Source organism: Myxocyprinus asiaticus, chromosome 18 (genome assembly GCF_019703515.2).
Source record: "Myxocyprinus asiaticus isolate MX2 ecotype Aquarium Trade chromosome 18, UBuf_Myxa_2, whole genome shotgun sequence".
NCBI lineage: Eukaryota > Metazoa > Chordata > Actinopteri > Cypriniformes > Catostomidae > Myxocyprinus > Myxocyprinus asiaticus.
The window spans coordinates 44,898,335-45,042,513 of NC_059361.1; the positions used below are offsets into that span (position 1 = coordinate 44,898,335).

Consider the following 144,179-nt stretch of genomic DNA (forward strand, 5'->3'; position numbering starts at 1 on the left):
CAGTAATTCTATTTTCACTAGTTGCAAAGGCTATTTTAGATATCAAGGCAATACTTGTTACTAGTAGAGCTTCCTTTACTGATATCAATAATTACATTGTTACTAGTAAAATGTTCATACTTGATATCAACAATTGAATTACAACTAGTGAAAAGGGTAATTTTTGATATCAGTAATTGAATTTCAACATGTTACAATTGGTATTTCTGATATCTGGAAGTGGATTTCAGATATCAATAATTTGGAGTGTAATTAATTATATCTAACAAGAATTTCTTACTAGTAACAATTACAGTACAGATATCAGAAATTAAAATTGTCACTAGTGAAAACCGAATTACTGATATCAAAAATGACCTTTTTTACTATTTGGAATTCAATTGTTGATATCAAAAATTGCCATTTCCACTAGTAGAAATTACATTCTTGATATCAAAAATTATATTTTTACTAGTAAGAAAATAATTGTTGATATGTGAAATTGGACTTTCAACTAGTAAGAAACTAATTTTTGATATCAATAATTGCATTTTGAATAAGAGTGAATGACATATCGGTGTGAAACTTTACTATCAAATATAAAAAAATATGTTTTTTACTAGTTGAAATCCCATTTTTCAACGAGCAACAATGCAGAAAAAAACCAGACAGGTTCAAAACATACTCATACACAAACACACACACATGAACTGGTGAGACTTGTCCAAAAAAAATAAAATAAAAATAATTAGTCACATTGCTAAACACACTCAGAAATGAAGGTTTGAGATGATAACACACTCACAATGCAGAACGAACACACACACACACACACACACACACACACACACACACAGAACTAGGGCATCAATAAGTAGAGCTCTTCAGCCATCTTTGTTGGCATTAAAATCATCTGTTGTTTTCCAGCTGATGACAGCAACCTAAAACACTCACAATTTTCAGAATTGTGCAGTTCATTTCTGTTTCTTGATGTTCATTTTCTTGACATTATTATGTATTTACTTTGAGTTATTAAATTGTTCTGTTTTAAATAAATTATTGGTAGAAAAATGCTTATTCTGTGTCTTCTCTTTGTAACACCATGGTCAGGTTTGACTGCAAGCATAATAACATTAACTTTCAATTTTAAAATGCTAAACTTTGGCAAATAATAGTTTGATAATATCTAAATATATTTCCAATGCATATTTTGTGATAAATTATAAAATGAGGTTACTGGCATACTGGCTGTTACTGGCATGACATGGTTTTCAAGTCATGTTATTTTTATTTTGTTCACCAGATGGCAGCAATCTGCCTCCAATTTATGTCACATTCTCATATTGTCTTCATGTTTCAACTTATAGAAGTGTAGGCTCTAAATAAATAAATAAATAATAAAAAAAAATATAGCTTATTTGTATATGCAAATTAATGGTAAAATAAGTATTTACATGTAAATAAGATCAAAATTGCATAAAATCCCAAAATAAATGCATAATGTTATTGTTCTTCAGGGAAGAAGAAATGGTATTATTACCATCATCAAAAAAGGGTTACACATCTGACCCTTCTGGTCAAAAATGACTGTGAATACCAAAGGGAGGTGCTGTTTTTCAATATCATAGAAGCAGTAACATTAAAACAATTTTGTCCATACTCTTCGGTGTGCTTAAAATGTGCCATTTGTGCACATTAATTTTTTAGTTCACTAGCACAGTGCTAACACCTAAAAAAAGTAAGTGTACAGCCCTGCATAAGCAAACATACACTCCAATCACAAGTACCCTGTGTATACACAGTACATGTTGCAATTAAATTAAAATGTATAAACTATTATTATGAGTATTTATCATTATTATTCAATCATGGTCTTCCTTTTAATGTCGTCTCATTTCTGCACCGCGGGCTTTGCTGTGCTCCATCTTAGTAGAATTGTATCTATTCAGATTTGTAAGTTGCTCATGTTTTGTAGACTGAATTTGTTGCTGTCCTTAGAATTGTATGGTAGCCATTTTATTTGATTATGCTCTGATTGCTCTATTGCTGTGGTTCAATTCAGGGTTTTGAATGTGAAATGGTCTAATATATAGAGTGCACCAACCACAAAATTAACAATTAAATACCACAATGAATCAATGCTACTGAGATCTTAAAAACTCTTTAAGATATTTAAGTTTTATTTAAAGAGATATGCTCAAATACTTTCATGTTACATGGTTTGAATTATCACATGATTGGAGCTGACAAAGAACAAATCAAACCACCTTGTCTTAATGTATAGAGTCGGAAATAAATTATACTGTATATCCTCAGAGAATACCATTCCAGATTCAAGTGTCCAGGCACCAGAGGCCAGGTCATATCTGGAGTTGGCCTTTGCTCCAAGGCTTGATCTTAGGGATGCTCTTTTGGTTCGTCCTTTAAACGCCGTCTCATTTCTGCAGCGTGGGCTTTGCTGCGCTCCCTCTTTGCCTGATACTGTGTGGAAAAACAGAAAGTCAGACATGATTTTTTCACAAGTCTGCACATAAACCTCAGTACACTCCTTCAGTAAGGAAAATCCAAGTAGGGATGGTCATTTTGGTCATTTTGTCTACTCGAGTACTCAGACTAATTACTCGAGTACTTGTCGAGTATTCAAGGGGCAATTACATGTTCATAACTGTATATATAATAACATGTCTGACAAACGTCTATGGCTGCTGCACTGTGCCTTGTTGTTCCAGTATATCATCTATTCATTATTATAGGCTGTTATAAAATAATATGTTACAAAATGTACAAAAGATTCAAAATATAATGCATCATTATATCTCTCATTATGTGAAGATTCGCTGTCCAACTCTGAAAGAATGTGCCCAACGCACGTCTGTCTCTTCTTCTTTCAGGTTACCATAGTAATCTTAGTAAGCACACACCAGTTTTTTTAGTGACTGTCTGAACCGTCTATTTTCAAATAACAGGAGATGCCATAACCATTGCATTTTTACTATGCGTGTTAAATTGAAGTTCAGTTTGAAGATGCTGCATTGTGTTCTGTCTAGCTTTTTGAAACACTCGCCTGCTGTATATGCGTTGCTTCAGCGCGTTGAGTCCACTGCCACATGTGCCTGGTGTGTGTGTGTGTGTGTCCCCAAATGTTCGCTCTTCTGAGGAAAGACGCGATACTCTGTATTGTTGTTGCTGTGATGATTCATGAAGTGTTCCATTCAACTCAGAGAGTCTGAATTTCCACCTTTCAACTGGGGTAGTGCAATGGAATGACACTTTATATTGGACATCTAACTTGGAAACTCGTGCAGAAATCTTCAACTCCCATTTCGTCAAGATGCTGGTGCGTGTTACTTCACGCAAGGCAGGCAGGTTTACGGTTAGTGACAAACATTTACGTTTATTAAATAATATCCATTAACGAGTCAAAGTTCTTAAATGAAATGACAATAAAACGTGTTTAGCAAACATTTTCCAGAGACAGGTGTTCAAAACACGATTAATTACACTCCATTTTGATTATCGTAACGTTAGCATTGTAGTGTTGTATCAGTTTGGTTGCTATGAGATGTTTCTGACAATCAGTGTACCCCTCAAAACCACAATGTAATCAATCTCAAAATTAAAAATAAGTTCCCTCTTTGTTTGTGTGTTTAGTTGTCAGGTAATTGTCACTGGATTTCGAATTAAGTGAAAAGTCACATCATGCGTGATCACTGTCGATCATCGTTTTCATGATCGACCATTGCTGCCATGTCCGAGTACCCGAGTACTCGTGCTCATCCCTAAACCCATGCATTCAGTTTTCAAGTTTTTCTTAGAGAACACTTTCACAATCTTTTTGTTTGATGACTCAGATTTCTATAGTTGATAGAAAACAAGCATTTCGCCAAAAAGTAACTGATGCTAAACCTCTATTGTTGACAAATAAACAATCACTCAGCTCTGTTCAATGTTTTTGGTTATTTATTTGGCAGACAATTTTATCCAAAGTGGCAGGATCAGAAATGAACTTTTATTAAGGGGAAATATTTGCCCCCTGGAATTGCTTTTCAGTGGCACTTTTTACTTAATCATTTAAAAACACACCATGTTGTCTATTTATGTCAAAAGCTTCAATTGAAATACATTTTCACTGTTAACCTTTTGACCTTTGTCACATGTCCCCATCTGCATTCTGCCAATGGACTGTCGTCAGTTTTAAACTACCTTGGTTGAACTTAACTAAATATCTCAACTTGTTAAACTGTTTATTTAGCTTGACACAGCACTTTATACATGCTTCATCTTCAATTGTAATGTACACAAGTATCCAATGTGGTAAATAGCAAGGTGATTGTCAGGGAAAGTGTTATGTCCTTTGAAGAAAAATGAGGAGCTGCATACTGCTCAAGTTATTTTCTCAGGAATAAACATAATGGAGTCTAAAAATGTTTTAAAGGCAATTTTACTTTTAACATTGTGTTTTAATTGATTCTGCATTCGCAGCATGTTTATTTTTTTCTATTTGTATTTTAAATCTAATGCAGTTGCTACACTGAAAAAAAAAAAGATTAGTTGGCTCAACAAACATAACGTAAGAAAATAAGTAGGTTCTACTCAGAAACGTACATATTTATAAATGTATTAGCTTAAATTACTTAATTTGCATTAATGTGTGTAACACAAAATATTTATTATAAAGTGAACAGAGTGATACATAAAGTAAAATAATAATTGAGTTCCTTGAACTCAAAAGACTTTGGCTTAAACATCCATAAAATTAAGATTTGAAGTACTACTAACTCAAACGATCAAGACCAGAACTAAGGTTGTGGGGAATACCCATAAGCCCTTGCACTTGAATAATTTAAGCACATTTGTTTGGTCAAAAGTAATTTATTGGGGCATTTCATTAGTTATTATTAAGAAGAAAGAGCATCCAACATGCAACAAAGAGAGATGCATCTTGAAGCACTATTACTAAAAACCACACATTATATAGATAACTCTTCCATCTTTACTTTTTTGTCAGCGGGCGGAATCTTCAAGGCAGCGAGAAGACTCTCCGCTCCCCTGCAGTGCTCCGGCGAACATCTCTCTGCCTCGCCACTTTGCTGGTGAACGGGCCTCAGCATCCTGATTCTCCACAGTGCGTCGGCAGGTGTTGAGTATCCTTTAAAAGCAATTGTACTTTGTGTGATATAAATAAATATATATTTAATTATATATTTATAAATCTAAAAGACCCACTTACGTGTTCGAGTCTTTTTCAAGATGTCGTTCCGTAAGAGTTCATTGTGTGAGAGACACATCCCGCCATCAGACCAACATGAGAGCTCTGTTTTCTGTCTGGTCCGTGCCCACGCAGAGTCCGCTCTCATGGAGAGAGACTGTCCTCACTATGAGGATATGAGTCTCAAGTCGCTTCGCTCACAAATCGCCCTCGTTCTGAGGGACGATTCAACCTCTCGCGCCCTCCCATCAGCCTCTTCTGTGATACCCGAGGATACACACAAGGAGGCACGGCGGAGCCGCGAGTTCCAGCAGGATGAATTTGAGGTGGACCTCATGCCATCACATGCCCCACGAGCCCCTCAATCTCCACGAAGCGCATGTTTCCCAATACGCTATGTGCGAGATGAACTCCAGCCCCTCTGAAGGAGTGTGCGGCCTCGTCTCGTTTGGTGGATCTGACGCTGGGGATGATAAGGAGGATAATGACGTTGTCATGTATCCAGCCGGCCTCTTTGGCGGTGCGGTGAGTAAGTTTGCTGAGCATTACATCGCGACTCAGCAGCAGTCACAAGCTATAAGACACTTTATGCCCAAACGGAGCATAGCACAGCCGGCTCGCCCTGTTTTGAGCCAGCGCCCGGCTAAAAGACCCATGCCTGCTGCCACCAGTGAGGCCACGCAAGCCATGGCCCAGATGGAAGCAGCCGTATCAGTGCTCGCCTCGTGTTGACAGGAGGAACACCCCAGTGCAGCAAAAGCACTCCTGACGGGCGCAACACTTTGAAGCGGAAAACGGAGCGCATGGTTCCCTCCGGTGCTCCGAAGAAGGCTTGATTAGAAACACAGAACACTGTTCCCCATCTCCCCACTGCTGTTCATTGAGAAAGGAGTATTGTTGTATACAATGTTTTGTAAAATGTTGTTTCTGTGCAATACAAAATGCAATAAAGATTACAGCACTCATTGCAAATGCACAAGATGCACGACCTTTTGAGACATTCTCAAAAAAAGAGCCCTTTTCCTCTTCAAAGCACACACATTATGCACAACCGCTCCCCTATAGTGAGCAGATTTCAGATTGGGTGCAAAAAACTAACAAACATGGTTATATGATCCAATTTGCACAACGGCCACCCTGTTTCAACAGCGTTCTGTCTTCCACGGTTTCACCTGAAGACACGCCAGTATTATAATCCGAAATACACAATATCATCGTAAAAAACGCGACAGAGATTGTACCAAATTGTCAAGCACAAAAAGGGTTATTTTCTTGTTCCAAAGAAAGACGGTGGACTTCGGCCAATCCTGGTTCTGAGACATTTAAATCGCACACTCATAAAGCTGTCATGTCCTGGTTCGCTCAGATAACATGACAGTTGTGGTATATATAAACCGCCAAGGCGAAATTCATTCACTGCCACTGCTGAGACTGACATGTTGCCTCCTTCTATGGAGCGAGCAACCTCTCCTCTCCCTGCGAGCGACATACACTACCGGTCAAAAGTTTTGAAACACTTGACTAAAATGTTTCTCATGATCTTAAAAATCTTTTGATCTGAAGGCGTATGCTTAAATGTTTGAAATTAGTTTTGTAGACAAAAATATAATTGTGCCACCATATTCATTTATTTCATTACAAAACTAAAATGTAATTTAAAAATAAAAAAGTTTTTGAAATTGATGACTTGGACCAAATAATAAAGAAAAGCAGCCAATAAGTGCCCAACATAGATGGGAACTCCTTCAATACTGTTTAAAAAGCATCCCAGGGTGAAACTTCAAGAAGTTGGTTGAGAAAATGTCAAGACTACATGTCTGCAAATTCTAGGCAAAGGGTGACTGCTTTGAAGATGCTAAAATATAACACAGTTTTGATTTATTTTGGATTTTGTTTAGTCACAACATAATTCCCATAGTTCCATTTATGTTATTCCAAAGTTTTGGTGACTTTACTATTATTCTAAAATGTGAAGAAAAAATATATATAATAAAGAATAAGTGTTTCAAAAAATTTTGACTGGTAGTGTATGTCCCAGGCTGCCTGAATTACACCGCAGACCTACTGTCACACCAAGGGGTGATGCTGGGCGAATGGAGACTTCATCCTCAAACTTTATTGAGGATTTGGGAAATATTCTGCAAAGCAGAAATTGATCTATTTGCCTCAGTGGAGAATGCCCACTGTCCCCTCTGGTACTCGAAGTCCCAAGCCCCGATGGGAGCGGACAAAATGGCACACAAGTGGCCGGCGAAACGCAAATATGCGTTTCCCCCGGTATGCCTAATTCACTCTGTCATATGCAAAGTCCGAGAAGACAAGGAAACGGTTCTATTAGTTGTGCCAAAATGGCCCAACCAGCCATGGTTTCTGGAAATGATGGAGATGCTGTACAGCTCGCCATGGGAAATACCGCTGAGGAGGGATCTCCTCTCTCAGGCACAAGGTACAATCTGGCATCCCCAGCCCCAACTGTGGAACCTGCATATGTGGCCCCTGAACAGGGCACACTAGACACGCCAGAACTGACACGTTCAGTCATGAACACAATTTTACAGGCTAGAGCACCATCCACGAGACGCCTCTATGCGCTAAAATGGAAGGCGTTCACTGATTGGTGTCTCTTACATGGCAAAGACCCAGTAAACTGCCCCAAACATGAAATTCTAATATTTCTTCAAGAGCGATTAGGCGCAGGACTCACCCCGTCAATGCTCAAAGTGAATGTGGCAACTATATCTGAGTATCACGCACATGAAGCCGGCATATTTATAGGCAAGCATGATTTAATCATAAAGTTCCTTAAGGGAGCAACACGATTAAACCCACCTCGGCTGCTACAGTCCCGAATTGGGACTTAACTTTAGTCCTAAAAGCTCTCGCAGGGCCTTCTTCGAGCCTTTGGACTCTGTTAATTTGCACATGCTCTCCGTTAAGCCCGCACTACTGCTGGCTCTGACCACAGTAAAATGGGTAGGTGACCTGCATGCACTATCAGTCGACAATTCATGTCTGGAGTTTGGCCCCAGTCTTTCAAGAGCCACTGTCAAACCCAGGAAAGGCTATATACCTAAGATCCTAACCATGCCCTTCAAAGCGCAGGTGGTTCACCTTCAGACCTTCTTCCCTCCTCCATTTAATTCGGATGAGGAACAATCATTGCATTTGTTATGCCCTGTGTGGGCAACACATGCATACATTGAGCTTACTTACTTGTCTGATCAGCTCTTTATATGCTATTGAGGACGCACAAAAGGAATGTCTGTCTCCAAGCAAAGGCTCTCTCACTGGATTGTCGATGCAATTGCCCTGGCTTATGAGTCGCAGGGTAAGACTTGCCCAATTGGTGTTAAAGCACACTCAACTAGAGGCATGGCCTCCTCATGGGCATGGACGAATGGTGTGTCCTTACAAGACATATGTTTTGCAGCAGGATGGTGCTCTCAAAACACATTCCCAAGGTTTTACAACCTAGATGTTATGTCTCTTCCTTCACAAGTCCTCTCTGTTTAGAGCACTTGCTATTCATTGGCCAAATATATATATACTTATGCCCCTCCCTTTAAGTAAGGGCTCCCCATCATTTACACAATCGCCTGCATTCAGGCTGTTATAATGTACTATAAAGTTACAAGCACTTTCATTATAAATAAACTCCCTTTCCGACTGGGTTCATAAGGAGTTAATTCATACTACATGACTATAGTTCATATATTCGTTATGAGTGCTCCCCTCCTGGCCAACATGAGGATCACTCTCTGCGGTATACTCATGTCGGTCGCCATCCCACATGACTGCGGCATAATGTTTCCTCTCTGGGAAGTTATGTTGTGTAGTGCGGCGTGATGGGATTCTGTTCCCCATATGCTACTATGCAATGTCGAGTGTACCGAGTCGTAAGGGAATGTCTCGGTTATGTACAAAACCTTGGTTCCCTGAGATGAAAGGAAAGAGACATTGCGAACGCCAGCCGCACTACAAGACTCAGAGTTCTTGAAGCACAAGCGATGTGCTCCTTGTTCTAAGTCAGAAATTCTGAGGAAATGGTGTTTGTGCACCTGTTTTTATAGTGGACAGTTTTGTGCCAAAACAGGCGGGGCTCAAACACCATAGCCAATATTAGAATATTGGCATTATTGTAGAGAGGTTTCAACTAAGTCGTGTAAGAAGACACTCCCCATATGCGTTACAATGTAATGTCTCGTTCCCTTCATCTCAGGGAACCGAGGTTACATTAGTAACCGAGATGTTCCCAAATAATTAAATGCTGTGTCCCAAACAACACACTATACACTTACATTGAGTGCATGAATTTTCAAAGTGTAGTATTATCCCAAATGGAACACTTAATGGATTTTTACTACACGGACGCATTTGCCGTTTTACAGCTGACGGAAGTGACATTTCAAGCGTACGTGATGTGTTGCCACTAGCTTTAGCGCGTTAGCCAACCTCAGATCAACACTTGTATCTTAAACAACGTACATATTCTCACAACTTGGGGTGATGGTAAAGCATTCAACTCACATTCGTAAGGTGCTGTATCCACTGAAGTTTCGCTAGCTGCTACATTCTTCATTATTTACAACTGTTTTATCAGACCAGCAGCACAGCCAGGTAACTCCGCCCCTTCCGCTATGTATGGCAAGCCGTGTGCGCTGAGTGCATGAAGTGTCCAACATTTCACACTCCATTTCGACAGTTGAAAAAGTGCATCATCCGTGTACTTAAAAGTACACTTCTTTATGCTGCATTTTCAGTGTAAACATACTACTCGCACTACTTACACTACAAAATTGCATAGAATAGTGCAGAAGTATGCGGTTTGGGATGCACCTAAACTCTGTGGTGGAAAGATTCTTTTATTTCATGAAGGTAAAGTTGGTTTTAAAACATAAATGGAGATGTTATGAAATAATAAGGACATAAGAGCAATGCGAACAAATTTGTCACTTTATAAATAAATGCTAATTTTTTATGGTGTATGGCACTGTCATGTTGTTATTATTTAATAAGGTGTTATGTACCATTGTTTGTGTTATATTTTTGCATTTCTTACTTAATGAACTGCTACTCTTGAACCCACAAATCTGTGCTTTCATCCAGTCGAATAACATAAAACCATTTTTCTCTGTTTCATCATCCCTGGGAAATCATTGGAAACTGAGGTAAGGTTTATTCGTTTCCTGATGAATCGTACATTCGCCCTATGATCTTTGCAACTAATAAAACATAAAACTAAAGTAAAATAAAGTAACTTTACTAAACAAATGCACAGCCGTATGGACTAGCCTGTGTAAAAAAGGTCTATTATTGCTATTCCTATAAAATAAAATATTAAATTAACTTTAAATAAAGCACAAGATACATAAAGCAATAAATGCACTGCTAGAATAAATTTTAAATAATTCCCTGGTCCTGATGTTAGAATATACAGCTCTCTGTCTAAGTCACGGCAGATTTTTTTACATTTAGATTAATGTTTTAAGTTTGAGTTGTTAGGGAGTTTGTTTGATGTTGTTCATCATGCAAAATTTGCGTAGGGAAATTTCTTTGCAATTGCAAAGTCCATCAACATTCCTGATCGTGCAGATTCCCATTAAAATGACTGTATTTCACATGCAGAATTGCCTTTCAATGGTGAATATGACTGAGCTTTTGCCCCCAGTCCCAACTTTTTGAAATGTATTGCAGGTATCAAACGTAGAATGAGTGTATATTAATGAAAAAATAATAAAGTTGATTAGTTAAAACATTAATCATCATCTTGTCTTTGTACTGTTTTCAGTTTAATTCAGGTCAAAAAGGATGTACAAATCATAATTTTCTTTGGTCTTTTTATATTTTATACACAGATCTGTCAGGAGAAACTCATGTGCAAAAAGGTTAAGCACTGTTCAAAGAAACTCATGTGCATTTCTCCTGTAATGATGGATATGTTATTTCTTTAATACGTGCTGAAATAGCTAACCATCCCGAGAAATCTGGGTTGAGAATGGTTTGTAATCGTGCTCAAGTGGAAATGCTACAGGAGCCATTCGGCCCAATGGTGGAAAAGTGGCTTATCTGGAATCCTGGTTAATTTCTGACCCTTTCTCAAGGTATACATTAAGGCTGAAATGATTAGTCGACGTTATCGGCAACGTCGACAATAAAAAATTTGTCGACAAACATTTTCGTTGCCGAATAGTCCTTTGATCTCATTTAACGTAACACGAGATCATATGAAACTCTAATGATGGTTGGCGAGAGGAGCACTGCATCTCGCGCCTGACTGAGAAGAAGAATTACACAGCTCACAGTCCAGATGCACTCTAAACTTTCCAAACAGCTTCAGGTCATGTAGATCGCAAAGTATGAGGAAATTATACTACAAAAATACTAAATAAGTACAGATGAAGTGTCGTCCTGACATGAAGAGTCGACATAAATTGAAGCCGGATCTGGCGTTCCGCTTGAGCGAAACTTGCCTGTCAGAGCATCTAAAAATGAAACAGCCCGGCGTTATGTTTAATGCATCCTTTATTAAAGTTCAAATGTAAATAAGCACAAACTCTGAAACTGCCATTTCTCTGTGCAGTCAGAGCCACTTATACAAGTCATGAAAAACAGAACGATAGAGTTTCAAACTTCTCCCGTCTGACATACCCTCTCGTGGGGACGTGGGTCCTTCATGTGCGCTTGCTGCAGCTAGATTATATTGTGATGGCTCACGACGTAGTGAATCATATCTTATCGTGAAGAAAATCGGCAATTCAAGCTCTATTAAGAAGAGAGTTGTTGTTGTTTTTTTGTGAGTGAAAGATGGATCGAAGTGAACAAAAAGGTGAGAGAGTATAGTCTTAACCCAATATACAATGCAAAAAAAAAAAAAAAAAAAAAAATTGGTTTTAGATTTGTCTTTTTTGGTTTGTTTTCCAATATAAATATCTAAAACTCCTTTACGTATTTATTTTAGGAGCTATACTGCAGAAGAAAAAAATGTCAGAGAATGCTGAATACAATATTTAATATATATTTAATATTTTAAAATATCAAAAAATCCTTAAAACAAGAAACATTTACTGAGAAGGAACATATAAGATATTTTTGACTTATATATATTGAATACAAGTATATTTTGTCTTTACTGCACTGGCAGAAATATGAACAAGTGAAAAAATACACTTATATACAAAATATACTTATACTCAAGATACATTCTCTGAAAGCAAGTCTAAATATCTTATATGTTTCTATCATATCTTATATGATTTTCAGATAATTTAAAATGGAAAACAAGACAAAAACACGATAACAATAGGAATTTTTGCAGTGAATTCTTTAATGGATTAAATTTAATAAAAATCCATGATTTTTTTCATTTAGAGGTATTTTTAAATGATGATTTTAAGTCGAGGCACAAGAGGAATAGACACTTAATAGCTAATGATTAATCGTTGTAATAATCGATGAATAGTCGAATAATCGTAAAATTAGTCGATTATCAAAAAATCGTAAGTTGCAGCCCTAGTTTTATAAGCATATATGTGATCCCTGGAAATCAAACCTATGACTTCTACCAGTTAAGGAACTCAAACATTGAACTCTGTTCAAACAGATCTCTGTTCTGATCAGTCTTGGCTTTAGAATAAAAAGCATCACACATTGACCACGTTTACATGCACTTAAGAGAGTGGGATATTCCAGGGCCATTTAAGAGATTAAGAGAAAGAGGTTTAACACACCTAGGTTTCTCCCAGAGAACACACAAGCGGCGTTCTAACAGGTTTTTGAAGAGTGTGCATGTGTGTGAACAGACCAAATAACAAACATCATAGGATGGAGCCCAACAATTCAACAAAACATTTCTGGGACTACAGTGGGAAAAGCACATACACTATAAACTATACCCATTTATAAACACCACTGGAAAATATCGATGGTCCCTCACATTTGCATATATGTGCTCGTACAGTGAGGAAATCCCAGAGTTTTACATAAAGGGAAACCCCACTACTGAAGCGCAATTCTGCTGCAGGCCACAATAGAAAGTTAAGGAAACAAACACAGCAACAACTCTGGAATATCTGGAAATAAAGCAAAGTAACAGAAAATAAAATAGTGAAGTCTTCCTTGGATACCATGTTTGTTATTTACACAAGCATCCCCGGGGTAATTACGTAGCTCTGGAGAAAACTGCTTACTGACTGAGCCGCATGTATACGAGAGTAAAAAGTATGCTGCTTATTCACTTTATTCAGCCCTGACCCTTTTCCACGCTCCACTCTTCCGAATTTTGTCATCTAACTTCCTGTTTGTATTGAAGCTACTGAGAAGAGTCGATCAAAATGGATTACGTGTGGGAGCACAGAAAGTTGACGTTGTGAGTCTACAGCACCCCTTTACTGCGTGAAAATGCTCCTAAGGTGTTTTTTCTGTCACTCTAAATGTTTGTTTTTTTCTGACACCAGCGGAGGTAAATTGGATCTGGCAGATCACATTCAGAAAGCTATGACACACTGCACTTTTTCATAATACAAGAGTACACTGTTTAATTTTGAGGTTTCAACTTGTTAATATTTGTTAAAATGTGTAGTTGATATGAAACACTGAAACAGTGACAGCTTGTAGTATTATTACACATGCAAGTTTAACATTAAAGAAAATTATAATTGTATTTTTTAAAATGTATTTGTCACCTTACATTTTTTTGAAGCTTAAATGTGATTAAAATAGTTGTAAACGGAATATAAAATAAAACTTAAATTTTTGCATGTGTGTGTTAATATAGTGCACCCTTCCTCCGTCCCGGTTTAACGCTCAAAAAATCTGCTTACCTGAACTCTAACGCGATGGGTGAATGACATGAGAAGATGGTCAGAGGTGTCTTACAGAGATATTTTTAATGACTTTTTGTTGTCTCATGGAGTTTCATGAGCACAAAGGCACATCAGTACATCCACAGCATGAAGGTAGGATTGTGTATTTATGAATGAAGTACTCTTGTTTCAAAATCTCCTGCTCATGTTTAAAAATAGCTGTTGAACACAACATCACCATGCAGCTGGGTTCAATTACAGTAATGCCTTCCAAAACGGTCAGAAATCTAGGGGTAACCATCAATAACAAACTAAATTTCACAGATCACATCTCAAAGACCGCAAGATCATGTAGATTTACACTCTACAATATCAGGAAGATAAGACCCCTCCTCTCTGAACATGCCACACAACTTCTTGTTCAGTCACTTGTCATAACTAGATTGGACTACTGTAACGCTCTCATTGCAGGCCTCGCTGCATGTGCAATTAGACCCCTGCAAATGATCCAGAATGTAGCAGCATGTCTGGTCTTTAATGAACCAAAGAGAGCACATGTTACACAACTCCTTGTCTCACTCCACTGGCTGCCGGTTGATGCACGTATCAAATTCAAGGCTCTGATGCTGGCATTCAGAACAGTCACTGTGTCTGCTCCAGCATACCTAAAGTCATTTCTGCAGAGCTACATGCCCACTAGAAGCCTGCGGTCGGCTAAGAAACATCGCCTTGTTGTACCAACACAAAGAGGCACCAAAACACTTTCCCGGACTTTCGGCTTTATCGTACCACGTTGGTGGAATGACCTTCCCAACTCCATCTGTGAAGCTGACTCACTTTCTGTCTTAAAAAAACAGATAAAAAAAAACATCTTTTCCATGAGCACTTAACCAGTCACTTAAAAAAAAAAAAAAAAATGTTGCACTTTAATCTGTCTTGAATACTACTATTCTGATGCTGGTGAAACTTTGTAATATGGCACTTTTTCGTATCATTGTCTCCTTAAGATGATTCGCTTATGTGTTCCTCTTTTGTAAGTCGCTTTGGATAAAAGCGTCTGCCAAATAAATAAATGTAAATGTAAAATCTCCCTGCTCTGCTTCCAGCTGTTATGACATCCCCTGAACACTTATATACTCATGATAGGTTTTGACAACTTTATAACCTGTAAATCAAAAAAAAAATTTGCTAGCTAATTACACTTAGATATATTTATCGAACCACTAGAATGGAAATTCCGAGACAAAATTTCAAGATGGCTGCGCACTAGTTTTTCTGGCGCATAAGGTCAATACAGTGCATGTAAACTAGGGATGCACCGATACCACTTTTTCTCTTTTGATCTGATATCTGAAATCGAAGTATCGGCCTATCCCAATATGATACCAGTGCTGTTGTTTTTTCTTTTTTTTTGCATAATCAGTTTAGAATATTGGGGTTACTCTTTAATATGTAAAGAAACACAAACCTCTATCTACACATTATTTCAATATAAATGTGTAGCCTATTAAGAAACACTTTATTGTTAACTAGTTCACTGGATAATGTAGCAGCATGTTAGATAATGTTTTGGAACCCACTCAGCTTAAATATTGTTATCATTCAAATTATAATGATAATAATAATAAATTATTATTATTGTTATTATTATTATCATTGACTTTTAGAATAATAAATACAACAATAATATATTCAATCATGCCCCTTTAACTTTAAAACCCTCTGGCTTTTATTTTGACATTCTGAACTCTCCAGGAAGTCCTGTAAGCGTGTCTGTATGTTGGCAAGTTCACAGTAGTTTAATTCGATTCTTAATCAAATTCTGTTAAAATGCACCTCCAGTGCCATTCTAAATGCATATTACAAGTGAACCGAATATTGAGCATCTACATCTGAGATGTTGTTCGTGAGTAGCGCTCAAATATTGCACACTGATGTGAAGGCTAAAAATAGCCACGAGTGCATCACCAGCATGCGTGCGAGTTTGTGTCAACAGAGCACAACACGCTGCGCATACTATATATTTACTTATTAAACACAGCCTTTTGCGATTCGCAGAGCTATCGCATGTCTTCAAGTGGCTTTGATTAAAATGCACGAGTCATATAGACTTCTTTATTAGTGTTTTTATGGTTCTTTTATGTCATATTTGGTGCTTGACAGTAACGAACATGACTAACAAATAGTATCGGATTTGGATTGGTCTCGACAGACCGATACCCCTTTCATGTAAAAACGTTAGTATCAAAGCTGATACCATTCCAGGTACATCCCTAATGTAAACAAGAACGCTGCTTTCTCGCAATAACCCGCTTTCTGGTGTCCATGTAAACGTAGTCATTGCTGTCCTCACCTCTTTCTTGAGACAATTGCGCATTGCATGGTCCACATCATTACACGTGCCGAAGAACCTGAGGATGTTGTGCTAAAAAAACATGCAAACATTAATTTGTTTGATAAAATTATTACAATCCAAAAGTGAGATAAACATTTTGCACACTTTTTCTAATTGCTGCATTATTTTCCACTGGTTTTATATCATGAGATTAACTGAAAAAAACAACAACAAAAAAACAGAATTAATGGTAAAATAGATAAAAGATATAGTGTGTAATTTCACCCTATAATGATTTCATTCTCAACAATTTGCAGCATTTGTAGATCATCCATTTAAGGAGACAAGTCATAACTGTTTGGAAAGTGCATGTTGGCATAAGCGCATATTTCCATACCTCCTTGTGGCATTGTTTGAGAAGTGTTATCAGTTGATTACACTCGTCAGAGTGTAGATGGGGCGACAGATCGGGGTGCATTCTTAGTTAAGGCAGTAAGTGTTACAATGTGATACCACTGACACTGCTGCTGACTATCACTGTTAAAGTAGGGCCACTGTCAAAAACAGGAGAAAATCAAGAGTCAACATTCACTCTCAGATCTGTTTATTCATATGAGGAACAAGATCTTAATGTCAACCATAGTTTGTGGTCAGCCTATATGGCTGAAGGGTGGCTCATGGCCGGTATACTGTATACTAAATATATACAGTGGGGTCTAAAATCCTGGGAATTTTTTCATTTTAACCTGTAAATAAACAGAACATTCTCAGATTTTGCAAGATTTAATAGAAATAAAAATTAGTATGTAAAATGAAGTAGAAATATTTAAGATTCTTCACTATTGCTTAGTTAATGTTTTACAATTTTCTTACATTTGATTAGTGACCATGTTCAAGTTAAGCTCAATTAACAGCATTTGTGACATGATATTGATTTTGCACAACAAAAAATGTTTTACTCATCCCTGCATTTGTAAAAAAAAAAAAAAAAAACACAGAAGTGAATGGGGCCAATCTATTAATGGTAAAATGTACAATTATTTTTTGTGGTAATCAACATTATAACACAAATGCTGTTGATTTAGCTTAACTTTTATTGAACCCGGAATATTCCTTTAACCTTTTGCAAAAGGTCAGGTTTCACAAGATGCTCTTTGGAATATTCTCAAATCATGCAGGATAACATGGATCTTTAGGTTTTGGACACACATGTGGCGGTCTATGCCAGCCAGAGTTCATGTTGTCATTAAAGCAAAAATTACCAAATACTAAAAAACTATCAAATTCATGCACATTTTTTTTTATTAAAAGTTTTTTTAGCACAAACTGCTATGCTGATAATTGTATTTATTTTGAAAAATGTTGTAATAAAAACTTTATTTCACTGGTTGTCTCAGAATTTTGGACCCCACTGTAATAATAGAATTTAACATCATGTACACAAAAATTGCCACAATTAATAGACCATTTACACTGCCTGGTAAAAAAAAAAAAAAGTCACCGTTTGGATTTAAATAAGCAGATACTTAAGATCCTATGATTGGATCATTATTGCAGTGATTAATATGTTTCAGCTGGCAACAATTCTTTTAACCCTAACTGAAGCAGTGTGTAGCTTTTCATTTCTTAAACAACCATGTCAGAAGACGTATCCCGTGGTCGTAGAAAAGATGTTACTGTGTTTCAGAAGGGGCAAATTATTGGCCTGCATCAAGCAAAGAAAACAACTAAGGAGATTGCTGAAATCACTGGAATTGGGTTTAAGAACTGTCCAACGCATTATTAAAACCTGGAAGGATAGTGGTGAATTGTCAGCTTCACGGAAGAAATGTGGGCGGAAAGAAATCTTGAATGATCGTGATCGGAGATCACTAAAACGCTTGAAGTCACATCGTAAAAAATCAACAGTAAAAGTCACGACTATGTTTAATAGTGAAAGTAAGAGCATTTCCACACACACAATGCGACGAGAATTTACAGGATTGGGACTAAACAGCTGTGTAGCCACAAGAAAGCCACTTGTTAGTGAGGCTAATCAGAAAAAAACGCTTCAATTTGCGAGGGAGCTTAAAGATTGGACTGTGGAAAAAGGTCATGTGGTCTGATGAGTCCAGATTTACCCAATTCCAAAGTGATGGGCGCGTCAGGGTAAGAAGGGAAGCACATGAAGCGATGCACCCATCATGCATAGTGCTCACTGTAGCCTCTGGAGGCAGTGTTATGATCTGGGGTTGCTTCAATTGGTCAGGTCTAGTCTCCGCAATGTTATGCGGCAATAAAATGAAGTCAGCTGACTACCTGAATGTACTGAATGACCTGGTTATACCATCAATGCATTTTTTTCTTCCCTGATGGCATGGGCATATTCCAGGACGACAATGCCAAGATTCATCTGGCTCAAATTGTGGAAGAGTGGTTCAGGGAGCATGAGGAATCATTTTCACACATGAATTGGCCACCACAGAGTCCTGACCTTAACCTCATTGAAAGTCTTTGGGATGTGCTGGAGAAGACTTTACGGAGAGGTTTGACTCTCCCGTCATCAATACAAGATCTCAGCCAAAAATTTATGCAACTCTGGACGGAAATAAATGTTGTGACGTTGCATAAGGTTGTGAAACAATGCCACGACGAATGCACCATAATAAAAGCTAAAGGCGGTCCAACGAAATATTAGAGCATGCTATATTTTGTTTGGCCAGGCAGTGTATTATTTCCACGAAACTTGTCAAGAAAATGTCCTGGTCATATTATACAACAATTCTCAGTACCGTAATGTAATGACGTTTTACTTTTACTATTCTCTTTGTTTTCAAAGATTATTCTCATTACCGTAACAGTCGTTTTATTGTATTACAGTTGGCTGAGCGCTATATCGAATATAAAATTGAGAAATATAAATACCATGTCGGTTTCCACTTCTGTCAGCTAAGAACAGAAAGCTGACGTCATGCCATGGTCGAAATAACTGAGGTTAAAAAATGTTCCCCATTTTGATGGTTGATGTGAACATTAACTGAAGCTCCTGACCGTATCTGCATGATTTTATGCATTGCACTGCTGCCACATGATTGGTTGAATAGATAATCTCATGAATAAGTAGGTGTACCTAATAAAATGGTTGGTGAGTGTATATTGAATATCGTCAACAGGCTGGCGATATAATTTTTGTAGTCATATCACCCAGCCCTAACTACAGTAAAAGTGATGCTGTTGGTCAATTATTATTTTTTTTTTTATTAAAAGCAGTACCAAGGGAGTACTACTATGATGTATAAATACTTTATTTAAATAATAGGCTATATCGTTCTTTTACATTGGGGTAATGAGAATATCATGATGACCAGGACATTTTCTAGACAAGTTTTGTGAGAATCACTGCAATACACTCAACATCTGAAAACAAAAAATGTGCATTATCCATTAACAAAGCTCCAATCTGACTCAATTCTGTTAATTTGGCAAGAGGGCTCATTTAATGGCCAATGCTGTTAATCTCAAAATGGCCAAATATTGGTTAATTTTATATTTAGTCATTTAGCAAAATCACCGGCCTGGTCTATCAGTTTATTACTAGATTAAGCAATCTGACAGGGCAAAATCACTCTTAAGGATACCACTGCCTCCCCATCCCATCACTCATGCTGAAATGCTGCATTAACACTTACCTGTAACAGAAGAAATCATGTATTAGTATTGCTCTACCCACTCAACTACACTCTTTTCATGTTTATTTTATAAATAAGTGCTGAAAGTGGAATTCGCAGGACTGCTGGTTTTAGCATTAGGAACTAACAATTTTCTTGAAAACCAAAGAGAATAAGGTCACTTTAACAAATAATAAGTTTTATCTGTGACGTGAGTGATGCTAGAGATTCATGATGAATAATTACTAACTCACCGCTGGTTCAACTGGGGATGTTTCGGATTGGTGTGTTAATATATGCACAGCTCTGTTAATAATCAAATAACGTCAGTCTAGCAGTGTTGATGTGGTGAAGGGCAGCACACAGTTCACTTGTTTAAAAGGTGACATTCAATGACACTCAACTGACAACGCATCAGAAAGCTTTTTTTTTTTTTTGCTCAGCTCCTTATCAACATGTGATCATGTCATAAAGCTGTCAAATACTCGCTTTGTAATGAAATAGTTTGCATAAAAACCTTCAAATAGCCATGTCATAATCCTTTGTCTAACCTATTTTCTTCCTACGGTGCGTTACTGTTTCCTACTCCGGACAAAAGATCTTGATTGACATCCTCACTAACCAATCAATGACTCTGTTCTCACCCTTTCCGACCAATCAAATTAACAGTAATTAAACGACTTGTTGTATGTATTGTTTGTCCAAACTTCATGGTCAAACGACCACATAAAAAATAAAATAAAAATAAAAAGGAGAGAAAAAAAAGGCAACCACATAAAAATAAAAAATAGAAATAATGAAAAGCTACATTAAAGTTCCATCCTTCTCTTCACAGAGCGGCAGCATTAATTCATAGAGAGAGAGAGAGAGAGATTTGGGAATATTTTTAATATCAGTAATTTTTAAATGGTTTCAATGGCGTTAATCAAATAAATAAATGAACGAATGAATGAATTCGTGAACACACACACAGTGCTTTTATCGACTTTTATGTGGTTGACTCACTGCGTGAGCGGAAGTTCCGGATTAGCCGTCTGTTTGATTTCTGGCGGTTTGTTTCGATCGTTTAATACATGAACGATACGACAATTAATTTATATTAACTTTTAACTAAGAATCTGTTCGTCCAAACAATGAACGAACAAGCTAAAAATGTTTTACAACGGATAATGCGGAAAATACCAAGCAAAAAAACAGAAAATCTTCTGAAAACCTGGAATTGTTTATCAGCTGATCAGATGCGCGCTCTGGATTACACGAGACCCAAATGGATGATGATAGAACACGTCACCAGTTTCTGTGAGGTCCGATAAATTCACTAAATAATAATTTAACACGATCGGCTTCTGTGAGGTCCGATACATTCACTAACATTTTTTATTCATTTATAAAACATAATCAGCTTCCAATGAGGGCAGATTCATTCACGCATTGGTAAAACATAATTATTTAGAAAACAGTATCAGCTTATAATCATTACATATGGAATATGCCTTAATGCTACCTGTCATCATGTTCTGTTGATAATGACCTCTACGCTGTTTGTGGTCAAAAGTGTCTACCCTCTGTTTACCATACAGTATGAAATAACCTTTCAGAAAACTGTTTGTTATCCTAGATATTAACACTATTTAGTAAGTTGTCATTTAGCAGACTTACCGTAAAGGGACATTTTTGACTTTTGAAACATGTTATGAAGTTGAAATTAGAGGTCGACCAATAGTGGATTTTGCCGATACCGATAACTAAGGTGGTGGAAAAGGCTGATAATCTTTTATCAGTCGCCCGATAGTTTTTTTTAAACTATTAACTTTTTAAATCATAGAATGATCATAGATTTCATAGTCTTTCCTTACTATGACGGGCACAGACATTGAGGCTACAAGAGTCCAAAATGAACCAAAACTCCGATAATAACCAGAAAAATTATGATTTGGTGCTTATCGTGGGACTTTTAACTATAAACAAGCCCGATATACACTGGGGCGTTTTATTTTGAAAACGATAGAGACTTGCTCCATTACAATGATCCATATGCAAGTATTTAACAAATTAAACTTTTAACAGCTTATACATTCACCAGATGAAGCGTTTTGTGTGTATATATATATATATATATATATACACTATATTGCCAAAAGTATTCGCTCACCCATCCAAATAATTGATTTCAGGTGTTCCAATCACTTCCATGGCCACAGGTGTATAAAATGAAGCACCTAGGCATGCAGACTGCTTCTACAAACATTTGTGAAAGAATGGGCCGCTCTCAGGAGCTCAGTGAATTCCAGCGTGGTACTGTGATAGGATGCCACCTGTGCAACAAGTCCAGTCGTGAAATTTCCTCGCTACTAAATATTCCACAGTCAACTGTCAGTGGTATTATAACAAAGTGGAAGCGATTGGGAATGACAGCAACTCAGCCACAAAGTGGTAGGCCATGTAAAATGACAGAGCGGGGTCAGCGGATGCTGAGGCGCATAGTGCGCAGAGGTCGCCAACTTTCTGCAGAGTCAATCGCTACAGACCTCCAAAGTTCATGTGGCCTTCAGATTAGCTCAAGAACAGTGTGTAGAGAGCTTCATGGAATGGGTTTCCATGGCCGAGCAGCTGCATCCAAGCCATACATCACCAAGTGCAATGCAAAGCGTCGGATGCAGTGGTGTAAAGCACGCCGCCACTGGACTCTAGAGCAGTGGAGACGCGTTCTCTGGAGTGACGAATCACGCTTCTCCATCTGGCAATCTGATGGATGAGTCTGGGTTTGGCAGTTGCCAGGAGAACGGTACTTGTCTGACTGCATTGTGCCAACTGTGAAGTTTGGTGGAGGGGGGATTATGGTGTGGGGTTGTTTTTCAGGAGCTGGGCTTGGCCCCTTAGTTCCAGTGAAAGGAAATCTGAATGCTTCAGCATACCAAGAGATTTTGGACAATTCCATGCTCCCAACTTTGTGGGAACAGTTTGGGGATGGCCCCTTCCTGTTCCAACATGACTGCGCACCAGTGCACAAAGCAAGGTCCATAAAGACATGGATGAGCGAGTTTGGTGTGGAAGAACTTGACTGGCCTGCACAGAGTCCTGACCTCAACCCGATAGAGCACCTTTGGGATGAATTAGAGCGAAGACTGTGAGCCAGGCCTTCTCGATCAACATCAGTGTCTGACCTCACAAATGCGCTTCTGGAAGAAAGGTCAAAAATTCCCATAAACACACTCCTAAACCTTGTGGAAAGCCTTCCCAGAAGAGTTGAAGCTGTTATAGCTGCAAAGGGTGGGCCGACGTCATATTAAAACCTATGGATTAAGAATGGGATGCCACTTAAGTTCATATGCGTCTAAAGGCAGATGAGCGAATACTTTTGGCAATATAGTGTGTATATATATATATATATATATATATATAATTTCACCTGATGAGGTTTATTGTTGAGGAATAAAAAAATTAACTATCGGCATATATTTTTGCAGATAACCGATAGTGTCAAAAAGCAACTATCGGTACCGATTAATCGGTAAAACCAATATATCAGTCTACCTCCTAATTGAAATGTTTGCAATCAACATGATGTTTTTGAGCTGTTAATTTGAGCTTGGACAAAGTCCTTCTAGCAAGTCAGTCCACTGTCAGCCATGTTTGACCATCAATCTCAAAAACTGATGGTCAATATTACGATCAAAGAACATATTTCAAATCAGCAATAAAATCTGATAATATTGGAGTTATAAATTTTGCTTGTTGACCTCATATTACACTAAAACACGCAATTTTCCTGGCTTGTATAGCTAATGCGCATGCGTGTTAGCAAGTTGATTGACAGGCAATGTCTGTATCTAAAAGTTAATAGGCTCTTTTAACTGTAAGGCGGGACTTCCTTTCTACATCCGTTGACCGTTGGGTGTGAGAGCTTCTTGGTTGGGTGTTCCAGTTTCTCCCATTCATTTAAATAGAAGTGGCCCATCTCTGCTAAATAGTCTCTGTCTTGGGTCCCCAAACAGAACTTAATGCATTGCAAGTTTTACATGTACATCAGGTTGTGAAAATCTCTCTCACACTCTTTTTGTCTTTGTAATGTAGGAGAATGGACTAAGCCTGAAGCATGTCACTAATTTGGAAATGATCTGTGAGTGAAATGGCATTTTTTGTAACATTTCTTATAATCTGCTTTAATCTTCATTCATAATGATTCTGACCTTAATTTCGCACTTTAATAACACTTCAAATGTATTATTGATCATTTTCAACCATTAGATCATATAGAAACCCCTGATCAAGGAACCTGGCACGCATGTCAGCTTACTGAGGTACAGGGTAAGGATGTTTATGTATGTAGTTTGGTTAATATTAAGGACTCTATGTGGTTGAGTTGACAACTCTTTGACCCTAATTCTTCTCCCCTTCACAGATGATGCACTTCATGTGGAGCTGACACAGTTTAAAGAGCAATTTAAAGCACACTTACACGGGGTCGTCCGACATGTAATAACACAACTTTATTTTGCATTTAAGCTTTCAAATCCAATTCAATTTAATAAATTATAACAGTTCGAAATGACATAGCACTTAAAATATTTTAATTGTACTCGGCTCGCTGAGTCAATGAACTAATTTCTTTGATATATTTTTTGGCAGAAAGATTTTGATTTTGATTTTGCTTTTCAAGATTTCCATTAAGATAAAGAAACACGAGGATGAGGCTTTGTGGATTCGGATTGCCTGGGGAGACAATTTCAGCAAACCCAACCACCTCAAGCCAACTTATGTTGTGCACCATCTGCACACCTCCTATGTGTTCTTCTCAAACCTCATGGCTAAACACAAGACGTTTCTATATCAGGTGACTTTTCTTTCCACTAGTAATAATTTTCTTTTCGGTTTCCCTTGCCCTCTCATGTGATAATAAATTGGATGCAATTTATGTAAATATAGAGTGCATAACCACTCTAGCACTTAGTGGATGAGACAACATGGTAAACTTGTCTAAATTACTTGACAGATTTGATTTTAATGAATAACTTGGAAATATTGTTTTCACCTTGATGAAAGAACAATAATTTGGTCTGCAAAATGGCCTTCTTTGTTGTTGACTTTGGCTGGCTGTCTGGTGTTGTTCTCTCACATAGGCGCTAGTAGTGGCCACTAAACACGGCTTCATGAAGGATGCCCACCTTAGCACCAGGAGTCTCACTGCAATGAGGAACCTGCTTCTGAGACGATATCAGCAGGTAAGATTCATCCAAACCACTTTCTGCCTGCATGTGTTTCAAATGAGTTTTGCACTTTTAGGCAGATTTATTTTATTTAAAGTTTTGTTGTTCCCTCAGTAGGTAAATGACAAAGCTGTACCAGCTCTCAGTAAATCTTATATGGACCAAAGATGTGATGCTCATTTTTTGTCTATCTATATCCATACACCCCTTCTAAGATTAACTTCTTTTCAGTTAATGAGTTCAAAGTAATTTTGTAACAGTCCGGAGACAGTAAAAAAAATCAAAGTCTCAAAAGCTGATATTCTTGAAAAAAGAAATGTTGACATTAGTAGTACAAAGTAGTATTTTATTACTATTTCTTTTAAAAAATATATAAGCAGTTTTATTGAAAAATATGATTAATATTTGAAAAACTTTTGTCCACCAAATCAAAGTTATAGCCATAATACTGCTCAGGATGGAGACGCATTCTGTCTCATAGAGATGAACGTAGTTTGGTGCGAAAAGTGCAAATCAAACCCAGAACAACAGCAAAAGACCTTGTGAAGATGCTGGAGGAAACAGGTAGACAAGTATCTATATCCACAGTAAAACAAGTCCTATATAGACATAACCTGAAAGGCTGCTCAGCAAGGAAGAAGCCACTGCTCAAAGCGCCATAAAAAAGCCCGACAACAGTTTGCAAATGCACATGGGGACAGAGATCTTACTTTTTGAAGAAATGTTCTCTGGTCTGATGAAACAAAAATGTAACTGTTTGGCCATAATGACCATTATTATGTTTGGAGGAAAAAGGGTGAGGCTTGCAAGCTGAAGAACATCATCCCAACCATGAAGCATGTGGGTGGCAGCATCATGTTGTGGGGGTGCTTTGCTGCAGGAGGGACTGGTGTACTTCACAAAATAGATGGCATCATGAGGAAGGAAAATTATGTGGATATATTGAAGCAAAATCTCAAGACATTAGCCAGGAAGTTAAAGCTTGGTCACAAATGGGTCTTCCAAATGGACAATGACCCCAAGCATCCCTCCAAAGTTGTGGCAAAAATGGCTTAAGGACAACAAAGTCAAGGTATTGGAGTGGCCGTCACAAAGCCCTGACCTCAGTCTGATAGAAAATTTGTGGGCAGAACTGAAAAAGTGTGTGCGAGAAAGGAGGCCTACAAACCTGACTCAGTTACACCAGTTCTGTCTGGAGGAATGGGCCAAAATTCCAGCAACTTATTGTGAGAAGCTTGTGAAAGGCTACCCAAAACATTTGACCCAAGTTAAACAATTTAAAGGCAATGCTACCAAATACTAACAAAGTGTATGTAAACTTCTGACACACTGGGAATGTGATGAAAGAAATAAAATCTGAAATAAATCATTCTCTCTACTATTACTCTGACATTTCACATTCTTAAAATAAAGTAGTGATCCTAACTGACCAAGACAGGGAATGTTTTCTACGATCAAATGTCAAAAACTGAGTTTAAATGTATTTGTCAAAGGTGTATGTAAGCTTCTGACTTCAACTGTAGGTAGCCATTTTTTGTCATGTGACCCAAAAAAAAAAAAAAAAAAAACTGAAATTAGAGAGGACCCCATGAAACCCTCAAGACTGTGTGTGAAGTTGAAAATATTTTTTTTTTATTCATTATTTTGTCATATCATTAAATATCAATATTTTGACATTTCAATTAGGGCTGGGCGATATGGCTGCAAAAATATTATCTCTGTTTTTCAAGCTTGTTTACGATATCTCAATAAATATGTATTTGTCCTAAAATGGCATTAAAAGTATTTTTTTGAAATCAGAGGAACCATCATTTCAACTAAATATTCATTGTTGCAAGTTTACTGAATATGTTTAATGCATGAAATAAAATATCTAAAAATAATTAAGGCATGTTTTCCAGTTTTTCACTAAATGAACACAAGGACGAACGATATTTGATAATTTTCATTTAGATGCACCAATACAACAATACAGTAAAAAAAAAAAAAAAAAAAAAAAGCAATATGTTCCTACATATATATATATATTTTTTTTTATTTATTTTTTTTTTTTGTGAATGAACAGGGTGTTCAAAAACTACAAGTTCACTCACTTTTTGGTGCTCAGTTAAATTTTATTATAATACAATAAAATACTGAATTTGTATTATAGTGATGATTGTAATGAGGATTATATTGGTTTTGTACAATAGTAATATATTTTTGGCATTTTACTTCATCTGAAGCTTTTATTTTGGCGGAAAGCTAAAAGTGCTGTCGTATTCACTAACTTTTAATTGGAGCTTGTATTTTGGTGGAACACTATTAATCAGTAAACTTATATATTCTTGTTGTACTCTAATCTGTCTTGGATACTACTAATCTGATGCTAGTGAAACTTTGTAATGTAACACTGTCTCCTTAAGATAAATCGCTTATGTATTATTCCACTTTTGTAAGTCGCTTTGGATAAAAACATCTGCCAAATAAATGTAATGTAAATGGAACACTGCAAGTGCAGTGTGTATTTGAAAGCTTGCAATGTTGCTCATTACAAATATTGTGAAACGCTGTCACCTCCTTTTCTGTGATGCGGTGTCCCATTTTTAGATTTATATAATAACTTTTAGCAGTTACAGAAGTTTGGAATTGCGTGAATGGGTGAACCTGCAGCGCTTTATTTTAGAAATGAACGTGAACTGCTCTGGGACCGCTTAAAAGAGTGTATCATGAGCCCCGCTCGTGAACAGAACAGTGCGTCCCCTTTTACACAGACCATATATTCATTGCATTAAATCACAACCTTTTGCAGTTTTATCACATATGACAGTACTAAGATTTTGATGTTATTTTGATGAATTGTGCAGAACTGAAGGATCGTGAAATGTGTAATGACGCACTCTTTAGGAAACGTATTGGCCAAATAAAAAGCAAACTACAATTCTTGTGATATTCACGATATCATTTAATTTTATATTGCCGTCAAATTATCACGATACAGCTGTGATAATATCTTGATTATATCCCTGGTTCTAATTTCAATAAGGCACATTTTGTTCGTCATATGGAGAAACCCTGAGAAAATTTGATATTCTTGACTCAAAAATTCATGATATTTATAAAAAAATCTATTTCACAAAACTTTTTTTAAAAATAAATGATTATGTTGCGTACAGTCTCATGTATTCAAGGTGTAAAGAAGGTGTTTTAATACAATTTTCTTGATGGTTACACCACATGACATTTTTCAAGTTATTACATTTTTTTGTAGAAAATGCTATAAAAGTTTAAAAAAAAATTGTAAAACGAACATGAACACAAATATTACATTTCTACGAACATGTTTTAAACTAGATTTTTAAACGATATTGAATTTTTATCACCTCAGACAACTTTATTTGTCATATACAGTGGATATAAAAAGTCTACACACCCCTGTTAAAACAGCAGGTTTTTGTGATGTAAAAAATTAAACAAAGATCAATCATATCAGACTTTTTGCACCTTTAATGTAAAAATGACAACCTATGCAATGCCATTGAAAACCAAAGTGACACATTTCAGAGAAAAAAAAATAAAAATAAAAAACTTAGAGTAACTTAACTGCATAAGTGTGCACACCCTTTTATAATTGGGTATGTGGCTGTGTTCAGAATCAACCAGTCATCAAGCTCATGTGAAATAGTACACACCTGTCTTCACCTGAAGTGACTGATTAACTCCAAATAAATCTCAGTTGTTCTTGTAGGATTTTTCTGACATCTTGGTTGCATGCTACTACAAGAGCCATGGGCCACAAAGAGCTTACAAAGCATCAACGGGATCTCATTGTTATAAGGTATCCCTCAGGTGAGGGCTACAACATTTTTTCCAAGGCATTAGATATACCATGGAACACAGTGAAGACAGTCATCAACAAGTGGAGAGGTATGGCACAAGCAGGACGTCCATGTGACAACTATCTCCCATATTCTTCATCTGCTATGGGGCAGGGTGGCAAGACCAAGCCTTTTCTGACGAAAAAAAAACATCCAAGCCTGGCAGAAACCTATATCCAGTCTCCCAAAACCATGTGGAAAAATGTGTTATGGTCTAATGAGACCAAGATTGAACTTTTTGCCCAAAATTGTAAAAGATATGTTTGGCGCGAAAACAACACAGCACATCAGCAAAAGAACACCATACCCACGGTGAAGCATGGTGGTGGCAGCATCATGCTTTGGGGCTGCTTTTCTTCAGCTGGAACTCAGGCTTTAGTGAAGGTGGAGGGAATCATGAATAGCTAGTCAATTTTGTACCAGTCAATTTTGGCACAGAACCTTCTGACATCTGCTAGAAAGCTGAAAATGAAGAGATCTTTCAGCATGACAATGATCCAAAGCACACATCCAAATCAACAAAAGAATGGCTTCAGCAAAAAAAATATTAATGTTTTGGAATGGCCCAACCAGAGCCCAGACCTGAATCCAATAGAAAATCTGTGAGGGTACCTGAAGAGGGCCGTACACAGGAGATGCCCTCACAATTTGACAGATCTGGAAAGTTTTTGCAAAGAAGATCAAGATGTGCCAAGCTAATAGACTCTTATCCAAACAGACTGAGTGCTGTAATAAAATACAAGGGTTGTTCAACTAAGTATTAGTTCAGGGATGTGCACACTTATGCAGTTAGGTTATTCTAAGTTTGTTTTTTGTTTTTCTCTCTGAAATGTGTTTTCAGAGGCATTGCATAGGTTGTAATTTTTACATGAAAGGTGCAAAAATTCTGATATGATTTATCTTAAATTTTTTACATCACAAAAACTTGCTGTTTTAACAGGAGTGTGTAGACTTTTTATATCCACTGTATATTTAAATGACAAAAACCGTAACCGGGCAACCATTGGTTCAACAGATGGGAAACGTTTCAATTTTTTTTAATGCATTTGCATAAACATTTGCAGAGGTACGAGAGTAACTGTCTTTCCTTTTACAATATCTTCCAATGTGTTAAATAAGAGCTCTTATTTTTGTTAGAAGAGCAAAGAGGCTGATTTGAAAATGTGCTGTGTACGTAATCTTAATTTGGAGATTTTGTGTCTTTATTTTGATTTCCAGCTAAATAATGTAATTTGTGTCTAATATGAGAGTCTTGTTGGTCAGTGGAGATGAACTGAAACATTCAAAAGTAACATTTCATATAAACTTCAGAAACACTGAGGAAATCCTTAGGGAAATATATAAATATTGTAAAATTTTGTCCAAAATACTGTTGTTTTTTTCAAAGTAACAGCATGTTTCTGTTTTGTATTTTTTACAGTACACAAAGCATATTTGCCATTTCTCAAAATAAATTAACTTGTTCAACACTGTCTTTAACTGATAGGTTTTTCCAAATACTCACTCAAGAATCCTGCAGGAAAGAAATGCTCTTCCATCCCGTATGTATCTGTTTTGATTATTGCACATATCCAGGGTTTGATGAATAATAAGTGCTTTTAAAACTTGTTCACACCCTGTCAACATCTAACAACAAATCTTTATTAAAATGAATATTTGAATCAAAAGTCCGGCACTCTTCTCTGTTTGGTTGGTCACTCAATGAGGTGTTTGAAAATGTATGGCAATTCACTAGATTGTTGAAAAGGCTGTTTTACAAAATTGAAATACTTTTGATAACCTTTGCAGAAGAATATAACAGTGAAATGTAAGTAATGCGTGGCGGAAAAACACATTGAACAGCACAAGTAATCTGTCAAAGCACCTGACAAAAAACCGGCCCACATCAAGCTAATATGAAATTCGTTATCAACTATTTTTATAGTATTTAATAGATTAGTTGTAGCAGCCTTAATTGATATGTGCAACAGTGATAGAGACTATCTGTTGATCTTTGTTATCTATGCATAATAGATATCTATCTAAAGATTTAAGATAGACTTACCCAAACTCTATTTAGAGTTGTGTAGCAAACACATTTGAATACTAAACCATATGATACATCACTGTAAAAATGTATAGAGGGAGTGAAGGCTTTTTATAAGCACTATATGTCCTTTAGCTTAGACTTGGTTAAATAGTCTGTATACTGAAAAGTAATTATTACCACTGTTGTGGTGTGTAATTTTGTTGTTAGTCCAAGTTTTGCTGGTCTTTTTACAGATCCATGTATAGAAAAGGAACATGCTGAGCATGAAAAGATAAGACATCAGATGGCCTGTGAGGCATTTGGAGACGGACCACTGCCAAAACTCGAGACAGCAGTGTATAGGGTATGAGGCTCAACTACACCTGGTCTCACATCAATTCATTGATTGAATATCGGTTGTTTAGTTTATTTAATTAACTGCATGCATTTCACTGAAACCAAATACCTAAACAGTCTGTTTAACATTTGCAAATGGGCTCCTCTGTGTTTCCTCCCAGCTTGAGACGAGGTACAGAGGAAATGGCAACAACACCTTCAGTGAGCGAGAGGAGTTCTTCAGAGGGGTGGTCAAGTTCTCAAGCAGCAGTCTGCTAGAGTCCTTGCGCAACTGTGTTGCTTCAGGTGAGACCGGTGTTATTATCATTCACAAAAAGTAAAAACATTTTCGTTAATGGAAATAGAAATTAAAATATAATTGGATAAACTCCAAAACGAACAAAAATAAATTTAAATGACTATCACTTAATTTTAGTGTAATTTAATACACAATATATTAAATAATTTGAAACCTTTGCAACCCACCTACATTAAACATGAAAATGCCACTAGATAGCAATAAAACCAGACAGCCATAAGAAAATTCACTCTGTTAAGCATATGTTAATGAAATCAGTTCACACGTTTACTTTGGCAGCCCTAAAATACTTAAATTAAATAAAAAAATAAATATACTGACAAACTACCAGTTATGGTGTGAAAACTAAACTAAATTGAAAAGACAAAATAAAAATAGAATAGAAATGAAAACTTATAAACTCAAAACAACAATAACCCTGAGCGAGACATCTGATGGAGAAGTTTCATTTGACAGAGAAATCACATTTAAGTACATTTTCTTAAAGAGCATTTAAATTTAATTTATGCTGAAAAACACGATGTCGCAAAAACAATTTACGAATAAAGCAGCATTTCCATCCCATGTGTTCGAGAGAACAAAATCGTTACTTCCGAGGAAACTGTAGACACTGTGGCACTTTTATTACATTTAAAGGAATAGCTAACCCAGAAATGATAATTCTCTCATCCTTTACTCACCCTTATGTCATCTCAGACTCCTATGACTTTCTCTCTTCTGTGGAACCAGATATTTTATAAATCTTGCCATCTGCACTTTCCTTGGCACAATCATGATTTCAAGCTCGATTACACTTCTTGACGCTTGAAGTGCAATCAAGCTTGAAATCATGATCGCCAAAAAGACTGCAGTGTCAACATTTACGGTTATAAATTGAGTTATATGTTGGTCTGTTCTTCAAACCTGATCGGATCGCTTCAGAAGACTAGATTAAACCACTGGAGTCGTATGGATTACCTTTAAGGCCCCGATATACTTCTGGAGAAGTTCTTCGTTATTCTTCGTTCAGGGGTAAAAAGAAGTTTGAAACAGCCGAGCAACGGTATCCTGTTTGTGAACATTCAGACACCCACCACACCGCTGTGGGAGACGTTTAGAAGTACATTTAAATATGAGGACACTCAGTAAAACCTTAACTATTGTGACATTAAAATGTGATATCAATGACTTTTTGCCTCATTCTATGAGTAGAATTCACACTAGACTAGTAAAAGATGCTTTTTTAACCACTCGATTATGATTTAAAGTAATATATATGCAGTAGAAAATGCACAATTTGTCTTGTTTACATTCTAAATTCAAGAAGCTAATGTGCTAACACTCTATACGTGGCCATAATAAGTGCCGATTACACTCTGTTATTGTAATTTATGATGTTTTAATGGGAAGAACAGACAAAAGAATGAAGATAAGCATACCTTACTATAGGCAGATGTGTGAATGGCTTTCACTGCAGAAGACACATTAGTGAAGCAGCAAGTAAAACAAAAAAATGGAGTAGATTTGATTCCTTTTGTAGACTAATTAAACAACAACAAATAAAATGCATGACATGTTCTTGGAAAATGCCTCCACGCAAACGATCGTAAAGATGTATGTAAATTTGCACCTCACTAATATCTGCATGCCGGGGTGTTCATATTGACTGATCTTTACTGACTGAACGCCGTGAACGGGAATTTGTTGCCGGCCTCAAGGTAGATGGAGCTCCGGGTCACACCTACCGATGACGTGGACCAATGGCAGTAGGAAGGTGTTTAGCAGCTGGTAAGAAGTTTTCCTAAAAGTTCACCCAGGCGAGCTGTTACGAACCACCGCAACAAACTCAAAAACACCTTCTTTTTGGCCAGATTTTGTTCTATATAAGGTCATGCCCATTCGTTCTTCGATTTTGTATTAAGTATATCGAGGCCTTTATGCTGCCTTTATGTTGGTCTCCATTGACTTGCATTGAATGGATATATTCACATCATATCTCCATCAAAATATCTTTGTTTCTGTGAGTAAAGGGTGAGTAAATGATGGGAGAATTACATTTTTGGGTGAACTATTCCCTTAATAAATTACTTGCGGACTGAAGCGTGTAGACAAAACACTCCCAAAAGAACTTCCATTTTTGCTAACAATTGGTGGCAGATGTCTGGGAGTGACAATGCATTAGACAGTTCTGGGGGGTAAAAGTAGCCAATTATTTTGATGGCCAGTGTAATGATGTGCTTATGTGTGTACGTTCCTCTCTCTTTATGACTTCACCGTGCAGATAAACCTGCTCTTCGTCACGGGTCAGATTTGTATTCAACAAATTATTTAGTCACATGACTTGAGGCAAAATTACTTGACTGTACTTGCTCCGCATCTACACTCACTGAGAACTTAGGAACACTATGTTCCTAATAAAGTGCCCATCCTGGTCTTTTGCTGATCCGCCTCAAGGTTTGACGTGTTGTGCATTCTGAGATGCTATCCTGATCACTGTAGTTGTACAGAGTGGTTATCGGTGTGATCATAGCCTTTCTGTCAGCTTGAATCAGTCTTGATCCCTCTCATCAAAAAGGCATTTCCATCCGCAGAACTGCCGCTCACTGGATGTTTTTTGTTTTAATCTCCATTCTGAGTAAATTCTAGAGACTGTTGTGTGTGACAATCCCAGGAGATCAGCAGTTACAGAAATACTCAAACCAACCCATCTGACACCAACAATCAATCCACGGTCCAAATCACTGAGATCACATTTTTCCCATTCTGATGGATGATGTGAACATTAACTGAAGCTCCTGACCCATATCTGCATGATTTTATGCATTACAATGCTGCTACATGATTGGCTGATTAGATCATCGCATGCATAAGTAGGTGTACAGGTGTTCCTAATAAAATTCTTAGTGCGTGTATATTTCATATGACCACCAGGTGGAGTCACAAGCTGTATCTGACTTTTATCTGCCCTTGCCTCTCTGTCAGACTCGGATGACATAAATCACACCTAGAACTGCAGTCACTAAATCATTTCTCACCTCTTTTTTTGGTTAGGCATGGCGGAAGGCCCAGTCACTCCCCTGCTGTCTGCCATTACCCAGAGAGGAAGGAATTATTTTGTTATCACAGACAAAGGCCCTGCTGTTGCCAGCCAAGCATCAGCGCAAAAAGCCTGATGACAACAGAGGCTGTGGACACAGATGTTAACTTCAGTGGTGACGTGATTGCATAAAAATATACTGTGCAACCTGCCTCCTCCAAAGTTGAAAACATTACAGCATCCATGTGTATTGTCTTATGTCTGATGCCACTGTATTCATTGTGATTACTGCATCAGTAGTACAAGAGAACATTTTTACATTTTAATCTCATTAATACAGCATGCATTTCATTTTTAGCCTCTCAGTTTAACATGATTTTAAATAAAGGTTTTGATAAAATATATACATATATATATATATACAGTTGTGCTTAAAAGTTTGCATACCCTTGGAGAATTGGTAATATATGTACCATTTTTAAAGAAAACATGAATGAGCAGGCAAAACACATTTCTTTTATTTCTTATGGGATTCATATTCAACTGTAGGTTATAACAGAATGGCACAATCATAAAACAAAACATGGCAACAATGAAAAAAATGAAATGACCCCTGTTCAAAAGTCTGCATACGTTCTTAATACTGTGTATTGCCCCCTTTAGCATCAATGACAGCGTGCAGTCTTTTGTAATAGTTGTCTATGAGGCCCCAAATTCTTGCAGGTGGTATAGCTGCCCATTCGTCTTGGCAAAATGCCTCCAGGTCATGCAAATTCTTTGGTCGACTTGCATGAACTGCACGTTTGAGATCTCCCCAGAGTGGCTCGATGATATTAAGGTCAGGAGACTGTGATGGCCACTCCAGAACCTTCACCTTTTTCTGCTGTAACCACTGGAGGGTCAACTTGGCCTTGTGCTTAGGGTCATTGTTGTGCTGGAAAGTCCAAGAGCGTCCCATACGCAGCTTTCGTGCAGAAGAATGCAAATTGTCTGCCAGTATTTTCTGATAACATGCTGCATTCATCTTGCCATCAGTTTTCACAAGATTACCCGTGCCTTAAGAGCTCACACACCCCCAAAACATCAGTAAGCCACCACCATGCTTCACAGTGGGGATGGTATTCTTTTCACTATAGGCCTTGTTGACCCCTCTCCAAACAAAGCGCTTATGGTTGTGACCATAAAGCTCTATTTTGGTCTCGTCACTCCAAATTACAGTGTGCCAGAAGCTGTGAGGCATGTCAAGGTGTTGTTGGGCATATTGTAACCGGGCTTTTTTGTGGCATTGGCGCAGTAAAAGCTTCTTTCTGGCAACTCGACCATGCAGCTCATTTTTGTTCAAATATCGTCATATTGTGCTCCTTGAAACAACCGTCTTTTTCCAGAGCAGCCTGTATTTCTCCTGAGGTTACCTGTGGGTTTTTCTTTGTATCCCGAACAATTCTTCTGGCAGTCGTGGCTGAAATCTTGGTCTACCTGACCTTGGCTTGGTATCAAGAGATCCCCGAATTTTCCACTTCTTAATAAGTGATTGAACAGTACTGACTGGCATTTTCAAGGCTTTGGATATATTTTTATATCCTTTTCCATCTTTATAAAGTTCCATTACCTTGTTACGCAGGTCTTTTGACAGTTCTTTTCTGCTTCCCATGGCTCAGTATCTAGCCTGCTCAGTGCATCCACGTGAGAGCTAACAAACTCATTGACTATTTATACACAGACACTAATTGCAATTTAAAAAACCACAGGTGTGGGAAATTAATCTTTAATTGCCATTTAAACCTGTGTGTGTCACCTTGTGTGTCTGTTACAAGGCCAAATAAAAGACATGCATGATCAGTCATATTTTCAAAATCAATGGCAAAATTTCACAATTTCTGCCAGGGTATGCAAACTTTTGAGCACAACTGTGTGTAATATATATATATATATATATATATATATATATATACACACACATACTGTATATTCCCACATTAATATTTTCAAGAGTACTGTTTAACTAATGGACAGTGCTGGGTAGCAATTATCTAATCAGGTTACAAAAATATAGTACTTGTAATTGGACTACATTATTCTACATATAATGTGTGCAATCAGATTAGTTACATTTTTATAGGTTACATGATTACATGCTTGATTACACAGACTAGTGTTTAATTTACTAATTATGCTCCTAAAATTTAAAAGAGTGGTCTGAGCCAGAGCCTGAAATATGTGCGACAGGCTTTTACAAAAATGATATCCATTGAATAGTGACTCCACATCCAATTTTGAAAAGCATTAGGAGGTTCTGTAAGTTTTCTTTGTTTGTATATCTGTAAATATGTTATCAAAATATAAAGTATTTCAATAATTATTTAATATTCATTTATATCATATGTATCATATAGCTTGTGTGCATGTGGCCACCGAAATTGATGCACTGAGTTGAAAGCGCTTAAAACAATACACAAATACACACGGCATTTGGTTTCTGTTTTAAATTAAGTTTCTAAATAAATGTCAAACTGTGTGTTTTTACACCCTGTAGGAAAATAATGTATTTCAGCTTGTCCACCTGTCCATAATTTAGACACTCTTCTTTAAAAACACATATTGCAAACAAACATTTTAGAGGCACCGGTCACATGCAACTTTGTTTTTTCATACCATTCAAATGCTCTTTGGCCCATGCTTCATGGTGGCAAAAAAGCGCCTGTCTTAGGTTAAGGCCACACCACATGAATAATCATGAGGTACAAATTGTACATCTTTAGAGACATTTTTACATCATATCTAGAGACATTCTTTCACTTGATTTCAAAGCTGGATTATAAAACATCCAATCCCTATTCCTAATTTCTTAAATAACAATTCTTTAAAAAAAATTAAATTAAATAAATACAAGCATGTTCTCCTATATTAAGTAACATTCATTTTTATGACCCTTTAAGCACCTTTTTTACTCAGCTACTCAGTCCATTTGATGTTATGTTTACCTATTTTTAATGAGAGGACTGTTAATTGGTAACACTGTGTAACAAATGTATTTATTTTTTGGTTCCTGGGTAGTAAGTGTTATTTCCTAATTGCTTATGCCTCAAAGGTATAGAAAATGGCTATTATTCCCCACAAACTTTGCTTTTGTGATCAGGACAGTGATATTTTGAAATGTACCTATTTTCCAGAACATTCCAGATAGATTCAGTGCTGAGTAAACTTGGAGTAACATCTAGAACATTCCAGTAATATAAATACAGGGGCTTTAAGCCCACCAGTTCAGTTTAGTTCCAGCTGCCTAAGTGGATACATATCTGCATTTTTCTGAGATGGCATCAAGAGGCTGCAAGCATCCGGCAGATGTATTTTGCTATGTCTGCGGACAATTTATCAAGACAAGAGCGAAAAAAGTACTTTTTTTTTTTTTTTTTTTTTTTTTTTTTTTAAGAAAAAAGTAATTTCGGCATGCCTGTTGGGGATCAAGACAAACCCTGAGCACCTCATTTCACCTGCGAGCACTGCAAAAAAACTCTGGAAGGTAAGATGGACAATTGTTGCTCAGAATTTTATTAAATTTTTTAATTTTTAAAATTGTAAAAGTTTTTAATTTTTAAATGTTTTACAATTTTCAATGTTATTGAAAAAATACATCATATGAAAAATGTTGCGAGAATCTCTTACACATTAGCCATGGGTGAAATAAATGTATTTTTCTAGGATGGTACAGAGGGGAAAAGAGCCATGAAGTTCGCTATCCCAAGAATTTGGCAGGAACCCACTGACCACTCAAGCAACTTCTGCATGGTGGACCCTTCCAGACATCAGACTGGCAAGAATGCACCTGCTATCACGTATCTGGATCTTCCTTCATCCATCGCCCCGGTGCCACACTGCCATGAGCTCCCCGTACCCACTCCTCCAGAGAGAGAGCAGCCGTCTTTAGAAGAGAGCAGCAAGTCAGAGAGCGAGGAAGACGTTGTAGATCCAGATGACAATTTCAGAGGTGGAGCTGAGGAGAGAAACACATACTACCCCAACCAAAAAGACCTCAATGACTTGATTATAGATCTTGGTCTCACCAAGTCCAGTGCCGAGCTTTTGACGTCTAGGCTCAAGCAAAATGGTAGCATTCCTGATGGGTCTCCAAGGCGGTTTACCAGGTTTCCTTGCTATCTTTGCCTTTGGGACAGCAGGGACACCAAGGCGCACTACCACAGGCGGGACTGGCCACAGCAGACCAAGTTCTCTGTGGGGAGGAACAACATCAAGTGGGAGCCACTGGTGGACCTGGAAAGTGCTGATGCCACCACTACACATAAAATTGGGCCTTATGAAACAATTTGTCAGAGCTATAGATAAGGAGTCGGCAGCCTTCAGGACTTCCCTAAGCTGTCTGAGGCAAAGGTCAAAGCCGGGGTTTTCGTCGGACCACAGATAAAGAAGATCCTGGAGTGCAATGAATTCCCCAAGAAGCTCACTAGTAAGGAGAAAGCGGCTTGGAACAGCTTTGTCGCAGTAGTTCGGGGCTTCCTGCGCAATCAGAAGTCCTAAAACTATGTGGAGCTGGTTGAGACTCTGGTGAAGAACTACGGCATAATGGGCTGTAGGATGTCCCTCAAAGTCCATATACTTGATGGTCATCTTGAAAAATTCAAGGAGAACATGGGAGCGTACTCGGAGGAGCAAGGCGAGCACTTCCATCAGGATATACTGGACTTTGAACGCCGCTACCAAGGACAGTATAACGAGAACATGATGGGAGACTACATTTGGGGGCTGATTCGTGAAAATGATTTACAGTATAATCGTAAATCTCGAAAAACTACTCACTTCTAAATCTTTTGTAGTCGTTTTTGTATTACTTTAGGATAAATATACATGTTAATTTGGATTCATATGTTGTTTTTTTCTGACTTTATGTGAACGAAAAGACACAAATTTGTAGGTAAAATTTACTTAAAATGTATTTAAAAAATAAGTAAATTTCAAATATTACTGTCCTGGTCACAAAAGCAAAGTTTGTGGGGAATAATAGCCATTTTCTATACCTTTGAGGCATAAGCAATTAGGAAATAACACTTACTACCCAGGAACAAAAATTGTGTTACATAGTGTAATTAATAGATTTAAAAATTTATGATTAAATGGTTTTATAAAATGTATAGTTCCAGTCCTGGGTGCTGATTGGTCAACAGCTGTGTTTTATTAATGATAGCTCTGACCTCTTCACGGAACTTCTATTTGTATCACTCTGCAGAACCCATAGCTGACAGTTATTCTTGTTCCGTAGCAATGTTCTGGGGCCGGATTCATGAAAATATTCTTAAGAAAAAAAGATTGAAGTTCTTAGGATAAATTATAAGAAGTTCGTAAGAATGTTCATAAGTGCAATTCTTGAAAAGTTCTTAAGAAGAAAATATTTTCTTAAGAACATCTTAATTTTTTTTCTTAAGAATAAAAAGACAGGCTTTGACATTGTCTGATCAGCCTGCTCATAGGCTTGCCTTGTCACATAGCCAAATTCAGTACTTCAACACTGCTAAATCGTAATGATAAATATTTATTAACCTTTTTTTTTTATTTTTTTTTTTTATTTTTTTTTTTTTAAGTAGCAAGCACCTTGTGATCATGTAAATTGTGTGAGATGTGTTAGACTAATGACACTACCCGTCATAGGAGAATTTACTTGCTGCTAACCATTTGATAACTTTTAATTTGACATGGAGGAAAAGAAACAAAAACTTCAGTAGACGAGGTTCTTGTTGAAGAAATTACTGCAAGGAAAAAGTTCTTCTTAGGAAGCTTGATAATATCAGGTCAGAAAGTAAGAGGTGGGTAAATGGGAGAGGGTGGTGGAGGCTGTCTCCGCTGTGCCCAACTCCGATAGGGATGTGGATGGGGTGTGAAAAAGAAAGTCTCTCAGCTTTCTAATTTTATAATTATTATATTTCTATGAACTCTAATGATTCTATGAACTCTAATGATCGCGGAGAGAGTGCTATATGTAGCGCATCCATTTGAATTAGCATGATTAAGAAGCTTCAAAACAACATTTATTGTTTGAATTTGGTGATAACATTTACATGGTTTGATAGCTGAATATAAAAATATAATTAAACACAAAACAGTCAAAAATGTATTTTGGTCTAAAATAACTTTTCTTCATAAACAGCCCATTGTGACTTCAGACTCAACATGAAAAACCCAGTAAATTCATTGAACATCTTACCTTTTAGAATTTAAACGTTATTTACGACAATATAAAAAAAAAAAAGAAAATCGAGAATTTGAATGCTTAAGTATTTTCTTAAGAACAATCTTAAGAAAAAAGAGAAATTTTCTTACATTTTTTTCGGGAATACAAAATATTCTTAACTTTTTCCTTAAGTTAGAAACTAAGAAGAAAGTAGTAGTTAAGAAGAAATTTCTTAAGAACGTTTCGTGAATCCGGCCCCTGTTTACTAGGTGCGTCCCAAACCGGACACTTCTGCACTATGGAACATTTTGTAGTGTAAATAGTATTATGTTAACACTGAAAATGCAGCAAAAAGAAGTATACTTTAAGTACCCGTATGATGCACTTTTTCAACTGTCGAAATGGAGTGTGAAATGTTGGCCACTTCATGCACTCAGCGAACGCAGCTTGCCATACATAGCAGAAGGGGCGGAGTTACCTGGCTGCGCTGCTGGTCTGATAAAACAGTTGTAAATAATGAAGAATGTAGCAGCTAGCGAAACTTCAGTGGATACAGCACCTTACGAATGTGAGTTGAATGCTGATTATGCTGGGTTGGGAGGGTTACTTTTGAAGTGTATTCCACTACAGATTATAGAAAACATGCTGTAAAATGTCATTTGTAATGTATTCCATTAGATTACTCAAGGTCAGTGACATATTCTAAATACTTTGGATTACTTCTTCAGCACTGGTAGGTTTTTTCACTTGTTTTGACTATAAAAACTCTGCCAGTACAGTAAGACAAAATACACATGTTAAAAATACATTCTCTGAAAAACCTAAATATCTTATGCAGTGTTGTTTCTAAAACAAGATAAATCCAACTGATCTTGTTTTAAGGATTTTTAGATAATTTTACAGGAAAACAATACAAAAATTATCAAGAATATGATTTTTGCCCTAATATCAAAGGTCTTACTAGAAAAAAAGAAATTATGATCCAATGTGAATTTTCTTGATAAAATATGATTGTGCCTGGTAACGTGCATGTAAATTGGCTAGATATAGCATTTTAGCTTAGCGTAAAGCTGACAATTTACACAAGGTTTATTTCTGTTTCTTCCAAACTTACTTCAAACTTAGATCATAACACTGCCTCCAGTCAGAGGCTTGTACAGTGAGCACTATACATGACGGGTGCATTGCATCATGCACTTCCCTCCTTACCCTGACGCATCCATCGCTTTGGAATAAGGTAAACCTGGACTCATCAGACCACATGACCTTTTTCCATTGCTTCACAGTCCAAACTTTATGGTCCCTAGCAAATTTAGTCTTTTTTTTTTTTCCCAATTAGCCTCACTAACAAGTGGCTTTCTTGTAGCCACATAGCTGTTTAGTCCCAATCCTGTAAGTTCTCATCACATTGTGCATGTGGAAATGCTCTTACTTTCAGTATTAAAGATAGCCGTGAGTTCTCCTGAGATTTTTTACGATGTGACTTCAAAAGTTTTAGTGATCTCCGTTCACGGATCATTCAAGATTTTTTCCGACCACATTTCTTTCGCAAAGCTGATGGTTCACCACTATCCTACCAGGTTTTAATAATGCATTGGACAGTTCTTAAACCCAATTCCAGTGATTTCAGCAATCTTCATAGTTGTTTTCTTTGCTTGATGCAGGCCAATAATTTGCCCCTTCTGAAACACAGTAACATCTTTTCCACGACCACGGGATACATCTTCCGACATGATTGTTTAAGAAATGAGAAGCTACACACTGCATCAGTTAGGGTTAAAATAATTGTTGCCAGCTGAAACATATTAATCACTACAATAATGATCCAATCGTAGGCTCTTAAGTATCTGCTTATTTAAATTAGTGCCCAACCGATATATCGGTTGGCCGATATTAGCCTTTCACCGATATATCGTATCGGCGTATATGTTTACCGATATGCACAGATATGAAAACTTTATTCAGAACATATAATGCAGAAAACAATGCTTTAGAATTGGTGTCATTACATAGTTTGTCTAGCAGAGCACGCTCCGACTCCATTGTTTACAGAGTTGACTTTGAGCTGACGGTGGCTCTGCAGACAGGGTGGAGTTAAGTGGTGCGGAGTTGGGTCTTCTCTGTAAATTGCTAACTAGTTTGTGAAATACATACTGGAAAGTTAATAAATAATGACCCCATCATTTTCACTTTTCAATATAACTAATATAACGTTAACCCTGTCCCTGACAACCATGTTTGCTGTACCTTTGCATAGTCATATCGGTGAAAAGTCCACATAGAAAAGGTCTGTTTTCATTCCAGCTCAAAAATGAACTATATCGGCCACCATATCGGTAATCGGTGAATTTTCCCCCTCTAAAAGCGGTATCGGTCTCAAAAATCCCATAACGGTCGGGCTCTAATTTAAATCCAAACAGCAACTTTTTGTTTTTGTTTTTTTGGCCAGGCTTTGTATATTTTGTGAGTGTATAGTGTGTCGTTTGGGACACAGCTACTGTTTATTGCCATGGACTATATTTTTTGGCGGAAGGATGGCATTTAATGATTTTACTTACAGAATTTTAAATTTTAATGAACAATTGTGTCCTTAATATGTTTACTATGTGGTAACTGTTTTATAAAAGCAAGGCATTCGAGGCCGTGTGAGATTGTGAATATAGTCATGGTTGAAAGAGCTGCAGGCACTATGCTTCACATTGTGCCTAACAACGCCCTTCAGCCGTGACTATATTCTCAATATAGTACGGCCTCGAGTGCCTTATTGCTTAAATTAAAATATGCAATGGGTAGTCCAAAAGTAATCAGATTAGATTACCTGAAAAGGTGTAATCAAATAGTTTATGTAACAGATTACAATTTAAATTGTGTATTTTGTAGTTAGTACCCGATTACATTTCAGGATAAATCTACTTAGCCCTATTAATGGATCATTGCTTGCTCTGTTGAGCTGTTTGATGGCAATCATATTGAGGGCTCAAAAAATAAGGATAGCTTTCCATGTAGATGTCATTGTTACTACAATAAAACTGTGGTAACTTGGCAAAAAAATGGAAATACATTAAAATGAAGATTCTGAAATGATCGAATTCTCACACTGTGTGAAATCGGACAATAAACTAGATAAAGTAATAGATATGAATGAGTGACATATTGACCTGTTTCATGTGACGTCACTGTATGACCCCCGCCGCCATGTTTGTTACCAAAATTCAATTTACTTTTGCTGCGCTGTGAGATGCGGCAAAAGTCTGCAAAAAAATAAAATATTTATAAATCATGAAAAGGTGATATTGCTGTTTAATTACCTTAGCCAAAATGTAATTTTCTTTCAATAAAGTTTTATCTTTTAAGTGACACGGCTTAATTTCGCCAAAGACGATCAGTGATGAAGGCAAGGCTAGTTTATTTATATTGCACATTCATACACAATGGCAATTCAAAGTGCTTTACATATAAATGATAAAGAAAATACAAGATAAAATTAATTTTAATATCAATTAAGAACAAGAAAAAAAGTAATAAATTGAATACATTTTTTTTTTATTTAAATGAATAAAAAAGAAAAAGAATGCAGAAATAAAATGATGCAGTGCAATCAGTAAGTGCAGCACAGTGCTCAGTCGGTAAATGAACAGTTAAACAAGTGTTTTCAGTCTGGATTTGAATGTGGCTACTGTTGGAGCACATCTGACCTCTTCTGGAAACTGGTTCCAGCTGTGGGTGGCATAATAGCTAAACGCTGTCTCACCTTGTTTTGAGTGAACCCTCTGTATGTCTAACTGACTTGATCCTAATGATCTGAGAGGTCTGTTAGGTTTATATTCAACAAACATGTCTGAAATGTATTTAGGTCCTAGGCTATTGAGCGATTTATAAACGAGTAAAAGTACTTTAAAATAAATTCTAAATATAACTGGAAGCCAGTGTAAACATCTGAGGACTGGAGTAATATGCTCGGATTTTTTGGTTCGGGTGAGAATCCTGGCAGCGGCGTTCTGAATGAGCTGCAGGTGTCTAGTGGTCTTTTGGGGAAGGCCGGTGAGGAGTCCATTGCAGTAATCCACCCTACTGGTGAAGAATGCATGAACAAGTTTCTCTAAGTCTTGACTGGACACAAAACATCTAATTCTGGCTATATTTTTTAGATAATAGTAGGCTTATTTAGTTATTGCTTTGATGTGACTACTGAAACTAATGTCTGACTCCAAAATGACACCATGATTCTTTAGACCCTTGAAGTCAAGGTATGTATTCACCTTGGGAATTACGCCTTTGTTGCCAAATACAATGACCTCTGTCTTGTCGTTGTTTAACTGATGGAAGTTTTGGCACATCCAACTGTTAATTTCATCAATTCACTGGCACAGAGAGTCTATGGGGCTGTAGTCATTTGGCGATAGGCCTAGATAGATCTGGGTGTCGCCTGCATAGCTATGTTATGCAATTTGGATCTTTTTCATAATTTGGCCTAGTGGGAGCATATACAGGTTGAACAGGAGCGGTGCAAAAATTGAGCCTTGTGAGACTCCACACGTCATGGATGTCCACTCAGATTCATAGTTGCCTACGTATGTTCACATAGAAACCCCTACCTTATAGATAAGAACTGAACCAGCTGAGGACCATCCCAGAGAGCCCTACCCAGTTTTCCAATCTGTCTAGGAGAATGTTGTGGTCAACAGTGTCAAAAGCAGCACTGAGATCTAATAAAACCAGCACTGATATTTTGCCTGAATAAGTATTTAACTGAATATCATTAAGGATCTTTATGGGTGCCATCTCTGTGCTATGATGCTGTCGGAAACCAGACTGGAAATTGTCCAAGTTGCTATTCAAAATTAAGAATTTGTTCAGCTGATTGAAAACAACTTTTTCAATGATTTTGCCTATGAAAGGAAGATTTGAAATGGGTCTGTAGTTGTTCTAGATTGCTTTTTTTAAGAAGGGGCTTGACACCTGCAGATGAAGGGGGAGAACAGGAATAAAAACACTTGTGGGTCTTTTGCTCATTTATTCAGACATGTCAGTTATCTGTACACGTGTCAGTTATATTTATAACATCATGGGTTCTGATACAATTAAACTGGAAATGCACATAGGACGATGTTATTCATAACATCCAGATAAAGGTATGCGATAATTGTAACGCACTGTAATAAATAAAAAAGCACTATAATGTGAATATATAGTATATATTTTATGTGTATATACTGTAAGTCAATAAATAACACATCGTAACATTATGAAGCAAAGACTTTATTCACACAGCCAGACTACAATGGCAGTGGTGGCTCAGCAGTTAAGGCTCTGGGTTACTGACCGGAAGGTCAGGGGTTCAAGTCCCAGCACCACCAAGATGCCACTGTTGGGCCCTTGAGCAAGGCCCTTGACCCTATCTGCTCCAGGGGCACTGTATCATGGCTGACCCTGCACTCTGACCCCAGCTTAGCTGGGATATGTGAAAAAAAAAAAAAAATAACTGTGTATATGCAAAAATGTATGTATAATGTGTGACCAAAATAATTCTTCTACAGTGTAAACATTATTCTTGAAAGCAGCTCTTACATTCATACAGATGGTATCATCTCAGACATTTTGTAATATTTTGACCAAATCAGAGCAGAAAAAACACAAACATGTGTAACTTCTGAATGAGAGATGTTTATGGTGATGTACCGATAGGTGTGGGCAATCACCGGTCACACAACAGACTCGCCGCCATACAGAGGTAAATCGTGGATAAAATATATTTGAATGTCCGCGAAAGTCAAATTTGTGCTGACCTCAGACCTGTATAGACCTTATTCACGCTAGTGCCATCTTTGGCGTGAATGGAAACGAGGCTGTGAGGGATAGACTTACAGTCTCTTCAATGGCATGAACGAAATAAAGCTGTGTAAAGCTCCTAGATTACATCTGATTTTCCACAACTCGTGTTGTCTGGAGTTTTATGTCCACTGAGAGTTCTTGAAAATAGATTTTTTCAACGTTTTGTCCACAGAACGATCCAAAAACACTTTAAGCTGAAATACAGCCCATTAAAGAGACTAAGTCTATTCCTCAAAGCCTCATTGTCAATCCCATTAGAAATCAAAGATGCCACTAGTGTGAATAAGGTCTAAACGCCTTTCCTGGGACTTGGCATTGAGGTGTTTCTTAAGTTTTACGGGTGTTTTTCCATTCAATGCCATTGTTTCCTCCCGCTGATGGTCACAAATATGGCTGCTGTGGGGGAAAAGTGACATCACTGAAACAGGTCAATACGTAGGATACTGTGGAAAACAGCAACATAGGCTGTTCCACTTCACTTTTAACATGCTATCTCCCCTAAGCACTTCCCCTCGGGAATCCCCGCCGCCATTTCGGAAATCCATTCCACTTTGTTCAGTGAGCGAGGGAAGTTTCTGTTGACAGACCCTCAACCCCTCGATTTTGACCGAGGGAGCGAGCATATTCTTATGTATGCTTCAGGCAGCTCCATATCCCACAATGCAACTTGACTGTGACATGACAGCAGATTGCACTTCATAAACCCCACCTCCACACAACTCTAATGTATGATGGAAGTGAAGTTAGGTCAATTAAGCAGTTTAGAAAAGTTATATTGAGATTTAACAGCATAATACTTGTAGCTACCTTAAACTGTTTATCATACAGTTATAGCCTATGTGTTCATTTTTATGTTAACATTTTGTTTGTGTAAATCTTGATTAATCCTTTCTAACAATTCATTCTAATGAGAAAAAAAAAAATGTAACATACAAGATTTATACATAAGCCTCTGAAATCAATCTCTGAAAACAGTGATTTCTCAGGTGCAAAAATCACTAAATAATTCCACAGATTGACATCAGCTTTCAACATGCTCCAAGTGATCAAGGGTTAAGGGTGTTCTAGTTAAACCCATTGCACGTCTTCCACCAGTAGTGGACACTCGCACTACGTAAGCAGTGACGTACATCCGAGTCCATGAGACGGAGTGAAGTTTGCAAGGGAAGGGGATACAAATTTGAAATGGAACGCAGCCATAAGCGCTGTTGCCAAGATGTGAGTGAGCGAAATCAAAAACGCAGTCATCTGCAATCCTCACTAAATAACATTTACATTAATAAAGCTAAAGGAGCATATACAAGATCAAGGGCGAAGTGGATAGAGGAGGGCGAAAGAAGTTCTGCATATTTTTGTAGACTGGAAAAAAAGAGACAAGAGCAGAATGCTGTAAAGACACTGCTGATTAATAATCAAGAATGTACGAACCCTGATAAGATTTCTAAGGAAATCTTCAATTTCTTCAGTAAACTCTACTCCTCCTCTTATTCATATATAGATGCTGACACTTTTTTGGAGTACATCAAGGAATGGATCCCTAAAGCGGATGAGAGTTTTAAAAATGTGTGCGATGCAGACATCAGTATGAATGAAGTGGAAAAGCTATGAAATGCTTATCTTTAGACAAATCTCCGAGTTCAGATGGTCTAACAAGCAATTTCTATAGGCATTTTTGGGAATTCTTAAAGACCTAATTTTCCATATTCTTCCAACTACTATGAAGCAAGGGATCATCACTCTCATCCCCAAACCAGGAAAAGATCCAAAATTAATAGACAATCTTAGACCCATAACCCTGCTTAATAATGACTATAAAATCTTAACTCATATTTATGCCAACAAACGGTATTAAAAACCGGTATTTTTAATTTATGTTAAAAAACGGTATTACACAAATTATCTCAGATACACAGTCAGGTTTTTTTTAAAAGGTCAGTCAATTCATAACAATATACGACTTGTGCTTGATTTACTGGATTATCATTATTTAATTGAAGATGGTTTTATTTTATTTTTAGATTTTTTTTTAAAGCTTTTGACAGGATTGAACATAAATTTATGTTTCGTACTCTAGAATTGTTTGGAATAGGAGAAAACTTTATACGTTATTTAAACTACTTTACAAGGGCACTTATAGCACAGTCTTATTACCACATGGTATGTCTCCAAGATTTTCAATTTATAAAGTAATTAAACAAGGGTGTTCTATCTCTCCTTTATTATTTATTACTGCTGCGGAAATGCTCTCTAGTCTTATAAAAAAACTTGGACTTTAACAGTGTTAGGCAAACATCTTTCAATCAGCCAACTGGCAGACGACACAACCAAAGTTCCAAAAATCCTCAAAACAATAGATTTATTTTCTAGGGCATCTGGCTTAAAATTAAACCTTAAAAAATGTGAATTACTTCCAATTCATAACTCCCCTCTGTTGACAATTCATAATATCCCTGTTAAGTCAACCATTAAATACCTAGGCATACACATTACAAAGGATAAAAATGCACTAAATAATCTCAACATTTGGAATAATTTAGATAAATGTAAATCTTATCTGAGTTTGTGGTCTCAAAGAGATATTTCTATTATTGGCCATTTTTTTCTTACAAAAATGGAATGTATTTCAAGATTTATCTATCCAGCTTACTCGATGTCACTCCCCAAAAATGCTATAAAAGCTATAAACCAGGTAAACTTTAATGATATTTGGAAAAGAAAAACACACTACATTAGGAAAGGAATTATTGTGAAAGAGCTTGATGAAGGAGGTCTGAAAGCCATTGATATTGATTGTATTAATGGTACTATCAAAACTATTGGCTAAGATCCTTTGTGAAAAATGAAAACAGCCTTAGGTTCCATATCCCTACCAAAATTTTTATGAAACTAGGGGGCATCAACCTCCTCCTTAGATGTGATTATGACCTAAAAAAAATTCCTGTCAAGTTATCAGAGTTTCATCAACAGGTATTACTATATTGGAAAATGATTTATAAGCATAACTTTAGACCTCATTACATCCCGTAGTGGAATTGTAGAGTGGTATTTAGGAACAAGTCTTTGTTCTACAACAATTGGTTTGAGAAAGGAATATGGTCTGTGATGCACCTTTTGGAAAATACAGGAATCATTATGCCTTTTGAGATTTTTTGTTCAAAATTTAAGATAAATGACCGAAAACAGTATGATATTTTTTTATCAAAGCAATCCCACAATCTATAATTCAAATGTCTTATAGTTTATGTCAAAGTAATGTAAATGCTCATCTTCCTAATCTCTTGGTGAATGGACTAGCTCTCACTAAGCTGAAATTGCCAAACATCACAATCCAGAAAGCTTTTGCCAATGAATTATATCCATTTTCTTCAACAAAAAACATAAAAACAAAAAAAATCAAATTTTCCAATATTTTTCTAATGATGAGGTTAAGAAATTGAAAACAAAATATTTTAAATTCCCAATTGCACCAAACGCAAAGGAAGTCCACTTTAAAACTCTTAATGGAATATATCCTTCTGGAGAATTTTTAAGACGCAGATTTGGTCTAGATCATAATAATTGCTTATATTGTGATGAACAAATTGAAATGACAGAGCACTTATTTTATGAATGTAAATTTGCTAATGCCTTCTGGGAAGATTTACATTACTGGTTATTTCCTAAATTTGACAATTTCTCTGAATTAACAAAGAAAATGTGATATTTGGTATATTTACGAAAGAGGGAACACACGACTTAGCAATTAACATAATTATTATTCTTGGGAAATTATTTTTACATAAGAGAATATTCATTAAAACAGTACCGAACTTTTATACATTTCACAAGAAGCTATGTCATCATTTCTTATCACTGAAGTCAATGAAGAAGAAGGTTGCCTTGGAACTTTGTAACTTAATAGAAGAACTTAAACTTGCAGAGAACCCCTAGACCCTGTCACCCCCAGGGTCTTTTTTTTTTTCTTTTTTTCTTTTTCTGTTGTCTGGATAAGAAATTTATATTATTGTACCAGGCCTTTATGTTTATAATGTACCTTTCTTACTGGTCAATAAAGTTCAATAAAAAATAAAAATTAAAAAAAAGATGTGAGTGAGCGAATGCTTTTTGCTACACGATGTCTCCCGGAAGAAAATGCGCCGGCTGTCTGTGCTGTCTTGGTTGCTATGCGACGGCTACCGGAAGTGCATGTGTGTTCAGTGCTGTGCGTTGAATCATGGCTGCCTTTGCAGTCAACAAAAACAGCCGACACAACAGACAGAAATGCAGCGAGCTGCCGCTCGCACAGGACAGAGAAATCATTAAACCCTCTATAACGGAACTTACCAAAGAAGTGCGCACCAACATTCTCTGTACTGTGGAAGGATGCGGGAAGATTCTGCCCAACACTCCAGCACTCAACATGCATCTGGTCAAGTCTCATAGAGTCAAGGTACAACCTTTATACAACACTTCAGCAACTCAAAGTGCTCGTTTACTTTTTAGTCTGTCTGGTTTATTTTATGTTTCCATGTACATGGCGAGTCTTCATTCACTTGAGGCTTTGATTTCGTCCATTATCAGTCTGTTGCTTGTAATTTGTCTTCCGTGTGCTAAATAAAATAAAACATATTCGGATTACAGTGTGAATTATAGTAGCTAGCTACTCTTAAACTGTAACTGTGGCATACATTAGAAACCGTGTTTACGTGTTATGAAGCTATGCTTTGGAGAGACATTTAGATGATCTGTTTTTTTTTTTTTTTAGCACTCCAGGACAGCACTCACTTTCAGTTGATCTGGTTTAATATCAATGAGTTTTAATTCAAGTCCTCCATCTTACTCCAAACACTTACATGTGGTAAAGTATGGCCAATCATGTCTTTAGACTTTATATTGTGATGGGGTGATTCACCTGGGGCCGGTTGCACCAGCTATATGTAAGTTACAGCTTAGCCTAGTTGTGGCATAAATGGGCACTATGTCACAATTTACGCACTACTAAATATTTGAGCATTGCACCATTAAACTTAGGTAGCACGTAACCCAATGTATAAACTAAATATTTACGGAAGCCTCAGACGAGGAGTAACGGTTGGAATAAAAAAGCAGACCGATATTTTATGACATCAATGAGCTCATGTTTTGCATGACAGGCATCAATCATTTCGACATACAGTATGATGTTGACATTTACACTCATTTACATTTACAACCTACTAGTTAAGTCTTGCCTTAAGAACAGGTGATGCAACGAAATTAAGCACTGACTTCGTTACAAACTAACTAGTAGTTACTAAGCCCGTAGTGTGAACTTTATGTCCCAAATTACGTGACACCTTGCGCACAGCTGGTGCAACCCTACCGATGTCCTTAAAGGAATAGTTCACTCAAAAATGCAAATTCTCTCACTTACCCTAATGTCATCCCAGATGTGTATGACTGTCTTTCTTCAGCAGAACACAAATGAAGATTTTTAGAAGAAGACTGATCTCTGTCAGGTCCTTATAATATATGTACATGGGTTCCAGCACTTTGACGGTCCAAAAGTCACATTTAGGCAGCAATAAAGTAATCCATGTGACTCCAGTCGATCAATGAATGTCTTCTGAAGCGAATCGATACGTTGTGTTAAAAATAAGAGAATAATTAAAACGTTATTAACTTTTAAAAAGCGCTTCCTGCCAGCAGTTGACGCATCATGTTGCTGTCGCGTGACGTAAGAGCATCGGCTAGTTCATGCAAGAATTCGGCAGCGGCGCATATGTACAACAGAAGAATGAACGTCACGCAAGAGTTCGGCCATTTCATACAGCATCAGAGCGCTGGTGGAAGTGCTGATTTAAAATGAAAAACATTTAATTATCGACTTGTTTCTTACATAAGCGTATCGATTCGCTTCAGAAGACATTCATTGATCGACTGGAGTCACATGGATTACTTTATTGCTGCCTAAATGTGACTTTTGGACCGTCAAAGTGCTGGAACCCATGTACATATATTATAAGGACCTGACAGAGATCTATCTTCTAAAAATCTTCATTTGTGTTCTGCTGAAGAAAGACAGTCATACACATCTGGGATGGCATCAGGGTAAGTGAATAATGAGAGAATTTTCATTTTTGGGTGAACCATTCCTTTAAAGTGCTTGAATTTAGCTCTTAGAAATGTAAGTACTGAAATACCTGGAAAATTGCCATGTTTTGTTGAAAAGTGCTTGAAATGAAAACGGAACATTTCTCTACGTTTAGCATGCCTGAGAAAAGCATAAATTTTTCACATATCTTTTAATTATATTCACGATGTCCACCACTTACAGTGCACATATCTAATCCACTCAAGATTGGAACCGACATGAAAAGTGACCAATCACAGCTTTGATTTTTATGTGACGTGCGGGGTGGGTAAAAAAAACAAAGGTCTGTGCTTTGAGTTGTTGCCAAATGTCAATGGTACATAGACCTTCGTTTGCAGCGAAGAGAAGCAATTTCATTGTGTCTTACATTGACTTGATGATACTTTAATTCTGGTCTTTTAGCAAATCAGCTGAAATGTATCTGGTTACCATGGCAAGGACGTCATGCACTTGCCACTCATGCTCTTTGTCGTCCTTTCAGTCAGCGCAAGACAGAAATTCTCAAATGAAAATGTGTTTTCAAAAACGAGCTGAAAGAAGCCGATCTATTTCTTCACACAACACATGGAAATGTACACGAGGTGTTCCCTACCGATTCAGTTCACTCGACATTGCAGTAAGCACTATGGGGAAAGTCCTTCTACATGACCTTGTTGAAACCCTTATTCAATCACACCAATCTTCTGATTGGCAATGGTGTCTGAGCCCCGCCCCTTTAGGCGCCCAGTTGGCCTATATAAGCGGGCGCTCCGTCACCATTTCTTCCGAATTTTCTTCCTTCAAGACTATGGTCTTAGTCTTAGAACCCCCCTTTCTTTACCATCAATATACACTTGCAGCGTATGGAACTTCTCAGCAAGACGCGAACAGGACGACTCGTCACCTGTGCTCAGCACCTGCACCGAGAGGCTTTACGCTCCCCTGTGTGTTCCGGTGAAGAGTTCTCCACATTGCAGTCGAAGACGCTCTCGGTGAACTGGTTCTTCGCTTCAGACGCTCGTCGTTGACGTGCAGCACTTCAGCAAAATTATACCTGCTTCCCATATATATATATATATATATATATATATATATATATATATATATATATATATATATATATATATACACACACACACACACACACACACACACACACACAATATTAACTAAAGAGCATAGACTTTTAATAAAATCCTTCATAAAAGAGTTTTGTGCATCCGATGTGAATCATAACATCACCAACTTTGTTTTGAGGCAAAAAAGTATTTGAAAATCAGACATAAAGACAAAGACACAAGGCTGTGTACTTACCGTGTATCATGAGGGCGCAAACTACAAACCCATGAAGCATTGCGAATGACGTCATTGAATAAAAATCGATGGGAATATATAAAACTATTGATTTTAGGTTGTTGATTATAAGTATAGAAACAATATATTTTACATTTATTGCAAAATATCCCGATATGTACAAATATATAAGTAGTTTAAGGGTGAAGGGAGACCGACTCGATTACGTCATTCACAGTGCATCTTGGGAGCACGCGGTCGCTCCGAGCAATGTTTCGCGGGTTTCGTTGGACGCGGTTCTCCATTCCAGATCTGAGACGCTTGAATCACGTGCTTGCGATGCACCCATACAAAGTGATAACTCAGAAAACAGATCTTATTGCACATCCGTCCTCAGGATTGGTTTTCGTCAATAGATCTGAAGGATGCATACTTTCATGTTCCAATGCACCACGTCACAGGCAGTTTTTAAGATTTGCGTTCGAGGGGACTGTGTATCAATTCAAAGTCCTTCCTTTTGGTCTGACTGGCTCCCTGCATGTTCACGAAATGTATCAATGCGGCACTTTCCCCATTAAAAATGAATGGTGTGCATGTTTTGAATTACCTCGACGATAGCCCAATCAAAGGCACTATCGAACGAACACGGGACGTTCTGCTTTGCCATCTGAAAAATCTGGGTCTGAATGTCAACTGGGCAAAAAGCACACTTTTCCCCAGCCAGCAAATCTCCTTTTTAGGGGTTTGTATCGACTCCGTGAGCATGCACGCACCTCACGATCAGCGCGCACAGACCGTTCTTCGGTGTCTGTCTCCGTTCAAACTGGGGAAAACATTGCCACTGTAGTCATTTCAGAGAATGCTGGTGTTGGACCTCATGTATTCAGATAGAAGACAAAGGCAGGCCTAACACAGTCGTAAAACCTAACTCAGGCCCCCATATCAAGTCATAAATCTTACTGATAAAAACCGTGCCAAAATCAAACAAAGGGAGTCCAAAACAGACAACAAATCCCATGAAGCCTTGCTCACTAAAGGATCGAACTCTCAACTCCTATTGGATGAGGCACACGACAGAACGCACCTCAACCATGACATCATCAGGAGTAGAAATACCTCTGAAATGCTTCCGGGATTTGCTTCCAGCAACTTTGCTCACCATGCGTAGACTCAGCTCATCGCTGCTCTCAGGTGCAGCCTTGTGGCACAAGGAAGAAACGTCCGACTTGAAACTGTGGCCATACAATCGCCATCTCGCTGGACGAGTTGAGATTACTCTGTGTTCCACCGAACACTCTAACAGATCCGAAGGAGACCGCCGAGCAATCCGCATCTTCATCCGTTTGCCTGCAGAAGTGAAGAGATAAAAGATTTCTCTTCCATCTTCAATCAAGTCGACGTCGCTGATTTCTCCGCCAGCCCGCCGAGAATCAGCAGCCGTACCGCCTGCCGACAGAGCGAGCAAACGGCCTCCCGTCATCACCCGAACCTCGAGGAACCCAGTCAGAGTTAAAGGACGGATGAACACACATTCTGCGTCCTCATGCGATTCAAGTAAGAGGTTTACGTCTGGGCAGAGATAGAATATTATAGTGTGTTATTCTTGTGTATCAAGGTTATTGCTTGTACAGTTTACGGACCGCCATGTCCGCTCATTATTAATACTCGGGGTATTAATTATCACAAATTTGATTTGCTGTATTGTAGTCCAACCACATTGGACTGTTGTGCATTTCCGCCATCGCGGGTGAGACCGGCAAACTGAGTTTATCCATTAAAGAATCAAAGACCGCGGGACGGTTTATGAGCCGTCCACCGCATCTCTGAGTGATAAACTAACAGCTGCTTTCTCTCCCACGATCGCGAAATCGGCTTTGGGCCCGTCACTTAATTCTCTCTCTCTCTCTCTCTCTCGTACTAACACACACACACATACACACACACACACACACCCTCATGTGTTATAGGATTATTTTGATTTCTATATCTAATCATGTCACTGTTTAGTTTGTAGTTGTAAGTCGGAAGTTTATTGACTGCATTGTATTAATTATTAATTGATATTACTGCATAAATAAACTTTGTTATATTACAAAGAGAAGTGTTTTGGTTTGTTTTGCATACACCTGTGTCATGCTGACGGGATGTCAGTGCTCGGATTCAAGCCTTCATTCATTGTTTTTTTTTTCTCCGAAAATCGATATTCTAATATAAAGGAAACAATCTAATATTGAGACTGTTATACTATCTGGTTATTAGTCCCTGATTTCAGGGTGGTGCCCCGTCAATATTAATCCTTGTTAATTTTCTATTGATTTTTGACAATTGATAATTATCTTTGATGATTGTTGAATTTGAATGATCAATAAGCTAGTGTTAATTTTAATTAATGTTTCATCGATGTTAACGATTATCTTTGATAATTGTTGATTTAAAGGATTAGAAAAGGTAACATTGATTCTCATCAATGTTCTACTGATTTTAATAATGAATAATTATCTTTGATCATTATTAATTATTGCTAATAACCAGACCCGCTCCTAAACGTAGCACACTACATTTACTGGAGCCCCCATATGAGGTTTTAATGAGTTAGATTCAATTAATTAATTTAAATATTAATTAATAACTAAAGAAATAATTAATTATTTCTGATAGTAACACTGATCTAAACAACCAGTAAAGCCCAACACTGGGTTTTATGGTGGCAGCATCCGCCATCATACTGTTAGGTCTGTTACACATGAGACCTCTCCAGTATTGGCTCAAGTGGCACGTTCTACATCACGCCTGGAGTCTCGGGCGCATGCGCATTGCGGTGCTAGCTGCTGTCTGGCTGCTCTAGCACCATGGACAGTGCCGGCCTTCTACCAACAGGGTGTTATGCAGGGTCAAATTTTCAGAAGAAAAGTGGTGACCACAGATGCATCCAACACAGGTTGGGACGCGTTGTGCAATAGACACCCAACTTTTGGCACCTGGACAGGTGCGACACGGGCATGGCACATCAACCACCTAGAACTACTGGCTGTCTTTCTAGATTTGAGAGCTTTTCATTCCAATATTGTGAATCACCACGTTCTGATTCATGCGGACAACACAACAGAAGTGGCGTACATAAATCGCCAGGGTGGACTCCGATCGCCACAGTTAATGAGCATGACACAACGCCTCCTCCAATGGAGTGAGTGTCATCTCTTCTCTTTGTGGGCCCGTCTGAATTTCGGGGCAGATCTGTTGTCATGCCAGGGAGTATTAGCAGGGTAATGGAGACTTCATCCTCAAACATTGATGAGGATTTGGGAAATATTCAGCAATGTGGAAGTCAACTGGGCATGGATGTGCTGGCTCACAAATGGCAAGTATGCATTTCCCCCGGTGCACTTCTTTCATTCTGTTTTCAGCAAAGTCTAAGAGGACATGGACACGGTTCTGTTAATTGCGCCGAAATGGCCCAATCAGTCCTGGTTTCCGGAGATGATAGAAATACTAGACGGCTCTCCGTGGGAAATACAGCTGAGGAGTGACCTTTCTCAAGCACAAGGCACGATTTGGCATCCCCAGCCACACCTGTGGAACCTACATGTGTGGCCACTGAACTTGAGCACATCGAACGAGCCATGTTTCTATACTGTTGACATTTCTTCAAGAGCGGCTGGACGCTGGTCTTACCCCGTCAACGCTCAAGGTTTATGTAGCAACTATCTCAGCATACCATGCCCTGGAGGCTGGCTCTTCAATAGGCAAACATAATCTAGTCAAAGTTCCTTAGGGGAGTGAGGCATTTGAACCCCCCTCGCCCTGCTATGGTGCCGACTTGGGACTTGAATCTGGTGCTTAAGGAACTCACAAACTCCCGGATCAAACCACTGGAATCTGTTGAGCTGTGGGTGCTTTCCTTAAAGACCGCACTCCTATTGGCTTTGGCCTCATTTAAACGGATGTGTGACATGCAGGCACTGTTGACTGACAGCTCAGGCCTGGAGTTTGGTCCAGATCTGTCAAAAGCCACCATTAAACCTAGAAAAGGCTAAGGTTTTATCCACCATAAGTGACTCCTTATGAATATATCTGTTTAGTGTTATAACTCTGGGAGTGTAATGTCACGTAGTGCGGCATGATGGGATATCATTCCCAATACAGCTTACGGCAATGTCAAGTGAACTGAATCGATAGGAAACGTCTCCGGTTACACATGTAACCTTGGTTCCCCGAGATTAAGGGAACAAGACATTGCCAAAGCTGGCCTCACTACTACTACAGAGTTTCATAATACGAGTACTCACTCTTGTCCCTCAGTTAGAAAATTCTAAAGAAGTGACTGAGCGGCGGCTTATATAGGCCAACTGCGCGCTTAAAGGGGCAGGGCTCAGACACCATTGCTAATCAGAAGATTGGCATGATTGAATAAGGGTTTCAACTAGGGATGTGCGAGACTAGTTGACTAAACGGTTCTGATGCTGCTAGTCAACACTGGAATTACTAGTCTGTTAATATTTCCCCCCATTAAACTGATAATCATTTTTACACATTTACATTTGGCTTTATATTTTTACAGAGGCTGCACTTAAATTACTGTCATATTAATGTTACATATTTTAAATAGAATTAATAATACAAATATTATTTAAAAAAGAGGATATCTGGAGCAGATACAGAGTTTAATTTCACCTCAGGCTGCGCAAGCTTCCCTCTCTCCTCTCGCTAGACAAGCAAACTCAGCAAAGTAGTAATGAAATCACTTCGGTGGTGCGGGAATCGGCTTTCCAAATGTTTGAAAGTCCCTATGGATGTTTTCACATTTGAGTCTTCTTTAAATCTGTGCTTGGATGTTATTTTTCCGCTGAGCGGGCTTTTTCAAGCGCAGGATGGACGCCTCAGGTGAGTCAAGTCCCGTCTTTCACTGGTCGACGGGTTAATTTTACTCATCAAAAAATGTATGCTTTTGAGTAAGTAGTCTAAAAAATAACTGTTTTAGACTAGGTATGCAATCTTTTTAATCTGCTGATTAAGAAGGCTATTTTCAATGAGGTGCCGACAGCTTAACGTGTTAAACTATCTTTTATTCTGTGTGCACGTCATGTTTAGAATACATTAGGTTTATTACAGGTTACATCACAGGCCTATTTTCTGTGTATATTTCTATCCTATAGCTATTTTTATTTTTTTTTAACATCGTAACTGTTATTGGTTAACGTTCTTTACCGAACAGCTGTCATATTAGATCAGTGGTTAATGCACGACTACGGCGTAAAATACGCTTGACTTAGCATCGGATTTGGAATAGATTAAGTATTTTAAATGGGTCGCATAAATTATTATTTTTTTTTTTTTTTTTACTGTTTTCTGAAGGTTGGTTTCTCTTTAGACTAGTCGACTAGTCGGTTACAAAACTTCCGTTTAAACGACAGTCAAATTAGTCGTAGCGCACATCCCTAGTTTCAACAAGGTCGTCTAGAAGGACTTTCCCCATAGTGCTTATGGCAATGTCTTGTTCCCTTCATCTCAGGGAATCGAGGTTACGTATGTAGCCGGAGACGTTTTCTGTCACTGTGAATGTACATTTCCCCACAACCACGGAGATAAATCAGACAATGTCACATTCAGACAGCTACTCTGCACTTTTTACATAGTACAAGCACTTAAACATAATACAAGCACCCCTATTGTTTTATAAGTTAACACCCCTTGCATATGACTATAAGAGATAAAAGATATAAGAGATAAAAGTATGCACTTCAGAAGCTACATAACACAAAATGTGCTCTAATTTACTCAAATCATATTAATCAACCATATTAAGAACCAAGGTACAGTAAACTTTTGAACAGGATCATTTGTGTATATTCAGCTACTATTTTGTCTTGTGGAATATATATGAGTATCTGTTATGTCAGATAGCTTCATCAAGGCAGTACTAAATAAAAGACAATATGTCACAAAATTAAAACAATAATGTCACAATTATTCCACCCCCACAGCTCATCATTAATATTTGCAGTTTCATTACATCATGTTAATTGATCAAATGTAGAATAAATAAAAGCAAAAATGTGTTTTTAATAATGATGACACAAATTCTACATACATATATATATATATATATAAATTTTCACATACTAGACATGGTGCGTTATTTTTTTCTGGTCGATTACCTCCTATACATTTGATAATGGTTCATTCATGCCATGTCGGAATTAATTTAATTGCAAGTTTACGACTTGTAAATATTGTTCATGTCACTCGTAATACAAGTTGTGAATTATTTGAAAGCTCTGAGTTCTGTGAAGTCCTTGAAAAATGAAAAATTGGTGCTGGAAAAAGTACTTGAAAGTCCTTGATTTTCATTCAATAATGCCTGTATGAACCCCGAGAAAATGGTCTCATTTAATCCCAAATCAGTACACAAAAATATGAAATTATGTTTTACATAGTGAAACTGAAGCATACATTTAGGACTATCAATATATTTTACATTGTGATATTATAGATCTTCTTTTACTGTTCTCATTTTTTCCCGTAAAACAGTAATTTTGCACAAATATGATGATGTGCAAAGATTTTTATAGTTAAAATCATGAGAATATTATAATGCCATATTTGTTCACATTGCGGTAATGAGAATTGGGAGGAAATATGTGCGTAGAAATCTTAAGAGACTTTAAATTAGGCTTTGTTTTCTCCATGCAAAATATAATTTCTTATTTGTTTCTTTTAATGTTTGAGTAAAATAGGTACAGTACATTTTCTTGCCTAAAAGTGTTACAATTACAATCACAAACCCCAGATAACAAAAATCTTGCAGATTATTGTGTTCGCCTGCATGTGCTTTGATATACAGGGAGAGAACACTGTTGGTGCCATCCAGGGTATGTTAAATGTCTCCTAACAGCCTCCTAGCCAACTCTTAATGGAGTCGACTGTGCTTTCAATGAGAGCTGAATGAGAGTAACACAACCCCAGTCTGTAGCACAGGACAAGCCAAGGCTGTTTTGGAATCATGGAGAGGTGATGCATTATTTAGTAGTGGTCGACCAATATGTTTTTTTTATTTTTTTTTCTGGCCAGAGTGGCTGATAGACCGATACAATGCGGATATATCACACAATTTAATATAGTAAATAACAAACATAAAATTGCAAAAAAACAACAACTCTTATTTAGCACTATATTTACTCAATTTCACACAAAACTAAAAAAATTATATTGTATTTTAAATGGTAGATAGCAGTTTCTTCTGATTTCTGTTTTGTCATCAAATTTTAGTAATTTATTTGCACATGAAGAAATTGTTATTGTTGAAATTGCACGCGTTCGTGCGGATCCAGTGCGAGCAGCAGCAATCTCCTGACAGTTTAAACAGCCTGGATTGCCTACTTGGACTATCATGGAGTGAATGTCATGACTTGTGAATGAGAGTAAATTTTGATCCTGAAGTTTTTTAATCTGGCTAATAGAATACGTGCTGCAGAGGAAGATATTATATAAGCGCTCGACGGGAAGAAAACGCTGGATTTTCATGAGGTTCGTGAATTACATCTGTTTAAACGAGATATCTGCATATTTGCTGATGATATATAATTTTTATTGATATTTTCCTTTTATTGGAAAAGTGACAGGATACTGTTGAGGAAAGACTGTTATAATACGTGCTTCAGAGGAAGATTTATGAGTTCTCCACAGGATGCTGGATCTGCTGAAGTTGTGTGAGGTTGGTTTATTACATGTATTTACGAGATATGCGCATATTTGCAGACAGTATATGATATTCGTTTTATTGATATTTGCCTTTTTATCATTGGACAAGACAGTTTAAAGTTACTGGGAACTGTTGAGGAGAGAGAGGGAGAATGAAACAGGCAAGCACTTTAACATTATGAGCTTAAAAGTTCGGCTCTGATATGCGGACCGTTTAAATGACGCTGTGTTGCACACCGGTCTATTAGGCTTTGTTCACACTGCAGGAAAAATCTGATTTTTCCTCAAATCCGATTATTTTGATTGAGTGACTGTTCAAACTGCAAGTTATATGTGGCCAGATCAGATTTTTTTCTGTTCAGACTACAGTCGCTTTTGCTATCATGTTCACATTAGTTGTCATGGTAACGCAGAAAACTTGCATCTATACACCATGCCATTGGGGTCTTGTATTTTATCAGTGAGCAAAACATCCCGTATTGAAGGCTTTGTGTCCCGTATTAAATCATAAAAAGGTTGGACCGTGAGACGAGGACAAGCATCCCGTATTCACATGACATTCAATACTTTTTCGCCTTGTAGTTTCTCACAACCGGTATGGGTTACTGCACCTTAGCACATCTCTTTGGGTAAGTTAAGCTAATGTCTGTGTTATTATAAGAGGTTTGCAGTTTTTTGTGTGCCCTGTAACATAAAAATGACATATGGGTGTGTTTCATTCAAAAGTGATGATCTCTATGCCCTGTTTACCTTCCACTTTGATTAGATTTCGATAGTTTTGTAGGGCTGTAATGTGTAATAAAACAGAACTCACTTTTGAAGTCATTTTTATTTAAAATTCTGTTTATAAAGATCCTATTGCATGGCCATCATTATTGTATTAAATTTGAAGTGCCCTGTGAAGGCATTATTTATGCCATTCGGAGCGCAGTATGTTTTCTCATCGTAAAACCTGATGTATAACAACCGTCGTGCACAGCAAATGATGAACAAAACCACATGAAATCCGATCTGACCATTCAGACTGAGACACATTAAGAAAAATCTGATTTTAATTGGATTCCAAAGCACCTACGAATGTGGTTTGGATGAGGCTTGTAAAAACGTAATCTGTTTTTGTCCTGTTCAGACTACAAAAACCTTAACGGATTTGAGTGACTGCATCCAAAAATAATTTTTTATTTTTCTGCCTGTGTGAACATAGCCTTAGTAACACGATGGCACGTAACAACAAAATGAACCATGACTGGTTGTTTACATCTCAATCACTTCACATGCAAGCAGGCGATTTTTCAGTGCCCTCAAGAAAAAAGTCGGCCAAACGGGAAAATGCATCGATGCCAATAATGAAAGTCAGAATATCTGCCGATTTATCAGCCTCGTCGATATATCAGTCGACCACTATTATTTAGTGGTGCAGTTGAAGTGCATTTCTTCTGATGGCCTCCTGTATTTGGAGCACTTCACCCCCACGACTGCAGACTGCAAGACAACCAGTCCTACATTTGAGGGTCAGTCTCCCTCCCATTTAGAAACTAACATGCAGGTTACTGTGTGGTTGGTTTAAATATGACTGATATTTATATAAAGATATTCTTGTACTCTTACTGTTGCGTTTGCAGGGGATTGTCAAATTGCATCTGCAGAAAGGACTTTCCCAGGTTTCTAGCCCCACAGTATTACATAAATTTCATACTTTTCATACAGTCAGACTGAGTTGACAGCTGGGAAGGTTGTTCTAGGATGGCACTCTCTAGATAAGCAGGATATCCCGTACTCTCTTTAGAGAGATTGCATTTGAATTATAATGGTAATTACATGCGCATGCTACAGTTGGAGTTACAAAAGACATGATCTATCTCACTGATTACAGTTTAGATGAGCACTGATGTGGTTGGCATTTTGTGAGGTAAAAACTGTAATGCAACCTACCAAATTTTTCTTAAATGTGTGAGAGCAGAATGGACACAGTTGAGAAACTTTTATATGGTTTACCTGCCATTTACACAATTCTCCTGTCTTCCTTACAAAATACCATGATTAAAATCATTTCTCGCTATGTTTCTTATGATTTCAGGAGGGTCTGGTCAACCCTACAATCAAGAAGGACATAAAGGATTCACAAAAGCTCTACTGTTGCCCAATAGAGGGCTGCCCAAGAGGGCCAAACAGACCCTTTTCTCAATTTTCACTTGTTAAACAGGTACCTGCCATTGTGAGTTGTCAATACAACTGAAAAATGTTGTTTCCATCATTGATGTCCCTTCATTGTAACTAAAGAAACTAACTATTCTTTAACAGTTTGTAGAACTTTATAAGGAATATTTAAATTTATTCATATATATTTAATATTTATATTAAGGCTGTCAATTTAACCTGTTAATTTTGTGCGATTAATTATAAAAACAAAAAATAACACATTAAAAATAAATCCAATTAATCATGCCCCCTGACTGTGCGTAATTAGAAATTCTCCTTCCAGCAGAGTAATTCAAGCTTGAAGTACAACTTCATATTTTTGCTAGTCGCAGTCAACAGGGGGCAGTCAACGCAACACAGCAGGACATGTTCTTGCGCAACAACTTTGAATGCAGGGGTTAAACTTAACACAGCATCCTGAAAATGCTGCCTTTATGGCCAAAATGCTGAAAATCAGTGAAATGCGACGCAACCACAGTGAGACGCTCCAAAAGCATCTATCTGACGCATTAGTACATAGACCAATAAATGTATTGCATGCAAATTAATAATTACTTTGGTTATTATATATTTAATTGTTTATTTGGGGGCTGTAGCACGGAGGAGGGTGGGGCCGGACCGGGCCGGAATGACGCGCGCCCGAACCCCAATCAGCCTGATGAGTCGAGCGAGGGATAAAGGCCACCAGAGACGGCAGTTCGAGAGAGAGAGAGAACTACAGGCAGCTGCCCTGTGTGTGTTTATGTTTGTGTGTTTTTGTCATTATCATTAAACTTTATTTATATTGTCAAGCTGGTTCTCGCCGCCTCCTTTCCCTTATAACCCCTTTACATTGGTGCTGCAACCCGGGAGAGATGCCCGTCGTAGAGTCCTCGACACTGCCATCCACCCAGGGGAGCGCCGCTGCCATCCGCCGGGGGACGGAGTAGCCCGACCGCCCGGACACGGGGAACGGGCACCGTCCACGAGGTGAGGAGGGACTGGACTCCCCGACCGCCTGGAGCGATGGAGCCACTGCCAGGGGCGGAGGAGTGCCCTGTCAGCCGCCAGAAACGCAGAGTGGTCGAAGGAAGACCGCCGTCCACAAGGGGGGGAGGGAATCAACTCCCCGACCACCTGGAGCAGTAGGGCCGCTGCCAGGGGCGGAGGAGTGTCCCCACGGGCCGCCAGAATTGCAGAGGGGCGTTCTGTCCACTGGGGGTCGGAGGTTTGACTCTGGTCCACCCGGGGAGGAGCGGCTGTCGTCCGCCTGAGAGGGTGGAGGAGTGATTGAGGACCATGCGACAGCGCATCAGAGAACCGGTGAGTGAGTTTATTTTTTTCTCTCTCCTCTCTCTCTCGCTGTCGCTCCGTGTTGGCCTTTCCCTCGCCTGTGTTTTTTTTTTTTTTTTTTTCTTCTCCTGTCTCCTCCCAGGTCGAAGAAGGCGGGGATGACCCAGGGGGGTGGGGGGGATGTACGTCATGCCAGGGGCTCCCCGGCCTGAGGCAACGCAGGGAGGAGTGTAATGCGGAGGAGGGCGGGGCTGGGCCGGAATGACGCACGCCCGGACCCCAATCAGCCTGATGAGGCGAGCAAGAGATAAAGGCGAACGGAGACGGCAGTTCGAGAGAGAGAGAGGGAACTGCAGGCAGCTGCCCTGTATGTGTTTATGTTTGTGTGTTTTTGTTTAAGTTTATCATTATACTTTATTTATATTGTCAAGCTGGTTCTCGCCGTCTCCTTTCCCTTTACAGGGACCTTTCTTGGCAAATGTTGATACATGCGATTACATGGATTAATTAATCAACATCTAATGTAATTAAAGCCAGCATCACACTAGCCATTTTTTCCAGTCATTTTCAGGTTTCATTAACATAATCACCAGCCAGCCAGAGGGAGACGGAGAGCGCATTAGCGTCTGCCAACAGGAGGACGTTAATTACTTGACTGTCGGGACTCCCTGATGAATTAATGGTTCCAGCAACAGAAGAAAGGATCCAACATGACAGAAAAAATAGTTCTGTCACCTGAGCAGGCTCTTGTGTTCTCTTCAAGTGACCAATGAGCTTCTTCTTTTATCGAAGAACTTACAAGACATCAAGCTGATCTGAATGTTTTCATCTGCAATTGCCTCCGTTTTGTATCGGCATGTGTGTCATACCTCAGAATGAAGAGAGCGAGATCTCAGCAAAACAGTTTGCATGTGTGACACTCTCGGCGAAAATAGTTGCTAGTGTGGCGGCAGCTTAACTTGATGAAAAATTGGACCTGATTGACAGCCCTAATTTATATTTAGTCATGTATGTCCTGTTAGGAAATGATTTGCTATCTAATACGTTTCCTAATCTTACTTATGGTGTAGCACTTTATGAAGATGCATGCCGAAAAGAAGCACAAGTGTTTGAAGTGCAGTAATAGCTATAGTACAGAGTGGGACCTGCGAAGGCACGCTGAAGATTGTGGGAGGATGTATAGCTGTACATGTGGTTGTCCTTATGCCAGTAGAGCAGCACTGCTGTCTCATATCTACAGGACGGGCCATGAGGTTCCCAAGGAGCACAGGTACATGGTTTAAGCTGTGGAGAAATTCTTAAGCTATTATTTAAAATGGTAAATGGAGATGGTAAAGTTTGTAATGGGAAATACATAAAAAAGAAGATGGTATACTCCTTATATTAATAGCATTCCGTCTTTCAATGCTAATTGACATCCCATTTTAAGGTGTTTCACTTATCTAATTTCATTTAAATGCTGAGGGAGTCAATATACTGTTTGTCTTATAGGTATCCACCAGTGAAAAAGAGAAAAATTGAAAGATTGTCAAGCAGTGCAACAAACGCTGTATGCATCGAACAAACATATGAAACACCAGACTCTAAGAAAAAGCTCACCAAGGGAGCGGCCTCTACCGAGGCAGTCTCTGAAGCCCCAGACCCAGCACAGCACAACATTAATCACCCTAGAAACATCCAGAAGCTCCTACTTACGAAGCCCAAAGTGGCCCTAGTCAACTTTTCTGTCATGCAGCTGGCCCACCTGCCCGTCCTCTTCCCCTCCACAGAAAGCACTGCATTGAGGTCGTTGGTCTTCACCATGGACGCACAAGGATCTGTAAGCACTGTGCACCTTTTACAACCATTGATTGGTGCAGTGGTGCCTGATCTGAACACTAAAACAGTGGCTTTCAAAGATGCCTTCTCTGTACCTAGATCAGCCCCAGAAACCATTTGCACTGGAGTACAGGTCAATCTTGAGAACCTTTCCTCTGTTGGAGATTCAGTGATTGATATTGGAGCCAGAAACAAAAGCACTTCAACAAACATCCAGACCGACATCTCATACCTCAGCAGGGGTACAAATGCCGGTCTAGTGACTGTTCCCCCCAACTGTGAGGCCTCAGTGTCTTCTTGCTCTCAGACAGACATCAGTGTGAGCGCTCAGATTCAGCTGCCTGTCAGCGTGCAAACCCAGAACTTACCCTCACGGATCAGAGCCACATCCTCCATTGGGGCACAGACAGATGTGTTTGGTTTCTCGTCCTTAAATGTGACTCGAGAAACACAGACAAGCTGTTCTGTGGTGGCCCCGGTGGATAAAAGCCAGATAGACCAAGCAATGTGCACAGATCTTTTTGATACGGATACACTCAGTGTCTCCACTCAGGTTGCAATGACTGATGCTTCTTTTAGAAGCAGTGGTTTAGAGGATCCCCTGAACGGCACTGGATCTGGGCTCTTTGAGGACAAGACTGCTGCATCCATGTGTTTTGGGGCCCAGACTGACATTTTACACCAAAATCCAGTAGCAGACAACCAAACTCAGACCATGATACTTTTCCGTGACCTTGAGAACATCCTATCGGACAGCATGGCTGGGACAGCTTCCAGCTGCGCTTCAGGTTTAGTTTCTGTGCACGAACCGCATCACACTAGTATTGACTTTGATTTTGAGGAGTTCCTTAATGCAACACACATTCAGACCCAGACGGAAGAAAGCAGCTTGAACGGCCTGAATTCAGAGACGACATTGGAACTCCTGGACATTGAGACACAGACTGACTTCCTGCTCTTCAACAACTTTGGTGATGGACACAACAACGACATGGGAATGAAGGTGCAACCTAACGATCTGGAGCTCGAGATGTTCAACACCCAGACCCAGACAGACCTCAACTTCCTGCTAGACAAGAGCGGGCACATGCCCCTTGGCGGTATTCTCAGACAGCCTAGTTTCAGCATGAGCACCGAGTCCTCTGACGCAGAGGCTGACATCAGGCCTGCTCCACTGCCTCTGCCCTGCACCCATTATGGTCAGATCCGGCTCAGCAGTGCTGAAACCCAGACCAACTCCAGTTCATTTTACAGCCTGGGCCATCTCTTCCACATGAGTAATGAGACCCAAACAGTGGTGGATGACTTTCTGTCAGCGGATTTGGCCTGGAACATGGAGTCACACTTTAGCTCTGTGGAAACCCAAACATGCGAGGAGCTTATCTCACTATTTCCTCATGCTGATAAACCCAAAAGCTGAGGGCTCCATCAAGGTGGCGGTTGCATTTTAACATAATCTCGTTCGGTATGAGTTGCAGAGCTCAAAAATTGCCCTCCGATGACCACCATCATCTAGTCCATTCTGTCAGATGATAATGCTGCATGGTCGTAATAATGTTTAGAATCTCAGACATCATTCTGTAAAAAGCTAATCCGTATCTGTGACGTATAGGTAAACCTCGAAAGCACTATCAAATCAATGTAATTATTTAACTGATTTAGTTTTATTTTTGTTGCATATTAATGTTCATCTAAGTTTAGTGGTTCTAAAATTATTTTTGTTGCAGTAGGTCAGGTCAGAGCCTCTTGTGGGCCCCCCCCCACATTACATAAAATGCCTTGTCTGGTATACTTTCTTTTGTCTTCTATTGTTTAGATAACTGGAGTCTGATTGTCTTTGTGCATGTATTTTTCGCCCTGGGCTAGTAATTTGCTTTGTGGCATAAAACAGACGTATGTGATGTTAATTAGTGCCATGCTCTTGACCCACCTAATTATTGTCACTGTAAGTAAATCCTGGTTCATGACAGAATCCATGCAGATATTTCTGGCAGACTGTTACAGCATAATAACTTTAAAAATCATATATATTTAACCAGTTGAACTTGCATCCTAAAGAGAGTTCACCCAAAATGTATAATTCTCATCATTTACTCGCCCTTATGGCATCTCAAACTCGTATGACTTTCTTCTGTGGAACATAAATGAAGGATGTATGAGTTTTTTTTTTTATTTAATTTTTTTTATGACTCAATGTAAGTCAAAGGGGTCCAAAACTTTCAAGCTCCAAAAAGGACTTAAAGGCAGCATAAAAGTAGTCCATAAGACTCGAGTGCTTTAATCCATGTCCTTGAAGTCACAGACCAAAAACAGTGATGCTGCATGCAGTTGCCAGGTACTCAATTCCAATTGATGTAATTAATAATGTGATCAACTGAATGTGAACAAGCTTCGTGCCAATGAGATGTCAAGATTTTATTGAAAAAGGACTTAAATTTTGCTGTTTCTCACCGGATAAAACACTGGAGTCGTATGGATTCCCTTTATGTTGCCTTTTTGTCCTTTTAGGAGCTTGAAAATCTTGGACATTGTATTGACAAATGCACCTCATACATCCTTCAAAATAGCTTAGTGTTTGTGAGTTTGAGACAGTATAAGGGTGAGTAAATGCTGAGAGAATCATCTTTTTGGGTGAACTATTCTTTTAACTTATGCATGTTTCAGATGTTACATTTCCTTTAAAAACGGAGCTGAGGCATTGCTCTTATTTACTATGATTTGTATCTGTGCTGTGAATGATAATTTAAATATGCAAATCCCAAAAGTTTACAGTAAAATGAAACCTTTAATATTTCTTTGAATGCATGTATTAATTTTTATATTAAATGTATTTAGCCACCTTTATGTATTTCATTTTCAGTTTACCCATATTAAGCTTTTTGTTGGTGCCTTAATTTAAGTGTTCAGTAAGTAACCATGCTTTTGATGAAATATAATTCCTGATGCTGCTTAATGGGGAAGCATAATTGCTTTCCTTGTTTGGTGTTTGGTTCTTTGTTTTGTTAGGATATTTGTGTGTATGTGTGTTTATTTGTGTATGCTTCTTTTGAATGATTCATCTGTATGTATGTGATAAATATGGTGTAAAATCACCTACTCATTCACTACTCAGCCTTACTGCACTAAATATGAAAGCTAACCATTGCCTCATTTTCATGAAGTATTTGTATAACATTTATTGTATGCTATTCAGTGTTTTAGCTCAAATGTACCAGTTTGTTATCTGGTACTGTACATAGTGGGATTTCGACAAGTAGAATGTAAGTGACGCTGTGTCCGTTCACTGTACAATATTAAGTAGGCTGCTTGTCAGCATTGTAACCGCTAAAGAGTTTGTGTTTCCATGTTTAAACACTATGAAACACTATAAAAATGTATAATTTAGATCTGGAAATTAGATCTTGCAAATGAATACATGATCATTAATTATATTTAGGTAATGATGATGTTATCATAGTAAAAGCTATTGCTATAGAGAACTTGAAAGAGTCCAGCACGCAAGTGTTTTTCTGTGAAGAGTGCATGCAGTTTTTTGTGCCAAGAATATATTTTGAGTTGCAGTTTGTTTGGTTTTTTTCTGTTTTTTTTTCTTTCTTTTTTTGCCATTATCAACATTTGTGTCTTATTTAACTTGGTATAAAAGATTATTTATAATCATTTATATTCATAATTCTATAGTTATGATTATGTATATTCTTTAGGGGCTGGCTCGGTGTATCATTTGAACCTTGGCTATGTTCTGTTGTTTAGTCTATCCTGCAGTATATGAAACTCAAAAAATAAACTGCTGAGAAGATTTTTGTGGGTCATTAATAGGAGAGGAAAGAATATACTGTTTATTTACTTAACATAAATTCTCAATTTGAATATTTAGAATATATTACCTTCTACCCAAAAAATTAAATCAACAAATAATATTTTATGATGTTTGTAACTAGGCTTCGAATTGAATATTAAGAACTACATGAGATGTTATAAATAAAAAACATTTAGAATTTTATGTGCATTTTTCTCACTTTCGGTTGTATTTTCACCCTGAACACCCCTTAATTGCCAACCCTGGTCAAGCATAATATCAATATTTTTCCCTTACATGCTCTATTAGTATGGACATTCAAAATTATAACAATGAATAATTGTCCTGAGCAAATATTTTAAATGTCAGCAAATGTTTTAAACACATCAGGTTATTTTTTGATGAGGCTTTAAAGCACATTTATCTGGTCACAGCCATGTAGAGCAATCGCACAATTCATGCTAAATGTCATAGAATATGACTCTTTGAAACAGATCTGGAAAAATGCAACTAAAAGTTTCATTACCAAGCAAAGCTATGGTTTCATATTTAATTGTAAAAACAAATTCTCAGATTATATGACCAAATCTCACAATATATTCATGTTTTGTGTTTCCTCACAATACCTTTATCCATCTATTATGAAGATTAGCCATGGTTTAACTATCAACCATTAGCTCCAATCTTCTCCAAAATGGTAACCTCCAAAAAAAAAAAAAAAATAAAATAAATAAATAATAATAAAAAAATTAAACATGACTGAAACTCTTCTAAATCCCAACATAACAGAACTAAAAAGAATCTTATTTCATTTTGCATAGAAATACACTCAAGAAAAGAGAAAGCACACACACATTGTCCATAGAAAAAATCTTTCAGGAATTGTATTTTCAATTTGCATGGGACACTGATGTCTATTCAAATCGAAAAAGGTTTTTTTTTGTTTTTTTTCTGAACTGAGCACTTTTGTAGCCTCTTTATAAAATTACTGATTTTTTTTTTTTTTCCTATGGACATTGTGTGCGGGCGTTCTCTTTTCTTGGATTTGATTTTTTGAGCCTACACACCAAAGCAACGTGGATATAAGCTTTTCAGTGTTTGGCGCGGACGTTTTTTTTTTTTCTGCTTTTTGCATAGAAATTAGAGCTGTCAGAATTAACACGTTAACGCATGCTATTAATTAAAAAAAATTAACGCGTTAATTTTCTTAATCGCGATTAATTCATTTACCGTTAATACAGCATAAACACTGGTGCGAAGGGCGGAAACTTTGTAATGTGTCCGCCCGGAGTCATTACACTGTCACACACGCCACAGCTTCAGAGCCCTTCTACCAATTGAACCTACAACCTACAAAACATACGCGGCGGTCCCATAGACTTGCTATGGGTGGTACTGTAGTAACCAAGGAACGTAACATGCTAGTTGACCGTTACGCTCTCGCATATGATAGAGCCCCGGAGGTAGTTATACCAGTACATAAAAGAATCTCGGACAGCGCTTCCGTATCAGTGATAAAATGACGGAGAAAGGAGCTCTTAACACTAGTTGATGTACAAAACAAACCCATATCAGAATCAGAGTCAGAATGAGCTTTATTGCCAAGTATGCTTACACATACAAGGAATTTGTCTTGGTGACAGGAGCTTCCAGTACACAACAATGGGGGACTTGTGATAGAAATCAAGTATTTTTTCAGCCTAGTAAGGTACATTTTAATTACCACAGAAGCACACCAAATCTTAACTATCACCAAAATGCAGAATGTTATGTTTTTATTTGCAAGCGCTTTTCATTCTGTTCAAAGCGGCGTGGGAACTAGTTCTTTCAATTAGTCAAACTCCCACTTAGATTTTGGGAAACATTTAATGTTACCTGAATTGGTGCTATTTTAGTGAATTTCTGTCTTTATATTGTGCAAGGCTTTGTTTTGAAAACATTAATAAAGCATTATATTGTTACATATTGTTTTGTTTTCTTCCCTAAGATGGAAATGAATTTTGACAAGAAAAGAAGTATATGTAGTAGAGTTGGGGTACTTGAGTTTGGACTCGGACTCGAGTCCGAGTCATGAGTCCAATTTTAATGGACTTGGATTTGTCATGGACTCGGATGCATTTTTACTAGGACTTGACTCAGACTCTGGATTTTTTTTCAAGTCCAGTTGAGTCCATGACATTTGTGATGCAATGAAAAAATAAATAAATAACAAAACAGAAATTAATGAACACATCTCTGTCTGCAGCTGTATTAGCCCCTGAAGTCGTAGACATAGCCAGAGTTGTTTCACTGTGTTTATGCACAGGCACACTCATCAGTCAACCAAAACGCTTGAATGTTACTACAGAGACTGCTGTATAACATCGACTACCAAGGTGGCTGGCACGACGAAAACATAAAGATGGGTATGGGGGGGCCTGGGTAGCTCAGTGATAAAATACGCGTGGTTGCCGTGGTGGATGGCGTGAAGCCTCCACACACGCTATGTCTCCGTGGCAACGTGCTCAACAATCCACGTATTGATGATCTCAGACGTGGAGGCAACTGGGATTCGTCCTCCACCACCCGGACTGAGGCGAATCGCTACATGACCACGAGGACTTAAAAGCACATTGGGAATTCCAAATTGAGAGAAAAAGGGGAAAAATCAAAAAAATAAATAAATAAATAAAATGGGTATGTATCCAATGTAATAGAAACTAGACAAGGCAGTTTCACAGGACACGGGACCTAACAACTTGTAAAATTGTGTGTGCCATTGTGCAGCCAAGATGGTGCTCGCAGTGCGGTTTCATTGTGGTTAAAAACTTTAAATCAACAACTTCATTGAGTCAAGTCACCCACATCATGTCTCTCACAGTTTACTAAAACCAGCATATCGAAATAAATAAAAATAGTATTAATATTGGATATTAAGTGTTTTTAGGCATAATGTATCTACACATGTAGGCTTCTGTAGTCTCTTGTGGTCCACACAATGTTGTCAGCTTGAACTGGTCCATAATAGCTTGATGAATTAACTGTGTAACTTTTGAAATAGTCGGAGGAGAAAAGCGTTAAAGCAGACAGCAACTCAAAACAGATAAACAGCACCTATTTATTACTGATTGACTATTTTCAAAGCATTGACAAACTGCTTAAAATACATTCTTTTACAGCATTTGTCCACCATTCACAATATTTAACCATGCACAATAAAATATTAGGATATTTTGGGCATCATTTAATTATAGACTATAAAATAAATGTATTATTCTTTGACAGAGTTTGTGTATGAAGCTAAACTTCATGTTACGAGATGAATTAAGTTGGTTATGACGTTTTTATTTTAAATGTTTATTTTATTTTTATTGTAAACCACCAGGTAACTTATGCACGTCTTTTTTAGCCTATATCTCTGACACTTTTGAAGGAAAATTCTGTTAAATTTATGACTCAAAATTATTGTTCTCCTTTTGCGGTTAAAGAAGAGCTCAATGAAATTTTCTTTGTTTGGTATTTAAAGATTTCAGACTGATTGCAGACCAACACGGCTGCCGCTCAAGCAAATATCAATTATTATTATTTATATTTATATATTCTGTGGCAGCTGCTATGAGACGTACATGGATGCATCAGGAGTTTAGGTACACGAGCGGCATGCAGAACTGCCCTGCATTATGCAGTTTCCCGCAAATTAACTAGAAAATCATGTCCGTAACGACATGGCCCTCATATTATCAGTGGGCTTTTCCAGTGATTTTGGATGTAGCATTTACAGTCAAATCGTGAGCCGTAACTTCTCAGCGAGTGCTAATAACTACTGTGATGACTCATTTTTACAGTACGTATTTTCCCAAATCAGTTGGCAGATAGAGAAAAAAGATTCCGAAAGAAATCTCAGTATAGACTACTATTTCTTTAGATAGGGATAATTTTAAATAAAACTCAATTCAATTGAATTGACAAATTTAAAATTAAGTTTTCACTTTGGTGTATGTTTGAGTGGAGGGGAATAATCAACAAATAACTGAAAAAGTCAACAGAATGCAATAAGAATTGTGTTGAAGGACAGTTTTGTCTTCATACACCTAAAGCATATGCTTTCATTCTGAAACCACTTGAAGTATGTTCAGCAGGATACTAATCATAAAATGTATATATGAAATGCAATAGAGGTGTTTTTGTTACATTTATATTGACAAACTGTTTTTCTTAGTTGTGAAGTTTAAAATAAGCTTAAAATATTGATGTTGAGTTTACGGTTACAATTTTAATTCAGATTCATTCAGACTTGACTCAGACTCGGCCCCTTTTGGACTCGGACTCAACTCGGACTTGATTGTTTAAAGACTCAGACTCGACTAAGGTGGACTCGAACCCAACACTAATATATAGCGTCAATTTCATCACTTTTTAAATCTGTGATTAATCGTGATTAACTACAAAAATGATGCAATTAATCACGATTTTAAAAAAAAATAATCGACTGACAGCACTAATAGAAATACATTAAAATGACACTTAAATTTAAAATTAACTTTTCCAATCCAGTCCCATGCAAAGCATGCTGGGAACATGAAATCCCCCACCCGTTTTCAGCAATACATTGATGCAATGAATATGATTTACATAGTCCCAATACAATTGGATCAAGTGAACATAGCTAGACATAGATAGATTGTACACAATGAAATTAAGTTGAGACCAAATGTTAAAGAAACATTAATTGAGCAAGCATTAAAAATCATGTTGAGTGAACCACTTGTTAGAATTTCATAGCAATGTGATCATATCACTTTTTGATAAAGGCTTGGAGTATAACTTGGACTTTCCAAAATATAATTATGTTGTTATCTCAAACATAAATGTATAAAGTTGATTTCAAGTGTAATGATTTTGTATTTTCAAAAGAGTTGCTTTCCTTTTTTCTCAGTGTAGTTGAACTATGGTACAGTATTTGCAGTAAAATCATAGTAACCACAAACTATATCATGGTTTAACTGAAGTAACTATAGTTCAACTATGGTATTTGTACTAAAACCGTAACTACAAAATCTACCATGATTTTACCTTATTTTAACTATGATATTTGTGGTATGATAACCATAGTAATAATAGGAAAAACAAAAAAATGGAGAAAAAAAAATAATAATAATGATTATGTCAAACAAAAACAACAAAAAAGTTTGTTTTACTACAGTAACGTCATGATTAATTTGTGGTACATAGACACAAGCATTGGAAGTCTCGTTCCAGTCAGCATTAGACGCTGAGGTTCTTACCACACACAAAAATAATGGTTACATCAGGTTTACTCCACTAATACTATTGTTAATTTTAATAATGACATGTTTTTTGGTGGTTTTAAAAACCATACTTTCACCACAAATTTACCATGGTGTTACTAGTAAAACTGTAGTTACCATGCAGAGTGATTATTATGGGTTTTTTGTTTTTTTCTTGTAATATTACTAATGGTACTATTACTATACCACAAATATCTATATAATGTTTAAAATATGTTAAATAAAATAGTAAAACCATGGTAAAACTTCAAAGTGTTAGCCTTGTGTTCTGAGTCTCATGCTGTCTAAAAATAGAATCACAATACTTCTTTTTGTCTCTCTTTACTCAAGCAACAACAAAATAAAAGTGTATAGAGAGTGACAAAATTTATAATATTCTTTGACTGAACACTGGCATTGGAAGTCTAGTTCCAGTCAGCATTAAATGCTGAGGTTCAGGTCTTCTCTGACTCCTCACTTTGTGTCCAGAATAAAGTCTATAACTGGTGTTGTTCCTGGAGAAAGGCCTTGCCAGCTCATCCTGTCTGAGGTTAGCTCCCAGTGGGTATGTAGACCGAGGTAATGTATCTGCTGCTGTCCTGGAGGGCAGCTCATACTTCTTATTCAAAATAATGTTACAAGTAGATGGCAGGTCATTGCTGTACTGACCCAGCCAGTGTTTAGAGGTGGGAGATCCCTGATAGCTGTTCTCACCATTGACACCCACTCTTTCACCAACTGTGACAGCATCAGTGGCGCCAGGTGTCATGGCCTCAGTGACTCCTTCCTCTGCTGGGCACCAGTCTATTGGCTCCATCCTTTTAAAAAGATTGGAGCTCCTCAGATTTCTGGACTCTTTGACAGGGGGCAACACACTAAAACTGTTGATGCTGAGAGCTACCTTACCAACTCCCTTTTCCTTCAGCATTAAACATGGAGCTGTATGGCAATAGCAGACTGAAAGAGATTTGTTGTGTGCACATTGTTCATCTCCAGATGGCAATTTATTAATGAATGGCCCTGATTTATTTTGCTGAGAGTGAATTACATCTGAGGAGGCAGAGGAAGGGGTGTTGTGAGCTTTCTTGACAAAACCCTGAGGGGTAGGGTCAGTCTTTCTGAAGTTTTCCTCTGAAATGTCATAGCAAGGTTCGGGAGCACTTCCAGCTGTGCAATAGATAGGGAGATTCAGCTCAGCACACAGGATGCAATGAGAGTTTATAATGTTTTGCTTGATTCTCTTCCCCTTCCTTTGAGCTTGAAGGAATAAAGCAAGAGGGGGAGATCTCCCCCATCCCTCAACCTGTTGAAATAATAATGTCTGTGAGTTTCTCACTTTAAAATAAATATGTCTAATCAATGGCGTAGATCCGTACTTAGATCTTAGAGGACAAGGGAGAATTTTTTTTCTCTCCCTGAAATAGCTTTGTGTTCCCTCACAATAAATTGGTTCATTTTGTGGTTATACTACAAATACCATTGTTAAACTAGGGTTCCTGTAGTAAAACCATGATAAAATTTTGTGATGGAAAAGCAAAACTATTTCATCAAAAAAATCTCTCCCTGTCTTCTAAGGGGCTCCGTAGATCCGGGGAGATAATCTAGATAACAATCAGGGTTTGAAATTATCTTTTTGGCTCACCGGCCACTGTGGCTACTAGTTTCCAAGGTCACTAGCCAAAATCCCCCATGAAAAAGGTAAATGCGTTTGTTTGGACAGTTTATTTGAATGTGAATGATATTAGTTTAGCAGGACACAAGCCTAATGATTTAAGTCACCTTTAGAATTTCTATGGCATGGACAGTTAGGACAGGAGGAATATTTGTCAATAATTTGTCCATAATTCATGGAAGTTTTAACCCCTTCATTCTAAATTGTGCTTGCCCTTATGTAAGTTTGATTGTTCTACCCTTGTTTAACAGTGGCATTTGTAATGATAAGGCCATTACCACAGGTAAGACCATGGATGACTCCTCATTACTGTGGTTAGGTTAATGCAGATATGTGTATTATTTGGTTTCATCTTTACCTCGTCAGTGCTGTTTACAATGTCAGGGCTGTCTAGCAGTTTGAGTTTGACTTACAGAGCTTTATACTAGAATGTTCTCTGTAGAATTCAAATGGGTCACATAAATTTTGTGGTCTCCGCTGGCCACCCTGATATCGAGTAAAGCCAGAGAGAATCACGCAAGTTTCGCTCTGCGCTGTCCCAGAGCTCGGAGGGGCGGAGCCAGGAGTTTTTTACAGGGGTGGCCAGGCAGGGTCCAGCGATCAGTCTGTGGTGGCACATCTTTGGAGGGTTGTTGGTGTAGAAAGACGAACTAAATTGTGCCCAAGACAAAAAATGACCAAAACGGCCATTGCAAGTGGGGTGGCCAGGCTTCTGTCCATGGTGGCCACGGCCCCTGGCCACCCCCTAGCTCTGCCCCTGGTTGGCGTGTGTTAATTTTAAACCCTGTTAACAATATTTTTTAATTGTATTTCTATAGCGTCGTTATTCCCAAGCTCAAGGATGGTCTACAATCTAACATTTAAGACAACAGCAAAATATAGGACTTAAATGAAACAATTTGTGTTAATTAGACTCACAGCATCTTCCCAGCCAGTCTGACTCTGAATCTCATGTATGTCCTGCTCCCTCCAATCATCCTCTTCACTGATATCTAACAGCACATGGACATACTGTCTGTCCAATGACTCTGTGTCCCCATCTGTGCTGTCCAGAACCGCATGTTGTTTCTCAGCATCAGTAAAGTCTGATTCACATGCTTCAGTGATATTCATTCCGGGAAGCTTCAATCACAATGCAACCTGTGGCACAACAAAGAAAACATTTCTGTAATGCCAGAAAAGACTTAGGTGTAGATGAGGAGCGACTGATCTGACATCTTAATGAATTTAACACCTAAAGGGTAAACACAGCAAATACAAATGAAACTTGCAATAAACAAGACACCTAATTTAACACTGCAAACTTAAACTTAAAACTTACCGTTAAATTTTAAGCGTCTGACATCTTATACGCGGATTAATATATGGAGTATAAAGGCATAAAGTGATGTTTCAGTTGTTTTGAAGTAAACAAACACTGTGTGACCGGCTGTTTTGGACGCTGTTGTCATGACGACCAGAAGGCAGCGATGCGCGCGAGAGCATGATATGGTGGAAAAAGACGAGATGTAGATCAGCAAGACTGCGCAATGAACACTGTTGCGCCTCGATATTATACTGCTTTTGTTTCTTTTCCATAGTGTAGAGCCAGTTGTGTTGCCATTCGTATTATTTAAACGGAATAACGTTGCGCATTTGCAGTTCGCAATTGTTGTTGTTTTGAGCACACACACACATCATTATTATCAGAAGCGTTCTCTAAAATACACTTGCCGTGTTTTTATATCATTGTGGGGACTCTCCATAGACTTCCATGCGTTTTATACAGATCTAACGATAATTTCTATCCACCAACCCTACCCCCAAACCTAACCGTCCCTCGCAGAAACCTTTTTGCATTTTCAAAAAAACATCGTTTAGCATGTTTAATAAGCCATTTCCCCAGCGGTCCCCACAAGGTAGGTTTTCTCAGGTTTTACTATCCTTGTGGGTACATTGGGTCCCCACAATGTAGTATAAACATGGTTACTCTGCTCTGAACTGCACTTGAGGTGTTTTTTTTATCTACTGTGTGAGACGTGATCGAGCGCACGGACTGTTTGTGACTGAAGGGGTGTGTCTCTCTAACCGGCAAGATTTACGAATCCTACTATGGTGACGACTCGCTTTATGAATATTAATTACGTGACATGACGTTCGCCCAGTACTTCTCATTGATTGGTCAACTAGTCAACTAGCGAATGAACGAATCTACTGTTGTTTTGGCTCATTAATATTAATTAGGGTTCTTGACTAGACCTTTTAAGGATAGCGAGAAAGGTCGGCTACACCTAATTGATATTCATGACCTTGGGCTTTGGCATACTAGGATTGGTACATTTACTGACAGGCATTAGGTCGCCACAGCAGCATCACGGCAAAGACCGGTTCAGATATCCGCAGTGCCGTCGACGACCGTATCATGCTTAAGTAACCGGCTTTTCAGACCTCGACTTAAACAATTTAAACGGATTTTGCAACTCTTTTATGGAAGCCGAGACTGTGGCAATGCTGCCTCCCAAGAACTGCATCCCCAGAAACTACAGCTGTATCGCTGGGCTGTTCGGGAGCTTGGCAGCATCAGAGCAGAAACTGGAGGACGGAGACGGGGACACAGAGGGAGAGAAGGACACCCATGAAGACTGCGAACCATTAGAAATCAGCGTAGTGAATGAGAAACCGAGGGGAAGAGAGTCGTTCCCGAAGCCCCCGCACAGCCCGACGCAGCGCCGCAGGTGCAAATCTCTCCCCACACCGGCCGAAAGAGCCAAACTAGAGATCGCACGAAGCCAGAGCCCGAGCATTCAGAAAAGGGTCCGATTCGCAGACTCTCTCGGTCTGGACCTGATCTCTATCAAACACTTTGATGACACGGAAATGCCTGAGGTACCAGAGCGCATCATTGACAAATTCAAGAAAGCCAGAGCTCTCCACTTGAACAACTTCGACAATTCGAACACATCGAGCCAGTCCGTGTTCCTGGAGCTGCTCTTCACAAATCCAGGATCTCTGCCACACTTCCTAGACAGAGTGAAGGAAGTGAAGGTTTTGCTGGAGTCGGTTCATGCGGATGAATTCAGCTTGTCGGGGATCGTGCGGGTTCTCAACTTGGCTTTCGAGAAAAGCGTCTATTTGAGGTACACATTAAATAACTGGACGACATTTATGGATATTCTGGCGTCTTACGTCCCCCATTCAAGTGACGGGCTGACGGACAAGTTTAGCTTCAAAATCATCGCCCCGAGCTTTCTGGAGTGTGGCGGAACCCTGCAGTTTGCCGTAAAGTACTGTGTCCGAGGGGGTGAATTTTGGGACAACAACAATGGATACAATTACAAAGTGAGACGCCACAGGTTTAAAATCTCTCCTCCGAGGGAATGGGAAAACGGGTGGATTCATTTCATTTAGTGTGCGCAAAATTACGAGTTCCACTACGGTGAAGGCGTGGCTCCTGAATATTAATTAGGTGACGTAGTGTCTTCCACCGTAGTAGGATTCGTAATTTCGCCAACGGTGTACCCGTACCGTGAGCGCGCATTTCTAAAAGGACCTTCCAGAAAAATGTATGTACCACAAATGCGCAAAACGCCTCAACATTTTTTGTTCATGCTCATGTCACTTTCGCACTGATGCGATTTCTTGTAGAAAATAGGAAAGTGAAGTCAGCTAGGGAACCACTAAACTCAACCGACGAGTGCCATTGTTAGGCATATCTACGTCATTGTGAAATGCTTATGGATTCTGGCCGCAGTACAAGGGTCGATGGTCATGCAGACAGGACTGCTATCATGTATTCATCAAAATAAGCAGCAGCATTTAAATATGAGTAACAAACCGTACCCGGATAGCATTCAGCTGTAGTCGCATTGTGCTGTCTGAGGAAATTGTTTAATATTGGGTTACATAATCCCCAGAGCGCGTGTGAAATCATGCCGCTTGTGCATCGCTGTGCTCGCGATGCTTGTTTCACATCAAATCGCAGCTAGCTAAGCTTGGCTTTACCTCCGAAATAGTAATTGAAGCTTTTATATGTTTTAGACATACAGTAGGGGTCCATATAAAAGCTTGAGCGAGTTATGCGAGTGATGCAATAAGAAACAGAGCAGAGGTGTCATGCTGTCATCCATGCGCACGTTTTCTGTTCCAGCCTGATGACTCTTATATTTTACATTTTCAGATACAGAGAAAATATGGCGTTGTGTACATTTCTGTTAACAATTAAGTCAAAGTTTAGTTCATCAGTGTACAACAATGAAGCAAGTGGCAGCTGGCAATAAATCATTTTGATTTATTTATTTTTTGTAAGGAAAGGGGAATGATTAAAGAGAAAATTATATTAATATTATACAATATAATAGGTGTTAATTATTCATCTATTAGATGGGTTGCTGAAGGTGACAGGTGCTTTTGTACCATTTGCTAGATGGTTAGTGAAAAAACAGTTTATGACCGGTGTCCTTAAAGGAATGTTCTGGGTTCAGTACAAGTTAAGTTCAGAAGACAGTATTTGTGGCATTATATATATATATAAATGTTTTACTTTTCCCTGGTTTTAAAAAAAGAAAGAAGGAAATTGTGTTTACACTAGGGCATTTACAATGGAAGTGAATTGGGCCAGTCCATGAATGTTAAAATACACAGTTTCAAATGTAAAGCTGCAAAACATAAACATTATACATGTTAACATGATTTTACTGTTTATTGGCTATGACGACAAAGTTGGTTAGTATGCAGTTTTATCACACTGAATTATCCCGCACTGAGCACTTTATTTATTACACTATGGTCTTAATAAAGTACTTGGTCTTCTGCTGTTGTTGCCCATTCGCCTCAAGGTTGACGTGTTGTGCATTCTGAGATGCTATTCCGCTCACTGCAATTGTACAGAGTGGTTATCTGAGTTACCGTAGCCTTTCTGTCAGCTCGAACCTGTCTGGCCATTCTCTGTTGATCTCTCTCATCTCACAAGGCTGGGATGTTTTGGGTGTTTTTGGCACCATTCTCTATACACTCTAGAGACTTTTGTGCGTGAAAATCCCAGGAGATCAGCAGTTACAGAAATACTCAAACAAGCCAGTCTGGTACCAACAATCATGCCACAGTCGAAATCACTGAGATCACATTTTTTCCCCATTCTGATGGTTGATGTGAACATTAACTGAAGCGCCTGACCCAGATCTGCATGATTTTATGCATTGCACTGCTGCCACACGATTGGCTGATAATCGCATGAATAAGTAGGTGAACAGGTGTTCCTAATAAAGTGTGAAGTGAGTGTATCTTTACTGTCTTGTGGCTATAGTTTTGAAACGGTGTATTTTAGCATTTATGGACTGGCCCCATTCACTTCCATCGTAAGTGCCTTACTGTAACTGTGATTTTTTTCTTTTTAAGCAATTAAGGTACAGTCAACATTATATTTTTTGGTAATCAACATTAAGCCACATATGCTGTCGATTGAACTTTACTTTAAGGACAGACATGCCATTCTTACAACATATAGTTGAGTATTTATATAACTAATACTCATCTTTAATACTAATTTTTAATAGCACCTTTAAAGAGCACTAAAATGCATGACAAGAAACAAAATACACAGATACAAGAATGACAGAATACAAAAAGAAATAAAAAAAAAAGGAAAAATGTCAGAAACAATTAAAAAGGTTGGAGAAACAGATACAAAAAAAATTAGTGTAAGCGGAAGGCCAGAAACAAATCTCAGAAACATTGTCCACAAGATACATTTTCAGTTGAGTTTTGAAGGTGGGAAGAGATGAAATTTCACAGATATACTAAAGAAAGTCTTCAAAAGTCTATTGGCAGTGCCTTCTGGCTCCTGGGTGCTTAAGGGTGAGAGTAAGGATGAAAGAGTTCAAGTAGATATTGTTGTGCAAGACTGCGAAATGCTTTGAAAACAAAGATGTTTGTTGATATTAGAGGTCGACCGCTAGTGAATTTTGACGATATGATAACTAAGGTGGTGGGAAAGGCCAATAACCAATTAATCGGCCAATAGTTTTTAAAATCGATTTATACAATGTCAAAAAAATGTTCTTATTCTTTTTTTTCTATGGCAGGCAAAGACAAATAGTCCAAATTGAATAAAATCCCAGATGCAGTTTTTTGTTCAACCAAAATCCATATAATAATAACCAGAATTTGTTTTAGATTTAGTGCATAAAGCGGGACTTTTAAGTAGGAACAAGCCTGAAACACACTGGGGGCTCTTATTTTGAAATTATGAAAAAACTATCGGCAAATATCGACATAGATTTTTGCTGATAACTGATAGTTCCAAAAAGCAACTATCGGCACCGATTAATAGGTAAAACCAATGTATCATCTACCTCTAGTTGATATCCTGAAAGATATCCTGTATGTTTAGTAGCTCACTGACCTGACTGCTCCATCTTCAGCAGTGCTTTGCAATCATGAGTGGAGCAGCTCCCATACAGGCAGTCGGACAATGTACAGTCAATTGTGCATCTGTAGATGTTAATTCATTCTGATTTCTGAATGAGGCCCAGACAGAATCTGCACACATGTGACATCTGTCATTCATAAAAGTTCTACGCATTCCCCATCCCGTGCATGTTTGTTTATGAAATATTTTGGCTAATTTCAAGATGCTTTAAGCTACCAATAAGTGTGTAGTACTCTCAGGTCCATTTATTAAAGTTGCTGTGTTTAAACCCTTCCGCAGAATTCAGCAGATTTTTCCTAAAAATCAGCACAGAAAATGCGAGAAAAATAAATAAATGAGTGTGGCAGAGTTGAGGCCTCTTAAATAATAAGTCGGTTAATGTTAGTACAGTTTTTTTTTTTTTTTTTACCCAGCTTGACACCTAAGGGGCTCTGTAAAGTTCTGCAAAATATAAAGAAATTAGTTTATTTTGCGAAAACAACAAAATGACAAAATGTTGTTTGTGCTTAGCGTGTTCAGAAATAGATTGATAAACCATACTTCTCAGATAAGATTTTAAAAAATCAAACAGGTTTTTTGGACCTATAAAGGTCAATCATATTTTTTAGATTCAAAGATATTGTGCAGTCAAATATTTTTGTTATAATGACCACTAAACTGTATAATTGACTGTTCTCCCACATTGTGCTTGTTTCATGTCTCTCAGATAACTCTGCAGTCTCTTTTAATTAATAATATTATATATATATATATATATATTATCTCAGATCAATATTGACCATTTTTTGGTAGCCTTGTAACAAGCAGGATAATGTACAGTCATTTGGTCATTAGCGTGATAATCCAGTTCAGGATGATACAAGAGAGACCCCACGGCTTACCCTGTTGGGGTTTATTTTGACTGACACTACTTACCTCAGACCATAAACATATGTAGGCCAACTATAAAGAAGGCATTATATTATTCCAGCTAATTTTGGTTTATTGTCTCTTAATTCAGATGCTATGTATTGAGGATACATTTATATTTTTTCAGAACAAAACCAAATAAGTAGGTAGTTTCAGAGGAAATGTATATTTTTGACATACTGTAGGTCAGATCATAATCAAACAAACTGTTACATTGTGAAATTGTCTTTCATGTGGAAGCAATGAAGTAGCAAGTGTTCTGACATGCCAGTATTTAATATATCTCACATTGTGTAAGCTTAAAGTTTTGGCTGAGCTAAGTGCTGTCTGTATTTTTAATTACTTGGAGTGTAGTATATGATTGTCAAGCCATCACTGAATATCCTTAGATTTGAAGTTTGGTGGTCTAAACAGGACACTGGCAAAAGTGCACTGGAACACAATTATATCAGAGACTGTTTCTCAGTTAGGTAGGGTGGTGTATTACTGCCACTGAAACTTTAAGGTTGCAAGGTAGCTGGAAGTGTGATTGGTCCTAGGTTAAGCTTTAGATGCATCGTTCTTAGTTATAATTTTGGATTAATTGAATCTAAACGTTTTTCATTAATTCAGTGTTTGCAGTAGTGTCTTAGAAACTTTTTGAAATTAGTCAAATGTTGTTGAGCACAGTGCTCCTTAGAGGACAGGGAGGGAATTTATTTTCTGAAATAGTTTTGCGTTCCCTAACAATAGTTTGCGTTCCCTCGCAATACCTTTATCCATGGTTTTACTATAGTAATCATAGTTCAACTATGTTATGTGCTGTAAATCCATAGTAACCACACTATTTTTTATGGAATAAGGTTTACTACAGTAACCGTATTTTAACCATGATATTCATTGTAATAATGCAGGAAAACCAAAACTATGTAATAAAAATCAATCATTCTGCCAAAAAACAAAACAAAAACAACAACAACAACAACAAAAAACAACAAGGTTACTACAGTTTAACTTGTACCATTGTTAATTTTTGTATAGGGGGCCTGGGTATCTCAGTGAGTATTGACACTGACTACCACCCCTGGAGTCGCAAGTTTGAATCCATTGTGTGCTGAGTGACTCCAGCCAGGTCTCCTAAGCAACCAAATTGGCCCGGTTGCTAGGGAGGGTAGAGTCACATGGGGTATCCTCCTCGTGGTCATGATTAAGTGGTTCTCGCTCTCAATGGGGCTCGTGGTAAGTTGTGCGTGGATCGTAGCATGAGCCTCCACATGCTGTGAGTCTCCACGGTGTCATGCACAGTGAGCCACGTGATAAGATGCACAAATTGATGGTCTCAGAAGCAGAGTCAACTGGGACTTGTCCTCCACCACCCAGATTGAGGTGAGTAACCGCTCCACCACGAGGACCTACTAAGTAGTGGGAATTGGGCATTTCAAAATGGGATAAAAAATAAAATAAAATTTCTTATAGGATAGATAAATGTATTGTGAGGGAATGCAAAATTATTCAGAACACAAGTTCCCTCCCTGTCCTCTAAATGGCCTGTAGTTGAGCACTTCATTTAATAGGTTAAAGAATTTTAGACTTGAAAAAAAATATATATATACTATATCAGTCAGTTCAAAATATCTGTGAAGTGCAATGATGTTCATGTCAGGCTTTTAGATCTTAAGCACATTGATATGTTTATTACTGAATGACAAATGATTGTAAAATTACTCTTCATATGGTATAAATAGAGCATCTTTATCTGCCTTTGGAAAGTTATATATAGACTCCTATGAATGATATCTGCACAAATGAACATCATGCTTCAGTGTTGTTGATTTTTTATTTTATTTTTTTACAGGCAGAAGCTATACTTCTCAAATGCCTCTATTCTGTGCAATATGTTTCTTTCACTGGGTTTATTTCTTTGTTTTTAAAAAATAAGTCAAAGTTGATTTTTGGGACAGTTTGAAGGTAAACTGAATGAACCTTAAGAAATGGTTGATATTTTAGTGTCTTGATGTAATCATTTAGTTGTTTGAAAGCAATTTGATGTTTGTGGAAGAAAATAGCTTGTCTGTAAGAAGTATACTGTTTCACAAAATACATTGTTTTAATCTATGCAAGACCTATCCTGTTGTATCAGTGTGTCATGATGTTTTTCACGTGTTTTTCTCTTTTTTTACTTTTGACGAGTACACTGTATATCTGTCGTTTGCATGTACAGCATTCCTGCACCTTCATTTATATTGTGAATGTCTGTAGTAGCATATTTCTGTTAAACCATGTATTAAAGGCCTTTTGAGGTAGAGTTAATGTGTAATACCTCATTGTTCCTTCAGCTTCAACATCTGCTGATGTTAATGAGGGAGACCCATACACCTCATGTTCACAGTTCTCTCTCTGTTTGCTAATAAAATAGCCTACTATTGTGCTATAAAATGCTGAGGTGTCATCATTTGGACTCCCATAAACCTAGTTATACATACATAAAAGTCAATTACTTGGTCTGATAGGGCTCTGTCTCTTCTAGCTTTAACAATTAGATAATTCATTATAATTGTGAGCAAAGTAAGTGTTGAATTTAAGCTGGTAAGGCTTTGTTTTGTTTCTCCCTCAATAGAATACAAGCTTTAGCTGTTGATGCCCTTGACATTGTAATGAAACCACCATCACACAGATTGAACTGAAGCTAGTCCTTGAATCGATTGGTCTGCACAGTTTTCTTATAGACAGACAAAAAAGGGCACTTGCTGGGCATCATTTCACCTTCATGACTTTTGGATTAGATGACTTCAGGCTTTTTTGGATTTGTAAAGTTACTTAAGCTGAGCCCTAACTACATGATTTTTGGTCAGATATTGTAGTCGCAGACAGATTTTAGAGGTCTGCAACAATAGCCCTGGATTGCAGAAAAATCTGTGTTCGGTCGATGATGCTAGTAAAGTATGAGCAGTTCAGCGGTGTTTTCTAAGTCAGTCTTGAGAATTAAAAAATTGTTCCCCCTCCGTTAAACGAGTTGGTATCACCCAACTAGTGTTGCACAATCCCCCTCTAGCGTACACGCCGGTTTCACGTAGTACCTGTTACTTTTCTCAGCACTGCAGTCGTTTGTTATTACTGTAGAATAATTTTTGAAAATGCTTGAATAGATAATGCTGAGGCGGATTTCCATTCACAGGTATGAATCCTTGCAATTATCAATTTTTATTAAAAATAACTATCCAGTGTAAAATGTCTCCAAAATGATATAAAACGGTCTGAAATTTAAAAACTGATGCATGGAGGATTCGGGTTTCAGAGCATCGAGCGCCCCCTGCAGGAATAAAACTTTGTGTTTCACAAGACACAGTCAGTGGCTGACAACATGTAAAGTTTTGGTAAGAATTTTAATTTTCTGAAAGGGTTAATGTTTTCTGAAAATTAACCCTAATGCTTTTTCAGAATATTTAATATGATACATAGTGTATAAATATTTAAGTGTATGCAATGAATATAATTTTCTATTTGTGCACTAAAAAATGAAATTGCATTTTATCCAGCAAACTGTACTTTGAGTCACAGAAACGAGAAAATGTGAATCTGTGAATCTACATAAAATTACATGTTAGGCCAATAATTATTCCCCAAATGTTGTAGCAACAGATTTAATAAAGCTGTGTGGAAAGAGATTTAATGTTGAACAGCAACAGCAAATGTCGATATTTAATTAGTTTGCGCATGCTTGAGCCGCAACAATATACAGGGTTTGCTCCTGCACATTTTGGTTCACAAGTTTGCTCGGCGCCATGTTTGGCATACCGTGATTCTTGGAGGACCGAAACATCGGCCAACATTTTCATTTTATGCAAGCGAAATAGTGGTCGAACGTATGTTGTTAGTGATAAGAATGTAGTGATGATGTGTAATGTTACTTTTTTTATTATTAATTGTTAGCTAGCTGATAATCCATGTATAGTTTTAATGAAGTCTTGACTTATTAATGCTGATATGTATTTATAATGCTGTTTAAGAAGACATATCATGGAAAGCAGTCTTTTCTTGCTCTTTTGAAATAAAATGATTTGGTATAAATGCAAAAACAGCTTTTATTCAGAGGTCCTTAGAGGACAAAAATGTCTGTGTCAAAAAACTGCCATAATAATATTATATATTAATATTATTTTCCACTTTCAATGAGTTCATTTTTTTAACCAACATCAGTCCTGATCATAACTACCAAATATTCATTCATTTTCAGGATTTTAACCCCTTAAATGCCAGTTTGTTTAAATAATGCCACTGTTTTTTATGAATATATATATTTTCCATATGCTAAATGCTAAGGGGATCTTTTTTTTTTTTTTTTTTTTTTGATTATCACAGTCTGGTATAGGTCAATGATTAGCAACAACATTGATTTTGATGCATTATAATTTTTTGTGCAGTGTCAGATTTAAAAAAAGAAAAAAAAAAGAAAAGTACCTTAGAGGACAAAAATGTCCACGTAAAAAAAAAAAAAAAAAAATAAATAAAAAAACCTGCCATAAAAATATGATATATTAATATTATTTTCCACTTCCACTGACTTAGATTTTTTAACCAACATCAGTCCTGATCATAACTACCAAATATTTATTAATTTTCAGGATTTTAACACTTTAAATGACAGTTTTTTTTACATAATGCCACTGCTGTTTTTTTACACACACACACACACAATTTCTTAATACAGACATACAAAACACACTCTGACATCCATACCAACACACCCACACAATTTTAGCTGCATCATTTATTCAGTTGGCCTGCAGTGCTCTTTAATACAGCAAACAGAAAATAGGAAAAAAGCATTTATTTGCTCCATAGGCTAAACATGAGAACAATGGCACCATCTGGTGGAAAATATTAAAAAAAAAATTGAAGCCAGGTCTCTGGAATGAAAGCATAATATTATAGAATTCTTTTAAGGGCACTGGGATCAAATGTTGCAGTTTTAATGGGTTTCAATGGGGCCATTTTTGTCCTTAAGGTCCTGAGTGTAACTATTTTGTGTACTCAGTGTATTATAGATATAGGAACTGAGGTTGAAATCTCAAAAATCTCAAAATTCCCCCCAAAAAAGGGGTGTAACAGTACATGTATTTGTCCCGAACCGTCACGGTACTGACGTCACGGATCGGTGCATGCAGTCAGACATCCGAGTCAGTCACCGGCGATCCACTCCAATCCAGAAGGGGGCGCGCGCGGTAATGCACCGCTGTTGGCTAACCGTCACAACAGGAAAAAGAGCAGAAGAAGAGCACCAGCCCAAAACAAGAATGGCTTCTCCTAATGCACAAGTTCTGTTTTTAATTATTTATTTTGTACTTTTATAACACAAGTATGCTTTTCAGTTTTGTAGCTGATTGTGACCAAATACCTTTTGTTTTTTAATCAACCCTACAAAACAATATGGCCTATGCAAGAGTGCATTCTGTTTACTGCTTAGTGCTTAATACACTAAAGGTGGCTGTACTGTACCAACTACCTCAGGGGGGACTAAATGCCACTAGGTGGAACAAACTGTTATTTGAACTGTCTGTTCAAAATAAATGAAAAGAAACCTAGCATTTGGGATTTGTTGCTTTTTCCTGATGTACCGAACTCGTATCGAACCATGACCCCAAAACCGAGGTACGTACCGAACCGTGACTTCTGTGTACTGTTACACCCCTAATATATATATATATATATATATATATACACACACACACACACACACACACACACACATATATATATATGAGAACACGCTCAAAACGGTGGAGATGATTGTGGACTTTAGGAGGAACACCCCAACACTGACTCTCCCTCACAATTCTAAACAGCACTGTGGCAGCAGTGGAGTCATTCAGGTTCCTGGGCACTACCATCTCACAGGACCTGAAGTGGGAGACCCACGTTGACTCCATTGTGAAAAAGGCTCAGCAGAGGTTGTACTTCCTTGACCAGTTGAGGAAGTTCAACCGGTCACAGGTGCTGCTGATACAGTTCTACTCAGCAGTCATTGAGTCTGTCCTCTGCACTTCAATAACTGTCTGGTTTGGTTCAGCTACGAAATCGGATATCAGAAGACTACAAAGGACAGTTCGGACTGCTGAGAGGATTATTGGTTGCCCCCTGCCCTCTCTTCAAGGACTATACACTTCCAGAGTGAGGAAAAAGGCTGGAAAAATCACTCTGGACCCCACTCACCCAGCCCACTACCATTTTGAACTTGTTTCCTTCTGGATAAAGATCTCGTGTTGCGCCAGGCGAGGAGCAAAGGAAAGCTTTCTTGGAAGAACCATAATATTTTCTTGTTCCCGGACTTTGCGAATTCGACAAGAGAGAAACGTGATCGGTTCAAAGAATGTAAGAAACTCTTACACCAGCAGAAGATCACTTTTGCAATGATGTTCCCGGCCAAACTGAGAATAGAAACGAAGAATGGTTGCAAAGTATTTACATGTCCAAAACACACTCTTTCATAAATACATTGGAGTGAGTAAGCCATTTGATGTTTCTTATATTAGTGGACTGACTCGCAGTTTAGACACTCTGTTATCTGAGGAAGCTGGGTGCCATTTTTGTTTCTTTTTGCGCTGGCTCCGCCAAGCGGCTGGAGTTTGTTTTGTGGCATGACTCCAAGAAACTTTTGCATTGACAGAAGATCTTTTTTACACTGAAGTTTCCAGCCAGATCGAGAATGGACACTTTGGATGACCGCAAAATATCTACATGCTCACATAAAGGACGTCTTTTATAAAGTTGACGGGCTGAGTAAGTTATGGTGTATTTTTCTTCTTCTTCTTTTTTTTTTTTTTTTTGCAGCCTCCGAGTTAGTTTGGCTCTTGATCATCCGAGGAACCGGGATGCCGTTTTTGTTTCTCGTGCTGGCTCCGCCTAGCGGCTGGAGCTTGTTCTGTTGAATATCACTCCTTTGGAACAGCTGTGGATAAATCTGTTTGTTCTTCATGCTTATTCCTCCTGCTGGCTGGAGTCTGTTTTGTTGAGTATTTTTACGGGACATTGGAATGATTATGTCATCCGCTGAACTCATAACAGCTGGCTCACTGAACAATTGCTTGTCTGTCCGAGGAAACTGAACGGCTTTATATCAGCTGGAGTTTTTTTTGTGGAGGATCACACCTTTGAGACAGTTCTGTGAATGAGTCTACATGTTTTTTCTGTTATTCTGCCTGTTGTCTGGGGTCTGCTTTACAAAGTATTTTCTGTTATGTAATTTTGCCTTACAAAATTTGTATAGAAGCACCAGACTTGAGCAATCCGATGGCAAAGTTGTCGCGGGGGCTCTCGTAGGCATACATGGACTCTTTGAGTTTTAAGGGATTGACGCCGGTTGGCGCTGTCGTGCATGGGGTTAATGCGCATGTTTTTCTTTTTTCTGTTTGTTTTGATCGGGGGGAAGTCCAGGGTTTGATTGTTGCATTAATGGGGAATGTGGTCTGTGTAATCTTGTTATTGACACACAATTTATTTATTTGTATTATATCAATATGTCAAATGTTAATGAGTGTACTATCTCTCTCCACATGGAATGTGAATGGGTTGGGGCACCCCATAAAAAGAAGGAAGGTTATTTCTTTTCTTAAACGTAAGAAATATGATATAGTGTTTCTTCAAGAAACACATCTTTCCCCGCAGGAAGCTGAAAAATTTGGGAAGATATGGGGTGGACATGTTTTCTTTCAAAAATGTTTCATTAATATCATGTGGTCAGTAGCGAATGATCAGTCTCCGGTCTCTGCCATTTCACTTGACGCCGAAAAGGCGTTTGATATGGTAGAATGGGATTATCTTTTTAAGATTTTAGAAATGTATGGGTTCGGGAGTACATTCATTGGTTGGATTAAGTTACTTTATTGACACCCTGTTGCAGCGGTACAAACAAATGGAATAATTTCTGATTATTTTACTCTGGATAGGGGCACACGTTAGGGTTGCCCTCTTTCCCCATTATTGTTCTGTCTTGCCCTGGAACCATTAGCAGCTGTGATAAGAAAGGAGGATGATTTTCCAGGGGTGGAGGCGGGAGGTATGGTGCATAAGCTTCTGCTTTACGCAGATGATATTTTATTATTCGTCTCCGACCCCACTAGATCTATGCCTGCCCTCCACAGATTTATTAATTCCTTTTCCAAGTTCTCAGGATACAAAGTCAATTGGTCTAAATCCGAAGCTTTGGTACTGACAGCATACTGCCCAGTAACAGCTTTCCAGCCGGGCGCCTTTCAGTGGCCCAAACAGGGCATTAAGTATTTGGGTATTTTATTCCCAGCAAATTTGTCTGATTTAGTTAGAGTTAATTTTGACCCTTTAATTAAAACGTTTTCGAGCGATGTGGACAGATGGGCTTCATTACATTTATCGATGATTGGGAAGATTAATGTTATTAAAATGAACTGTATTCCAAAATTTAACTACTTGCTACAGTCTCTCCCTGTAGATGTCCCCCTCTCTTATTTGTGTAGTCCTTCATTTGGAAAGGTAAACGTCCCAGACTACATTCCAACAAATTACATAGGCCGATTGACAAAGGTGGGTTAGGCTTACCCAAGATTTTGTTTTATTATTATGCGTTCGGTCTCAGGCATTTGGCTCATTGGTCGCTTCCACCTGAGTGAGCCCCTCCCTGGTTTTCTATTGAACAGGAAGTCCTTGCCCCTATTTCACCATTGCAAAGTCTTTCTATTAAACTAACCGGAGAAGTTAAGTCACACCCCGTTATTTCACATTTGCACATGATTTGGCCAGAGTATTTAATTCGGACGTTTATTTAAATGTTGCCTCAAGCATATGGCTGAACCCAAAATTATGTATCAATAAGTCCCCTTTCTGTTGGTCAGAGTGGATTGTGAGGGAGGTTAATACACTCGGCGACCTGTATGAGAGTGGAGTGTTGAGATCTTTTGAGAATCTGGGTCATCATTTTGGGATTCCCATATCTCAGTTTTATAGGTATTTACAGCTGCGCCACATGCTCTGTACTATTTTTGGGAGTAGCACACACCCCCCTAAAGTGGCAGATGCTTTTGGAGAGGTGATTACTGCTTTTGGAAAAGGTCATGAGGCATCAGTGTATTACTCCCTGCTGGTTCGGAGTCTGGGGGATGGAGCTTTAGCTTCTATCAGGAGATTATGGGAAATAGATTTGAATTTGGTATTGGAGGAAGAAGTGTGGACTAGGATTCTAAAAAATGTCAAGTCTGCATCTAGAGATGCAAAGGTTCACCTTATGCAATTTAAGATTTTACATAGATTTTACTGGACCCCCTCTAGATTATATAGGCTTGGTCTTAAAGGCATACCCAACTGCTGGCGTTGTCAATCAGAAGTTGGAGACACAACTTATGCCTTTTGGGGGTGTGTTAAGATTCAAGATTTTTGGATGAAGGTGCAGAGCTATTTGTTTGACGTTTTGGGCACTCAAGTTTTGCTTTGCCCCAGACTTTGTATTTTGGGTGATGGAGCTGTCATAAATTTATAAATTTATAAAAAATTGGGTTTTAACAAGTGTTATGATTGGCAGACAAGTCATTTTAAGGGGTTGGAAGTCCGACAGAGTGCCATCATTTCTAGAGTGGTGTACAGAGATAGGGAGGGTGGCAGCATTTGAAGAAGGGGTATCTAGAGGATTGGGTAATTTGGACTTGCTTATGGGAATGTGGGGCAAATATTTGGCATTTCTGGAGGGCTCTCGGGGAGGGACAGTGGAGAGAGAGATGTAGAGGTTATGTGTGTGAATTATATTTTATTATTTTATTTTTTAATATTTGTTTTTGTGCCCCTATAATTATGTGGGACCACTGGGATGTTGTTTTGGGTAGGGTTGGGGGGGTAATAGAGGGGGTTAAGTATTGATTCTGTTTGTATATGTTCTTGCTTGTATGTGTTAATATAGAAATCAATTTATATAAAAAAATAAAATAAAAGTGTAATTCACAGTCTAGTCTTTTAATATTTGTCCAACACATCCAACCTCTTCTGCCATTACTTTCCCTTGCACTGTATATAATAGATTTGTATTTAGTTATCCACTACATGTGTGTGTATATATATATATATATATATAAAAATTAGTCTTATTGTGTGCACGTGCGCACGCGCACACACACACACACACACACACACACACACACACACACACACACACACACACCAGTTGTTATGTTTAGAGAAAAGGATGACAGAAGTGATGAACCCAAATGCAGATTTATAAAAGGACACAAACAAAACTGGTATATATGGAGAACAGAACTGGATACCAAAAACAAAGGAGAAGTCAAACAAACTAATAACTTAACTCAAACACAGGAGATAGTCTTCAGGAACCATCACAAGGATGAGTAGTACACACATGAGGAGTCAAAACGAGACTAGACAAAGAATGGGCACTTGGGGTATTTAAAGTTTCTTTGATGGGGTGGCTGATGGAGATCAGGTGAGTGTAATCAATAATTGGGAGAATTGGAGCGGGGAAGAGAGGGTGCAGACACTGATGAGGGCCTAACAAGAATATGGCCCTAAAGTCCATTGCATTTTTTTTTTTTTTTTTAACTTTAAATATCTTTAAAATAAATTTCATTACAACGTTGTAACTGATATTTCCTAACTTCCAGGATGATGTTAAGACTACATGCACTGTAAACTCTGCTAATTCATCAGTTGAAGCCAAGATATCCTTCTGATGCATTATCAGCTTTGTCACAGGAGAGGTTCCAACTGGCCTTGCATTCATAAAGAGTGTGTTTGTGTCTTTAAACAGCAGATGCTTTAAAATCCCATCTTTCTAGACTGCACCTCATCAGTGACCCAGTCCATCGGGAACGTTTAAAATGTAATTGTGTAATTTCAGAGAGATATGCAGTGAGAAACATTTTTACACTCGCACTGGAAATAATCTTGAACAAGTTAAAGAAATCGTCCAAGAACAACCAATGGTTATAAAGGTTCTGGAGAAGCGGCCTACACACTTTTTCGAAGAACTGGTAATAATCATAATAATATATAAAATCTTCAAATAGGTTTAGGTCACAGTAAATAATGTCTCCTCAGTAGTGCTTATAATAAGTTTCATTAATGTAAAGACAATGGTATTGTTTGTGATGAACAGATCTGTGAGGAATTTTTCTGCATCACCAACAAAGACCTCCTGGGAATCTTCAGAGCAGCCTCCATGGCTCAAGTACACACCTAAACTTCTGAAATTGTACTGTGACAGAAAAGGAACTTTTGGGAAGGACATGGAAGAGCTCCTGGGAAGACTTGATGAAAAAGCAAGTTAAGTTTCAGTGTTCAAAAGATTTAAAGGAATAGTTCACCCAAAAATGAAAATTCTCTCATTATTCACTTACCCTGATGTCTTTCTTCAGTAGAACACAAATTAAGATTTTAAAAATATTTTTGAAGCTCTATAGGTCCTTATAATGTAAGTAAATGGATGCCATCAGTCTGCTGGCTATTTGACAGTCCAAAAAGCATATTTAGGCAGCATTAAAGGACTCCAGTCGATCAATTTAGTCTTCTTTCTGTTTGAAATGAACTAACTCTCGTGTGCCTCTGATTTACACAAAATGCACACTTCCGACTTCTCACGTGAATGCACCATTGCGCTTATGTCACTGATGCGACGACTGCTGGCAGGAAAAGTTTTTTAAAAAAATAAAAAAAATAAAATAAAAACCAACCTAACGATTTTCTTCAGAAGACATTAATTGATCGACTGGAAGTGTGGATTACTTTTATGCTGCCTAAATATGCCTTTTGGACCGTCAAATAGCCAGCAGCCTGATGGCACCCATCCTTGCATTATAAGGACTTACACATTTTTTCAAATTTGTGTTCTGCTGATGAAAGACAGTCAAACACATCTGGGATGGCATCAGGGTAAGTAAATAATGAGAGAATTTTCATTTTTGGGTGAACTAATCCTTTAATGGATTGATTAGTTGAGCTGATGAATAGAGCTGTTCAGTTCAGTCCACAAACCCGGAAGAGAATTTGCCATGGGTTCCCTCTGGGTTTTCCTATGGGGTTTTATAAAAGGAGTTTTGGATTTATGAGAAAAATAAGGTCAGTGGTAAACATTACTTGATGATACATGGACGTTTTATTCTACAACATACATTACACACTTTCTTACCTCAAACGTGAATTTTGAAGCCGTATTAAATTGCATACTTTTTTTAAAAAATCACATGGTGGCTTCCAAATTCATATTTGAGGCATGAAAGTGTGTAATATACAGTTGAAGTCAGAAGTTTACATACACTTAGGTTGAAGTCAATAAAACCTTTTTTTTAACCACTCCACAGATTTCATATTAGCAAACTATAGTTTTGGCAAGTCGTTTAGGGCACCTACTTTGTGCATGACTTGAGTAATTTTTCCAACAATTGTTTACAGACAGATTGTTTCACTTTTAATTAACTATATCACAATTCCAGTGGATCAGAAGTTTACATGCACTAAGTTAACTGTGCCTTTAAGTAGCTTGGAAAATTCCAGAAAATGATGTCAAGCCTTTAGGCAATTAGCCAGTTAGCTTCTGATAGGCTAATTGGAGTCAATTGGAGGTGTACCCGTGGATGTATTTTCAGGCCTACCTTCAAACTCAGTGCCTCTTTCCTTGACATCATGGGAAAAATTAAAAGAAACCAGCCTAGACCTCAGCAAAAAATCTGTGGACCTTCACAAGTCTGGTTCATCCTTGGGAACAATTTCCAAACACCTGAAGGTACCACGATCATCTGTACAAACAATAGTACGCAAGTATAAACACCATGGGACCACACAGCCATCATACCGCTCAGGAAGGAGACGCATTCTGCCTCCTAGAGATAAACGTAGTTTGGTGCGATTCAATCCCAGAATAACAGCAAAGGACCTTGTGAAGATGCTGGAGGAAACAGGTAGACAAGTATCTATATCCATAGTAAAATGAGTCCTATATCGACATAACCTGAAAGGCTGCTTAGCAAGGAAGAAGCCACTGCTCCAAAAGCACCATAAAAAAAGCCAGACTAAAGTTTGCAAGTGCACAAGGGGCAAAGATCTTACTTTTTGGAGAAAGGTCCTCTGGTCTGATGAAACATAAATTTAACTGTTTGGCCATAATGACCATCGTTATATTTGGAGGAAAAAGGGTGAGGCTTGCAAGCTGAAGAACACCATCCCAACTGTGAAGCATGGGGGTGGCAGCATAATTGTGTGGGGGTGCTTTGCTGCAGGAGGGACTGGTGCACTTCACAAAATAGATGGCATCATGAGGAAGGAAATTAATGTGGATATATTGAAGCAGCATCTCAAGACATCAGCCAGGAACTTAAAGCTTGGTCACAAATGGGTCTTCCAAATGGACAATGACCCCAAGCATCCCTCCAAATTTGTGGCAAAATGGCTTAAGGACAACAAAGTCAAGGTATTGGAGTGGTCATCACAAAGCCCTGATCTCAGTCCGATTGACAATTTGTGGGCAGAACTGAAATTAGTGTGTGTGAGCAAAGAGGCCTACAAACCTGACTTAGTTACACTAGTTCTGTCTGGAGGAATGGGCCAAAATTCCAGCAACTTTTTGTGAGAAGCTTGTGGAAGGCTACCCAAAATGTTTGACCTAAGTTAAACAATTTAAAGGTAATGCTACCAAATACTAACAGTGTATATAAACTTCTGACCTATTGGGAATGTGATGACAGAAATAAAAGCTGAAATAAATTATTCTCTCTACTATTATTCTGACATTTCACATTCTTAAAATAAAGTTGTGATCTTAACTGACCTAATACAGGGATTGTTTTCTAAATGTCAGGAATTGTGAAAAATTGAGTTTATATGTATTTGTCTAAGGTGTATGTAAACTTCTGACTTCAACTATATGTTGTAGACCACGAATCAAGTAATGTTTAGCACAGACCTTATTTCAATCATAAATCCAAAACACTATAGCTGTATACAGCTATAATGTTGAAAACGAGGATGATACATGGCCTGTTCATAGTCTTAAACATTAAAACCCCACTTGCTTTTTTACAATTTTATTGTGGTTAAAATGCTATCTTAACTTTTTTTATTTGTTTGCCCAAATATATTTTTTATTGTGTTTATCACAGGAAACTGAGGATGGGACAAATGGGGTGTCTATTGGCATTCTGTTTGTTTTGGAGTATAACACCAAAACAACATCACCAATGGTTCAGAACATTGCTATTGTGTTGCAGGAGGCTGTTGTTCTAGAGCATCTCCCAGACCTCTCTTCTACTTTGGCATATCTTTTTGGCTTTCTCTATGCCCTGAAGCTTTCCCTGTCCTAAAGACCTCAAGAACACTTTTGATGCAATTCAGAATGCCTTCATAGTATCTATTACAGTGTCAACTCAAACTTGAATTAGATTTACCGACGTTTGTGTCTTGCAATCCTATACATTTTTTAGAACTGTTTTTTTTTTTTTTTTTTTGCCATTCTTTCCAATTGAAATTAATGTATAAAGTAACAAGGCCATGTTTGCTGTTAGTAAATTGATTTAAAATAATTATAAATGAGGAAAATATGGTGGCTTATAAAACTTATAAAAGATGCCAAATTCCTCTCCTTGAAAGTAGACGAGAGCAGGCTGGTGCACTCAGTGGAGGAGTGAAATAAGAGCGGTCAAGTCAGACAGTTCTCACTTTTCGTAGTGGATCAGCCGCTATGAGATCAAAGGCAGATATCACGTGATTCACGTTCAAATGCTTTAGTGTTAATAAATTGGATGCAATTTAAATTCTGTTGCTTTTAAATGAAAATAAATATGATGAAAAAGACACTTAATGTACCTGTTTTTTAATTCCCCCATAAGACATGTCTTTTCATAAATTTTTAGTTGAATAAAGACATATTTCAGAAATATGATACCTATCACATATCCCATACAGAGATTGCACTGTCATAGTGTTGGGAATATTCACGTAAAATTTATAAAAACATAATATTGATATAAAAAAAATCAAACATTTAAAAAAATAACAAAACATCACGGTTGTTTAAGCCAATGAGCATTAAGCCGGGTTGTCAGCAAGTCCCATCATACTTGCAGTTCGCACAGCTCGGAAAAAGCAACTGTGCCACCTGCCAGCTACAACTGCGGCTGCCTCGCTCTCGTGGGAGTATTTTTGACATACGTGGTCATAATATTACAGCATGCACCTGTCGGTGAACGCCGGTGATCGGTTCTGCACAGAACTTGCTCATCTCAAACAAGCCTAGTATTACCCTTTTCACATACCTGTTATGACGCATCTCCGCCTTCTTTAACAACATTAATGTAGCAAACTTTTTTATATTTCCAATTTAAAAAATATCTAGTGTAAATTTATAACATTGTACTTTGTATTATATTACCCTTGAATGCATTTTTAAAAAATCAGTTACCATAGCTGCGATGAGGCTTCTAACACAGCTGCTGAGGGAGTGACAGAAAATGTGGACTGTTTCTTTCTTCTTCCTGATGTTATCCAGTGCACTATATTTTTGTCTTCTTTTGCAAAGCTGTGAAAATGTAATCGTTGATTTTTTTCTTTTGCTGTTAGAGCGAACGGATAAACAAAAATTTTATTTGCTGTGGTCCCCCATTCACAGCCATTCAAGTTTAGCCAACTATGATGACTTCCGCTTCGTGGCACGCGGTGTGATAAAGGTCCATTTGTCAAGAGCCATCCATCAACAGATGAATGTAAATTGACAGATATTGTCTGCAAAAGTCGTTTTTTCCAGCCAACTTTCAGATTATCTGATTTTCCATAAACATTGGGCAATATTTTAGATGATATTAAAAAGTATTGGCATCACTTCTAAAACAGGTTTTTTTCCCCAGTAGCATACTGCAAATAAAGTCCTCTACAAATGAATATATCATGGCAAAGATACTGAAAATTAGCACCCAGTCAGTCAATTCAATATTTGATGAACTGTTTCCACACAAAAGCAGTTTATGCAGCAGTCTGAGGCTTCTTCTCCATTCACTTACATTCAAACAGCTCTACTTGTTGACAGTTCCAAGATGGCGCCACGGCTGACGTATCCAAACCAGCCAAATGAGGCATCTATATCTGTGTCTCGTTTCGAAGGCTACACGCTAGGTAGGACGCAGCCTTTGAAGGCTGCAGTATATGGAGCGTCCTCCTTTAAACAAGCCTCGTTTAAACGAGACGGTCTTCGTAGGACAAACAGAAACAGAAATTATCGTGGTTGCTATGACAGCACGCCACTCTTTAACAAGCGCGAGTGCTTTGAGTGAGAAGGGAACAAAGTCCCTTTGGAAGGGAGTGTATGAGGTAAATTTAGGGGAGTTATAATGATATAGAAAGAAAAGAAAATTTATTTTACAGGTGTACTTTTAGTCTATAATACTTTAATTAATTATATATTACTATAATTATACATATTATATACTCTGCACACGTCTACTGAGGTACTTAAACTTGGGAATTAACATTACTTGCATTTGAACATCATATTTTCGAGCAAATTGGCATAATTTATTTTAGACAAATGATGTTCATTTCCGTTGACGCAAAGAATTCCCACGAAGGTTACACCTCATGCATCCTCCGAATTCCCATGAAAGAAGGTCGCATTCGAAGGCTGCATTTGGAGTGTCCTACTCGCTTTTCTGAAACAAGACAGCCTCAATGACGTATGCGGCCGACAAATGCGACCTCGGGAGGACGCAGCCTTCGAAATGAGACACAGCCTATGTATATGTATGGTCGGCAATGCATCATACACTGGGGCCATGGTTTCGCGTGAGGGAAATCGATTCCCCATTGTCATAGTTACTCATTCCTTATGAGAAAAACAGGGAGAAATATCCGATAGATTTGGCTATTTTAACAACGAAAAACATGACGAAAAGCTGTTGTGTAGTTTTTTGCACCGGAACTGATTTTTTTTAGCGCCTTTCAACCGATAAATATAGAAGCCTAGATGAGGACTGCAGCAGCAAGCTTTTGAGTAGTTGAGCCACAGTTCAGCAGAATAATTAGAGAAGCCTACCATTTTTACCTGACTGTGACGAAGGACCCATTGGGCTCCCAAACCCTGGCCAGCAAGAAATTGATAAAGCATTATAAAAAAAGAAATAATTAAATAAACACTTGTTATATGTGGAAAGGTGGCTGATTATGACAATCATAATGTAAAACAAATAATTATATTAAGCATGTTAACTGTTTTAGTCACATATGGACAATTAAAGCTTGTCTATCAATAAGCCTGATCAAAAAAGTGATTTTATAAAAATATATTGAAACTTACTACTATTCAGGACTTACAGAATCAAAAACACAGGATGAGATGTTAGAACTGTCCCTTGTGCCAATAGGTGGTGAGCACTTTTCTGAGATTTGCCTTGTTGTTGGGAGTGGTAGACGATCAACTGGTGGGGATTCTCCAAGTTGTGTGGGAGGTAAATCTTGGCCAGGGTACCATTTCGGGTCAATTAGGCATGGGACACATCATCAGTAGTGTGCCCTTGCATCATTGGGTGTTACAGCCTTTCAACACAATACACCCTCCACAAGGGTGGCCGCTGCAGGATGATCAGTCCTCAGCTTGTGTCCCGTGCTCAACCGTTCCCGAAATTCACCCTGTTGGTGAAGTCTGCAGCTGGCTGAAAGGTTGACAGGTGGGAGTTCTTGAGTGGTTTATGTTGCTTTACTTGGGGCCCAGCACGGGTCATTCTGCTTGAGCCAAATCCACTGGCTACTTCTTTCCACCACCTCTGAGACTTCTCTGATGGTCTTCCGCAAAGCCTGACCGTGGATTCCGAGTTCTGATGATAGATGATGCCACAAATCCTCTGCATTCCACTTCAACTGGATAAACTTTGATGTTCCAGCCACGCTGCTTCGCTTCTGCTGCTAGCTCTGCATAGTGCAGCTTCTTTCACTCATAGGCCTCCTGAACTGAGTTCTCCCATGGGACTGTGAGCTCTATGATGTAAACCATGTTAAGTGAGGGGGACCAGAGTACCAAGTCTGGCTTGAGGTTGGTGTGGGCGATCTCCGGTGGAAAGATTAGCTGTTGGCCAGTTTCCAATCACGGGCCATGCATAGTTGTCCTGCTTCTGACTTGGTGGAAGGATGTTTGGGTGTTTTCTGCCCTCCTCTGACAAACATTGTTGTCTTTGGGAGATTGCTTGCTCTTGGTGGCTGGGAGTTGTTCGCGCTCCGCATGCTCTCCAAAGCTAATGCACAATGTCTTTGAGCTTCAGGGCTGATGTAGCTTGCTGCACTGCGTCAGATGGTGTCCACTTCCGCCCAGTTACTAGGGGCAGTGCAGCAGTACTGATGGTCTTGTCTCTGGAGTCCTTCAGTGTCAGCTGTAGTCTTACTTTAGAACACTTGTATTCCTCGGTTAGACTAGTGAGAGGCAGTTCCAGGATGCCTTTGCCATAGAGGCTGATGTTAGTTAGACACCGTGGGGCACCGAGCCAGTTTTTTGCATATGAAGTGATGGTTCGATATATTCAGATTTACATTTATATATATTCAGATATACTGTATATTTATATATTCAGGATTTATAACTATATATTCAGATATACTGTATATTTATATACAGTTGAAGTCAGACGTTTACATACACCATAGCCAAATACATTTAAATTCCTTTTTTCAAAATATCTGACATTTAATCGTAGAAAACATTCCCTGTCTTAGGTCAGCTAGGATCACTACATTATTTTAAGAATGTGAAATGTCAGAATAATAGTAGAGAGAATGATTTAATTCAGCTTTTATTTCTTTCATCACATTCCCAGTGGGTCAGAAGTTTACATACACTTTGTTAGTATTTGATAGCATTGCATATATAATACACCCTTGTGTATTATTTTAAAATATATATATTTATATATTTAACCCTCCTCTTGTTTCATTTTTGACCTGGGACAGGTTAAGAATGCATTATAAATAGTGTATAGTTTTTGGTACTGGAACCAAACAGTGGACTTTGTCAAGACCATCAAGACAAACAAAATAATTTTAAAAAATAATTTAAAACAATTTAAAACAAATAGTTCCTTCCGTTGTCAAATAATTCAATTTTGACCCGTATGGGAAGAACCAGTTGTGGCCTTTCACCTCCAGACTTTCTAGATGTTATGCAGCTTTAAATAGTTTTTTGCACATCTATGAATCAAATTTGGCCTAAAAATGATTTCTATTTTCTCACATTTAGCCCCTAGCCCCATTGCAGACTTTCCTCTCAAACGGGGGTTGTGCACACATGCACATGTCCACACACCCATACACACACCCACCGACAGTATTCTATTTATTTATTAAAATTTGTAATAGGTAATATATTAGTAAAAAAAGTATACTTCATTTTAGATGACTATGGGGCTAAAGGTCCCCCAATGGTAAAAAACCTATTGGGTGTTATCTCTCATAAAACATTAGATGGCAGAAAAAAACAATACAGCACCTGTAAAACTGCAACAAATTGTTTGACATTAGTGGGAATTAATGGATTTGTTGAAATGGATGTGAAAAGTTGGCCCATTTTGACTGCTGGAAAAGGCAACAGAGATTAATTTGTGAAATAGGCATGTACAAAATGTTTAACTCTAAAATGTACTCTGTTCTTTTTGTACAAGCAGAATGAATCAGAAATTGTTGTAGTATAGTTTAGATATTATAAAATTCCAAAAGTGCTTGAAATAAATGTAACACAAGACATCATTTGCAATCTATTTACTATATTTATTTTAAGTTTCTCCATTAATATTCAATATATTTTTTCCCTTTCATTACATAATTTGGAACCACATTAAAACGAATTTCATTAAGGTTTTTTTTTCATTTGAATGGTTTTTAATGCGGGTCAATAATGACCCGAAGGACAAAAGAAGGGTGCATTTTCTTTAGACAAAAGGAGGGTTAAATTAATGTATTTCTTCAGACTCGTAACCCGTGCGTTAAATGACTGTTGCTGTTTAATATAAAAATAAATGTTATTTGGTTATTTATTTATAATAGGTGTCTTCTTTACTCTTGTATGACCATTGTCAAGATAACTGATGTAATGGTCGCATCTTGTGCACTTTGCTTAATTATCTTCGAGTTTTTAAATGAAGATTCAGGAGGAGCCTACCCATCTAACCTGCCAATTAACTGAAGAATATATAAGCCGTTGCTTACCTCTACCTAGCTGCAATCCTTCTGGCATCCCTCTACCTCACCCTTCTCCATCCTCTCACTTTCAAGAGATCCTGCCCAACAGTGATCCTAATCCATTCATTAGTCCCATAGGGGGTCAATTAGAACTTAAGTCGAGCCTCATCCTCAAGCCCCTCCTTTGTGGACAGCAAGGCACATACATTAATCCTTTCCCAGATAGCAAGCAACATTGAAACAAAGTTGAAAGAAAGTCAACGTTGATACGTCAAAGTTAATGGCATTGAATTAACGTTACAAGGTGATGTTGGTTCAACATCACTTTTGCACCCTCAGTTAATGTTGAAACAACATTGAAATTTCAACAAAAATTCAAGGTTAATGTCTTTGAATCAATGTTACACTCTGATGTTGATTCTACATCACTGTAGCATCCTGTGTTTATGTTGAAGCGACATGGACATTTCAACCAAAAATCAGTATTTACATCATTAAATCAATGTTGCAATCTGATGTTGGTTCAACATCACTTTTGCATCCTGTGTTAATGTTGAAACGACATTGAAGTTTCAACAAAGATTCAAGACGTTTGGTGAAAAACAGTTACAACTTTCACATAGTTTGTAGAGTTTATTTATCTTTATCACAAAGGTAATAGATGAAAAAAATTAAAAGATTGTTGCTGGAGGCACCGGAGGCACCGGAGGAACTGCTCCCACACTCAATTTGCTGAATCAAGGCATCTAAAACAGAACAGATCAAAAAGAAAAAAACAGTAAGATAAAAATCAATGGATCAGAATAATTATCTTAATTGTTCACAAGTGCAAATTTGGTTTGTACAGTCCAGCAGTATCACGTTTTGACAAATCGATTATATACTGTAGGCAAGTCCAGTCCTGTGTACCCAATGTCCTGCACATTTTGGATGTCTCCATTAATGAACACTTGATTCCACTCATCTCGATCATAGAGGCTGCATGACCTGAATTGGGTGGTAGATAAGAAAAACATCAATGTGCACTCTGTGGCAACAGTGAAATTCGACAATAAATGTTTGTTTGTTTAGATTATTTTAGCAGTCTATATATTTTATGCCTCGTTCTATTGAGAGAATCTACGTAAGATCACTTAAGTTTTTTGTATGAGCCGGTTGATTAAAAAAGTTTAATTATTTGCCCAAAAGTTGAATTTACATTCTAAAAATTGCTAGATCAAAATAATCATTAGTTGAAGTTATACATGAAGCACAGGTGGTTAAAAATTATGGGGATAAAAATAATGAGGAACATGAAAATTAACTTAAAGTTGGCTGACTCACCAAGCAATTGCACCTAGTCACCACATAATTTTGATATGTAATGTTAATACACACAATCCACTAATAATCAGTTTGCAACAATCCATCATTGAAACTTTGTAATAAAAATTATATCCTTTCCTTACCTGACATAACTGCGAGGATATGAGGTTGGTTGGTCCTTTCCAGATCCAAAGTGATCACATTGTTAACAACATATCAATTTTAAAATCACTCCATCATTGAATGCTTCTCATTTCTTTAATTGTGTATCATTATCTTTTTCTTTCCTCCCTGGTGATATAAAAGGAAAGAATGCAAGGATGCTGTTGCATGCATTTCAAAGAACTTAAATACATGAAGATAATTTCAAAGGAAGAAGTTTATTAGATTAAAAATAGCAAGAGGCTTTTTGGCTCCACCTATGTATAGGCATGGGTAATAGAAATCCCCAGTCAGCCCCAGCTAGATAAATATGTAATTGTAGCAGAATACTGGAAGAGCCTGAATTTGCAGCAGAGTTTGACAGAATAGTTGCATTGTGTCAACGCCATCTTGCTATCTGGGTGAGACTTCTGTTTAGGATGCACCTGTGTTTTCTCACTAACAAGGAAGCAACAATTAGAGTATGGAGAAACACATGTGGCCTTGTGGTCAGCACTTACAAATCAATGTTAGTTCAATATTACTTTCCCAACCCACATGTGCTGTTGGCTTTCATCCAAATTTCAATGTTGATCCAACATACTTAAAACATTGAAATTTCGATCTCAACCAAAATGTTAGTTTGGATGAATTCTCAACATCATACCACTTAATGATTATGTGGACGGGGAACTCATGAAGCTTAACAAAACACCAGATTCCCAAACACTTTTTGTTTATTTTGTTTTAGCGTTTATTTAAGCCAAAATTTGTGTAGCACTCTGCTGGTGCGCAATGACTGGTGGGTAAATTTACCTCTCCACTTCCTATGAAGTGATGTATCGATGTACCCATATTCCCTATGCCGTTTGGAGTAAGCTTCCAACTGATACGCTCCCTTTGGATTGGAATCTCACTTAAGATGGCTGAATACTGTGTTAAGTCCATTTTGCTGGACACTATCAGTTGATTGGAATGCACCTACTGACATATAAAAAATACTATTCAAATCCATTCCATAAAAGGTTGATGTTCATTGGACGAGAGGCTCTAAAAAGCTGCTTCTCTGGGAATCAGTGGGAGCTTTGTGAGCACTATTTTCATTGGTTCTGCATCTGTTTGCCCATTGGACATTGAGCCTTTAATCAATGTATTTTTGTCCAGCCTGAAAGCCCAACCTCTCTAAATGACTGGTCAAATGGGTGGGACTTCACAACAAACAGGCAATAATAGTAATGTATGTTAACTAACAGCAAATTAATTGTAAAAGAGCAGCAGTTGTGCACAGGGTTTAGCGCCGCAGTTATTTGCAATCTGACGTAAGAAATTTATTTCAGCTTTCATAATCTTATATTATACATATATGTTTTGATCTTAGTTCATTATTTTCATTTAGAAATTACACTGTTTTGAGTAGCAGTGTGAGCAGCTTTTGGGAGTAACATGGCAGATATAAAAAACAGTAGTTTGTGCATCCTTACTTGTCACCACTGATGACTGGCAAATAAACATTTTATGGGGTCCTGAAATTTAAATTGTTTCACATGGGCCTCTGTATTCTCCTGGCAATCCACTTTTAGCTGTTCAGAATACGCAAGCAGATAAATCAGTCACACAAATGTTGGCCAGCAGTCACATCTGCTTCCAGCCTAATGTCGAACACATGCCAAGATTGTTCTGGAAGGTTTATTTGTTGATGAGTCTAGTTGAATGGTGAAATTGGGATGAACTGCTGGGCTCGCTGGAACCACAAGAAGCTCTATTTTTGCAGGATTGAGTTGGAGGTGGTGTTGTTTCATCCAATCCGAAATGTCTCCCAGGCAAGCTGAGATCCATGCAGCTACCATAGGATCATCAGGCTGGAATAAGAGGTAGAGTTGTGTGTCACTGGCCTAGCAATGATAGGATCCCAGTGATGACATGTATATGGAGAAGAGTAGAGGTCCAAGCACTGAACCCTGAGGTAGCCCAGTAGTTAGTGTGTGAAATTTAGACACCGCTCCCCTCCAAGTCACCCTGAAAGATCTTCATGTGAGGTAAGACTCAAACCAGTGGAGCATGATTCCTGTGATGCCCTTTGCAGTGAGGGTTGACAGTAGAATGTGGTGGTTTATGGTGTCATAAGCAGCAGATAGATACAGCAGAATGAGAGCAGATTTGCAAGTCTCAGTGCTTCAGTAATGGACAGCAGGGCAGTTTTCATAGAGTGTCAGCTTTTGAAGCCAGACTGGTTGCTGTCTAGCAGGTTGTTCTGGGAGAGAAAGAGGAGACATGGTTGAACACGACTCATTCAAATGTTTTTGTTATGAATGAGAGGAGAGAATCTGGTCTGTTGTTTTCTAACAATGCAGGGTTTAGTGTTGGTTTCTTAAGCAGAATGGTTACCTGAACTTGCTTAAATGTATTAGAAAAGGCACCAGTGAGAACAGATGTGTTAATGATGTGTGTGAGTGCAGGTAGGATTGAAGGAGAAATGGATTGGAGGAGATGGGAGGGAATAGGATCCAGGGGGCAGGTAGTAGGATGGCTGGAGAGAAGAAGTTTAGGGACTTCAACCTCAGAGAGGGAAGAAAAATAGGGAAGTATGGGGTTGTGCTGGTGGTGGGTGTTTGTGTGTTTGTAGTGTGGAGAACTGACTGCTGATGGTTGTTATTTTGTCTGTGGAAAATGCATCAGCTGTTAGAGAATGTGGGAAGGGGTGGAGGTGGGCAAAGGGAGAGAGGTAAAAGTTTTGTAAAGTGTGCGGGTGTCAGATGAATTACTAATTTTGTTCTGATAGTAGGATATTTTAGCAGTGGAAATATCGGCAGAGAAGGAAGAGAGCAATAACTGATACCCACTTAGGTCAGCTGGATCTTTTGATTTGTGACATTTTCTCTCTGCTGACATAAGTTGGGAGTGATGTTTGCGGAGAACATCAGAGACCTGGGGGCTGGGGTGTGTGGCGCAGGCTGGCCTGGATGAGAGGGGACAGAGGTTATCTATACAAGATGTTAAAGTGGAGCCTAATGTGTTAGTAGCAGTATCGACAACAAGTGAGGAGAATTGGAAGGAAGGAGGATGCGAGGATGAGACTGTAGAGGACAGATGGGTGGGAGAGAGAGAGCGAAGATTACGCCGAAAATAGATTTGGGGAGGAGAGTGTATTGGGCAAGGAGGTAATTGTAAGTTAAAGCTAAGGAAGAAGTGATTGGAAGTGTGCAGTGAAGTAACAAGAACATGATTATTGCTGCAGTTGCGCATGTAGATGAGGTCCAATTGGTTACCCGATTTGTGAGTTGCTGTAGTTGCAAATCGTTTGAGATCAAACAAGGCAAGAAAAGTGTGGAAGTCAGCAGCCTGAGGTTTATCCAGATGAATGTTGAAGTCACCAAGAAGTACAAGTGGAGTGCCATTCTCAGGGAAGGATGATAGCAACACATCCAGATCTTCTAGGAAGTTTCCTATCTGACCGGGGGGTCAGAATTGATTTTTACAGGGTGGGTGATAGTAATTGCATGTAGTTCAAAGGAGTTATTGTCACACAGATAAGACAGGGCAGTATATTTCCATGCATTGGTGATGAGCATACCTGTTCCCCCACCCCTCCCAGTCTAAGTTGGTGGATAGGGCAGCGGGTGTGGCAGTGTCCTCTGGTCGGATCCAGGTCTCAGTCAGGGCCAGAATGTTGAGACCTGAATGACTAGCAATGGCAGTAATTAGGTCAGATTTGTTAACAGCAGACTGACAATTCCAAAGACCAGTAGAAAGAGAGAGGAGTTTAGCAGAGGAGGTGGGACACTGTGCAAGTTGTTAGGGAGAGAGAAGAGAGATGTCGAAAAACAGGAAGGAAATAATAAAAGATAATAAGAGCTATAGTTAAGTGCCTTGTCGGTGTTCTTGCTCAGTGGACTTACACAGGTAGACTCGCTGGTCTTTACACAAGTAGGTCTTCACACGAGGAGGGCTTCTTCTGCGTCAAATATATACAGTATGTGCCTGTTATGTCTAGTTAGTTATATAATGCTAATGTTAAAATGTATTGCGTTACAAGTCATGTGCTATATTAAGTGTTTTGATGTGATAAGATAGCATTGTGTGAGGAATAGGACGAAAAGGATCTGCAGTTTTACTCTTAATTTGTGTGAAATGGAATAAAAGTAATTGTTGTTTAGGCGCATTTTGTTAATATCACCAGGAAACTGACGTGATACGTACAACGAGCCTCGTTAAAATCACTTTGCAAAAATTTAGGTATAGTAATGTGATTCTGTGAGATGAGGCTAGCCATAAAGCAGGAGGAGTCCTCTATGACTCCACTATATACAGGGTTGGGGAGTAACGAAATACATGTAATGAGAATACGTATTTAAAATACAAAATATAAATAACTGTATTCCACTACAGTTTCAATTTAAATCATTGGTATTTAGAAAAGAGTTACATTCCAAAAGTATTTTGATTACTGAAGAGATTACTTTGCATTTTATTGTCATTTGTTTCATTTAATATTTAGTCCTTTCAGATGGAAAACATTTATACATATAAATGATGCGATCCAAAGTGCATTTGAACAGTGGTGAAACTCTTTCTTATGATGTGTTACATTCATACGAGCAGACAGAGAAGTTTGGAGCACAAGAAATGGAAATATACCTTGTGTAAATTGTCAGCTTTACGCTAAGCTAAAATGCTATTTCTAGCCATTTTACATGCACATGTTATCAGGCACAATCATATTTTTTATCAAGAAAATTCATGTTAGATCATAATTTCTTTTTTCCTGGTAAGACCTTTGATATTAGGGCAAAAATCTTATTCTTGATAATAATTTTTGTATTGTTTTCCTGTAAAAATATCTAAAAATCCTTAAAACAAGATCAATTTGATTTATCTTGTTTTAGAAACAACACTGCATAAGATATTTAGGTTTTTTAGGTAATGTATTTTTAACGTGTATTTTGTCTTACTGTACTGGCAGAGTTTTTATAGTCAAAACAAGTGAAAAAATCTACCAGTGCTGAAGAAGTAATCCAAAGTATTTAGAATATGTTACTGACCTTGAGTAATCTAACAGAATACGTTACAAATGACATTTAAGAGCATGTATTCTGTAATCTGTAGTGGAATACATTTGGTAACCCAGTGCCTCACCGCTCTCCCCCTCAGTTGGATATGCCCGCCGACACAGTTGCGGGCATAGCGCCTGGGCCAGCCTGCTGGAGTTGCGGGGATCCGGGGCACTTCCGGGATCAATGCTCTATGATGGAGCTGGGAACTGTGGTCCGGGACCCCAACACTCCATGGGCTGCCCCCGATCGGGCCGCGAGCGGGCAAAAGTAACCCTCCCAACCCTGACTATACATCATTAACTGCATGAAGTAGTACACAAACCTGTTTGGCACACTGCCATTTTCCACCCCAGCCTGTGTAATGCTAGATTCAAAATCATCAGCAATCATGTCAGTGCATAGACTACCCACTACAAATCTAATCCAGAACAACAGGAGATAATTGAACTGCACTGAAATTGTTTGAAGCTAGCTGAGAGACTGGAGCATCAAAGGAGGTGGGTGTTTATCTGTGAATAACGTCTTACAAGTGAGCTTTTGCACTTTACAAATCTATATGATGTAATTTAAGGTGTTATCTTGTCATACTACACATAATATATTGTGTTGAAATTAAAATTAATTTAATTATACTTTTGCACAGTAGAAACATTGACTAATATAGGCTCTGTATAAAACACAGTCTCTGTTAATCAGTAATGGCCACTTTGTGTAAATGTGGTTGATATCTGAATCCTGGAATGGAGCAAGATTCGATTGGAAGACTTGGAATATGTCCACAAGCACATAAGTCATATGTACCATTTGGACCATCTGGTAAGAGTAAGGTAAGAGCCTATAAAGAGGTTGTGGATACTTGGGGCTAACAGAAGTTATCAGGTCTTATTTTGTTATTTTATGTAAAATAAATGCAAAAGTGGAGTTCTGTGAGAATTTCAGGTTCTATAAGCTTTCAGATGGTACCACATATGACTATTTATGTCAGGGACTTTCTTAAACTTATTACACACTCCTGGCCCTGCCAACTGGACCCACCGGCAGGTCTGCTCTATCTGTGGAAAAACTCTGAATCACAATTAAACTCTGAAACACAATTCTGTAAATATTCTCTCTCTGTTATTTTCACGTGCGGTCTCATTGACAGTTATGCATACAGTTAATATGTACACACTGTGATAAAGCTGGGCACACGTGCCTCTGTTTTATCTCAACTGCTTCCCATTCCAGACCTTAAAAAAGCATTTTTTATTTAGCAGCTCTCTCCCTGGTTGGCTCTAAAATCTCTGTATCAAGTGATGTGTGCTGACTCCTACCACGTGAGCTGCAGGAATATTAAATATTTTCTACCTCTGGGAGTTTCCATTTCCCCTCACATTTTCCAAAACGTTCTGTTCCCTAGGCAGATTGATCTGTGTCTAATTTAGGTTAAACTGTTAAGAGGCATAGGAAAAATGTGAATGATATGCAATTAGTGATTCAAATAGAAGTTTTGCATGTGTTGTTGTGGTAATCTGAATAAAACTTGCTGTGCTTCTTCTGAGACTATCTGGTATTCATGTACTCACCTACATTTAAGTGACATAGTGGTTTGCTCACTCTTCTGATATGTTTGAGGCAAAGGTAGAGGGTAAATTACCTTGGACTAATAATATTGCAGTAAACAAAGAATATTGACATTGTACATGGTCAGAAAGGAAGTGGTCTTGAGGCAGAAACAGCACAGTAAGTTCTTGCCAATTTCAACATTTATCCTGTAATGCTCTCTGCTGCCCTCATATTATTTGCCTTACAATGTTTGTTTATTCTCATTTTCTCCCTCCAAACCCCCTTCCTTTCTTTGTCACTCTCTGTGTCTGTCTCGAAAGGGGTTAGTAATAAAACTTCTATGCTCTTTGAGTGTGTGTGTGTGTGTGTGGTGGTCCCTCACTCAGCCTTGGAAACAGCAGCAGCATCACTGCATTATATTTCACCATAAATAATGAATATTCTATGCTCTCCAAAGCACAAGCAACTTTATAGGAAGGATTACTAATGTACAATATTCTGAGAGAATACTGAAATAAAACAACCCTGCTGAAAGGACCAGCTAAACCAACAATTCCCACGGTGACCAAGGCTGGTTTATGCTGGTTTGGTGCTGGTCTAACTGAAGGACAAACATAACAGTGTAGTTCACCAGCAAAACAGCTGGAAGCTGGTCAACCAGTATGTTTTTTTTAGTGCTGGTTAACCAAGGAATTCTTGCTGGTTAAGTTGGTCAAAAAGCCATGTTGGAATACCAGCACACCAGCATCCTGTGTTGTGGACCAGCATTTAAAAGACATCATATGCTGGTGCAACCTGATCTCATTAGTAATCATTATAAAAGTACTAGATGGCAATATCATAAGAATTCTCATACAAAAGAATGGCTCATACAAAAACATATGACTTTTAGTCACATGTTATAATCCCGAAATAACCAACAATGTTATTACGATTTCCTTAGTCTAACCGTTAAGCCAAACTTGAAACATAACCATGTTTTTAACAGAACAAATCGCTGTTGTGTACCAGGGAAGAAAGATAAACATCAGGGTTTTGAAAGTGTTCTTCTTTTTTTATTAAGTTTAACCCTTAACCCAAACATAAACATAACCATAATGTCTAACCCCTTACCCAAACCCTAACCAGAGGTAAGAACGAGTCAGAGCCCAAACTCTCTGTATGGACACCTGTAGGGGGCTTTGCACTCTACCCCGGGCATCCCCCTTTCCATGTATTGGCCATGGGGACATAGTTCCCATATTAAGCATCCACAGGGCTAGTACTCTGTCCCCTTACTGTATAGTCTCCCCAAACTCTTCCTCATGTCTATGAATCCTATATAGTGCCCACTTACCCAGTATTCATCCTCCATAGTCTTCCTCACATCCACAGACACAGTGTTTGGCCCCATACCCAGTGTACAGTGCTTTTAAATGCCTTTGGCCCCAGAGTGCCCCCTGATGCCATACATCCCCACGATTGGTACCGGGCAGCACCCGGGCATCCCACAAAGTCATCCCGAGTGGTTTTACAGACCTTCGTATTACTTGGCATTTTTCTGCTCTTTTTAACTCTTGTAGGGCTTTACTGGTTGTTGAGATCAGTGTTACTATCAGAAATAATTAATAATTATTTCTGTAGTTATTAATCAATATTTAAATTAATTAATTGGATCTAACTCATTAAAACCTCATATGGGGCTCCAGTAAATGTAGTGTGCTACGTTTAGGAGCAAGTTTGGTTATTAGCAATAATTAATAATTATCAAAGATAATTATTAATTATTAAAATCAATAGAACATTGATGAGAATCAATGTTAGCTTTTTTAAATCCTTTAAATCAACAGTTATCAAAGATAATCGTTAATTGTTAACATCAATGAAACATTAATTAAAATTAACACTAGCTTGTTGATCATTCAAATTCAATCAAAGATAATTATCAATTATCAAAAATCAATAGAATATTAATAAGGATTAACATTGACGGGGCACCACCCTGGAATCAGGGACTAATAACCGAATATTAAAACAGTCTCAATATTAGATTGTTTTCTTAGGAAAATCGACATCCGAAGAATATCAATTTTCGGGAAAAAAACAATGAATGAAGGTTTGAATCCGAGCACTGACATCCCGTCAGCACGACACAGGCGTATGCAAAACAAACCAAAACACTTCTCTTTGTAATATAAACAAAAGTTTATTTATGCAGTAATATCAATTAATAATTAATACAATGCAGTCAATAAACTTCCGACTTACAACTACAAACTAAACAGTGACATGATTAGATATGGAAATAAAAATAATCCTATAACACATAAGATGTGTGTGTGTGTGTGTGTGTGTGTGTGTGTGTCAGTGTGGTTAGTGAGAGAGAGAGAGAGAGAGAGAGAGAGAGAGATGATTAAGTGACAGCCCGAAAGCTGATTTCGCGATAGCTGGAGATAAAGCAGCCGTGTTCATCACTCAGAGACACGGTTTTACGAGCGGGTCTCGTAAAAGTCCCTTGTTATTTGACTCTTTAATGGATGAACTCAGTTGCTGTCTCACCCGCGATGGCGAAAATGCACAACAGTCCAATTTGGTTGGACCACAATACAGCAAAACAAATTCATGATAATTAATACCCTGAGTATTAATAATTAGCGGACATGGCGGTCCGTAAACTGTACAAGCAAAAAAAAATCTTGAAACACAAGAATAGCACACTATAATATTCTATCTCTGCCCAGACGTAAACCTCTTACTTGAATCGCATGAGGACACAGGTAGAATGTGTTTTCCTCTGTCCTTTAACTTTGACCCGGTTCCTTGAGGCTCGGGTGATGACGGGGGGGCGTTTCCTCGCGCTGTCAGCGGGCGGTACAGCTGTTGATTCTCGGCGGGCTGGCGGAGAACTCAGAAATGTCGACTTGATTGAAGATGGAAGAGAAATCTTTAATCTCTTCACTTCTGTAGGCCAACGGATGAAGATGCGAATTGCTCGGCAGTCTCCTTCGGATCCGTTAGAGTGTTCGGTTGAACACAGAGTAATCTCAACTCGTCCAGCGAGATGGAGATTGTATGGCTACAGTTTCATGTCGGACATTACTTCCTTAAGCCACGAGGTTGCACCGGAGAGCAGCAAAAAGCTACGTCCGTATTCGGTGAACTAAGTCGCTGGAAGCCACTTTGGAAGCATTTCAGAATTACTTGAAGTCCTGATGATGTCATGTTTGAGGGACGTTCTGTGGTGTGCCTCATCCAATAGGAGTTGAGAGCTCGGTCCTTTAGAGGGCAAGGCTTCATGGATCTGTAGTCTGTTTTGGACTCCCTTTGTTTGATTTTGGCGCGATTTTTATCATTAAAATTACGACTTAGAAGGAGGGGGCTTGAGGAATGTTTTTTTATGACTGTTAGGCCTGCCTTTGTCTTCTATCTGAATACATGAGGCCCAACATTCCCCCCTTTGTTCTGAAGAGTTGGTTGTTGTCCAGCATCTTTAGAGCAACTGCAGGGCCGAACAGTTCTTGTCGGTTCACAGTAACCTGTGGGTTACGCCATCCATGTATTCCTGATAGGAAAGAAAAATGTTTGCACAGTCCATACAGTTCATTAGAGTTCACAGAGGTTTTATCGTCTGGACAGAGATTGAGGCACATCTGGGCATAGAACTTCTAGCTAATTCTAAAACTACATTCATCACACATAAACATTTCAAGTTATTGGAAGGCACAGCATTAACCATAACACAATCCTTTGTTGTTCTTTGGTCATAACACAAAATCAAAGTAGAACCTGACATTGGTTACTAGGAACAAAATGTTAGACGAAAGGAGGGTTAAAGGTTAAAAGGCTTATCCTTGGAAATGATGGAGTTAACCTGTGTGATGGGCTCAGACTGGTGTGTAAAACGCGGCTGTATGAGAAGTGAGTCCAGTCTGGCCTGTAGGTGTTGAATGTACCTGTACCTGGCGTGTGCAATAATTGCGATGATGATCCAACCACTAAGGAGGAGCCAGAGGGCAACCAAACTGATAGGGTGTTCTCAGTAAGATGACGATCTGCTTATGTGACTATGAAATATAGTGGTCAAGCCAGTCGGTTTGAGACTGAACTTCACTAATTCCATCCCTTCAGCCTGAAGCTGCTGTCGAAGGGTGTCATCAACGGTGAGGCTGTGACCTCTAAATGCATCCATGATCTCAATTTCTGCGTCATGTTTGTTGACATTGAGAAGATGGAGGACAATATCGTCAGTGTGCACGCTGGCTCCTTGGGGAACCATTAAGAACACCGTTTGGTTTGGTAGCCTTAGTTTAGTGGCCTTAGCTTAGTGGCTGTATCATGGCAGTCGTATGACTTCGGTGGCTGGTGTGTTAACGAGCCAGCAACTGCCTGCTCGCTCTACCTTTGTCTCTGTTCCTTCATCTTTGATGGACATGCTACCATGACACTTGTTCATGGAATTCGGCTCTTTGGCCGCAGAGGTAGTTAGTCACCTCTCTAACAAAGGGGTTGCGTTTTGACAAACCCAATGAATGTACTTTGTCTTAGTACACATGTTTAGGTTAGAGATAAGGTAGAGCGAGGGGTCCTCATCATGGTAGGCGAGTGTTGGTGGTGTTATGAGGTGAATGTGTGCATTACCTCTCTGAAAACCAACATTAAATACAGATTTTAGTCTATATATATTCTGCCTATGATGGTAGATTGAGGATAAATCCTATTTTGAGGTTCTGAGGATTTACATGGATTGGAATTTCAATGCCAAAACTATATGCCATGTGTATCTGTGAAGGTTGCACAATGGAGATAGTTGCAGATCTAAGGATTTGTTTGACAAGGTTTAAGGAGACCAGGTAAGCTGGAATCCTTCCATCACTCAGACTGTTGACTGAGGAGCTAATTTCCCTGAGGTCCTGCATTAGATCTCTAACGATACACGCATAAGTTGTTTTCTCTGACAAAATCCCTAAAGAGTGCAAAGTGTTATTGATAAGAACGGATTGCGAATTTACAGTGACTATAGTACCCTGAAGGGTTTTACCCAGGCCCTGTAATTGTTCTTATTGGAGTCGTCGTCTCTGCTGGACTTTTGGACGATGGCAACGTGTGTATCTGAAGCTGGCGAACTGTTTTCTGGACCAAGTGGTCTCGGTATGTCAACATGAGCCCACGTGTCCACGATGGCAGTCAATGAGTGGAGCCAATCGGTTCAGTAGGTCCTGGCCAACTAACAGTGGTTCCGTGTTAATGGGACATATGTAAACAGGGTCTGTTAGCATCATCCCTTGAAAGGTGTCAATCCAGGCCCGTTTTGTGATAGACGACCTGTCTATAATGGTTTTCCAAGGGAGAGCTTTGCTCTAGCCACCTCTGCGAAGGTGTTGGAACCCATTAGACTATTTCGGAACCGGTGTCGAGTAGTGCGTGGGAGTTGAATGACCCATGTGTCAGGCGTTGCCCTTACGGTACAGATCGCCCAAGAAGATCAGAAAAGGAGGGTGTGGCATGTTAGGAGTGACTGTTTTGGGGAGCAACTTGGACACTGTTCCCCTTTTCCCGACCTACAAAGTAAACTTTGGCGTTAACGGGAGGGGGTACATCGTCTAGTCATACTAACGGGGTTTCAGTGCCGTGTTCCTTTGAGGAGGTCGACGGACCTGGTGAACAACGAAGCACGTCAAGCTTAGTTACTAACTCAGTCAAACGTCTCCTAATATCCTCCATTTCCTCTCTCAAATCTTGTTCTCTGAGGGGATTTGAAACCTTTCCTACCCACTCACCTTCTTGTTTGGGTTTTCATTTGAAACACGCATTTCCTTTCGGCCGGCGAACGTTTTGTTGTTTAGGCCTGCCGTGACCCTGGGGGTGTGTCTGGTTACCACCCCTCTGGTTCTGTTGCTTACCCTGCTGGCGGGGTGATCGGCGCCTCTGGGGTCCGGTTCTAGCATTCACCTTAACGTGAGGCATTTCGTTGCCTTCAAGCGCTAGGTCTGCATATGAGGCTTGGATCCCCAGGGCTCTGGTGTCGCCTTCGTGCCCTCGGGCAGGGCGCACGCGTGTCTCCCATGCCAGTTGCACATACTTTCTGATTTCCTGCATGGTGGGGTTGCCCATTCTGCAGTGCATTGTGACGTCATATCGCACACACTCGTGGAGGTTGTGAAGGAAAAGAGACTTGAAAGCTCGTTCCTCCTCCAGACCTGGTGCATTACTTCTTTGGAAGTACGTGGTTCTCAGGCATCTATAATACTCACGCAGAGGCTCGTGCCTCTTCTGGGTGATGGCGAAAGCAGCTATGGTAGCGGAGGCTTCGTCGATATACAGCGAATACTCCTCGCGTAGGGCTTTACACAGAGCTGAGTAGCGGTTTCGTGTACCAGTCGGTAGCGTTTCCATGAACGCATGGACACTCCTTACCGTGGTCTTCCATATGAGCTTGAGTTTTTCGCGCGAGGAAGCGTAAGGCAAATCAATCAGGCAGTGCTCTAAGTGCTCAGGCAATTTCCCTAAGATAATTGTCGATGTTTGAATCTCGATTATTTGGGTCAAAGCGTTCTATGTCCCCTGCGAGGGACTCGAGTTGTCGGATGCGCAAGCGTTGGTGTCGGTATGACCACGGGTCGTCCGAGTCATCCGAAACATCATAGTCACTCGGATCGCTATAGCGATGAGGACGACTTCCTCCCCTTCGTGGTGGGGAAGGAGTCCAGTCGACGCATGGGGGTGGACCCCGGGTTGCGTACAGCTCCCTGGCTAATGGGATATTTGAGCCGCTTACACCACTCTGGGCTTGAAAATAATTGTCCCCCCTTCGTGGTGTGGAATCAGTCGGTTTGAAACGCACGGTGTCGTGACTGAAAAATGACTGAGGAGGGCAACTATAAGGAGGGGCACCTGCATCCAACCAGCGGGCCGCTGGAGGATTTTGAAAGGTGTCTTGGAGGACTTCGCAGGGCTTCGTTTTCCTCCTGCATCCGGGCATTATCTTCCTGTGCCTGGACTTTCTCAGCTTGAGTGCACCTAATTTCTTGGTGCAGGCTGAGATTTTCCCTCTGCACCACTTGGTAGCTGCTCTGCAGCTGGGCGAGCTGGGCCTGGTACTCTGCGGTTTGCAGTTGTGTTTTGCGGTGATGAAGAAGGAACATTTGGCCCACTAGGTCCAGGACTGTGCGCATTGGCTTCCCGACCGGGTTGTTGACATAATCAACTAGTTCCTGCAATGCTTCATCACAACGACTAATATTGTAGCTGTTAAGGTTATCTCTCTCCTCTATGGAGAGACGAAGGACAGCAGCAACTACATCTTGCAGTGCTGGGTCAACTAACCTCTGTGGAGCTTTAGCTCCAGTCACGCAGGGCAGAGCAGCAAAAAGCTACGTCCGTATTCGGTGAACTAAGTCGCTGGAAGACACTTTGGAAGCATTTCAGAATTACTTGAAGTCCTGATGATGTCATGTTTGAGGGACGTTCTGTGGTGTGCCTCATCCAATAGGAGTTGAGAGCTCGATCCTTTAGAGGGCAAGGCTTCATGGATCTGTAGTCTGTTTTGGACTCCCTTTGTTTGATTTTGGCGCGATTTTTATCAGTAAAATTTACGACTTAGAAGGAGGGGGCTTGAGGAATGTTTTTTTATGACTGTTATGCCTGCCTTTGTCTTCTATCTGAATACATGAGGCCCAACACTCTAAATTGCCTCGGAGCACAAGATGGGTGCTCGCTGTGCCCGCCGAGTGCCCTTTAAATCCATTTTTTTACCGTCGACCAAAAATTCACCGGAATCATTTGCCCTCCTAGTATCTTATCGAGGGCCCCTCGGGGTGCTACCCCAAATTTCACATGCTGACACGTCGAGTGCCCCTTATCGACATATCGTGAGCACGGGGCTCTAGAAAAGAGGCAAAGTCTTTTTTAGAGTTTATGCAAGATTCTCTCACACAGGCCTTTTGCACTCACAGCTTAACAGAGCCTCTTGAATTAGATTAGAGACAACTAGTGTAGGGTTGGGATTTACACTCAGGAAGGTTCTAGAGACCCCATATTTTGGGGCCTGAATCGGGGGCCCCTGACATTTGAGGATCTCAAATGTCAAGGTCCTGTGACCTTTGGAACCCCCTTTTCTAGACATCCCACTTGCAACTTAACCATTTCCAGCCGGAGCATTCAAATTTGGGAACAATTATTCCCATGGTTCTTGTCTCAATATCTTGCCATCCAATCACCAATTTTATTTCTGAAAACTGCCAGATACTCATGACAGTATAAGCTAAAAGCACATATGATTGGTTAAGGGGTTACTGGGCGTGAATAATAAATGTATCGTCATCATCGTCATCCCCCATTTGCCTGAGCGGAGCCAGAGAGGATATCACGGGAGATTACCTCCAGTGTTGGACTCACTGCTTCAAATTGAAAACTGAGGCGATCTTTCGAGGTAAGACAAGTTGTTTAACATGTGTTGTCAATATTGTCTAGTGAAAATCAAAACTTTTTAGATACGAAGCATTTATTTGTAGGAGTAACGCTAGTTATTTCTGGAAAAAATTACATGACTGTCGGCATTCATCGGACAGGCAGCTAGCCTCTATTTTTAAGCAAATTTCTGTGAAACTTGCTAAATAAACATTAGCTAGCAATACTATGTACATTTTTAGCTAAATATCAATAACTGTTTTGGCCAATTTTGTTGCTTGTGGAAGATAATCAAACATTTTTAGTTACGAAGCATTTATTTGCGCTAGCTAGTTTTCTTTTCTGGAAAAAAACGTGACCGTCATAGGCAAGCCTCTTCTTTTTATATAAACGTTTTTTGGCAGTTTCTGTGAAACTTGCTAAATAAACATTAACTAGCAAGAATGTTGGGCCTCATGTATTCAGATAGAAGACAAAGGCAGGCCTAACACAAGTCGTAAAACCTAACTCAGCCCCCACACACCAAGTCGTAAATCTTCCTGATAAAAATCGCGCCAAAATCAAACAAAGGGAGTCCAAAACAGACTACAAATCCATGAAGCCTTGCTCACTAAAGGATCGAACTCTCAACTCCTATTGGATGAGGCACACAACAGAACGTCCCTCAAACATGACATCATCAGGAGTTGAAATACCTCTGAAATGTTTCGTGAGTGGCTTCCAGCGACTTTGTTCACCGAATATAGACGTAGCTCTTTGCTGCTCTCAGGTGCAACCTCGTGGCACATGGAAGTAACGTCCGACTTGAAACTGTAGCCATACAATCTCCATCTTGCTGGACGAGTTGAGATTACTCTGTGTTCAACTGAACACTCTAACGGATCCGAAGGAGACCGCCGAGCAATTCGCATCTTCATCCCTTTGCCTACAGAAGTGAAGAGATTAAAGATTTCTCTTCCATCTTCAGCTAAGTCAACATTTCTGAGTTCTCTGCCAGCCCGCCGAGAATCAACAGCCGTACCACCCGCCGACAATCAACAGCCGTACCGCCTGCCGACAGAGCGAGGAAACGGCCTCCCGTCATCACCCGAGCCTCAAGGAACCGGGTCAGAGTTAAAGGACAGAGGAAAACACATTCTACCTGTGTCCTCATGCGATTCAAGTAAGAGGTTTACGTCTGTGCAGAGATAGAATATTATAGTGTGTTATTCTTGTGTTTCAAGGTTTTTGCTTGTACAGTTTACGGATCGCCATGTCCGCTCATTATTAATACTCAGGGTATTAATTATCACGATTTTGTTTTGCTGTATTGTGGTCCAACCAAATTGGATTGTTGTGCAATTTCGCCATCACGGGTGAGACCGCAACTGAGTTCATCCATTAAAGAGTCAAATAACGTGGGACTGTTTACGAGCCGTCCACCGCATCTCTGAGCGATGAACTAAACAGCTGCTTTCTCTCCCACGATCACAAAATCAGCTTTAGGGCTGTCACTTCTCTCTCCCTCTCGTACTAACCACACACGCACACATACATGCACGCGACCCCTCACAAACATTCTGGCACACATTTTTGGCTCGTAGATAGCTTAAATGCTAAAGCCCAGCTTTGTCCCTAAGCTATCGTACAAGCGGATACACGTGGTAACTGGTAGACGCCATCTCCGCCCCCATTCGCGATATTCTCTGGCCGGAAGTCTCGCGTGACATACTCTCCACGAGAGTCACGTCCGCCATTTTGTGTGCGTCCCTCCTTACACACACGCACACACACACACACACACACACACATACTATCACACACGCACACCTTATGTGTTATAGGATTATTTTATTTCCATATCTAATCATATCACTGTTTAGTTTGTAGTTGTAAGTCGGAAGTTTATTGACTGCATTGTATTAATTATTAATTGATATTACTGCATAAATAAACTTTGTTTATATTACAAAGAGAAGTGTTTTGGTTTGTTTTGCATATGCCTGTGTCATGCTGATGGGATATCAGTGCTCGGATTCAAACCTTCATTCATTGTTTTTTCGATATTCTTCGGATGTCGATTTTCCTAAGAAAACAATCTAATATTGAGACTGTTTTACTATTTGGTTATTAGTCCCTGATTTCAGGGTGGTGCCCCGTCAATGTTAATCCTTATTAATATTCTATTGATTTTTGATAATTGATAATTATCTTTGATGATTGAATTTGAATGGTCAATAAGCTAGTGTTAATTTTAATTAATGTTTCATCGATGTTAACAATTAACAATTATCTTTGATAATTGTTGATTTAAAGGATTAAAAAAGCTAACATTGATTCTCATTAATGTTCTATTGATTTTAATAATTAATAATTATCTTTGATAATTATTAATTATTGCTAATAACCAAACTTGCTCCTAAACGTAGCACACTACATTTACTGGAGCCCCATATGAGGTTTTAATGAGTTAGATTCAATTGATTAATTTAAATATTAATTAATAACTACAGAAATAATTATTAATTATTTCTGATAGTAACACTGATCTAAACAACCAGTAAAGCCCTACATAATAATTGGTGCCCCGTGTGAGGCATCCTACGTGCCAGTTCTGTCACAGTGTGTATGCATAAGAATCCAAAGTAATAACTTGAATCATTACTTCAAAGTTTGGTTCTGTTTGACAATTTACTTCTCCAAACATAAGCCAGTGTGGTGTGAAAGTGCTCTTAAGAGTGAATTAGGGGTTGGTAAATTTACTATAGTCTGCTTAAAATTTGCTGTTGTTGTTATTTAACTCCTAACTCTTTCATCTAAATATTACAGAGAGGTGCCAAGTCACTTCATTGACATCCACCAAAGAGAGAACACAGTGAAATTTGCACATTACATAACAGTAGACCGTAAGCCACAGGTCGAAGCCTCTCAACTGTGCTTTCGTGTTAGCATTATATCAACTGTAAAACAACAAGCTATCAGAGCCACTGTGTCACAAGAATTTTTATTGCCCCAGTAAAATGAGTCACCAATCGCCCAGCGTGACTGGAGCTGAAGCTCCACAGAGGTTAGTCGACCCAGCACTGCAAGATGTAGTTGCTGCTGTCCTCCGTCTCTCCATAGAGGAGAGAAATAACCTTAACAGCTACAATATTAGTCGTTGTGATGAAGCATTGCAGGAACTAGTTGATTATGTCAACAACCCGGTCGGGAAGCCAATGTGCACAATCCTGGACCTTGTGGGCCAAATGTTCCTTCTTCATCACCACAAAACCCAACTGCAAACCTCTGAGCACCAGGCCCAGCTCGCCCAGCTGCAGAGCAGCTACCAAGTGGTGCAGAGGGAAAATCTCAGCCTGCACCAAGACGTTAGGTGCACTCAAGCTGAGAAAGTCCAGGCACAGGAAGATAATGCCCGGATGCAGGAGGAAAACGAAACCCTGCGCAGGCAGCTTGAAGCTGCCCAGCTAAAAGTAGAGTCAGATCAGGTAAGTGCAGCTGAAACGCACCGCACGACATCTGACATAGAAGAGGGCTCCCTTTTTAGCGATACGTGTAGAAATGTGCCCCTGAGAAACCCAGGGACACACGCTAGGAGCCGAGCTGCCCCTAGTGGTACAGTCTCTGACTTCGTACTCCAAGACACCTTTCAAAATCCTCCAGCGGCCCGCTGGTTGGATGCAGGTGCCCCTCCTTACAGTTGCCCTCCTCAGTCAGTTTTCAGTCACGCCACCGTGCATTTCAAACCGACTGATTCCACACCATGGAGGGGGGACAATTATTTTCAAGCCCAGAGTGGTGTAAGCGGCTCGAAGATCCCATTAGCCAGGGAGCTGTACGCAACCCGGGGTCCACCCCCACGCGTCGACTGGACTCCTTCCCCACCATGAAGGGAAGGAAGTCGTCCTCATCGCTATAGCAATCCGAGTGACTATGATGTTTCGGATGACTCGGATGACCTGTGGTCATACCGACACCAACGTTTGCGCATCAGACAACTCGAGTCCCTCGCAGGGGACATAGAACGCTTTGACCCAAGTAATCAAGATTCAAACATCGACAATTATCTTAGGGAAATTGAGCACTGCCTGATTGATTTGCCTTATGCTTCGTTGCGTGAAAAACTCAAGCTTATATGGAAGACCACGGTAAGGAGTGTCCATATGTTCATGGAAACGCTACCGACTGGTACACGAAACCGCTACTCAGCTCTGTGTAAAGCCCTACGCAAGGAGTATTCGCTGTATATTGACGAAGCCTCCGCTACCATAGCTGCTTTCGCCATCACCCAGAAGAGGCACGAGCCTCTGCGTGAGTATTATAGATGCCTGAGAACCACGTACTTCCAAGGAAGTAATGAACCAGGTCTGGAAGAGGAACGAGCTTTCAAGTCTCTTTTCCTTCACAACCTCCACGAGTGCGTGCAATATGACGTCACAATGCACTGCAGAATGGGCAACCCCACCATGCAGGAAATCAGAAAGTATGCGCAACTGGCATGGGAGACACGCGTGCACCCTGCCCAAGGGCACGAAGGCGACGCCAGAGCCCTGGGGATCCAAGTCTCATATGCAGACCTAGCGCTTGAAGGCAACGAAATGCCTCGCATTAAGGTGAATGCTAGAACAGGACCCCAGAGGCGCCGATCACCCCGCCAGCAGGGTAGGCAACAGAACCAGAGGGGTGGTGACCAGACACACCCCCAGGGTCATGGCAGGCCTAAACAACAAAACGTTCGCCGGCTGAAAGGAAATGTGCGTTTTGAACGAAAACCCAAACAAGAAGGTGAGTGGGAAGAAAAGGTTTCAAATCCCCTCAGAGAACAAGATTTGAGAAAAGAAATGGAGGACATAAGGAGATGCTTGACTGAATTAGTAACTAAGCTTGATGTGCTCCGTTGTTCACCAGGTCTGTCGACCTCCTCAAAGGAACACGGCACTGAAACCCCGTCAGTATGACTAGACGATGTACCCCCTCCCGTTAACACCAAGTTTACTTTGTAAGTCGGGAAAAGGGGAACAGTGTCCAAGTTGCTCCCCAAAATAGTCACTCCTAACATGACACACCCTCCTTTTCTGACCTTCTTGGGCGATCTGTACCATAAGGGCAACGCCTGACACATGGGTCATTCAGCTCCCACACACTACTCGACACCGGTTCTGAAATAGTCTAATGGGTTCCAACACCTTCGCAGAGGTGGCTAGAGCAAAGCTCTCCCTTGGAAAACCATTATAGACAGAGACCTGCAATGTAAGCATCACAAGCTACATGCAAGATAGGTCGTCTATCACAAAACGGGCCTGGATTGACACCTTTCAAGGGATGATGCTAATAGACCCTGTTTACATGTGTCCCATTAATACGGAACCACTGTTAGTTGGCCAGGACCTACCGAACCGATTGGCTCCGCTCATTGACTGCCGTCGTGGACACGTGGGCTCAAGTTGACATACCGAGATCACTTGGTCCAGAAAACAGTTCGCCAGCTTCAGATACACACGTCGCCATCGTCCAAAAATCCAGCAGAGACGACGACTCCAATAAGAACAATTACAGGTCCTGGGTAAAACCCTTCAGGGTATTATAGTCACTGTAAATTTGCAATCCCTTCTTATCAATAACACTTTGCACACTTTAGGGATTATGTCAGAGAAAACAACTTATGTGTGTATCGTTAGAGATCTAATGCAGGACCTCCTCAGGGAAATTAGTTCCTCAGTCAACAGTCTGAGTGGTGGAAGGATTCCAGCTAACCTGGTCTCCCTAGACCTTGTCGAACAAATCCTTAGATCTGCTACTATCTCCGTTGTGCAACCTTCACAGATACACATAGCATATATTTTTGGCATTGAAATTCCAATCCATGTAAATCCTCAGAACCTCAAAATAGGATTTATCCTCAATCTACCATCATAGGCAGAATATATATAGACTAAAATCTGTATTTAATGTTGGTTTTCAGAGAGGTAATGCACACATTCACCTCAAAACACCACCAACACTCACCGACCATGATGAGGACCCCTCGCTCTACCTTATCTCTAACCTAAACATGTGTACTAAGACAAAGAACATTCATTGGGTTTGTCCAAACGCAACCCCTTTGTTAGAGAGGTGACTAACTACCTCCCTGAACAAGTGTCATAGTAGCATGTCCATCAAAGATGAAGGAACAGAGACAAAGGTAGAGCGACTTTCTGATAGTAACACTGATCTAAACAACCAGTAAAGCCCTACATACTATGTACATTTTTAACTAAATATCAATAACTTTTTTTGCCAATTTTGTCGCTTGTGAAAAATCCGCCTGAAGTAATGTGAGGCAGAGAGCAGACGCTGTTCAAACCATTTTTTTTTACGCTGTTCAGACCTGCCTGGAAACTGGCCTGCTAGTTAGATAAGTTATCTAGCTTGTTGATTTTCCCATGTAATAAAAAAAATGGTAGATATCTTTCTATAATTTAGCAGATAGCCTTACCAATCCATCACACAGACATGATTTTAGATTGTGTGAAGCTTCCTGTTCACAAGGAAAATGTGAGAGGGCTGTCTGCATTTGGACATTCTGCTTAGGCTATTCAGTGTATGGATTTGTGAAGAACACACTGCTGGCTACCAATTGTGTACTTTTTTCTGTTGTAGAGATGGAAAGACTATGGCTCCTAGCTTTTGAGGGCATGAGCACACAGGATGAAGATCTGCTGGACCAGGAACTACTGCAGGAAGACCCGGACCATGAGGAGATGGAGGATGAGACGGAACCTGATCCCCAGCCAAGACCATCAACTGGATATATATGAATGTGTATATATTATTTGTTTCCATTTCTCATATGACTGATACTCACAGTAACACTAACACTGTTACTCTTATTATGTTGGGTATGGCTAACCATTCTCCACAGGTCCCAAGTCATCTAGAAAGCGTAAACGCTTCCCTGACTCTGTTTCTTATTCCTCGTACTCTGACATTGATTCACAGGCACCAAAACCTCTCCCATTTAAGCCTAGCCATACATTCAGTATTGACTTAGGTAGCGTGCATCAGGCTGTGTGGTCAACCTCCAATATGATGTTGTGAGAAATTGACTTTTTCATGCTGTTTTTTACTCAGGCTGTAGTTGCTTAAATATGCAGCTTTACAAACTGTCAAGGGTGTGAGCTCGTCCTAAACTGTCCGTCATATTCCAGCTACCAAGGAGCTTGGATGGAGGTGACCCCCGATGAATTTTACAAATTTCTTGGGTTGCTCATTTACATGGGGTTTTCAGTTCTCCCTGATTCCCATCGTCATTAGGGAACCAAGTCACTTCAGGGCTCGTGGGCGAGGGGATTTATGTCGCGTGACCACTACAAGGTTCTTTTAGCAGCTCTACATGTTGTAGACCCTACCACAGAGGATAATCAGGATCACCTTAGGAAGTTGCGTTATCTTATGGACCACCTCAAACAAAAATGCCAGCAGCTCTTTCAGCCTAACCAAAATCTCGCAATAGATGAACATATGGTCAAGTCAAAAGCTCGGTCAGGATTTAAACAATACATGAAGGGCAAGCCTACTCGGTGGGGTTTTAAATTATGGGTAATTACAACATCAGACTTGGGGTATACTCTCGACTTTAATGTTTACACAGGTAGTCATGATGGGCATGTCACTGACTTGGCCACCAAAGTAGTTGAATCGTTACTGCAGCCATTCAAAGACCAGGGCCACAATGTTTGGTTTGACAACTTTTACACATCCCCAGCTCTTATGGTTAAGTTGTTAGAAATGGGATCTAATGCCTGTGGGACATGCAGGCTGAATCGTAAACTGTTTCCTGCAGAATTTAAAGACATCAAAAGATGGGAATGCAAGACAGCTCATGGGGATATGATGTGGTGTAGGATTGAGGGGAATATACTTGTAATTCAGTGGAAGGACACGCATGCAGTTATATGCCTCTCCAATTTCCACAATGCGAATGGCTCAACCGAAATTACTAGGTTTGTAAAAAATAATGGTGACTGGACAAAAGAAGTAGCCTTCCAGCCCACTATCATTGGCGAATATAACAAAAACATCGGTGGTGTTGATAGGTCAGACCAAATGATAAAATCTTACAACGTCCTACAAAAAACTCAGAAGCGGTGGAAACCTCTTTTTTTTCCACTTCATAGACATTGCCGTCATCAGTAGTTTCATATTGTTTAAGGAATAGCAACACATTCATGTGGCACCAGGGGATGAGCGTAGACCGGTGAACTTAATCCAGATAGATTTCAGAGAAAACCTGGCTTGTCAGCTGGGAGGTATCGATATTCACGCAAGTTTCCCTTTGCATACACTAAAGCCTGTAGTCCCTCCTTCATCATCACTCCACACAGCCCATGTCCCTAAATTTGAAGAGCCCTCTAAGAGATGTTGGCTATGCTATCGGAAAAGTAGGTCTGAAAATAAAACTAAAGTATCTTGTTGCGCGCCGGAATGTAATGGCAAAAGACTTTTCTTGGTTCGCAGGAACTGTTTTCAATCTTGTTTTCTAGCTGAGTGTGACCAGTTTGGCGAAGAGGCCTAGGTTGGGCTGTGTTTACTGGTGTTTTCCTCCCCCCCCTCTTTTCTCCCTCTCTTCTCTCCACAGGTATTGTAGTTGTTGAGTATTTATGAATTTATATATATTCTGTTCCTGCACTCTTTATTAAAAATGTATTTACTGTAGATAGTTCGAAAGTTTGATTTTGTATGTTTTGCTGTGTAATTCGTGTGTAATTCTAATGTTCAAATTAAATAAAGTGTGTGTTTTATTGAACACATAAAATGTATATTTCAGTGTCTGTGTCCTTCAATTTCAGATGCAATCTCAATTTATTATTACAGGTGCTCAAAAGGAGTATTTGAGGAGCGGTCATGTGAAATGTATCTTAACATTCTAAATGTTTGTTTTATTCCATTTTCCCACTAATCACTAGAATGGTCATAACTTTTAAACAATAGATTATATTTCTAATCTGTCTGCTATTCTACATTGCCCACAAAATTATGTATATTTCATACACTCTAAGTTTCCCTCTAGCTTGTAAATAAAATGGTTGAAAATGCAGTTGCCTGATGAAGTATGGTGGCCGGAGAAGATTTATGTAAAAATTGCTGTGTGAAATCTTATTGATAAAGGATGATTAGCCTTAAATAATCATACATATATTTATTTCATTTGAAAGCCCTAGTTCTTCTCTTCAATATGGTATATACAGTTCATGTGTGTGATGTTATATGAATATGAATGTAATACGAAAATGTATATGAATATCTTATTCTGGCACAGAATGGAATTTTCGGAATTTTGGGCTAAGGCTTTAAAGGGTTAAACAATGCAAAATCCATATGCATACCGTGGACGCTGTCCCTTTTTGGGCCAATTAATTATTAAAAAAGGTCACAGGGCTGCAGAACTCTGGACACTGACTCAGGGCACCGTGACGAGACATATATGTCAATTTTGGGACGATCGGACCTTGCTATGTGCTGTACATGAAAAGCCTATGGAAATGAATGGAATAAGTTGTACGTGTAACTCCTTCCTGTCTCGCACCCTGAGGTCCGGCGGACCCCTGACTTCACATGCTGGTTGACTGGATGCCCCCAAATATCATATCTAGATGACAGGTCTCTAGATCAAAGATACATTTTTCTTAGCATTTTATTCTAGAATCTCCCCCACAGCCCTCTTGCTCACATAGCCAGACAGAGCCTTTGTCAGACAGGGCTAGGGTTAGAGCATTGAGCAGAAAAAAATATCTAGAAAACATCTAGAGCTTCAGAACTCGGTGGCAGGATCGAGGGGGCCCTGGGATACCACCGTACCGAATTTCAAGTGCCTGTGACCTTTTGACCCCTTTATTTTTTGACATCCCACTTGCAACTTAAACAATGCAAAATCCATAAGTAGACCATGGATGCTGTCCCTTTTTGGGCCAGTTAAGTATTAAAAAATGTTGTAGGGCTGCAGAACACTGGACTCCGACACAGGGCACCATGACGAGACATATATGTCAAAGTGCTGTACACGAAAAGTCTATGGAAATGAATGGAACAAGTTGCTCGTGGGATGCACTGTAGCATCGCTCCTTGAGGTTCTACGGACCCCAAATTTCACATGCTGACATGTCGAGTGCCCTTTATCAACATACTAAGAGGACTAAGGCCTAGGATGCAAAAATGTATTTTTCATTATTTTCAATAGATCTCTCTGCCTGTCATAGAAGCCTATGAGACAGACTGCCTGAGAGGCCTAAATGCACCAGTACATTCATTAGATAATTTATAGTTATTAGGATGAGTTTTGGGATTACACCACATGCAAGGCGCTCAGGGCTTCCCATTGAACACGTTTACTTAACCCACAAGTCTTGAAAATGTTGATTTTGCATGAAAAATGACTGTCCACAGACCACCTATTTGGCAGCCTTGAAATAGATTGCATGTGGGCACTTCCTGTGTGACCTGGTGAAAATAACCTTAAATTTGATGCTAAGACCTAGGGGCTTCGAATATTTCATCTTTGGGCCCTCATAAACAAAGTATTAAAAAGCAGTGTCCCTCAGAGATTGGGAAGTACTTTAAAAAAAATCAGGAAAAATATTCAGGAAAAATAACTGTCACTTTAGGTGCACAAGTCAGCCAATTAAGCACTTAACGAACTCATTCAGACTTCAAACTTTGCACACTGTCTAAGGGGCCCCTGAGAAGCTATAGATTTCAAATTGGAGTCATTTGGAGCTTTCTGAGGGGTGTCCACGAATTACCTATAGAAATGAATGGCATACGTTGCTTGTGGGATGCACCCTGGCAGAGTGCCCAGAGGTCCCACGGACCCCAAATTTCACATGCTGACACGTCGAGTGCCCCTTATCGACATACTAAGAGGATTAAAGCCTAGGAGGCAAAAAAGTATTTTTCATTATTTTCAATAGATCTCTCTGCCTGTCATAGAAATCTATGAGACAGACTGCCTGAGAAGCCTAAATGCACTAGTACATTCATCAGATAATTTATAGTTATTTGGATGAGTTTTGGGATTACACCACATGCAAGGCGCTCAGGGCTTTCCATTGACCATAAACATTTATATTTTGTATAAAAACATCTGTCCATGGACAGCCTACGTGGAGCTTGTCTATTAAGTTGCAGGTGGGAACTTATGGCAAAAACACAGGAAGTGCCCTCTTCTGAGCTAACTAGCTGACTTTTCTCAACTAAACCACTTGTTTTACACCCAGAACAGTCAAATAGTGGTATTTATCAAACTTGCAGTTCAATAAAGTGTATAATTTGCAAACAAAACCACTCTGTCCACAGAAAGCCTATTTGGATTAAAAATATATTGCATGTGGGATGTACCCTGGGATCGCATCCGGGGGGTCATACAGACCCCAAATTTGACACGGTGACACCTCGAGAGCCCCTCGACAACATACTAAGGGGGGTGGCCTTTTCGGTGCCGTTTTGGTTGAAAGTCAATGAAATGGGTTTAAAGGGCACTGGGCGGGCACAGCAGGCACCCACAAAATCGAGTGAAAACCAGCCAAAAAATATTAAGTGCCATAAATGACCAAAAATGCACTTATAACGGCTCTGGGGGATGTCCAGGCACCGCCCGTCACGAACTGTGGCGACAATGGGCATCGGTGGGCATCCCAGGGGCTCTGGCATGCATAAGTGTTATTTAGTAGGTAAGGGGACAAATAGGCATTCTGTGGACATGAGGAAGACTATGGTGAAGTTTAGGTTGCAAGGGGGCACCGTAGACACTTCATGGACGTGATGAAGACCATTGGGAAGACTAGTAGGTAAGGGGACAAAATGACACTCTGTGGACACTTATAATGGAGCTTATGGGGAGTGGACACTAGGAGACTGGTGGACAACCCCCCGTCTGCCCGTTCTAACCCCAGAATACCTCTAGTGTTGTCCATACAGTGCCTTTTACCTCTTGGCCCTGCCGTAAGGGGGAAGATGCCAACTCATAACTTATATAGCATGTATGGGGGATCCAAATTCAACCTACAATCCATCGCACCTACTATTCGACCAATGGCAGCTTAAACGAATGGGAAAATTTCAATGAACCACCTAGTTTCCCTTACGTGTGAAATTTGGGGTCTGTCAGACCTATAGACGCGATGCCAGGCCTACATCCATGTGCAATGTATACCATTCATTGCTATACTCTGTTTATGGACACCACTCCGAAACCTCCAAATGACTCCAATTTGAAATCTATACCTTCTCAGTGGACCCCTAGACAGTGTGCAAAGTTTGAAGTCTGAATGTTTAAGTGCTAAATTGGCTGAATTGTGTATGAAAAGTGACAGTTATTTTTCTAGAATATTTTTCCTGATTTTTTTTTCAAGTACTTGCCCTGCACCAATTGAAACAAAATTTCAAAATGTTGTTCATTAGGGCTCAGTGAATAAGCATTCGAAGCCCCTAGGTGTTTGCACCACATTTAAAGGTGTTTTCACTCTGTCATGTAGGAAGATCCCACCTGCAATGTATGTAATGGCCACCAAATACATGGTCTATGGACACTCAGTTTTTAAGCATATTATTCACTTTTATGACTTGTAAGGTAGATGAATGTGTTAAAATGTATGCCCTTAGGGCTATTCAATGTGTTTTATAAATAATATGACATGTAAATTAATTTCAGACATTTCCTGTCATTTTGCTGAGTCACACAGGAAGTGCCCAACTAACAAGCTCAGAAAGCTTTAAATGTCCCAAAATCTACATATATATCTTGTGGGGTGGTGCTCAGATTATGACCAGAGTTACGTGACCCTTTGACCTCTTTTGACACAAAATTGGCCCCTTTAGGGACGGCTTCCAAAAACCAAGTATGAAAATTACATTGGTTTACATGGCGAGTGGGACGTCTAGAAAAGAGGGATCAAAAGGTCGTAGGACCTTGAAAATTGAGATCCTCGACTGTCAGTGGCCCCCAAATCATGTCCTAGAATTTGGAGGCCCCGGGAGATTGCTAAGTATTAAAGCCTCTGATGTATGTTCTGCTGCACATGGGCCTACAGGGCAGGCTGTCTCATTGATTCCTATGGCAGGCAGGGAGATATATTGAAAATAATGAAAAATACTTTTCTGCATCCTAGGCCTTAGTCCCCTTAGTATGTTGTTGAGGGGCACTGGACGTGTCACCATATGAAATTTGGGGTCTGTCAGACCTACCGACGCGATGCCACACCTTCGTCCACGTGCAATGTATACCATTCATTTCTATACTCTGTTTTTGGACACCACTCAGAAACCTCCAAATGAATCCAATTTGAAATCTATATCTTCGCAGGGGTCCCCTATACAGTGTGCACAGTTTGAAGTCTGAATGAGTTGGTTAAGTGCTAAATTGGCTGACTTTTGAGTGAAAAGTGACAGTTATTTTTCCTGAAAATTTTTCCTGATTTCTTTTCAAGTACTTGCCCAGCACCAATTGAAATAACATTTCAATGTGTTGAACAGGTGGTTTAATCAATAATAGTCATTACAAATATTCATTAAAGTCATTTAAATGAATGTTTATAAACCTAGTATTTGGAGGCCATTATGTACAAAAAAGCTGGGATCTTCCTGTATGACTTAACACAAACACAGGAAGTCCCAGCTGCAATGTATGTAATGGCCGCCAAATACATGGTCAATGGACATTCATTTTGATGCATATTATACATATTAATGAGTTGTAAGTTACATAAATGGGTTCTAATGAGATGTATAAGTACCCTTAAAGTGGTTACATTCAAAAAGATAATTATACTGTATATGTAATATTAAACCTCATATAAGAAAAAGCTCTAAGTCATTCAGGAAGATCCCAGCTGCAATGTATGTAATGGCTGTCAAATACATGCTTTATAGACAGTAACTTTTTAAGCAAATTATACAAAAATATGAAATGTTGGTTAGATGAATGGCTCTATGGAGCACATTGAGTGCCATACACATGGTTTAATCAATCTAGTTTAATGTCAAGATTAATAAAATGTGTATAAGTCAAATGTCCACCAACCATGTATTTTTGACAATGTAAATACATTGTACGAGGGACCATCCAATTCCCAATGTATTTACATTGTCAAAAATACAATACAGCTTCCATACTCAAAACAAAAAACATATTTAGGGGACTATGTGACTCCCTCTGAACAACATGCACCCTTCAAAACCTCAAAAATAAACTGTCCACCAACCAGGTATATTTTTGTATTGTATACATTGCAGGTGGGATCTCCATATCTCGACACTGGGACCACTTAGAGAGTTGAAACCTGCACTCCTGTGCTTGTCTTGACCTCCTCTGTTCATGTTTTGAATATCAAGAAGATTGGAGAAAATTGGAAAACAAATTTAAACTGTCTGTGATTTTGTGCTAAAAGTACACTTTTTAGCACTTGCACAGTGCAATTCTCAATATGTGCACTATCTATCTATCTATCTATCTATCTATTTTGATTATGGACCTTATAAAAATTTATGTCCACCATCCATGTATTTTTTGATAATGTAAATATATTGGAGATGGGATGGTCCCTCGTACAATGTATTTAAATTATCAAAAATACATGGTTGGTGGACATCCATTTTTAAAGGTATAAAATCAGATTATTGACTAAAAAACATATTTAGGTGACTATGTGACTCCCTCTGAACAACATGCATCCTTCAAATCCTCACAAATCAACTTTCCACCAACAATGTATATTTATGTATTATATACATTGCAGGTAGGATCTCCATTTCTCAGAGAGAGAACCACTTAGAGAGATGAAACCTGCACTCCTGTGCTTGTCTTGACCTCCCATGTTCATGTTTTGAATATCAAGAAGATTGGAGAAAGTCAAACATTTCAAAGTTCAAAGCCCTTGGAGTTTTTTTTTGGTCTAAATTTTTGACTTTCTCTGAACTACTTCAAGTTTGCACCATTGAAAAGGAAGGCTAGGGCAAGCACAGAAGTGCAGGTTTCAAGTTGCTAAGTGGTCCCAACTCTGAGATATGGAGATCCCTCCTGCAATGTATACAATATAAAAATATACATGGTTGGTGGACAGTGGATTTTTGAGGTTTTGAAGGGTGAATACTGTTCAGGGGGAGTCATATAGTCACCTTAATATGTTTTTAGTCAATATTTTGATTATGAAGCTTATAAAAATGTATGTCCATGAACCAGGTATTCAGAACCCATTATATATATTGCACAAGGGACCATCTCACTTACAATTAATTTAATTGGTGTCAAAGACATGGTTGGTGGACATCAAGTCCTCAGGATATCAAGTCATACAGGAAGGTTCCAGCTGCAATGTTTTCAATTGCATCCAAATACATTCTTTGTGGACAGTCCTGATTTATGCATGTTATTCATAATTTCAAATTAAAAGTTATGTATATTTTTCATTTGTATGCCCTGAGTGCAAAATAGGTGTTTCAAACAATAATAGTTATTGTAAATAATAATTAAATTCATTTAAATTAAATGTCCATAATTTGGCGGTCAATAAATACATTGCACATGGGATCTTCATGTGTTTTGGGATGAAGCGGTAAAATACTCTGTTTATGGACAGTCCAGCCCACTCCTGTACACACCCCCAGGGTCTGGGGTCCCTCGGGTATGAAGTGGCATAATATACTTGGTAAGAGGACAAATACACTCTTTATGGACAGCCCCGCCCCCTCCTGGACACACCCCAGGGGTCCAGTGCCCAACAGGGATGAAGTGGCATAATATACAGGTGCATCTCAATAAATTAGAATGTCGTGGAAAAGTTCATTTATTTCAGTAATTCAACTCAAATTGTGAAACTCGTGTATTAAATAAATTCAATGCACACAGACTGAAGTAGTTTAAGTCTTTGGTTCTTTTAATTGTGATGATTTTGGCACACATTTAACAAAAACCCACCAATTCACTATCTCAAAAAATTAGAATATGGTGACATGCCAATCAGCTAATCAACTCAAAACACCTGCAAAGGTTTCCTGAGCCTTCAAAATGGTCTCTCAGTTTGGTTCACTAGGCTACACAATCATGGGGAAGACTGATCTGATCTGACAGTTGTCCAGAAGACAATCACTGACACCCTTCACAAGGAGGGTAAGCCACAAACATTCATTGCCAAATAAGCTGGCTGTTCACAGAGTGCTGTATCCAAGCATGTTAACAGAAAGTTGAGTGGAAGGAAAAAGTGTGGAAGAAAAAGATGCACAACCAACCAAGAGAACCGCAGCCTTATGATTGTCAAGCAAAATCGATTCAAGAATTTGGGTGAACTTCACAAGGAATGGACTGAGGCTGGGGTCAAGGCATCAAGAGCCACCACACACAGACATGTCAAGGAATTTGGCTACAGTTGTCGTATCCCTCTTGTTAAGCCACTCCTGAACCACAGACAATGTCAGAGGCATCTTACCTGGACTGTTGCCCAGTGTTCCAAAGTCCTCTTTTCAGATGAGAGCAAGTTTTGTATTTCATTTGGAAATCAAGGTCCTAGAGTCTGGAGGAAGGGTGGAGAAGCTCATAGCCCAAGTTGCTTGAAGTCCAGTGTTAAGTTTCCACAGTCTGTGATGATTTGGGGTGCAATGTCATCTGCTGGTGTTGGTCCATTGTGTTTTTTGAATACCAAAGTCACTGCACCCGTTTACCAAGAAATTTTGGAGCACTTCATGCTTCTATCTGCTGACCAGCTTTTTAAAGATGCTGATTTCATTTTCCAGCAGGATTTGGCACTTGCCCACACCGCCAAAAGCACCAAAAGTTGGTTAAATGACCATGGTGTTGGTGTGCTTGACTGGCCAGCAAACTCACCAGACCTGAACCCCATAGAGAATCTATGGGGTATTGTCAAGAGGAAAATGAGAAACAAGAGACCAAAAAATGCAGATGAGCTGAAGGCCACTGTCAAAGAAACCCGGGCTTCCATACCACCTCGGCAGTGCCACAAACGGATCACCTCCATGCCACGCCAAATTGAGGCAGTAATTAAAGCAAAAGGAGCCCCTACCAAGTATTGAGTACATATACAGTAAATGAACATACTTTCCAGAAGGCCAACAATTCACTAAAAATGTTTTTTTTATTGGTCTTATGATGTATTCTAATTTTTTGAGATAGTGAATTGGTGGGTTTTTGTTAAATGTGAGCCAAAATCATCACAATTAAAAGAACTAAAGACTTAAACTACTTCAGTCTGTGTGCATTCTATTTATTTAATACACGAGTTTCACAATTTGAGTTGAATTACTGAAATAAATGAACTTTTCCACGACATTCTAATTTATTGAGATGCACCTGTACTTGGTAAGTGGACAAATACTCTATTTATGGACAGCCCCGCCCCATCCAGGATACACCCCAGGGATCTGGGGCCACACAGGGGTGAAGTGGCCTAATATACTTGGAACTGCTTTTATGAGGGGCCATTTTCGACAGCCCCTAGCACGGCCGACGTGGGGCGCAGCTGCTCGGAAACTCCTCTCGTCATCTCTGACGGACCCCCAGGCCAGCACGGTAACTCAGAAGGTGTAAGCAAAAATCACCTAGGTGGTGCTGCGCAGCATCCAGGAACCATGTACAATGGAGCTATAAAGTAGATTACGGGTTACGTCTGCGTCCCTTCGGCAGGTTACCCTTGTTGAGCATTATGGCACAGTAGTGGTAGAGTACTGGACCAAAAGATCAGGCTTACAGCTCAAGTTTTTCTTCATTATATCTAAATCTTTCGTCTTTTACTAAAGATTTCCATATTTTTGGGGGCTTAGAAACGAGCACTTCTGCAAAGCGTTAGGCATCCAGGAAACACATCTTTAAAAACACTTGAAGGTGCCCACAGCTCATTTAAAATGTGCAAGCTTTTGTTCGGAAGCCCCAAAACGTCAACCTCCTTGTCAGGGAATCGGACCCCAGTTTTCCATGTGACAGGTGGAGATACTGTCTGCTATACTAATGAGGACTGGCAAGTCAGTGTGCTCCCAGTCATAGTGACAAGCTGTGCAAATAGCCTATCCATATCCAGGATAATTTTGTATGTTGTAATCACTTTACAAAAATAAATCACAGACAGTTCGAGGAATGTGATGCATTTTGAACAGTTCAACAATGATTTAAAAGAATAGCATGCACTGTTTTCTTGTGTGCTAAAGGCCTTGGCTGTTAATTAGAGTAGGGAGAAAAACTGGGTTTTAGTTAGTCACATCGGATCACCTACGATGGTGTGTTGACACCACTATTCGTTATTTGTTCCTGAATACTACTGTGCAGTGTGAATCACATTGTCACATGTTACTAGCCTGTGCTTGAAAAGACTGAGTGGAAACAAAACTGTTTCTTACTCACTCCTGAGAGTTGCCCATGGAAGAAATCCACATGATGTATCTCAGTTTAAATGATGTTTTGGTTCTGTGCTGTGTGGGCCATGCCCTTTTCAATACAGTTTTTGCATGTCTTACTCTTAAGAACAAATGGCAATGATTTTAATGTGTCACAATATGCTCGCACAAAGCACAGCTTTCTTGTGCTGCCTCACCCCCTTACTCCAGTACCCTATCAAACATTGTGCTGAAGTCAACTAATATTTGCTATGCTTTCCATTAGGGGCATTATTACTTAACCTCAGCTTCAGTGAGATCCCCTCAGATTGGGATTGTTTTCATTTTTAGAGGAGATTTTGTTACCTTAAATGCTCCCAGTTGGAATGGTCCACTGAGAAAAAGCAATCCAGGAGGAGCCTGCACCAGAGGTTACCCTTGTGGAGCATTATGGGACAGTAGTGGTAGAGTACTGGCCCAAAGGGTCAGACTTACAACTCAAGCTTCTCTTCATTACGTATACATATTTCGCCATTTACTAAAGATTTCTGTGGAGGGGAGCTTTTGTGAGTTTTCTGTATTTTGGTATAAGTATGGTATAAGTATGAACTTAAGTATAAGTATGAACATGGGATTGTAAGGCGGAGTGCTTTATGGGATTTGCAAGCAGGTCATCAGAATAGCCTGTGGAATCACCTTATGTTTGGGCCTTTGTTTGATCTTGACCAAAGGGGATAATTGTTCTGCAGATGAAGCATGAAAAACACTCATTTTGTTTTTGTTTGGAGTTGGGTAATGAATCTGTGCCTGTAACTTTTAAGTTGTTTAACAACTTAAAAGTTTTGGTAAGCAGCACATATTTAAGGTCTGTCTAGCATTAAATGGAGCACTCTCTTCCACAAGATGGATAAGGCTGGATACAGACAGCAGGCACGCATTTTCAATTGGGGTATAAACTAGTATTTAGTTAATCCAGGCCTGTCCCCTGCTTTTGTATATTTGAGCACTTTTGTAAAACATGGCCTAACATCTCCATCTGTTTACATTTGTGGTATAGTGGTGAGCATAGTTGCTTTACAAACAGTTGACCTGGGTTCAATTCCTGGTTAACACATTGCATTTGGATCAAGCTGTTGTTATAATGAAATGCAGCTGGGTGGCTCATTTCTTCAGCAGCTTGAAAGTAGACTTGTACCTTGTTTATGTGATCCAAGTTATTTAGCAACCTTAAAAAAAAAAGACACTGGCCATCAGGGAAGAGAACCCAAGTCTAACACATAACAGGCAAAGACACAGTCCACTATACTAATGAGGATGTGCTGTTAACTCATAGCCTGAGCCGATTGCCAACTTGTGCAAAAGCCTGCCTGTTCGCAAGAATACTATTGCTTACAATTTGAGAAACACTTTACAGAACCAAGCACCTCTGCAAAGTGTTAGGCATCCAGGAGACACATCTTTAAAGACGCTTGAAGGTGCACACACAGCTCGTTTAGAATGTGCGAGCTTTTGTTCGGAAGCCCCAAAATGTCAACCTCACCGTTGGGGAATCGAACCCCAGTCTTCCACGCGGGAGCCGAAAATGGTTAAGCTTAACTTCCCTTAACTTTTCCCATTCATTCTCTATGGTAGTGCTTAACACTATGGATGGGATATATTTTTGGCCACACGTAGATTTCTCTGCACTGTTCCGAGTTTTCTTGGGCAAGTCTTAAAGATAAGGAGCGGACAGTCGGCTGTCAATCATTCACTGCACTTACAAAGAGGGCACGTGTTTATTTTTAGCCAAATTGCTCACAAGACCATTTATTTAGCTTTATAAAACAAAAATATACAGTGAATTGTATAAGCAATCATTCCAACTAAATACAGTGCATCCGGAAAGGATTCACAGCGCTTCACTTTTTCCACATTTTGTTATGTTACAGCCTTATTCCAAAATGGATTAAATTCATTATTTTCCTCAAAATTCTACAAACAATACACCATAATGACAATGTGAAAGGAGTTTGTCTGAAATCTTTGCAAATTTATATATATATAAAAATAAATAAATAAAAAAAAATCACATGTACATAAGTATTCACAGCCTTTGCCATGACACTCAAAATTGAGCTCAGGTGCATCCTGTTTCCACTGATCATCCTTGAGATGTTTCTACAACTTGATTGGAGTCCACCTGTGATAAATTCAGTTGATTGGACATGATTTGGAAAGACACACACCTGTCTATATAAGGTCCCACAGTTAACAGTGCATGTCAGAGCACAAACCAAGCCATGAAGTCCAAGGAATTGTCTGTAGACTGCCGAGACAGGATTGTATCGAAGCATAGATCTGGGGAAGGGTACAGAAAAATTTCTGCAGCATTGAAGGTCCCAATGAGCTCAGTGGCCTCCATCATCCGTAAATGGAAGAAGTTTGGAACCACCAGGACTCTTCCTAGAGCTGGCTGCCTGGCCAAACTGAGCGATCGGGGGAGAAGGGCCTTAGTCAGGGAGATGACCAAGAACCCGATGGTCACTCTGACAGAGCTCCAGCGTTTCTCTGTGAAGAGAGAAGAATCTCTGCAGCACTCCACCAATCAGGCCTGTATGGTAGAGTGGCCAGACAGAAGCCACTTCTCAGTAAAAGGCACATGACAGCCCACCTGGAGGACTCTCAGACCATGAGAAACAAAATTCTCTGGTCTGATGAAACAAAGATTGAACTCTTTGGCCTGAATGGCAAGAGTCATGTCTGGAGGAAACCAGGCAGTGCTCATCACCTGGCCAATACCATCCCTACAGTGAAGCATTGTGGTGGCAGCATCATGCTGTGGGGATGTTTTTCAGCAGCAGGAACTGGGAGACTAGTCAGGATCAAGGGAAAGATGAATGCAGCAATGTACAGAGACATCCTTGATGAAAACCTGCTCCAGAGCACTCTGGACCTCAGACTGGGGCGAAGGTTCATCTTCCAACAGGACAATGACCCTAAGCACACAGCCAAGATAACAAAGGAGTGGCTACGGGACAACTCTGTGAATGTCCTTGAGTGGCCCAGCCAGAGCCCACACTTGAACCCAATTGAACATCTCTGGAGAGATCTGAAAATAGCTGTGCACCGACGCTCTCCATCCAACCTGATGGAGCTTGAGCGATCCTGAAAAGAAGAATGGGAGAAATTGCCCAAAAATAGGTGTGCCAAGCTTGTAGCATCATACTCAAAAAGACTTGAGGCTGTAATTGGTGCCAAAGGTGCTTCAACAAAGTATTGAGCAAAGGCTGTGAATACTTATGTACATGTGATATTTTTATTTTTAATAAACTTGCAAAGATTTCAAACAAACTTCTTTCATGTTGTCATTATGGGGTATTGTTTGTAGAATTGAGGAAAATAATGAATTTAATCCATTTTGGAATAAGGCTGTAACATAACAAAATGTGGAAAAAGTGAAGCGCTGTGAATACTTTCCGGATGCACTGTACATTTTTAACGGAATTGCCCTTTTCTTGGGGTTCTTTTTGCAAGACATCTTTTCACCCCAGATGACCTACGCTCCGAGACCACCCTTCAGTGTTGCGACAAACCGATCAGGTAAACTACACCCCTTATTTTATTTGAAAAAGTACAAGGATAACTATCTTGTGTTTTTATTGAAATGTAAAGTTAACAGAAACATTGAATTTATTGCACATATTTAAATGCATTTATTGTTTGATCAACAATAGTCCTAAATCACACAGTAAACCATGCTCATGCACATATACTATGCTACTATTTGAGTTTGTAAAGTTAAATGTTTGGTCATTAATCTTGAATTCTTGATTTCATGAAACTCTGAACAAATGTACTGTAGGTTAACACATCTAGGCATATATTAAGCATATCCAGTGGATATGCTTAATATAAGCCTCCATTCAAAACTTGATATTGTGAAAATCTTTACAAAACACCATACATAACTATATGCTTTACTTCTAATTAATTATTATTACACTGTTTTAAGGTTTGTACCTCTAATTTCAGTTTTCTAATCTACTAATGGTAATTCTCAGGCCAACAGCATGAAGAAAACAATTTTTTTTCCCTGGGAGAATCAAAGTATCCTTCAGGAAAGGCCCATCAGGCCATTTACGTCAAG

At 39.0% G+C, this 144,179-nt stretch overlaps 5 protein-coding genes, 1 long non-coding RNA gene and 1 other non-coding gene across 17 annotated transcripts; 5 read left to right on the forward strand and 2 right to left on the reverse strand.

Annotated features, from left to right (window-relative positions):
• Positions 1-2,180: 2,180 nt before the first annotated feature.
• On the reverse strand, positions 2,181-21,502 carry cmc2 (C-x(9)-C motif containing 2). Of its 5 annotated transcripts, XR_007899819.1 has the most exons (5): positions 20,226-20,549; positions 16,722-16,878; positions 16,343-16,414; positions 4,977-5,128; positions 2,181-2,460 (listed from the first exon to the last, which is right to left on the reverse strand). XR_007899819.1 is itself a non-coding variant. In XM_051724762.1 (4 exons), exons 2-4 carry the CDS (start codon positions 16,800-16,802, stop codon positions 2,377-2,379), a joined length of 237 nt encoding a protein of 78 aa, XP_051580722.1. In that variant the 5' UTR covers positions 16,803-16,878; positions 21,476-21,502; the 3' UTR covers positions 2,181-2,376. The 5 variants fall into 5 exon arrangements, 4 of the variants coding, with proteins under 4 accessions (XP_051580722.1, XP_051580721.1, XP_051580720.1 ...); XM_051724762.1 differs by lacking the exons at positions 4,977-5,128; positions 20,226-20,549 and adding an exon at positions 21,476-21,502; XM_051724761.1 differs by lacking the exon at positions 4,977-5,128 and having other exon boundaries at positions 20,523-20,555.
• LOC127456316 (centromere protein N-B-like) lies at positions 20,966-38,548 on the forward strand. Its single transcript, XM_051724755.1, has 11 exons — positions 20,966-21,275; positions 24,046-24,091; positions 24,220-24,279; positions 24,374-24,447; positions 24,632-24,805; positions 25,092-25,193; positions 30,522-30,576; positions 31,298-31,407; positions 31,562-31,685; positions 34,729-38,234; positions 38,414-38,548. Exons 1-10 carry the CDS (start codon positions 21,105-21,107, stop codon positions 34,848-34,850), a joined length of 1,038 nt encoding a protein of 345 aa, XP_051580715.1. The 5' UTR covers positions 20,966-21,104; the 3' UTR covers positions 34,851-38,234; positions 38,414-38,548.
• A 12,373-nt stretch (positions 38,549-50,921) lies between these two features.
• Positions 50,922-73,032, forward strand: LOC127456310 (ATM interactor-like). 6 transcript variants are annotated; one of them, XM_051724741.1, is made up of 5 exons: positions 51,079-51,153; positions 51,469-51,561; positions 63,884-64,009; positions 66,348-66,547; positions 66,769-73,032. In XM_051724741.1, the coding sequence occupies exons 2-5, from the start codon at positions 51,514-51,516 to the stop codon at positions 68,513-68,515; spliced, it is 2,121 nt and encodes a 706-aa protein (XP_051580701.1). In that variant the 5' UTR covers positions 51,079-51,153; positions 51,469-51,513; the 3' UTR covers positions 68,516-73,032. The 6 variants fall into 6 exon arrangements, with proteins under 6 accessions (XP_051580700.1, XP_051580701.1, XP_051580702.1 ...); XM_051724742.1 differs by lacking the exon at positions 51,469-51,561 and adding an exon at positions 64,602-65,307 and having other exon boundaries at positions 51,132-51,153; XM_051724740.1 differs by lacking the exon at positions 51,469-51,561 and having other exon boundaries at positions 50,922-51,153.
• Positions 73,033-73,969: 937 nt separating this feature from the next.
• On the reverse strand, positions 73,970-79,973 carry LOC127456314 (uncharacterized). Its single transcript, XM_051724753.1, has 3 exons — positions 79,152-79,973; positions 78,749-78,970; positions 73,970-77,461 (listed from the first exon to the last, which is right to left on the reverse strand). The coding sequence occupies exons 2-3, from the start codon at positions 78,941-78,943 to the stop codon at positions 76,547-76,549; spliced, it is 1,110 nt and encodes a 369-aa protein (XP_051580713.1). The 5' UTR covers positions 78,944-78,970; positions 79,152-79,973; the 3' UTR covers positions 73,970-76,546.
• Positions 79,974-79,988: 15 nt separating this feature from the next.
• LOC127456319 (protein phosphatase 1 regulatory subunit 3E-like) lies at positions 79,989-89,464 on the forward strand. 2 transcript variants are annotated; one of them, XR_007899818.1, is made up of 2 exons: positions 79,989-81,372; positions 86,980-89,464. XR_007899818.1 is itself a non-coding variant. In XM_051724758.1 (1 exon), exon 1 carries the CDS (start codon positions 80,297-80,299, stop codon positions 81,215-81,217), a length of 921 nt encoding a protein of 306 aa, XP_051580718.1. In that variant the 5' UTR covers positions 79,989-80,296; the 3' UTR covers positions 81,218-86,685. The 2 variants fall into 2 exon arrangements, 1 of the variants encoding a protein (XP_051580718.1); XM_051724758.1 differs by lacking the exon at positions 86,980-89,464 and having other exon boundaries at positions 79,989-86,685.
• A 6,326-nt stretch (positions 89,465-95,790) lies between these two features.
• On the forward strand, positions 95,791-96,385 carry LOC127456323 (uncharacterized). The gene is made up of 3 exons (XR_007899822.1): positions 95,791-95,885; positions 95,998-96,130; positions 96,256-96,385. It is a non-coding gene; the product is annotated as an uncharacterized LOC127456323 (long non-coding RNA).
• A 44,162-nt stretch (positions 96,386-140,547) lies between these two features.
• On the forward strand, positions 140,548-140,661 carry LOC127456534 (U5 spliceosomal RNA). The gene has a single exon (XR_007899857.1). It is a non-coding gene; the product is annotated as a U5 spliceosomal RNA (small nuclear RNA).
• Positions 140,662-144,179: the final 3,518 nt, after the last annotated feature.

What these genes read in the sequence shown, in the direction of transcription:
- LOC127456319 (XM_051724758.1), top strand. Translation starts at nt 80,297, where the DNA reads ATGGAAGCCGAGACTGTGGCAATGCTGCCTCCCAAGAACTGCATCCCC.
- LOC127456316 (XM_051724755.1), top strand. Translation starts at nt 21,105, where the DNA reads ATGAACGAACAAGCTAAAAATGTTTTACAACGGATAATGCGGAAAATA. An exon ending in CACTAATTTGGAAATGATCT is followed by an intron (nt 24,092 to 24,219) that starts GTGAGTGAAATG and finishes TTCAACCATTAG; the next exon opens with ATCATATAGAAACCCCTGAT. An exon ending in AAGAAATGCTCTTCCATCCC is followed by an intron (nt 30,577 to 31,297) that starts GTATGTATCTGT and finishes GTCTTTTTACAG; the next exon opens with ATCCATGTATAGAAAAGGAA.
- LOC127456314 (XM_051724753.1), bottom strand. Translation starts at nt 78,943, where the DNA reads ATGAATATCACTGAAGCATGTGAATCAGACTTTACTGATGCTGAGAAA. An exon ending in AGACTGGCTGGGAAGATGCT is followed by an intron (nt 77,462 to 78,748) that starts GTGAGTCTAATT and finishes TTATTTCAACAG; the next exon opens with GTTGAGGGATGGGGGAGATC.
- cmc2 (XM_051724762.1), bottom strand. Translation starts at nt 16,802, where the DNA reads ATGCACCCCGATCTGTCGCCCCATCTACACTCTGACGAGTGTAATCAA. An exon ending in TCAAACAATGCCACAAGGAG is followed by an intron (nt 16,415 to 16,721) that starts GTATGGAAATAT and finishes ATGTTTTTTTAG; the next exon opens with CACAACATCCTCAGGTTCTT. An exon ending in GCAATTGTCTCAAGAAAGAG is followed by an intron (nt 2,461 to 16,342) that starts GTGAGGACAGCA and finishes TTTTCCACACAG; the next exon opens with TATCAGGCAAAGAGGGAGCG.
- LOC127456310 (XM_051724740.1), top strand. Translation starts at nt 50,938, where the DNA reads ATGGCTGCCTTTGCAGTCAACAAAAACAGCCGACACAACAGACAGAAA. An exon ending in TCAAGTCTCATAGAGTCAAG is followed by an intron (nt 51,154 to 63,883) that starts GTACAACCTTTA and finishes TTATGATTTCAG; the next exon opens with GAGGGTCTGGTCAACCCTAC. An exon ending in GAGGTTCCCAAGGAGCACAG is followed by an intron (nt 66,548 to 66,768) that starts GTACATGGTTTA and finishes TTTGTCTTATAG; the next exon opens with GTATCCACCAGTGAAAAAGA.